This window comes from Trichosurus vulpecula, chromosome 3 (genome assembly GCF_011100635.1).
Source record: "Trichosurus vulpecula isolate mTriVul1 chromosome 3, mTriVul1.pri, whole genome shotgun sequence".
Lineage (NCBI taxonomy): Eukaryota > Metazoa > Chordata > Mammalia > Diprotodontia > Phalangeridae > Trichosurus > Trichosurus vulpecula.
In genome coordinates, this window is record NC_050575.1 from 199,922,915 (window position 1) to 200,065,861 (window position 142,947).

The following is a 142,947-nucleotide window of genomic DNA, read 5'->3' on the forward strand; positions in this document are numbered from 1 at the left end:
TTGTGTATTTTGCATTCTCACTTCCCAACTGCAAAGTTGAGTATAAACTCATAAAGAGCAGGTCATTTTTCAACTTTGCATTTGCAGCAATCAGCATTGGAATTTTTGCATAGTAGGTGCTTAGTAATGTTTGCAAAATGGTCTTCAACAAACATGAGCTATTATTTGGCTCATTGGTAATTGAAGGTAGCATGATTAAATATTGAACATTTACAAGTAACATACACATTGGCAGGGAACATTCCAAAGCCACAGAATGGAACTGCATTTCAGTCAAAATTAATGGCACATTTATTAACATTCAGGCCCTGGGTTATTGCCCCCAAATCATTTCTTATTTGGGTTGGTTCCTCTGCCCAGGGGCAAGCCATTAGCCAGTTTTGTAAACATCCCTAAAAACCACATTATCTTGCCTCTGAGTGCCCCAAAGGCGTTAAGGATCCGCAACATCATTGCCCTGGGGGCTATTGAACTGTTCCATCAGGCTGGGCACTGAACCATGAACCAGGATGAACTGGGCTGGGTTGGGCAGGCACTGTGGAAGGACTGGCAAGGCATGCCCAGGGAGGGCAGGGAAGAGGCAGCTTTATATAATAAATAATGCTTCATTTTTGCTTCAGGCATTCCCCCAGATAACTGATTGTTTGACTGAATTCAATCAGTTTCACAAATATTTATTAAGCACTGACTCTATGCAAAACCTTGCTGAGAGATACAGTGATGGATATGGTTCTTGTTTTCAAGAAATAGAATCAAGGATTGACAGACCTCTTAGAGGACTTAGAATGTAAACTATCAGAGCTGGAAGTGTCTTTAGAGAATAGAACATAGAATGAAGGAAAGAGCCAGAAAGGACCTTAAAATATAGAATGTAGAATATTAAAAGTCAGAAGAGACCCACAGCACATAAGATGTCAGACACATTAGGGACTTTAGAAAATAAAATCTTAAAACTGGAAGGGACCTTAGAACAAAGAACAACTGTTATGAGATTTAGGAGAGACCTGAATATACAACAGAGACTGTCAGAGCTGTCTGGGACTTCAGAAACCATGTAGTCCAATATCATTTGATAGAAGAAAGAAACTTACAGTATGTTTTTCAAACTGTATGTATTCACCCTGAGAAACTAAGCATAGTCTAAAAGAAATCTGTAAATCTGGACATAAGAATTTGAATGAAAATGGCTAATATAGCTTCAGCACTGGTCTTCCACAGTTCCCATTGCTTCCCTTGTGGGGTCAGAACATAATAGTGCTATTATAGACATTGGGAAGGGTGTTTTCAAGCTGGGAAACATGCTTGCATATTGAGAGATTGAAAACAAAAACTTCCTCTGCTGGATTTAAAGGTTTATGTTTGAGAAAATGGTGTTTCTTAGCTCCCAAAGGCTTAGAGGGACTGACACACCAGACAGAAACCCCAAACCACTTGTCTAGCCTTGAAGCCCAGGAGAGGATGTTGTCAGATATTCTCCTTGACCCAAGAGTCCCTATGGCAGAGGTGTCAAACAGGCAGTCCATGGACCCCATACAGATGGTGCTCCCAACCCAAGTGCTGCCTGAACCCGATTAAAATGCAATTAGGAAACATTTAACCAATAAATAAAAATACAATAAAACATAGGTAACATTATATTTTCAAATAAGTCAACGTATGGCCTGAAGGGATCCTTATGTATAGAATAGGGAGGTCTCTATTTAAGTTTGACACCAGTGAGTGCTCTAAGGCACTTCCCAGGTGGTTTAAGCTTCTGGACAAAGCATAAGGGGAGAAAAGTGAGCAGGTGAAAATATGGAATCATAGAATTCCAGAGCTGGAAGATATCTTAGAGGACATCTAGTCCAGCCTGAACAGAAATACTCTCTACAACATCCCTGATGTGTGTCTATCAAACCTCCACTTGTCAGGTCTTCACCTCCAGTGACGGGAAACCCACTACCTTCTGAATTCAGCCCATTTTACTTCTAAAAAGTTCTAATGGTTAAGAAGTTTTTTGTTTTCATTAAGCCTACATCTGCTTCTTTGTATAATATCCAGAACTTTTATGACCAAGGAACTGAATTGATTAACATAATCAAAAAGCATTTATTGAGCATCTGTACATAAGCATTGGTTTAACTTTAGAGCTAAATGTGGCACATGTAATGCTTCCCCATGTAATTAAAGTGATGAAACTGGCTAGAATTAGCCAAGCAGTCTGTGACTGTGGAAGAACTTTTCATTTTGTGATGCTAAGTATCAAACCTGTGACAATGATCTCATTGGGGAGAATACTTTTTAAAAACTGTTTTGTTTTATGGGTAAATGCCAGAATTGGGATGTCCTTAGAATATAGAATATAAAATATCAGAGCTCGGAGGGATTATGGAGTGCAGCACATCAGAGCTAGAAGGGACATTTGAGATGGTCTATTTTCCTCATTTTATTGAGGGAGAGATTCAAACTATCTAAGAGAGCAGAAGAGAGAGGAATCACTTCCAGCTTGGGGCCTGGGGTGAAGGGGAGAGGTTGATTGAGAAGGGTTGGTAGAGCAGATGGCATTTGAGCTACTAGGCCCTTAAAGGTTGAGTAGAATTTCAGCAAGCTGGGATGGGCATGCCAGGCATAGGAAAAAACATTTCAGTTATACAAAAAGGGGGATAAACAAACCGTCAGAGAGAGGAAAGTCTTTGACACATTCAGAACATAGTGAATTGTCCAGTTTACCTGATGTATTAAGTATGGAAAGGAGAGCATGTGACAAAATGCAGGGTAGGACAGGGCCAAACTGTTTGAATGCTGGGGTAAGGGGTTTGAAATCTGACCTGTTGCCTTTTAATTTAATTTAATTTTTTTTGCAGGGTAGCTTTGGAGAGAAAGCACAACCAGCAGTTTAGCACAGTTGAAAGAAAGCAAAGTGTAGCAGGAAGCAACACACTTGGAGTCTGATGACCTAAGCTGGAATGTCATCTCTGCCACTTACTGAGCAAGTAACATCCGCTCATCATCTTAGTCTCTTCATCTATGAAGTGACAAAATTACAAGAAATAACCTCCAACATTCTTCCAAGCTCTTCCATTCTGTGATTTCTGTGAATGGAATTGAGCATCTTCCCCCACCCCCATCCCTGCGGGAAAAACACCATGCGCTCTCCTCTCTGTCCGGCCAGTCAAGAGTTAATGCGGCCCTCAGTCTCTCTTCCATCCTGGAGGTGGCGCTGTTTGGCCTCTCTTGCCTGCTCAACTTCCAAGGCTTTTCCAAACAAGTGCGGGACAGAATTGCAGGCAATAGCCGAGGCTCAGACCAGACTTGTTGATCTCCGCGAAGAGGCGGCAGGAGGAAAGCCGAGAGAGGAAGTCGAGCAGCCCGGATTGAGTCCCCCCAGCAAGCCTGCAGCTTCGTTTTTTCTCTTGCCTTTCCCCCTCAATTGCATTTCCTCTTATAGCTGCATACACAAACCCAGACACACACACACACACACACACACACACACACACACACACACACACACACACAAACACTCACACACTCACCAGACCCAGCACTCAAATATTGAAGATTAAAGACGCGTTTGCAGCCGGGATTGGGCGGAGGGGAAAGCAGCAAGCGGCTGCCCAGCCGAGGGAAGGAGGCCTGGCACAGCCCTGGCCCCCGGGCTGGGGGCGAGCTCCGCCCGCCCGGCTCCCACCCGCGCCGGGGGCGGGCAGGGGCTATGCCAGGGCCCTGGCGACCGGAGGCTGCCGCTGAAGAGGTAGGGGACTGAGCTGAGGCTGAGGCTGAGCAAGGATGGAAGGTTGGGGGTGGGGGGTTCGGAGGTGTGGGGAGAGATCTGCTGGAAGCCAGGACGCTGCGGGGCGGCGGGGTGGGGGTGGATTGTGTGGGAGAGGGCACACTTTCCTTCCCCTCTGGTCCCTAGTGCAGCGCAGCCCTTTGGGCCGGGCACTGACCAGGGACGGGGGACAGGGGCGGGGGGGGGGGCCGGGGAGGAGCTGACTTGCTGATTAACCTGGAGTCCTCAGCTCCGCTCTGGACGTGGAAGGCGACTAGCGTGTGTGTGTGGGGGGGGGGGGGGGTTGGTGGGGATAGAAGGAAAGAAGGAAACCTGCGGGAGCCCGGGGAGGGGGGAGGGGAACACCACCATTCCCAAACAGCTGGGAGCTCGGGTCATGGATGGGTCGAGGCAGTCAGGGTCAGAGAATCTTCCCCTTCCCCAGGGTGCGCGGGAAGGAAGAGGACAGAGAGGAGGAGAAAAACATTTGAAAGATCAGAAAATGCAGCCCAATTCCCCGCCTTCCTCTCCCTCCACCTCTCCCCCCCCACCCCCAAGCTCGGGGAAACGCGCAGAACCGGAGTTATAAAAAGCATCTGCAGGAGGGAAAAAGAGGAGGAGGAGTGATCCGCGGAGGTGGGAGGGAAAGAAAAAGGAAGAGAAATGAGGCTGGCCTGGGAGGACTCCTGCTCCCTCTCCCCCACCCCCATGTGTGTCTGTGTGTTTGTCTATGTGTATCTGTGTGTCTATATCTGTAGACATCAGCAGGCCAAGGTCTTTTACCTCTCATTTCCCTCTGGCCAGGTCACTGTTGGGCGTGCCCCGGGGTTTAGAGGTCACTGAGGATGGGGAGGGTACGAGGTTTAGAGATATTAGGGGTCTCGGGAGTTGTGGGGCGTGTTCACTTCGAGGAAAATCTGGGAACCAGAGAACTGACACAACCACTGTCCGGACACCCAGTCTGCCCCCAGGCCCCATTTAGTTTCTTCTGGCTTTCTGTCTCTGCCTTATCTCTAGGCGAATTGGGAAAGAGGGGGAAACCCCAAATCAATTTACCCTCTCATCATGTAGTGCTTTCTGGAGCAAAAATGGAAACTATTTTAAAAACGCACACATAAAGTTTTTTCTTTAACAGTGCCCCTGACGTCTTTCTCGGGCTCTGGTGGAAGGCCCCAAAGCCGTTAGGTTCAGCACTTCGACGGGGCGGACAGCGCCCCTGGGCTGAACTAGCCGCTTCGACCTGAGCTGGTAGGGTTTCTTTTGGAGCTCAGGGGCACTTACCCGAACCTCCTCCACCCCCTCTTCTTCGCGATCCAGGCCACAGACTGGAGGCTGAGCGTACCGCCTCAATTCCCCGCCCCCCTCCCCCCCCCCGGGTAGGGATAGAAGCAAGGAGGCGGTCTTCAGCACTAACAGGAGGGACAGCGCTCTGGTCGCTCCGCCTTCAGCCCAGAGCCTCTTAGCCCTGAGGCTCAGGCGTGCTGCTGGCTGGGTGGGACACAGCGGCCTTGGGACCAACAAACTGTGGGAGGGAGGGAGGGGGGCGTCTCTAGCTGGGTTGGGGGTTCTGCGGAGCCGCCTCTGCCCAGGCGCAATGAATTCGACCTCTGTTCTTGTCTTGCAGCTGTCGGGATGGAGGTGAAGGGGGACTCATGAGGAGGAGCCACCGCTGACAAAGACCTCCCTCCAGGGGGCTGGCTCCAGCTCTCCCAGCCCCCCTTCCGGTCGCGGGTCGGACTTATTGATCTATTCGCTTGGGCCAAGGGGGGGCGGGAGGGAGGGCGAGTGGCGGCGGCCGGACCCGCGATGCCGTCGGGCATGACGAAGCATGGCTCGCGTTCCACCACCTCCCTACCGCCGGACCCCATGGAGATCATCCGGAGCAAGGCATGCTCCCGTCGAGTCAAACTGAACGTCGGGGGACTGGCCCACGAGGTCCTGTGGCGGACCCTGGACCGCCTGCCCCGCACACGGCTGGGTCGACTCAGAGACTGTAACACTCACGACTCACTCATGGACGTCTGCGACGATTACAGCCTGGACGGCAACGAGTACTTCTTCGACCGTCACCCGGGAGCCTTCACATCCATTCTGAACTTCTACCGCACTGGCAAGCTGCACATGATGGAAGAGATGTGTGCGCTCTCCTTCAGCCAAGAACTGGACTACTGGGGCATCGATGAGATCTACCTAGAGTCCTGCTGCCAGGCTAGGTACCACCAGAAAAAGGAGCAAATGAACGAAGAGTTGAAGAGGGAGGCAGAGACCCTGAGGGAGCGAGAGGGAGAGGAGTTTGACAACACATGCTGCGCTGAAAAGAGGAAGAAGTTATGGGACCTGCTGGAGAAGCCTAACTCCTCTGTGGCTGCCAAGGTAAGCCTGGACTAGGGAAAGTCTTTTCCCTCCTGGGGGAAAAGCCATGACCAAAAGGGGAGGAGGAGAGCCACTTCAGAGACTATCTTTGGGAACAGTCTGGTAATGAACAGCAGTAATGAGAGACAGAAAGAGAAAAGGAAAGACAGTGATACTTGAGAAGCAGGTTGTGAATAGGTAAGATCGGAATGGGCAGCAGAAACAACAGCCTCACTGTCTTCATTTCCCTTCTCTATTTTGAGGCTGAACTTTTCCTCGATCACACATTGGTAGGGGGGCAGGGCTTCTCCCCAGTCCCGCAGATCAATCACAACATTGGCTCTCTAGGCCAGATATGAAAAAGTATTTTCTTCCCACTATAACTTAATGGGAAAAGTAAAGGAGGTGGGGTGGGGACTGCCTAAAATGATTTGCTGCCTAGGGATTTCTTGCCCCAAAGAAGAACTAGCCCATCTTAGGGTTAGTTCTTCTTTTCATTTCTTGCTGTTATGCACTGCCCTCTTTATTTCTGAAGCTGTGACCATAATCCAGTAGCAGGTCTTGGGAAGTTCATGCCCAAAAAGCCTCCAGTAAGATGCTTACTTCGGCTCAGTGGATTTATCTTGCTATTTCAAGGTGTGAGGTAGGGTGTTCCTTTTAGATTCTGACTTTGCCAATAAATCTCTAAATTTCTTATCATTTTGTGCTTTCCCATTTTCAGAATGAGGGAGGGGAGAAGAGAGGTACCTTCCTATCTTGGTAAGGGTCAGCATCTGTCAGGAGTTCATTGAGCACTTGAATTTACAAGAGGCATCTTGGGTTAATCCTCTTGTGACCTCTATGTGTTCCTGGAGAGAATTGGTTATCTTCATTCCTGATAAATTTGTGTTGTGGAATTTTCTTTAGCCAGGGTTAGGCTGCAAAGAAGCTGATGAAGGAGGATGTTAAAGCTTTTACTGGGTTGACTCACCACATATGGGAATCCCCACCCCTATGGTATCTCTCTCTCTCTCTCTCTCTCTCTCTCTCTCTCTCACTCTCCCCAACCCTATCTAGCCCAATTCTCCTTTTTTCCTCCCCTTCTATCCTTCATTCCTTAATCTAGTACTTGAGGATTTCAGAAATCTAGTGTAAGTTCTGGGAAGCTGCATGGTGGGAGAAAACAAGAGAACCTAGCCTTGTGCCATTGAGAGGGAAGTGGCTCTGATGAAGCTACTAAGCTTCCTTCCTGATATTACAAAGCTCTCCCCTTCCATTGAGCAGCTAGAACTGTCCATAGCTGACCAGGGAAGGGGGTCAGGGATATTTTGTTATCATGGAGATGAACTGAAGCAGAAACCCCCTTGCTGTCAAATCCATTAGAGGTGACAATTGCTGATGATTTCCACCATCAGGGTCAGTCCCACTGAGCCAGTGCTATTTGGAGTTTGTAAGTAGCCACTACTACAGCAGGATCTTGTTTTCTGGAGAACCACAGAATCTCAGAGTTGGAAGGGGCTCAGAGACTATGTAGTTCAACCAGTGCCTGAACAAGAGTCCTCTTTACCAAATATTGGACAGGTAGCTAGCTGAGCAGAAGGGTGAAGTTCTTCAGTGTGTGTGGGGAGGGGGCAGGCAGCCCAGTCTACTTCTGAAGACCTCTGATTGATTGTCAGGAAGTTTTTTTTCTGACATCAAGCCTGATTTTGCCTCTTTACAACTTCCATTTTCCTTAGTTCTGCCCTCTTCAGCCAAGCAGAACAAGCTAATCCATCTCCCATGTGACAGACCTTCAAATATATAAAAATAGCTATTGTGTACACCTTAAATCTTCTTTTTCCCAGGACAAATTTCCCCAGGAACTTTGACCAGTCTTCATATAGCATGATCTGCTATATGAAATTTTCATGCTAAGAACCATATAGAGAGCTTAATTTTTAAAGTTCTGATAGGCCATTCCAAATTCTTCTTTTCAAAGTTTACAGTACTAACAAATATCTGGTACCATGGCTATCCTCAAGCAAAAGGGGAAAGAAGATGAGTTGCCTTGGGTGTCGAGAATCTAGTACTGCCAAGAATCATCAATGAGGCAGGCAAATGCTCTGACACCGTTGTGTGTTTGTAGTCAGGTCACTTCATCTCTTGGAGCCTGGATTTCCTCATCTGCAAAATGAAGATAATAATACTCATACCACCTACCTCAGGGTTGTTTTGAAGAATGCTCCAGATATAACTTCAAGCCCACTGGGCAGGAGCATCTTCCTAATCTATGAAGAATCTTTGGGAGTCATAGAAATATAGGAAAGAAGAGTTGGAAAACACATCAGTGATTATTTAGTCCAAATCCCCCATTTTATAGATGATAAAATTGAGGCTCAGAGAGGATATAGGCCTTGTTCAAAGACATATTATACACACACACACACATACACACACACACACACACACACACACGTAAGCTAGTGGTAGAGTAGAGACAAGAACTCCTACCTCCTGACTCACAGTCTGGGGTTCTTTTCTCTACATCATGTTGGTTCTTATTATAAAGATGTTTATTTTCCTCAGGCTCGTCAGACCAACATGATAGGTTCATCTTGCTTCCCAATCTAAGGAAGTGGTCTCATCCCCTTCTGCCAACATCCTCCATGACCTTGGACATCTTACCGCTTCTCCTCAGATATCAGTTTCCTTCTATGTAAAATGAGGGGATTAGACTCAGGCATCTGTACAGTTCCTTCCAGCTCTAAAATTCTGTGATCAGTCAGCAACTGGCAGGCCCAATTAAATTAGAGTCCTCAAGGTGTTCCCTTGCCCATCTCAGGCTGGTCCTTAGGCAGTGTCAAGGCTGATTCCTGCCGTCATTACTCACTGCTGCCTTACTGACTGCCGTTGTCTTCGGGATAATGATGCTGTGTTTGCCAATTTCTCGGTGTCTCACATCTTCGAGGTATTTGACCTGTTATCAAAGAGCTGCTAAAAATAACAGGTAATATTTCACTAATTGCTCTCTTCCTGTCCTCCTTGCAGAACATGAGGTACTAGGTTACTTGGGTCTCATCCCTGCGACTGTCTGGTTTTCTCCCCAATTTCTCCAACCTTAGCCATTGCCAATCCAGCCCTGATTCCCCTTGTTGTCTGACACAATTGCTGTGGAAGTGGCCCCTTCTGAAATTCTTTCCCATAACATAGCAGAAGCAAAAAATTAAAAAAAAAAGGTAGGGAGGAGTGTTTGATAAACCTTCTCTCTTTTATCACTTATCTCTAATTCCCATACCTCTTGTAATGGCTCAGTTTTCTTTTATCTCCTGTTGGCTATGAATATATTTACACATCTTTTTGCTGTTCCTTGAAATATTTGCTGCAATTTTATTTACCATTTCCCTTCTGCTTCTGTAATTCTTTTGGCTCCTATTGGCTCCTATGTCTACTTGTTCCTGGGACTCACCAATCCTTCTAGTGTGTGAGTGTTTATTCTATAGCTCTGGCTCCTGTTTTGGGCCATCTTTTGGACCAAGGAGGATGGTTCCCTGTTCACTCTGGGATCTACATTGCCCTTCTTTTCAATGGATGTATCTGAAGCCTTCAGCACTACACTGGGAGTGGGGACTTCTGGGTTCCATGTCTATCTTGGTCATTAAATAGCTGTGTGACCTTGGGTAAGTCATTTCCCCTAAGATTTGAGCCTCAATTTCCTCCTCTGTAAAATGAAGCAATTAGACTCAATGATCCAGCAATAAGCATTTTCAATTGATAAGCATTAATTCAATGCCTACTGTGTGCCAGGCACTGTGCTAAGCGCTAGAAATACAAAAAGAAGGAAAAGACAGTCCCTGCCCCCAAGGAGTTACAATCTAATGGGGGAGACAACATGCAAACAGATATATACAAAGCAAGCTATATACAGGATGAATAGGAAATAATTAAAAGAAGAAAGGTACTAGAATGACGAGGGGTTAGAAAAGGCTTCCTCTAAACAATGAGATTCAATTTGGGACTTAAAGAAAGCCATAGAAGTCAGTAGGCAGAGTTGAGGAGGGAGAGTGTTCCAAGCTTGGTGGGAGGGCCAAAGAAAATGTCCAGAGCCGAGAGACAGATATCTTGTTTGTGGAACAATCATGAAGCCAGTGTCACTGAAGCAAAAAGTATTTGTCAGGGAGTAAGGTGTAAGAAGACTGAAAATGTAGGAGGCAACTAGGTTATGAAGGGCTTTGAATGCCAAATAGAGTATTTTGTATAAGATCCTGTAGGCAATAGGAAGCCACTGGAGTTTACTGAGTAGGGAGAAGTGACATGGTTGGATTTGCACTTTAGGAAAATCATTTTGGAAGCTGAATGGAGGTTGTATTGGAATGGGGAGAGACTTGAGGCAGGCTGACCCAGTTATGCAACAGTCTGGGTGTGGGGTGATGAGGACCTTCACTAGAGTGATGGCAGTGTCAGAGGGAAGAAAGGGGCATATTTGAGAGATGTTGCAAAAGTGAAATGTTCAGGTCTTGGCAACAGATTGGATATGGAGAGAGGGGCACAAATAATGAGGATCTAGGATGACTCCTAGGTTGCAAGTCTGAGGGACTAGGATGATTGTGTTGCTCTCTACAGTAATATGGAAGGTAGGAGAAAGGGTGGTTTTAGGAGGAAAGATAATGATTCTAGTTTAGTTTAAAATGTCTACTGAACATCCAGTTTGAGATGTCTGAGAGGTGGTTGCAGATGTGATATTGGAGATCACCACAAAGTCGAGGGCAAGAGAGGTAGATTTGAAAATCATTAGCACAGAGTGGTAATAAAATCATGGGAACTGAAAAGATCACTAAGTGAAGTACCATAATGGGAGAAGAGAAAAGGGCCCAAGACAGAACCCTGAGGGACACCTATGGTTAGAGGGCATGATCTGGAAGAGGGGCAAAGAAGACAGAGAAGGAGTTATCAGATAAGTAGGATAAGAACCAAGAGAAAGTAGTGTCCTGAAAACTCACAGAGAAGAGAGTATCAAGGAGGAGAGAATGATCAACAGTGTCAAAGGCTGCAGAGAAGTCAAGGAGAATGAGGACTGAGTAAAGGCCATTGGATTTGGTAACTGAGAGATTGATGGTTATTTTGGAGCCTTAGAAGTCTTTCTTTTTATTTCAGAATTTTATGTTCTGAGGTTCCTTTCTAACATTCAATATTCTTTGGGTTTTCCTCTAAATCACCTGCTCTCCAAGGATCCTAATATTGTCTGCTCTCATCCCTTCCTGGTGCCCTAATGGGAATATTTGCAGGATGCAAGGGAAGAGTGTGATGATAATGAAGGCCCTGAGCAGAGAGGAGGTGAGGTGACTCCCTGACTCACTAGAAATATCAGCAAAAGTTGGAAGCATGGTAGCAGTGAAAGGTCAGACAATGGCAGCCGGCATGGCCAACTAGCAAATAGCATTTTGAAGTCTACCACTAGATTTTGGACTACTAGTTGGAGACTAGCATTGTTCAGTCATTCCTTTTGGAAATTAGAGATGATGGTCAGGAATCACATGGCTGGAATATTGTTCAGAGCTGGCAGGAGAATGAGCCAGTGAGTATCTGTGTATTATACAGGGAAGAGGCTACAAGAAATTGCCTTACACTGGGGATCCACTTGGGTATTTAATTTTCCTAGTGATCTGCTGTAGCCTTGGGTGTAATCCTTTATGGAGACCAGTGAATATTATTGTTCTTCAAAAAATTATTATTTTTAGATTTTGTAGGTATTTTCTCCACCAATGCATTTCATAGCCCCTCCATTCCCTCATCAACCAATCAATCCACAAGCATTTATTAAGCACCTACTCTGTGCCAGGTACTGGAGCTACAAAGACAAAAATAAAGCAGTCCCTAGCCTCAAGGAGTTTACATTCTATCATATATTGGTGAGAAAGGTAGGGCTCATCTCCTAACACTGGGTCTTGTTCAGCATAGTGTAGTGGGGTAAACATTCTTCTTGGAGTTAGAAGACCTTCATTCCAAGCCCAATTCTGACACTGGCTGGAGGTTTGACCCTAGGAAAGTCCCTTAATCTCTCTGAGTCATTATTTCCTCAACTACTGAATGGGTTGTTGTAAAGAAAGTTCTCCATAGGCTTTAAAGCACAATAGACATGTGAATTATTATTATCATTCCTGCTGTGCCATGAAGGAGTGGCCTCCTCCTCCAGGGTGAGCCCTTCAAGAAGATAGGTTCCACCTGCTAGCTGAAGACATTATAGAACCAGTTCTTAGGGGAAGGTGATATTCTTGGACACTGGAAAACCAAGAGGAGATAGGTGCCCAGGTAAAGACTGTTCTTAGTGGAGAATTATAGGTCCAAATTCCTAACCCAGTCTAACCTCTGTCAACATTCTCTTCTGCTCTCTGTTAATGACCAGGTAATTCAGTGACTAATCTCTAAACCTCCCAAGGTGAGAGATACAACAGATGTGATGGATTGCCCCTCACATGGATGAGCTGAATATGTCAACAGGGGCATTTTAATTACTTAGCTTTTAGTGGGGCTGGAAATGACTCAAACATAACTCCTGGAAACAGGTGTATGATAGAGAGCACTTCTGTTCCCAGGAAGCTGCTGACAATCTCATGGCAACCAAGGAAAAGGACTTTGGCTCAGTTAAAGAAGCCTCCAACAATTCGAGGCACCTGATGGTGGAATGGGTTACCTTGGAAGTTAGTGAGTTCTCTGTCACTTGAAGTCCAGAGGATTATAGAATTGGAGTCCGAAGAGGCATCAGGGAACATCTAGTCCAACCCTCTCACTTTACAGATGAGAAGGTTGAGGCCCAAGAAGGGGAAGGGACTTGTCTAGAGCCACACAAGTATCAAGCAGCAGGGCTGGGATTTGAACCAGGGTCTTCTGGCTCCAATTCCAGGTCTCTTTCTTCTGTGCCGTACTCGATAATCCCTTGTTAACGATGCTCCAGGGGAGATGTGTGCTTTAGTTAGAAACTAGTAAAAGCAGCTTATTGTGGAGAAGATTCACAGAAGCTTTTAGCCAGGACCTGGAGTTCCAATCTTGGTTCTGCCTCTTACTGGCTGTGTGACTGGGAGCAAATCATTAAAGCTCTCTGAGTTTCAGTTTCCTTGTCTGTAAAATAGAACAAGCATAGTTGTAGCACCTACTTCATAGGGGTATTGGGAGATTTATAAACCTCGAAGGGCTCTATAAATATGACATATAAATGCAAATTTAGCTCAATAATGATAGCATTATTACCTCCAAAAGCCCTTCCAAATCTAAAATTCTGCTTTTCCAAAGTCTATGCCCAGAAGTAGTGGGTAGGGTAGTCTTTGATACAGGCTATATGCCATGAATCAAATTCCCGGGGCAGAAGGGGATTTACCAGTTAGTCGTGGATTTCAACGATTCTTTCCTCCTCTCCCATGCCTCCAGCCTCCAATGAAAGTGATCTTTCTCTAATCACATTTCTCACATTGCCTGGACTTTTCTTGTCTTGCTTTGCCTTATGTCAAAATTATTTGTGTACTTTTCCTTTCTCCCATTAGATAGTTAGATAGGGTCCTGGAGAGCAGGACTTGTGTCATATCTATAATTTTCATATCCCTAGTAGGCAGCACATAGGGATAGGGTCTGGACCTATGATTATACTGAGGTAGGGAACTCCTGGTGAGGAGCTTCAAATAAGATCATATTTGTAACGTGATTAGTTAGCATAGTGCCTGGCACTTAGTAGGTACTTAATAAATGCTTGTTCCCATCTGCCAACCAGGTCAGCATCTTTTCAGCAATTTCTAATCTCAGAGAGTTGCCTAGAGCACTGAGATGTTAAGTGACTCACCCCAAGTACTTGGCCAGGATGTGTCAGAGGTAAGACTTGAACCCAGATCTTCCTGGCTCTAAGGGCCACTACACCAGGCTACCTCTGTAGCACATAGCTAAATAGGTATTTGTTGAATTGAATTTCTTTTGAGTCTTCCATTTTTCAAGGATAAGGCCCACTGCTTGCCTATTCCCTGTTATGAGAATGTGAGGCTGGAGAGGGGCAGTGTAGGGTAAAGGAGAGAGAGCACCATACATAGAGTCAGGAGACCTGGCTTTGATTTGTAGCTCTTCTACGTGTTAGCTGTGTGAACTTGGCCAAGTCATTTAACTTGTTACTTAACCCATTTACTCCACAGTCAACTTAACCGTAACCATGGCTGAATCATGACAAGGGAAGCAATGGTTTCTATGTATTCTGCCCTTGTCAGGCGACATCTGGACTAGCATATTCAGTTCTGGGCACCATGTTTTAGGAGAGCACATTGATAAGCTGGAGGGCATCCAGAAGAGAATGATCCAGATGGCGAAGGCCTTCCTTGCAATCATGCCACATGAGGACTTGATGAAGAAACTGAGAATGTTTAGCCAGAACAAATTATACTGGGGTGGGGGTGGGGCCTAGGATCAATCACCCGAGCCATCTAGTCCAAGCCTTTCCAAGTTTATGTGTTCTGTCTTCAAGTATTTGAAGGGCTATCATGTGCAAAAGGGATCGTGCAGCTTGGCGCCAGAGGGCAGAACTACGGAGCAAGGGATAGAATTTGCAGAGAGACAGATTTAGCTCCCTTTGGCAGAAAACTTTCTAACAGATATTGTTATCCCAAACTGGAATGAGCTGCTTTCAGAGGTAGGGGGTTGCTCCTCATTTTAAGTGAAGACTGAATGAGCATTTCCTTAGGAACGTAGTAGATTCTTGTTCAATTAGGGGTGCACTCGATAGCCTCTGAGGCAACACAGAGGAGTGGACAGAGCTCTGGACTTGGAATTGGGAAGGCCTGGGTTCAAATCCTGAATTGGACAGTTATTAGCTGAAGGGCTAGGTGGCACAGTGGATAGAATGCTGGACCTGGAGTCAGGAGGACTTGGATTCAAATCCAGCCTCAGGTATTCACTAGCTTGTGATCATGTGGATAATAAAGAGGAGAGTTTAGATTTGACCTCAAATCCTGTTTCCAAATCCAGGTTTCTTCTACTACATTAAGACAAAAGCACTGATATTTAAGGCTGGAACTCAACTTTGGCATTCAAGTTCAACATTCTGTTGTTCCAAGTCAAATCATGAATCTTGGCCCATAAACAATGTTAACAGACAACTCATGATGACCAGATTCTTTGGGCAGTGGCAGTGGGGGTGGTGGAAAGATCCTGGATAAATGAAATGCACAGATCATTCTAAAACCTCTCTGTGAAGAAGCAGGCAGTCTTTGTAAATTTTTAAGAGGGTGATAGCCAGTGGGTTGTAGTCAGGGGTATGTTGGTAAGCATTTTACAGCTGGCTCTCTGAAAATGGTGGACGTACTTTTCAGTTTAATCTGCATTGTTAGCATTTTCTCCTTCACCTCCTCAAGTCTAGTCAATTAACTAGTCAATCAAGCCCTGACGTGTAGTGTTTGCTGATTTCTGATATATAAAATATTGTTATCCCAAACTGGAATGAGCTGCTTTCGGAGGTAGGGGTATCCTCCTCACTTTAAGTGAAGGCTGAATGAGCATTTTTCTAGGAACATAGTAGATTCTTGTTCAACTAGGGTGAACTCAATAGCCTCTGAGGCAACACAGAGGAGTGGACAGAGCTCATTCACACTGAAAATTTAACAATCAGTTCTTGAGAGCCGGAATGAATTGGCTCGGGCACACCCTGGGCTGTTGTCCATATTGTTTTTAATGCTTGTATGTTCTGTACCATCTTCTCTGTTGAGAGACGGGGAGATGACATAGTCCTCAAAGTGGGAAAAGTTGGTTTTGTGTCAGAGGAGTGCCAGGGGGCAGTGAATTATTGGTATAGCTTGCCAAATAGATTCAGGTTGTGGTCTAAATTTTTAAACAAATAATACAAGCAATAGGACCCTAGTCAAGTTACTTGATCTCTTTGGCTCTCAGTTCCTCATCTATAAAATGAGGGGTATTTGGACTAAGGTTCCTTCCCCTTCTAAATCTATGATCCTACAATACAGAACCCAGAAGCTGGGTGGGACTAAAGGCATTATGAAGGGGAGAATGGAAGGGAAAGATGCCATTCCAGAGGGGAGGATCTGTGTACTCTCTGGGGCCTTTGGGCCTGGAGAAAAATGATTGATGGCAACAGGCAGGAGCAATATAAGAAAATGAGAGGACTAGCCAGACCAGGGTATATTTATGAAGCCTGAAGTCATCTAGTTATGTAGTGGGTATTTAGATTCGCTCATAACCCAATTTTAATTTGGGAGTTTATGATTTTTCCATGTAAACAAACTCTCCTGAAGCTTGCTTTGGCTATACACAAGGAAGGTATTGGCAGTGAGAATTACAGAATCATAGCGTGTCAGAGTCCATCCTGTCCAACAACCTGAAGCATAAATTCTTTCTGTGACATCCCCAATGGTCATCCAGCCTCTGTTTGTACCTCTCCAATTCTTGCCAAGGCAGCCCATTTCATTGTTGGGAAGCTCAGATCATCAGAAAATTTGTTCTACATTTAAACCCAAATCTTCCCCCTTTTTGCCTACGTCCATTTCCCCTGAGGCCACACAGAATGCAACAGAGAAAAGATAGATCTGTATCAAGAAGCAAGTAGTGGAAGTACAGAGCTAGAAACCAAAGAATAGATAGGTCTAGATGTCAGGACCGTCCATCAGAGAAAGAACAACCTGGGACAGGCCCTTCCCTCTCCTCTCCTCGCCTCTCTTAAGATGAGTTTACTCACAATATGTATCCTTTTGACTCTCTAGCTAATGGCTTTAATCTCATTATCCCCTCTGACCTTCAGTTTCTATATTTATGAAAGAGGGGCAAAAACACCTGTGCTACCTATCTAATGGGACTGTTGTAAGGAGAGCACTTTGGAAACTGCAGAAGCTCTGTAGAAAGGGGACCTCTTATTGCATGATGGAGTTCAGGACCAGTCTCTGGTAGTTACTGATCAGTTGAGCCCTAAGTAAGTCATTTAAACTCAGTGTGGCTTAGTTTCCTCATCTGTAAAATGCAGTTAATAACACTTGCACTCCCTAACTCATTAGGTTGTGAGGAAAATGCATTGAAAATCTTAAAGCACTATCAAAATATGAGGATTGGGTTTTTTGGGGGGTGGGGGGTCTGGTCCTGTGATTTTATCGATATAAGGACTTCTGGTGTGAGATCTTACTCCACAGACGTAGCTGAGCAGCTTTCTGTAACTCATCATTATAAACTTGTTGGGGCTTGAGAGGTTGATGATTTACCCAGGGTCACCAAGATAGGATGTGTCCAAGACAAGACTTGAATCCATGTTTTCCTGACTCCAAGGCTGGTTGTCTATGCACTCTGGCACACTTTCTCTCAGGTACTGTTATAACTATCATCATTATTAATCCTCAGCCTCCATAGAGAGCTGCCCATCTCCTGCCTTGTCACTCGGCAGTACTCCAGCTGCCAGTAAACGATCCACCCAAACATTGGAGAAAAGATAAGCCAAGAACTGAGCTCCTGGATAACTGAGTTGAATCATAGCATTTTAGAGCTGGAAGGAACCTTAGGTGCTCATCCAGTCCACTCCCCCCCTCATTTTTCAGATGGGGAAACTGAGGCCCAGAGAGAGAAAAGGACTTTTCCAAGGTTACTCAGAAAGTTAGCATCAGAATCAAAACTAGAACCCAGGTCTTCTGGTCCCTAGCCCAGCAAATCTTTCTATTATCCCTCTTCTCTCACAGGAATACTTAAAGTCCTGTGTTGAGGGAAGAATAAAATTATTCAAATATCCTTCTTTCAGGATGGAAGAAAAGGAATCCCCTAAGGTGAGGGGAGGTGGGACACATGTCATCCCATTGTCTTATTGCCCCACGAAAAGAATGTTCCTGTTGACCACAAAAAAATGGCCTCAGTCAAATAAGTGATCTAGCTCCTATAAGCCCAATGTGGGTAATTTATGCAGAGCTCAGGGTAGCCATCAGCGACATATTGGGGGTAGAGGGAGGAGCTTGTGGCTGGTTGCTATAAACCCGTGTAATCTGTGTGCCAATAGAGATGGTTGATTGGGCAGGGGTACAGAAATAACATTTAAGCTTCCTACCAAGAAGGACTCTCCCAAAGGGAATTGAGCTGCCTCAGAAGTTGTTGGGGAGCTCTTTGTCTCTCAGGGTCTTCAAATGGAGGCTGGACAACCACTTGCTGAAGATATTGTCTGGTGAGGTCCTGCTCAAATCTATGGGTTGGATTACTTGTCCTCTGAGATCCTTTCCAGTCCTGAGATTCTATGATGCTATGATTCAGTGCCCAAAGTCAATGATAGTTCATTAATGAGCCTGTGGTAGCAGGAACCATTTCCCCTTGCTAATGAGGCTAATTTCTTATTCTTAGACATTTTCCCATCCTGAGAGCCTTCTAAAGGCTAATAAATTCAATGGTAGAGCCCCTAGGGACCGCTAGCTTTACCTGGTTTGTGGAATAAATGTCATTGGGGCTTCTAGGGGAAGTCTATTCATGCTTTCATGTCCTGGCTCTTTCATCACCTCCAATGAGGCCATACAGTAGATTGTACAGGAAGCCCAACAACATCCCACAGAATCACAGTATCTTCACATTGAAAGAGAACTCAGGGTATCCTGCACAGCCCCTACTTGTCAAGGATCCCCTCTACATTATCCCTAACAAATGGTCATTTAGCCTTTACTTGATGACCTCCAACGATGGGGAACTCCCTGATATACAAGACAGTCCAGAGAAAAACAATATAAAGAAAGAAATAGAATTAATAAAAAAGACCATCTGCAGGAGGTGGAAAAGATTTTTTTAAACCTTTGTCCCAAAAGCTCTAGTCTCCTGGTTTTACTCAACGATTACAAAAACTTAGAATGCCAAAATGGTCTACCTCCCTTCTCTGTCCCATCAGTTCCACCCAACACCAAAATCATATAGCAACGGGGTCCCAAGAGGTCATATAACCTCTCTTTCTGTCTTTGCACAGGGCCAAATGGAATAATTCTAGACAGAGAATTCATCCTACTTTTCAAGACAGAAATTCCTCAGCCTACCTTGGTCGCCCATTCTAGTATCTACCAGCCTTCATTGTTAGGATAATCTCCCTTAAGTCCAACCTAAATCTTTCATGTTGTAGCTTTTCATTTCCGCTCATTTCCTCTGGTGCTGTCCTCAGTGGAGACAAAGAACAGGGTCTGGTGGCGTAATTGAAGCTACTTTGGGGTCATCCCTTAGGCTTTCCATTTCCCAAACCCTTTAGCCTTAGTAAGAGTTGCCAAGGACTACCAAGAGCTGTCCAGCAATTTCTGTATTGAACTGAATTTTATAATGAGGAAAGTGTTTTCCCATACATTCTTTCACTTGGCCCTCAAAACACCCTGTGAGGAAGGGAAAGTGTTGTCTTCCTATTCCATGGATGAGGAAATCAATACTAAGAGAGTGAAATGACTTGCCCAAGGTGACAAATAGTAAAAGGCAGTTCTGGAACTTGAACCCAAAGACCTTTTGTTTCCAAGTTTATCCCTCTTTCAGTTATGTTCACTATGGCACTAAGGCCATAGGCAGAGTTTGCAACATGGAGCAACCCCATCTAGGTAAAAGGCTTAGTATTAAATTTACCAAGTGATACCCAACCCCCATCTTGATTATACCACCACAGATACAACTCTAGGAAATACAGTGATCTAGGCTGGATGCTGTAAAGCAAGAGGAGTAATATGGTACCTGGGGTTTGAAGCAGAGTTTGTAGCCGTGAAGCCTGGATTCACCTCGGACACTGATCATGGTCAAGTCACCTACTCTTCAGAACCTCAGTCTTCTGTAAAATGGGAATAAGAATATTTGGACTATCTGCCTCACCGGATTGTTGTGAGACAAGTATTTTGTAAACCTTAAAGCCTTATTTAAATGGAAGTTGTTAATATTACTCATTCGGAGAAGCAGCATCTAGTCTTTACTCAGATCTGTGACTGGGGAATTTGCAACAACAACAATGAAAACCAGAATTTATACGATGCTTTAATGTTTGCAAAGCACTGTACATGGTATCTCTGGGCCTCAGTTTCCTTATATTGCCATTCCCTCATCTATAAAATGAGGAATGTGTCACCTGGACTCCCTAATTGATTGTGTAGCTGTGAAGGAAGTGCTTCATAAACCTTAAAGTGCTAGGAATATGGGCTATAATTATTGCTACTACTGTGATCTTTTCTGAGTTTATAATTCCAGTCCTAGGATTTTCCCTAAAGCTGGGCTCAGGCAGTAACTAGTACAGTCCCTACCATCAGTGACATCCCCAGAACAGAAGGGACTTCAGAAGACGGACACAGATTCCCCCGTGCAAGGACCAGCTGCCATCACTCCTAAGACCCCTGTCTTCTGAGGGGACTCTAGAACCTCAGGGAAGTCGTGTGCTATATGGGAAGGTGCACTGGGCTAGCAAGCTTGGGTTCAATTTGCTTATCAATCAGTTGAAGAACCGACTTTAAGGTGAGAAAGAAACTTGAAATTTGGTGAGTCAGAGCCCTTCATTTTACATAAAAGGCAACAGGCGCAGACAAGGGCAATAACATCTGTGCTTACATGCCTAATAAGGAAGGAATCATTACTCAAACTCAGGGGCTTTGGCCCCTATACAGCACCGTCTCTCTAAGCTTAATATAATTAGTCAACAAGCATCTATTAAGCACTTAATGTGTATGAAGCACTATGCTAAGGGACTGGGATTTCATAGACGTAAATGAAACAGTAAAGTCCATGTGGACAGATGAGGTTTTATTCATCTTTTTTTAAATCTCCATCAGTGCCTAGCACAGTGCTCTGAAGACAGTAAGTGACTAATAAGTGTTGAAATAAATTGTTCAAATTCTGGCTCTTCTGTGTGACCTTGGTAACTTACCTTTCCTTTCTAGGCCTTAGTTTTCTCATCTGTAAAATGAGAGAGTTGGAAATAACCAGAGATTCTTAACCTTTTGTGTGTCAACTTTTGGCAGTCCCTTCTTAAAATAATGTTTTTAAATGCACAAAATAAAATATAGAGCATTATAAAGTAAACCAATTATATTGGCCCTGATTTATAAAAAAAATTCACAGACTCCAAAGGAAGGATCAAAGGAAGTGACTCTTCAAAGGAAGAATCACTAGAAAGCCCAGAGTATAAGTGGGATCTTTTATTGGGGGTGGAGGGTTGGATAGGATTTGGGTTTTTATTTGCTTAATTTTTATTGACAGCTTTTGTTTTAAAATCTCCTTGATTTTTAAGTGTATTCCCCTTCCTCGTCCCTGTCTCAGAGACAAATGTTGAGAAATAGAATTGTAAATCTGATGGATTAGGATTAATTGAGCAATTAGATTAGGGTTAGAAGGCATCCAGTTAGGGATTTGATAGAACCAGAGCCAGTACCTAACTCTAGGTTGAGTTCTATGAACTGGTTTTTAGCGGGGGCAGCGGGGGGGGGGGGGGGGGGTGGGAACCTGTGTCAGCCTCGTCAGCAATGGCAGTAGCACCTCAGCTTGGTTCCGTGGAGAACAGTTGTTGATTTATTTGAATCCCACCACTGAGTATATGCCATGTCCCATACCCTTATTTTCCTACCTCTGCAAAGAAGGAAAGGTGGTACGACCCCAGATGGAGTCCTAATGAAAAACTAGGGGACCCACTACCTAATTCATGTCTTGGGCCAGGTCTTGGGACCCTCTCTTTCCCTATGGAAGGCCCCACTGTCCAAAGTTGTACCTGTAATAGTGTAGGCAGGACAACCTTCTTGTGTTCCTCTGTTTCTAATATGCATTTGATCAAGAAATCACCACTGAGCAAATAGGGTGTCTGCAAAAAGTTGGGTGCTCAACCCACTCTTACATCAGTAGATGAACTGACCAGGTCTCTTGGTCCTTTGTTCTGCTGCCGGCTCTGGCTAATCTAAAGGCCTTATGTTGCCTACTTAACCCTTCTATGCCTTGGTTCATCCATCAACAAATGGAGCTGTGATACTTGGACCTAAACTGGGAAACATTGTTATTGAAATCCTCTGACTAGAAAGGACTTCCAGGAGATCAAAGAGCCCACCCCCCTGCCTCCAGGAAGCCTCACCCTGATTTAATCTAATTCTCCAATGTTCTGTACACTGAGAAGGAAGTGACAGAGCCGAAGGGCAAGGAAGCAGCAAATTGAGTCAGCTCTTGGCCTTAGGCCAGAAGAGAGTTGGATGGTTTAAAAGGTATCAGAGACTTGTTTTAACAGTAGATATGGGGGGTTGCTTTTCCCTCTGATCACCTACTCACTTAACTGAAGGCATTTAAGTGTCCCTAAGGGATGGAGAAGGTGGAAGCTGGACAAAGGTTTAAGTGTGAGAAAGGAAGGTGGAGAAGGCTAAACATGAATGCTGAGCCAACAGTATGAACATTTGTTTTGCTTGAGTCTACGTGTTTCAAATGGGTTCTGTTTTTCTTGTGTTCTCAGTGTGTGCTCAAAGGGGGGAAGGGTTTGTATCAGACTGTCAAAACTGACAAGCAAGGAAAATGACCAATGCTGGAGGGGCTGCAGGAAAGCCTTCAGAACACTGATCCATGCAATGACCAACCCTGAATCCAGAGACCAAAAGATGGAACATGCTCCTCACTTCTTGATAGAAAACTGATGGACACAAGATGCAGAATGAGACAAACATTTCTTGGACATGGCCAATATGGGCATTTATTTGGCTTGACTATTCCTCTTTGTTTACGAGAGCTTTGGTTTTCTTCTTTTTTCAATGGGTCTAAGAGGGAGAGAAAATGAATATTTGTTAACCAAAAAAAACCTTTTTTAAGAGGACAAAGTTTATTGAAAAAAATCTCTAAGATCACTTGTAGCTCTATATCTTATAGTTGGAGTCATCTTTCCCATAGTCAAGGCCATGAGTAAAATACTCTAGAATAGAAAACCTACATTCTCCTCATAGGACTGCTAAGTCCCAATTGTTATTTACCAATTCTAGAGTTGCATTAAGGTCTTAAAAATAAAATACCTCACATTTGACCAGAAAATAAAAGAATGCTAATCCAAGAATCTACGAATGTAAGACACTGGAACCTATTTTATGACTAAACTCCCTTCTCTATAAAATAATAATAGTTGGTGTTTATATCCCACTTTAAGGTTTGCCACATACTTTTACATATCTTATCTCATTTGACTCTCACAAAACCCCATCCCACCTCACCATCCCCACTTCCCCCTGTGGTCAGTAGTATGAGAATTATGCTCCCACTTTACAAATGAGGAGACTGTGGCTTAGACAGATAAAGGGACTTGCCAAGGTCACAGGCTAGTGAAAGATCTGGGGTTCGAACCCAAGAATTATGAATGTGAGGCCACTGTACCCACCTGGCATCTATCACTATCACTATAATGCTGAGTCAAAGTAATGTTATAGAAGGTTCATTATGAAGATCTACTGACTAGGCCAGGGGTGGGGAACCTGTGGCCTTGAGGCCTTCTGGTCTTCTAAGCCCTCTGGTGTGGCCTTTTGACTGAGTCCAAGTTTTACAGAACAAATCCTTTTATTAAGGGGATTGTTCTGTGAAATTTGGATTCAGTCAAAGGGCTGCACTTGCGAACCTAGAGGTCCACATGTGGCCTTGAGGCAGAAAGTTCCCCACCCCTGGTGCTATGATTAAGAAGCCATAGCTATCTTGTCCAGCTTCCCCATTTTTATGTTTGAGAAAACTGAGGCCTGGGGGAATTAAGTGACTTGCCCAAAGTCACACAGGTAGAGACAAGATTTGAACCCAGGTCCTCTGAGATTAGCTAACAAGCATTTATGTAACAGACAACCTGCTGAGCACTGAGGATACAGAGAAAAGGGGAGGGGGGGAACAGTCACTGCCTTCAAAGAGAATACATGCTAATGGGGGAGACACCATAGAAATAACTAGGTACATACAGGATATATAGGAAAAAGATGAGAGTAATATAATAGGAGAAAGTATCAGCATCTGGGGGGACCTGAAAAGGCCTCCTACAGAAGGTAGGATTTGAGCTGAGTCTAGAAGGAAGACAGCGGGGCTAAGAGACAGAAGTTAGAAGGCTGCATATTCCAGGCATTAAGTTAGGGCACAGAGACGGCTCTTCAAGGAAATTCGAGTGGGTCACTTTAGCTAGGGGTGAAAAGGTTGGAGGGGCCAGCTTCTGAAGGGTCTGCAAACAAAGGAGATTACCTTTCATCCTGGAGGTTAGGGGGAGCCACTAGAAGTCATTGAGCAGGGAGGTGACATCTGTCTGTTACAGTTCAGAAAGTGGGGGAAAGGGTCTGGAGAGGAAAAGAGGCCAGAGGTAGACACATTTATCTGAGAATCATCTGCAGAGAGATCATCATTTAACTCATGGGAGCCAATGAGATCAGTGAGTAAGATAGGATAGAGCAAAAAGAGAAAAGGGCCCAGGGCAGATCTTGGCTTGGAAAAGTGGGGAGGGGGCATGATTAGTGGGTAGGTTATGGATGAAAATCCAACAAAGAAGACTGGAGCCAGTGCTTTCTAGTAAATGATACTGAGCTACCAGCAGTCATTAAGTCCATCCCTCTGCCTCCAAGGTCAGAAGGAATATATTCATTCATAATGTATGTGTGTGCATGTGCACACGCGCACACACACACACACACACGCACACACATGCATACACACACACACACACACACACACACACAACCTCCACTTAGACCTTCAGGGTCTAGCTTAAATACCCCTAGCTACCTTGGCAGTCTTATTAAACATTCCTCCCCCTTCTGTATTCCTCAATTCAGCCAAACTGGCTTCTCTTTTTTTGTACATAACAACCCATCTCCCATTTACATGCTTTGTACTGGCTGTCTCCCATATCCTGCAATGCCCTTCTCACCTCCACCTGGTAGAATCTCTCTCCTTTCAAGAGCCAGATTAAACATGATGTGAAACCCTTCAGGTCTGATATTCTATGTTGCAAAGCACTTCCGTCTCTACAATTATGTATCCTGTGTTCTAAAGGCCTTCCAGCCCTGACATTCTATGTTGCAAAGCCCTTCCAGCTCTGCAATTATGTATCCTATGTTCTAAAGGCCTTCCAGCTCTACTGTATCCTGAGTTCTAAAGCCCTTCCATCTCTGATATCCTTTGTTGCATTCCAAAGGCCCTCTCAGGTTCTAAAGTTATAGATCCGGTTAGAATAAACATCAACAGCAGCCTGGGGAAGTAGCCTGATGGGAACAGAGGAGATAATGGATGTCACCATTCAGCCATCTCCATCCACCTTGCCTGAGTCCATCTGATGCCTAAGGAGGAATGGGGAGAGAGTACTCCCTCCCTGCTCCTCTTGCTTTCTCAGCTACTGTGTTATTATCCCAGTGCCTCGGGAGCTCCCATAGAGCATGGGTCCTAGGGCCCCAGTGCCATACACCCAGGCTGGCTCTGCCCTTTAGTTAGTAGAGCATCTCTCTATGTCTGGGAGATGAAGCCCAGGATCCATGTGATGTCCCTGCCTGGCTGGCAGACAGCCCTTCTTCCTGTGACATCCCAGTTTCCCCAGAGCCTTTCTAGCCCCTCCAAGCTGGGTCTCTGCCTAACAGTGGCAGTCCCTAGATGTGTCCCCTACTTTCCTCCCATCACACTCCCCTAGAAACCTGAGGGTCCATAAATATTTCTCAACCCAGTGCCTCACTTTTATAGCCTATAACTGAACTGGAAAAATTTAAAACTCCTGAGGACAGCTTTAGAATCAATAGCCCAGGATAAAGAAGAGAACCATTCCTAGAAAGCCAGAGGCATTTATTGGCTAAGGCCAGGAACTCCAGGAAGGTAACAAGCAATGAAATTAGGTGGGAGCAGGGGGTCCCTAAAGAAATCAGCAGAGGTGAGAAAGAAGTTTCATTAAAATCGCAGCTCAGCATGGTAAGTTCTCAATTTTCCTTGCATGGCTTATTCACTCCGTGGAATGTGTGTGTGTGTGTGTGTGTGTGTGTGTGTGTGTGTGTATCCTGGTCACTGACTCTTGCAAACAGAACTGGGGGTTGACCAGAATTGTGGGCTGGATCACCTGTCAGTCCTCACATTTTCATTACCTCTGACTCAAAGATTTGAAGTTTAGTAATTCTAACTATGGTGGAGCAGGGAAAGAGGATAAATTAGTCTTTGCTCAAGGTGTCTCTCATTCCCAAATGGACCCTTCCCAATTTATTTTTTATCTGTTGAAGTCTTTCCTCTCCTTCAAGGTCCAAGTCATATTCTACCTCCTCCTTTCACATTCTCCTTACTCTTCCTGATAGTAAGATTTGGATACAAGTGGTTTCCCCACTATTAAATTGATTATAAGCTCCCTGAGAGCAAGATTCCCTACATTCCAGCTAAGGAAGAACCAAAGGAGGAACTAAAACCAAATGACCATCTGTAAGATGACAGTTGGGCTAGAGGGCTTGGTCCGATATACTGTTAAATCTATGAGCCTATGATTTTTAAAGAATTTTAAAATTTTGCTCTCAGTATTGGGGAATTTAATATATTGAAGATGGCCACACATCTGAAGCCAGGAGTCACGGAGGCTAGACCAGCAGCATTCCATTTAGTTGGCACTCCTAATGATTCAGGCCTACTATATTTAAGAGAAATGTTGAAGGGAAATCTTGTAGGCTAGACAGTTTTGTCTCCTGCCTCCAGGGCTGCTTAACTGAGTCAATGAACTGAAGTTCTCAGGTAGGGGGAAGAGGGAGAAAGCTAAGATAGTAAATACAGACATACATAATACAAATTAGAACATAGTAAGTGCACATGAGGAGTACGGAGTACTATGAGATCAGAGGTTACTGTGCAAAGTTAGCCTAAGTGAAACCATGTTTAAACCTTGCTCGACCTTTGGGTACCAGCCTGCAGGAAATGGTGGTATAGAAATCCTCTTGAGCATGTGTGCTTGCACGTGGGGAGAAAGCTGAGGGGCCATAAAACCCATTTCCTCATGTAGGTACCAATCAGCACTTTTCTGCCTTTACATGAAAGTAATTTAGGCACATCTATAAAAGCTGCACGTTTTGTAAGGTACCAGCCACTTATAACTGCTTGCTGCATTGGCGAGCTTAGCCTTGTTTCTTGAGTTTGCCCTACTGTCAGGGCAGGGCCCGAGCCGAGATTCCTCTTGATGTTATCTTGTTCTGTTTTGTATGTGTTTTTGTTGTTCAGTTGTGTCTGACTATTCATGATCCCATTTGGGGCTTTTCTTGGCAAAGATACTGGAATGGTTTGCCATTTTACAGGTGAGGAAACTGAGGCAGAGTTAAAGTAACTTGCCCAGGGTCACACAGCTAATAAATAGGTGAAGACAGAACTTTTGAACAACCATTTGAACTCAGGAAGAGGAGTCTTCTTGATTCTAGACCCAGAGCTCTATCCACTACACCACCCAGCTGACCATTAAAGCCATGTCTTTGTAGTATGCAGTGGCTGATTTTATCTATTCCTATAAAGGTACATGGGTCATAGGTGGATAGAGGACAGGGTTGGGTCAGGAAGACTTGAATCCAAATCCAGTCTCAGACATGAACTAGGTATGTGACTCTGGGCAAGTTACTTAACATCTGTCTGCCTCAGTTTCCCCAGTTGTAAAATGGGGATAATAACAGCATCTACTTTTTGGGGTTGTTGTGAGGATCAAAGGAGATAATATTTGTAAAGTGCTTACCATAGTACCTGGCATGTGTAGCAGGCATTTAATAAGTGTATGTTTCTTTCCTAAATTCCTACTAATCATAATTAGTTGATCAGGGACCACTGGTGGGGGTGGTGTATCAAAGATTTCCTGGAGGAGGTTAACTGTAGATTGGATTTATATATCATGGAAGTGAGCCTAGAAGAGTTTGGGAGTGGAGGGAAGGGTCTCATAGGATTCTAGCACCTTCATAAAAGAATAGTCTTGTAGGCCATGTTTTATCAACTGGAGCTGGAAGATGAACTACAAGGACTGAGGGACTGGAATGTAACCCATTTACCAAATCCCTTCTGCTAGGAGAGGCCAGGTCTACGAGCTGTGATACCCCAGCAAAAGTCTCTAACCCAGGGAGGGGTGGATAGCAGCCATCAGGAGCACCATTTTGCACAGATGAAGTTACAAGGTGAAGAAAGACGACTCCACTGGACCAAGCCTCTGGAGAGATGTGGGGATGGGGAGATATGATCCTGAAGGAAGGGGACATGGTGGAAAGGGTGGGGAGAGAGCAATGGACACCGTGCAGGGGGCAACCTTGAGGAAGGTGATGGTCAGGTCGTGAATATCAAGATGTAGCCAAAGAAGTCTTTCTGTACCCTCCAGGTTTAATTAGAGGATTCTGGGAAAGCAATGAACAAGGTCAGGCTGAGGAAGGAACATAATAATGTTTCACTTTTATATGGAACTTCCAGCTCTTCGTGTAAGATTTATGGCTGGAAAGAACTTTAGAGATCAGCTAGGCCAGCTCTCTCACCCTGACCTTATAGATTCCCCTAAATGTCATTGTCCATCCCCACCCCCTTTATCTCCTACCTAGGAAACTGGGGCTCCAGCTTCTCACTGCCCTATGGGTCTGAAGCCCTAAAACCTGGTATGTTCTGTTTACAAATAAACCCTGTGAAGAAGGTACAGTATATCATATTGTGCTCATTTCGCAGATGAGAAAACTAAGGCATTGACAAGTTAAGTGGTCTCATGGTTACAGGACTGGAACCCTGATCTTTTGATTCCCAACCCTCAGCAAGGGACCCTTTGAGTGTAGAGTCACTCTTCTTTCTCCTAATAGTGGAAGATTTTCAATGTGGATCAGGATAAATTGCTGTGCATTTTAACCTTACTGCTCACACTGATTCTCAATTAGCATAGTAAAGAGAAATTGTTTTTATCTCTCAGGTGGATATGGGAGTCACTGAGCTGAATGAGGACACTGAGATCTAGTCCTGAGAGAGCTCAGTGGGAGGCGGGACCACTGGGGGCTCTCTCAAACTCTGTTCTTGCTTTCTGGAGAACCTTGGACATCTCCTTCCCTCTTCTCTCTGGGCCTTAGCTTTTCCGCCTGTCAAATGAACATAACTCAATTGAATAAACATTTATTAAGCACTTGTGTGCAAAACCCTGCGCTAGGCTCTGGTGAAAAAGATGAAAATTTAACAGTTTCTATTCTCAAGGAGCTTACATTCTCCTGAGAAGAAAACACAATGCCTCTGCCTTGGGAAGAGCTATGAGAGAACATAAAAGGTTTAGTGAGTATTCCTGATGAAGGGCCTATGTAATTAGAAAGCTCCACATGGGAAAGTGGCTTGAATTGAGATCTGGGGATTTTATTTCAGTGGAATTGGGATTTTGCTTTGTGATTGAGATTGGGAGTGGGGTAGGATGAGTTTGGGTTGGTTTGGAGTTGGGTTGAGTTTATCTGGATTGTTCTGAGTGGGTCAGAGTACCACAGATTTAGAGCTAGAAAAGAGCAATGGTCTATGTTCTAAGGTCCCTTCCAGATCTAAGATTCAATGGTCTGTATTTGAAGGTCCCTTCCAGATCTAAAATTCAATGGTCTATATTCTAAAGTCCCTTCCAGATCTAAGATTCAATGGTCTGTATTCTAAGGTCCCTTCCAGATCTAAGATTCAATGGTCTGTATTCTAAGGTCCCTTCCAGATCTAAGATTCAATGGTCTATGTTCTAAGGTCCCTCCTAAGCTGAATAGTCTATGATTCCATAGAGCTCTGCTATGAGTCTGATCCCAAAGCCTTTATTAACATACCAGTTTACATTGTTGAGCTCTGTGTGCAGTAATTTTGGTTTTCCTGATGCCTGAGAGTTTGCTGGCTAAGAGAGACATAGGAAAATGTTGTGAGGCAGGAGAGGATCCTGGCCATAGGTCCCCACAGAAAGGACTAAATAGCCTCCTCTGCCATTACTCACCCCCACCTCCTGGGAATGCCTAGTCAGGCCCCTTTCTTCTTTTTTTCTTTGATTTTCTTTTAAAAATTAGCATTTATCTTCTCTCCTTCCCATCTCCCTCTCCATCAAAAAAAGAAATAAAAAGAAAACTAAAACCCTTGTAAAAAATATGCACAGTCAAGCAATTCCCTTCATTGACCGTGTGCAAAATATATGTCTCACTCTGCATCTTGAGCCAAGCCCCTTTCCAAAGACATCAACTGTTCCTGATCCACCCTGCTTTCTGTCTCTCTGCCTCCACCAAAGGTCTCTGCCTGGGCAGCCAGGGGAGGTAAGAGTCAGTATCAGGGAACTTGGCTCGGGCATACCCCAAACTGCTTTAAATTATATTCTCTCCACCTTCCTGCATGAATAAGGTAAGGCTGGCACTGGGGAATGTCAGCCTATTTTCAGCTGAGCTGGATATTATAACCTTACCTACCTACTCCCACTCCTACACCAGCTGGACCTAGGTATGAGCCTTTAACTCTGACAGTGGGAAATTCCTGGCAAATTCCTCTCTGTTGTCTAGTCCTGCCCCTCTACAAGTGAAAGTAGCATGGAGAGTTTTAGCATCTGGATAATACTTTTTAATCACTGTTGTCACTAACTGTTCAGTAGAAGACAGGAAACTGTTCTGAACTCAGAGGTGATTCTCAGGAAGACACCACAGACCCAGATGGGTCAGGAATCTTACAGATGTGGTCTTAATGGGGAACTCCAATAGAATGGATATATTCATCCAGCTTTATTAATTATTATTAATATTAATTATTAATTAAATCAATCACAAATTATTCAATATAGTTACTAATATTATTGACTATGAATGTCATTAATTATTGATATTAATAATAACATTTATTAAACACTATGTGCCAGACACTGTGCTAAGCTCTTTATAATTATTATCTCATTTGATACTCACGACAATTCATTTTACAGTTGAGATAGGCTAAGTGACTTTCCCAGGGCCACACATCCAGTTGAACTCAGGTCTTCCTAACTCCAGACCCTTCACTCTAACCCAACTACCCCATTAATGGTAAAACTAGAAAAGACTTTAGAACAGATCAGAGCTAGAAGGATTTTAGAATGTTAGAGCTTAAGTTACCTACCTCAGACACCATCTAGCCCACCCTTCTGAGGATGGGGAAGGGCTCAAAACCGTATCACAGATGAGAGAGGATCTCTTGAAGGAACCCAGATGGTAAGCACAGAGAAGACTTGGGGGAGATGTGATAGCTAACTTCAAATAGCTGAAGGGTGGTCATATGCAAGCTGCCTTAGGCTTGTTCTCCTTGGTCCCAGATGTTAGAACCAGGAGCAGTGTATGTGTGTTGGGGAGGGGGAGAAGTTGCAAAAAGGCAGATTTCAGCTCAAAGTAAAGAACATCCTAATGATGATAGATGCTATGGTGGGACAAATGAACTCAGCAGATAGTGAGCTCCCCAAATCAGAGCCTCCTTCAACAGGTACTGGATGGTGCTATCTGTCAATACCTATCTCAGAGCCTCATATGCAGTAGGCAATCAATATTTGCTGAATGAATAAATAGATGCATGGATGGATGGATAACAGAATGAAGGAAGAAATGATGCCATTCAAGGAATTCCTGTACAGGGAAGAAAGTTGAGCTTGTTGCTGTTCAGTCATTTCAGTAGTGTGACTCTTCATGACCCCTTTTTTTGGGAGGGCAGTTTCTGGGCAGAGATTTGCCAGTGGTTTGCCATTTCTTTCTCCAGCTCATGTTATAGATGGGGAAACTGAGGCAAACAGTTAAGGGACTTGACCATGGCTACACAGCTAGTAAGTGTCTGAGGCTAGATTTGAACTCAGGTCTTCTTGACTCCAAGCCAGATGATCTATGCACTGTGCTGCCTAATTGCCCTAGAACTGGGCTAGATGACCACTAAGGTCTTGTCTAGCTCTGAGGTCCTAAGAGACAGACTGACATGACATCTGGACAGGAAATTCTCTAGCAAAACTGGTTCAGTATTCCAGAGGCAATGATGGATAGAGTGTTACAGAAAGTCAAGAGATAGAGACATGTGTATTTAAGCAACCTAGCCATCCGTGTGATGGTGCTGGAGGATGCCAAGGAGAGATGAGTTGATATGCAGCCTTGGCTTGGCCAATTTTCAGTAGCCTAATGGGACATTAGGTTTCTTGGGGGTAGGAAAGCTCTTCTGGTATATGGGAAAGGAAAGGAGAGCTTCCATTCATGAGGGCAAGAAAGAGGAGGGAAGAAGGAGAGCTTCTCGTGGAGTAGAAAGAGCAGTGGGCTAGGCAGCAGAGACCCTGGTTCAAGTTTTATTTCTGTCACTTACTTGCTATGAGACCTTGGGTGAGTCACTACTCCTCTCTAGGCCCCTTACCTTCTCTGCCTATAAAAAGAGGCAATAATTCTTGAACTCTCTCCCTCCCAGGGCTGTGGAGGAGAAAGGGATCTGTAAAGTGTAAAGCATTATAGAAATGTAAACAATCATTCAGCCTCCAGAGTGGCTGCCAATCATCTCCTCCTCTCAGGCAGGGACCTCGAAGGCTAATGTTTTGTCTGGTATGTCCTGCCTGCATCATGGAAGGCTGAGAAGTCTTGCCATAAGTCAGCTGGGTTGGATCTCAAAGTTGCCGATGAGGCCTGAAATGCAAGTGTTTGCTCGGTGACAGGCATTTATAGTTTGTTTCTGAGTGCCCCCCCTTTCTCCCAGACACAGCTTCCCATCTGCAATCGGAAAGTTCTCGGCCTGGCCTGTGTTTCTGTTTTGCTTTCTTTTTTTTTCCTTCTGAAGTTTAGCTTGGCTGTGTTCCTCGCTGTTGATTGAGTGGAGTGTGAGCCGGACCTTGGACGACTTACGGCTTAATAGAGTTAAAAGGGAAAAGATGCCAGGGCCCCATTAACTCGGAGCTTTGAAAGAGATTGGGGGCCTCCAAAGTACTAAGGCAGCTACAAGAAGAGGAAAGAGGGCCGGGCAGAGATTGGACAGGCCTTCCTTTCTGTGTGGTCTGAAGCAAGACTCTTCCCACCTCTGGGCCTCAGTCTTCTTATTTGTAAAGTAATAAGAGGTGCATTCATTTTACTTTTACAGGTTTGCAAAAGCTTTAGTCAGCCAGTCATTCAACAAACATTAAGTATCGACTAAGTACCAGGCACTTTGCTAAGTGCTGGGGATACAAAAAGAGACAAAAAAGACAGTCCCTGCCCTAAAGAGGCTAATGATCTAATTCATTTTACATATTTTATCTCATTTGATCCACATAACAGCCTTGGGAGATAAGTGTTGTTATTATCCTCACTTTACAGATGGGGAAACTGAGGCAAACAGAGGTTAAGTGACTTGGCCAAGATAGAATAGCTAGTAAGTGCCCAACGGCAGATTTGAACTCTGGTCTTCCTGACTCCAAACCCAGTGCTCTATCCACTTCACCTCCTAGCTGCCTAAAGGGAAGGGTCTGGACTTGTTGGTCTCTAAGGTTCTTTCAAGCTCTGATGTTCTGTGGTTCTGATGTTCTATTCTAACACTAACCTTGTAATATTCTATGTTTTAAGGCCACTTCCATGTTTAACATTCTATTTTATATATTCTAGGGTCCTTTGTGGTTGTTTTTCTTTGCAACAGTCAAAAATTCTATGTTCCATATTCTAGGGCTCCTTCCTGCTCTGACATTTTATGTTCCAAGGTTCTTTCTAGCTTAGATGTTTTGCAATTTTATCATGTTATGCATTCATTGTGTGTGCAATCGTGTTGAATGCATATGGGAATGCATATTTTTATATGTGCGAGTACATGTATGACTGATCATGTATTTGTTTATATGCATTTATCTGAATAGATATTGGATGGAGAAGCAAGGTGGTGAAGTGTATAAAACAACAGGCCCGGAGTCAGCATGACCTGAGTTCAAATATAGCCTCAGACACTAACTAGCTGTGTGACCTTGGACAAGTCACTTAAGCCCACTTCCCTCATCTATAGAATGGGGATAGTAATAGCACCTACCTCCCAATATTGTTTTGAGGATTAAATTAGATAATAATTGTAAAGCACTCAGCATGGTGTCTGACCCACATCAGGCACTATATAAAAGTTATTATTATGACCAAATATGGGTTGTGCCTGTATAAGTATATGTTTAGATATCATATCCTCTCTGCCTTACTAGACTATAATTCTACGAGGGCAGGGATTATGTCATTGGTCATCTTAGCATCCCCAAGCATGGAGGGATGTCTTTTAAGGAATAAGTACTTAGTAAACACTTGTTAAAATGCACATGTGCCCTGGCACGCATGCGTGCTGATGGATCTATTCTGGCGCTAGTAATTGGGTGTTAACAGCATATAGGCAGGGGCCCCTCTTCTGTGCAGATAAATTAAGTGTTGTTATCTTACAACAAGGGCTAGGGATTGTTAACAGTCAGGACTTTGCAAAGGAGGTGAGGAATGGGCTGGCACCTGCAATTATCATCCATAAATGGCATCCCTACTGGATGGTGCCTAATTTGCAGTGATTATCAATAGGTTAGCTGAGTACAACCAAGGTCACCAAGCCAGGGGTAACAGGGGCTGGTTTTGTTTGCTGCAGGGCAGGAAATAAAACTGGTTCTGGGAGGGAAAAGGAAGGCTCAGAGATGTTAGGTGATATACCTAAGGTCACACAGCAAATCAGCCAAAATTAGAACCCTGACTTCTGAACTTCAGGGCAGTTAGGTGGCACAGTAGATAAAGCACTAGGTCTGGAGTCAGGAAGACCTGAGTTCAAATTCGACCTCAGATACTTACTAGCTAAATGACCCTGGGCAAGTCACTTAACCTGGTTCACCTCAGTTTCCTCATCTGTAAAATGAGACAGAGAAGGAAATAACAAGCCATTCCAGTATTTCTGCCAAGAAAACCCCAAACAGGGGCACAAAGAGTCAGACATGGCTGAAACGACTGAACCTCTGAACTTTGGTGCACCATCCCAAGATGATGCTCTGTGCTTTGACCAAACCTACACAGGAGGAATGAAATAGAGTTGGAAGACAAGGTTCAGAGGGGAGGGATTTGAGAGAGGGCAGTCAAAATGGAAGAACTCAAATTACAGCTCCATTGCAACCTTGGCCTTAGACGGGAGCATGGAAGCCTTCGGGGAGGTTCAGAGAAAGGTGATTTCACAAAATCCTAGAAGGTCAGAGCCCCAAGGGACCTTGAGACCATCTAGCTCAAGTTTCTCATTTTACAGAGGAGAAGCTAGAAGCCAGGGAAGGAACATGACTTGCTCAAAGTCATGTAGCTAGTCAGAAGCAGGGCCAGGACTAAAAGATTGGTCTCTCGAATCTTCATCCAGAACTCTTCCATTCTGCAAGAAAAGGGAAAAGAACGTGGTTGAGCAGGAGATGAGAATCAAGAGATTTCCTCTCCCTTCAAAAAAAACAACACTATATATATACGTATATATGTGTGTGTGTGTGTGTATTTGCTTTTATGTGCTAGTATTAGGAGCAGCTAGGTGACTTAGTGGATAGAGCACTGGACCTGGAGTCAGGAAGACCTGAATTGAAATCTGGCCTCAGACACTTACTAGCTGTGTGACCCTACGCAAGTCATTTAAACTTTGTTTGCCTCAATTTTCTTATTCGTAAAATGGGGATTATAACAGCACCTACTTTCCAGGTTACTGTGGGGATAAAATGAGATAATATTTATGAAGCACTTAGCACAGTGCCTGGCACATAGTAGGTGCTATGTAAATTCCAGCTATCATTTTTTGAGCCTAGACAAGCAAGATACTTACCTGTTTCTACCCCAGGGCTTTGGAGATACTGATTAGCTTTTGGACAGGGAGCAGCAGTGTGAATAGAAAACTGAGCTTGAAGTGTGAGGTTTTAGATTTGAATCCTCCTTTAAATGTTTAGTCCCTGTGCAACCCTGATTAATCTCTTAAGCTCTCTGGACCACAATTTTCCTTATGTAAAATGAAGGTCCCTTCTCAGCTCCAAATCTATGATCCTGTAAACTGCTTTCACCCCCTCAACTGGCACAACTCACCTCAAGATTAGGCCCTTTCCACTGCTTTGTCATCTCAGAAATCTCAGGCTAGAAAAAGCCTCCAAATGTTTAATACTCCTGTTTGTCCCCATTAGCTCAAGAGAACTGCGTCAGAAATCCCCAGTCCAGGTGGGGTGTCTATTTTGCTTCTAAGAATGTTTTCCTATTTTTTTCAGTCATTTTTCAGTCATGTCCAACTCTTCTGGATACTATTTAGGGTTTTCTTGACAGAGATACTGGACTGGTTTGCCATTTTTTTCTTCAGTTCATTTTACAGATGAGAAAACAGATGGGGTTGAGGGACTTGCCCAGGGTCACACAGCTAGTAGGTGTCTGAGGTCATATCTGAATTCAGGAAGATGAGTCTTCTGACTCCAGTTCATCATTACACTGTACCACCTAGCTGCCCTCTAAGAATATTGGGTGAGGGCAATCATCCATTCCTTCGTGGGGGTTGCTTGACCTCTAACAACTCTCAGGATCAGGAAGCTCTTCCTGGACATTCTCACTGACTGTCCCCCATGCCTGAATCTCTCTTCCCTCTCATCTCTACCTCCAGGATTCCCTGGCTTCCTTCAAGTGACAGCTAAAGTCCCGACCTTTGCAAGAAGCCTTTCCCAGTCCTCTTTAATCATCACACCTCCCCCTTTGGTGATTATCTCCACTTTACCCTGTGTACACCTTGTTTGTACACAGTTGTTTACTTACTGTTTCCTCTGCTTGACTGTGAGTTCCTTGACAGGAGGGACTATGCTTCTGCCTTTCTTTGAATCGGCAGGGCTTATTATTGTGCCTGGCACATCGTGGATGCTTAATAAACCCTTGTGGATTTGACATGGAGTCTTCCTTAGCCAAAGCTCCCTAGCTGCAATTTACCAGCATCAACATCACCGTCGACGTAACCATTAATAATAATAACAGTTAGAATTTACATATAGCACTTTAAGGTTTGCAAAGTGCTTTCCAAACATCTCACTTGATCCTGGCAATAACCCTGAGAGTTCTACTACCCTCATTTTACAGATGACCAAACTGACGTTGACAGAGATTTAAGTGACTTGCCCAGGGTCACACAGCTAATAAGTGTCTTAGGCTGCATTTGAACTCAGTTCTTCCTGACTCCAGGTCCAACACTCTCTCCACTTTGCCACCTAGCTGCCTCCATTAGATTATCATAGTAATGATATTGTTACAACAGCCTAGCGATAGTAAGAAACACAGATCTACAATTTCATGTACAAACCATTCCTCTTCTATTATGTATGTGGAAACGCTCGTGCTGTTTTTTGGGGTGTGTGTGCGTGTGTGTGTGTGGTTTGCTAAGTTCCATAGAAAAATAAAATTAAATGATAATACAAAAGAATAAAATTGGCCTGGTTATAACTGTGGACCCTACTTCACAAGGTTGTCGTGAGGATCAAACTGATTATAAATGAGGATTACCGAACATATGATGCTTGGTAAGCCATAAAGGGCTGCATAAATCCCCCCAAATCATAACTGTACTCCTTGCTGTAATACCTCAGGGTTCTGTGAGTTTTTTCCACATGGACACTCCTGAGGACTAGAAACCTAACTCCTTCAGGCCTTTTATTAATAATAGCTAGTATTTATACATAGCGCTTTAAGGTTTGCAAATGCTTTACAAATATTATCTGGTTTGAGCCTCACAACAACCTTGGAGGTAGCTGCTGTTATTAACCCCATTTTACAGATAGGGAAACTGAGGCAATCGGCATTGATGTGACTTGCCCAGGGTCATACAGCTAGTATCCAAGGCAGGGTTTGAACTCAGGTCTTCCTCACTCCAGATTCACTGTTTTATCCCCTGTACCACCTAGTGGTCTCCAAAGTAGATAATTTTAGAAATAGTCTTGATCAATGGGTCAATCGATGTATACTTATTAAATGCCTACTATGTGCTAGAGATGCTTTATGAGTTGTTATGACCGATATAAATTCATCACACAGTGGCAAACCCTCTAGGGATGAACCTCTCTTCACTTGCTCCCCAACCTCCCCCGAACCTCATGTCTTCTTTACCTTCAAAACTCAGCTCAGGCTCTGCCTTCCACATGAGTGGAAGATCCCTCAGGTGCCAGCGCCCTCCCCTGAAAAATCCCCTTGTATTTGTTTATGCGTATTTTGTGTTTGTTTACACAAATATTATACATATATTATATATTATACTTCTAACGTATGTATGTGTATGTGTAATTATATACATAAATAATATGTATGTTGTTTTCCCTAACAGAGTCAAAGCTCACTGAGGGCATGGATTATTTCAAGGTTTCGTCTTTGTGTCCCCAGCCCCTGGCACAGAGCCCAGGCTATTGTAGGCACTAAAAAGTATTGTTAGATTGGTTGGTTGATTTATCTAGGCTGTTCACCAGAGAACAGAACCACACCTGCCTCTGGGCCAGGCGCAAAGCCTTTCTACTTTGCTAGCATTTGCCCACACTTAATAGTGCCACCTCCATTACACAACATGGCGTTGGCAGAGGACTAATGTCATTATTTTTACTACTACTAATAAATCAGGGTCATCTTTGGGTGTTGTTCTCAAACCTCAGTTTTTCCACCTCTTAAATGGAGGTAATAAACATTGTTGTCTTGCCTTCTTCTCAAGACTGTTGTGAGCGCCCAATGACCTGACAGGGATTTGGAAGGCTAGCTCTTTAGGAATGTTTTTTAGTCTCCTGTCTTGACTCCACTGGGCACTAGCCGTGTACCCTCAGACAAGCCACCTGTCTCCAGTTACTTCCTATGTCAGATGAGGATAAAAACCCCCCTTCTGCCTGCCTACTGTGAAGGTGAGAGGAGATGCAGCACAGGAGGGCGTGGAAACCAGTGTGGTCAGGTGGATTGAACACCTGCCCTCCAGGCACCAGGCCTGTGCACAAGCATCCCCTATGAGAATTCATTCATTCAATAAACATCTATTAATCACCTACTGTGTGCCAGGCACTGTGCTAAGTGCTGAAGGCACAAAAAGAGGCAAAAAATAGTCCCTGCCCTCGAGGAGTTTACAGTCTAAGAATACAAGCAAATAAATGTATACAAAGCAAGCTATACAAAGGATAAATAGGAAATCATTAAAAGAGGGAAAACACTGTAATTAAGAGGGCTTGGGGAAGGCTTCCTATAGAAGGTGGGATTTTAGTTGGGATTTAAAGAAAGCCAAGGAACTTATATTTACCTTTCCTGCCACACAAAGTCATTTGTGGAAAAGCACTTTGCAACCTATCATAATTTAAGGTTCTTTGCAGTCCGTGAATGGCTGTCCACATGTACCCGCTGAGTAGTATTAGTGTTCCTGAGGCAATGCAGTCATCCTTGCCCTCTCTCCCACTGGGAAGTGGCGGCCCATGCCAACCATGGGTCTTTCCCTTACAACTTTCATTCCGGTAAAGAGGCCTCCTTGCTCCATACAGCACCCGGAGGTAGGCCCTGGGCTTCTCTTCCCCTTCCCGTCTGCTCCCCTCCGCTATGTCTGAAGGGCCTGGGGAGGAGGTGGGGGGAGGGATCCCCCTGGAAGACAATAATCCCTTCATCACCTTCAGCTTTCCCCCTCTCCCTCTTCCTTCCCCCTCCCTCCCTGCAGCCACAGTCAGCCCCAAGCAAAGCTTGCATTTTTTTTTTTTTTTTGCTGGCAGGGGCCCAGACGAGCCCGCCCTCAGAGCCTGGCCAGCTCCAAAAAGGAATTATTTCTGTCTCATGCATAGTTCTGAGCCCTGATGCCCAAAATGGGAAACAGTGGCTGAGCCTTGGGGGATCTAAGGTGGGGGTGAGGGGAAGGGTAAAGCTGTGGACAGACCCAACCCCCAGCAGCTCCACCAGAGATTGGGGAAAGGCTACAGAGTATATATGAAAGAGAGAAAAAAACAGAACAACCCAGAGGTTCCTAAAATGAATGTACTTTCCCTGGTCCCTCCAACAGCCCTTTCCCTGATTCTATCTACCCCTCCATCCCTGGGCTTGCAAAAAATAAAACTTAGGCTGGTGGGAGGAGCAGGATAAGATCAGGCACACAGGCTTTGGGATAAGTTCAAGAGACCCTGACTCCCTAAAATTTAGGAAGGTGGGAGATAGAACTGACTGGCTCTGGCAGAAGGAATTTACCCTATAAGGCTGGGGTTCTTAACCTCCTTATGTTGGGGCCACTCCAGCAGCCTAGCAAAGCCTACAAACCCCTTCTGAGAGCAATGTTTTTAAATGTGTAGAATAAACTACATAGGATTACAAAAGAAATGAAATCTATTGAAATATGGTTATCAATGTATTAAGAAAACAAGTTCCAAGGCCCGAGGTTAAGAACCCCTGTTTTAAGGCAAAGGTTGTTGTCAAGCACATCTAGAACAGGATTATAGGATTTAGAAGAAGATGGGAATGTATTGAGGGTGTGACCGTGCAAAGCAGGCTGGATTTAGCGTCAGAGGAGGCCGGTTTGAAAAAGGGGTCAGCAGTGAAGTAGATAGAGTGCTGGGCCTGGACTCAGGAAGACCCAAGTTCAAATCTGACCTCAGACACTCTCTTAGTTGTATCACCTTCAGCAAGCCATTTCATCTCTATTTTCCTCAACTGCAAAATGGAGATCATAGTAGCCACCTACCTCCCGGGGCTGTGATGAGGATCAGACTAGAAAATATTTGTAAGGCAATTAGCACAACGTCTAACACATAGTAGACACTTGTGCCCTTCCTCTTCCACTTACTCCTAACCTCACTGGGCCTCATTTTTCTCATCTGTAAAATAAAGGGATTGGAGTAGGACTAGTTGATCTCTAAGGTTGTTTCCAGTTCTGATATCCTATGTCCTAAGGCATGGCAGGGGGGGTGGTCTTCAAGTGGGGCCCTTTGACCGAATCCATACTCACAGAACAAATCCCCTTAATACAAGGATTTGTCCTGTAACTTGGACTCAGTCAAAAGGCTGCACCTGAGGACCTAGAAGGCCACATGTGGCCTCGAGGTCACATGTTCCCCACCCCTCTCCTAAGGTCTAGTTCAGCTTTGAAAATCAGTGATTCTCTGATCCCATGCTCCTCTCTGCTCCTTCAAAACCAAATGGGGAAAAAAATTTTCCACTTTGTGGAACAGTAGATGGAATGCTATTTTAGAGTCAGAGAGAACTGGATTCAAATTCTGCCTCGGAACCATACTAGCTGTATAGTTAGCAATCACTGTCTCTGCACCTGAGTTTCCTCGTCTGTAAAATGTGGGGGCTGGATTTAAGGGCCTATAAGGTCTCTTCCAGTTCTAATCTATGATCCTGTAAGCCCATGAATTTTTCATGTGATTATGTGCTTGTCAGGCTCCCCAGTTAGACTAGAAGTTCAGGAACAAGCTGCTCTTATCTCCACTATGTCAGAAGAGGTGCCATCGTCATAGCTGACATTTTTCTACCACTTTGCGCACATCACCCCATTTGATCTTCCCAACTCTATGAGGGACATACTATCCCTACACCCATTTTACAGATTAGGGAACTGAAGTTCAGAGAAGTTGTGACTTACCCAGGGTCACGGAGACAATAAGTATCAGAAGCAATATTCAAACACACATCTTCCTGACTCTGGATCCTGAATCTTTATTCTATCCTCCAAGCAACCCTGCCTCTCATTCAGTGGAAAGAATACTGGAATGGAATGAGAAGGTTTGGGTTGGAATTCTGGCTCTGCTACCTATGTGATACTGAACAAAGCACTTAATATCTTTGTGCCTCTGTTTTCCATGTATTAAATGAGGGGCTGGGCTAAATAATCTGCAAGATCCCTCCAGGTCTGATATTATGTGAAAACAAAAAAAAAAAAAAAAGGAACGCTGAGTTCAGGGTTACACATACAGTCCAATGATACTGGCTGGTGGACTTCCTAAATGACTATTTGGTTAAATTGCCCAGCTCGCCATATGTATTAGTAATCTTAACTGACTGGTGAAGAAACTGACTTTGCCCTATCCCCAGCAGGGACCCAGCTAGCCCATTATCAGTTCATAAAATGCCAGGTTCATAGAATGCCGGAGATGGGAGATGGAAGGGACCTTAGAACACAGGACCACTTGTTTCAGAGTTGGAAGGGACCTTAGGACATAGAATAAAGAATGTCAAAGTTGGAAGCACATGGAAGAGATCTTAGAATACAAAATCCAGCATCACCACCATCACCACTACTACTGCTGCTGCTGATGATGATCATAACTAACATTCAGATAGTACCTACTATGTGCCAAGCACTGTGCTAAGGGCTTTACAAATATCTCATTTGATCACTAGCTGGAAGAACCTTGAGAGCTTAGAACACAGAATCTCAGAGTTGGAAGGGACCTTAGAGCTCAGAACACAGAATCTCAGAGTTGAAAGGAATCCCAAAATATAAAATTGACCAAGTTGGAAGAGACCTTGGAACACAGAACATAGAATGTCAGAGTTGGAAGGGACCTCAAAACACAGAAGATCAGAGCCGGAGGGGACTAAGGACTTCAGAACATAACACATTAGACCTCGAAAGGACCCAGAGGCCTCCGGTACCACTCATTCCCTTTCCTTAGTATTATTTTCTTGCCTGGAACTACAAGGGTGTTTTTCCATTCAGAGGATGGTGAGGTCAAGGCAGGATACCCTGGCTTCTGCAAAGATTTCCTTGTCTTCAAATGCCCCAGATCTGGGAAGGAAAAAAACTCAAAATATTTTTGCCTCCCTTCTTGCACCCCTTGTACCCTTTCTCCTTTCTTGCCCCTCCTACCTTCCTTTCCCTATTATCCTTCCTTGTCCTCCCTAGTCTCTTCCATCTATTGTCTCCCCTCCCCCATCTAATTTTTTTTAAAGATTGAGGCCAGGCATGATGGGAAATGTAATTCTTCACTTCGGGTCAAAAGGACACTCACTCAAATTCATGACCACTTGTGAAGGCAGCTGTACTTAATCTAACCCTGTTGCCAGGGGAAAAGAATAGGAGATTTCAGGGACTACAAGGAGAAGGAGGTAGGAGACACCTGAGTCTGAGTTAATTTCTTTCCTGTCAATTTTGCAAGTCTATTTTAAAATTAGTAAGGGGGTAGCTACTAGAATGTAAAGAGCACTGGACTGGGAGTCCTAGAGATCTGGGTACTAACTGTCAGTGTGAGATGGCACAAGTCACTTTATAGCATGCCTGAGCTGGAAGGGAACTCAGAGGAGACCCAGAGACTTGCTCAAAGTCATACCAAAAGGTAGAGGCAAAGAAGGGACCCTCATCTCTTGACTCCAAAGCCCAAGATTTCCCCTTACGCCCTACTTTGGGCATTTACAGAGTTTGCTCCTTGACAAAATGATATGGAACTACCTGGTCCCTGGCTTTAAGATTCTGGGACCTATTTTTTCAACTAGACCGGACACACCTAGACAGTGAACTTGTCAAGGCTTCACCCTGGGGCTTGGAGACATGAAGGTTCAGGGGTATGCTCCCGGGCTCTGGAGAAGGAAGAGCTGAGATTGGATCTTGGCTCTGATGCTGGCTTCCTGTGTGACCTCAAGGAGGCACTTAACTTCTTTGGGCTTCATTTGCCTCAGCTGTAGAATGAAGGAGTTGGATTAGATGATTTCTAAGGCTTCATGCAGCTCTGGAATCTATAATGATACAAGGTTTTAGAGAGGGTTTAAAGGTTTGCCAAGTACAATACACAGGTTATCTCCTATGACCATTCAATTCAACCAACACCATGTAGTCAACTACTGTGTGCACGGCTCTGGGCTGGTTGCTGAGAGAGGAGCAGAGATTCACGACATCTCCACTGCCCTCGTGAAACTCTTGAGTTTAGTAGTAATAATGGCATTAACCAGCATTTGTATGGCGCTTTAAGGTTTGCAAAGCTCTGTACAAATATTAACTCATTTTATCCTCACAACAACCCTGAGTAAGGGCTGTTATCATCCCCATTTCACAGACGAGAAAATTCAAAAGTTAAGTGATTTGCCCATAGTTACGCAGTTAATAAGTGCCTGAGGGCAGATTCGAACTCAGGTCTTCCTGACTCAAGGTCCAGTGCTCTATCTATGGCATTTTCTAGATGCCTAGTCAGGGGGTTATAACACCTGCACCATAACGTAGATAGAACATCATATGTGGATAAGCAAAGTGTCCCTTGCGGACTATGGGAGTGTAGAGGGTGGCAGAGTAGTATAATGGAAGGCCTTGTGTTCAAGCACCAGCTCCTAGACTGCATGACCCTGGGTGAGTCACCTCACCTCTGTTTCCTCATCTATAAAATGGGAACCTACTTCACGATGGGGTTGTTGTGACGAAAGTGGTTTGTAAAACTTTTCTCTAGAAGTGTGAGCTATAATTTTTTCTGAATAGGGCAGGGCATCAAGGCAGAGTTAATATTTGAGCTGGCCCTCGAAGGATGGGTAGGATGTAAGCAGGCAGAGACACTGGAGAGCACGGTAGGCGTAGAAAATAGCATAAGCAAACATGTTTTCCTTCAGGCTCCCTTCCTCCCTCTTCCTACTCCTGGCCCCTGTAGTCAGTCATTCACAGATAATATCCCCTTCCTTACTTAACATCTGGTCTCTCAGATGCTGTGAGGCCAGGTTGAACCTACAAGCCTCGTTAGTGGTGCCAATAATAGGCAAATTTCTCCTCCCCTCTATCCCCAAACCATAAGGGCCTGAACAGCTTTTCACTCACCCTGGCCCAAATGCCCACTCAAACCTTAAAGGCCAAGGGCCTCAGGAGCAGGTTGGAGGAAAGAAGATTTGGTTACACTTCATTCGGGAGACTTTGTCCTTGGTTCAGTACATTGTGCAATGCCTTTTGGCCTGGAAGGAAGAGAGGGAAGGAACACATTTCACTAGACAGGGCTTGGCAGCAGCTGATGCCAAAGTGAACCATTCAGGGTCTGACAGCTCCCTTTTCCTGATACTGCCCTGAGAAATGGGGGAAGGGAAAGCCCATTGCAATTCATTATGGGCTCTTCCCTCAACTAGAGATAATCCAGCCCAACCCCTACCTTGACAGATGAGGAAACTGAGATCCAGTGAAGTCAGATTAATAAGTTATGGATCCTAGACTTAGAACTGGAAGGGCCTTTAGAAGTCTTATAGTCCAACTCCCACACTCGACAGGGAAGCTAAGGCCACAGAGGTGAAATGACTTGCTCAAGATATTAAAGCTAGTAAAAGGTGAGGCCAAGACTAGAACCCAATTCTTCCGACACAATGCTTTGTTCTTCCCACTACGTTAGGCTGCCTCCCTGCTCAATCTTAGCCTTCCTTCCAGGTCCAGCTGAAGCCCCACCTCCCCTTAGAAGCATCCTTGAACTATTACAGCCTATACCCATCTGTGTTCTCCTGTAGTACATATTATATAATTCTTCTAGAACTCAATAATTTAATAACAATTCAACAAACATTTCCTGGATGCCAGGCTGGCACTGGAGACTGGGAGGGGAGAATGATGAATGAGACAAGTCCCTATATTATACTATATAGCGGTTGTTTCCAAAGGTGAGTTTGGTCTCTCCCACTCAGTAGTCAGGGAGGTGTTTCTTTGCCTTTCCACAGAGGTCAGTACATAATGGGTGCTCCTTGAAAATCCATCATGTATTAGAAAGGGTGCTGGATCTGAGGCTGGAGGACCCAGGTTTGAATCTCAGTTCTGCCACTGAGGCAGATTGCTCCCCTTTTTCTGGGCCTTGGCTTCTTCATCTATAAAGTGTAGGAGTTAGCTAGTTAAGTGGCCCATTGGAACCCATATCTTCTAACTTTAACCCTAGGGCTATTTCCTCCACGGCACACTGCCTCTGTAATTAATTAGCAAATAATAGCTGAACAAAAGAAAATGAGGTTTGGAGTTGGAAGGCAGCTTGGGGAACATCTAGACTGAGGGTTCTTAATCTCCTTTTGTGTGATAGACCTCTTGGACAGTTTGGTGCAGCCTGTGGATTATGCATATTTTAAATGCATAAAATAAACTACATAGGATTACAAATGAAACTGGGTATATATATATATATATATATATATATATATATATATATTTTTTTTTTTTTAAGTTCACAGACCCTGGGTTAAGAAACTCTGATCTAGGTAAGATTTATATAGCACGTAGTATGCGCCAGACACTGTGCTAAGCACTCTTACAATTATTATCTTATTTGATTCTCAAAACAACCCTGGGAAGTGGGTGCTGTTGTTACCCTTGTTTTACGGGTGAGGAAACTGAGGCAAGCAAAGATTAAGTGACTTGCCCAGGGTCACGCATCTAGTACATGTCTTAGGCCACATTTGAACTCAGATCTATCTAGCTGGACAGTAAATCACTCCCTTAGGGGTGGCACTTCTCCCTGTTACCCAATTTTTGACTGTAAGATAAGGGGGAGAATAATACTTTCATTTCCCACTACTCTGGCCTATTGTGAGGGTCAAATAGGATAATGGACCTAAAATGCTGCAAAAATGCCATATAGAAATGGGAACTGCCCTTAGTCCTATGTCTATAACTATCAATCCTAGATTTTTTTCTCAAACTCAACTCACACAGAGGTCACTATTGTGACATGTTGGTGTAGCATACATACACCCTAGAGCAGCTAGGTGGCACAATGGAAAAAATACATGTAAGAAGATCTGAGTTCAAATCCGGCCTCAGGCACTTCGTAGTCACTTCACCCTGTTTGCCTCAGTTTCCTCCTCTGTAAAATGACCTGGAGAAGGAAATGGCAAACCACTCCAGTATCTTTGCCAAGAAAACCTCCAAACAGGATCATGAAGGATCAGATATGACCAAAAAGAATGAACATGTACACCCTGCCCTCTCAGCCAGCCCAGTGGGAGCTGATGATCCCAGCCAGTCAAGAGGGCAAAAGTAGGTTCATCTCCCATCACCTCACCTAGGGTCGAGCAAACAACAGCCCTGCAGGGCTCAGCTGTCCCTTTGGCCATGCCCTGCTACAGCTAAACTCCCCATTACGCTTGGCCTCAGTGGAAGGGGAACATTAAATCTGTACTGATTGACTGGGAGGTTCTTCCTCCCGATAATACAGCCCAATCAGACTGCAATCTGACTTCCCATTGAGGAAAAGCAAATTGTGGCCTAGGGAGACTCTGGGGTCAGGAGGCCTGGAGCTGAATAGCAGAACCTCAGACACCAGCCAGTTGTGTGATGAAGAGGTGAATGAATTCCCGGAGCCTTGGCTTCTTCCTCTGTACAATGTGGCACTACCAACCTGGGAGAGCTGTTGCAAGGAAAGTGTTTTCTAACCTTTAAAACACTATATAAATGTTAGTTGTCATCATCACAGTTTTAGACCCAGAAGAGAATCTAGGGATCATCAAATCCAGAGGTGTTAAACTTGGTAGATGAAGGGCTGCCTGCAAACTCTCAACTAAGGTTTGAACTAGACCAAAAGTAATTGGGAAATGCTTAACAAAATAAATAAAAATACAACTCAACCTAGATATTGTTAAGTTGTGGTTTTCTAAGTCCCTATGCAGCCCACAAGGATCAGTTTCTCTGAGTTTGACACCACTGATCTAATTCACCTTTCTCTCCCCTCCCTCCCCACCCCTCCTCCTCCCCCATTTTTGGAGAAAAAAACCCACACCAGAGAAGGGAAGTATCTAATCCAAGGTCACATGAGCAGTAAGTGGCAGAGCTGGGACTCTGACCCAGAGAGAAGGCTGTGTGGTCCAGTGGAGAGCACAATAGAGTGTTAAATCAGTCTCAACAGGCAGAGCCAATGTGATACTACTGACCCTACAGTCAGTGGAGAGAAAGACAGAAGTAAATCAGGGACATCTCTCAACCTGTCAGGCTAAAAGTCCTGGACTGAAATCTCAACTCAGTTGCTTTACAAGGTGACCTTGGGCAAGTTAACAGATTAGACTAGATGACCTCTGAGTTCCTGTTCAGTTTTGAAATTCTATGATGATACCACTTTCCCCTCTCCAGGACTCTATTTCTTCCTCTGAAAAAAAGGAGGGGGAGTGGACTACAAAGTTCTTCCACCCCTGCATCCTATGATCCTGTGTAGAGCGAGTCAACAATCCATTAGGAGCCAGAATTTGCTATCTCGCTCCAAATCTAGTGTCTTTCCCAGTGCTAGCTTTGGTGTAATAGTGTCTGGGTATTAGCAGGGAGACATTAAGTGAGAGATGGAGAGGGGAGGGAGGCAGAGAGGAGGGAGAAAGAGAGGGGGAGAGAGAGGAGAGAGAGAGAAAGAGGGGGGAGGAAGCAAGAGAAAGAAAGAGAAGAAGGGAGAGAGAGAGGAGGGAGAAAGAGAGGGGAGGGAGGAAGAAAGGGAAGAAGAAGAGAGGGGGGAGGGAGGGAGAGAGGAGGGGAGGGAGGGAGAGGAAGAGGGGGAGAGAGAGAAGGAGGGGGAGAGAGGGAGAGGGAGAGGGAGAGAGAGAGAGAGAGAGAGAGAGAGAGAGAGAGAGAGAGAGAGAGGAGGAGAGGGAGAAGGAGGAGGAGGAGGAGGAGGAGGAGGAGGAGGAGGAAGAAGAGGAGGACAGGAGGAGGAGACTGAAGAGGAAAGAGAATTATTCTGGAAATCCCTGCATGAGGGGAAATGCCCAGGATTTAAACAACCCTCCCCCCAGCTGTCTCCCTGATGGTTCCTTGACCATTTACTGTGTCATTTTCTAGCTCTGGTCTTGTATGAGAACTAAGCACAGGGAGACAGTGCATGCAGAGCCTATGTGATGTTACTGACCCACTCTCAAAGGAGAGGGAGCAACAGCAGTTCCTCAGTGACGCCTCTTGGCCTGTCAGCCTCTCTGTGAACCAGTGACGCTAGCTCAGCATGCCTCCAGTTAGACACTGATTGCTGGGGATCCTTCCCCGTCACCAGGGTCAAGCTAACATCATTCACCCTCCCAACACCCATCACGGAGGATAAAAATAGCACATCCCTTCCCCTTAGATGCGGGGTGGGCTATTTCCTTGAGGTTCACAGGGGGAGACAAGAGGTAGTTGCATCTAATTAGTCGCCACGGGAATGAATGGCTTATCCTGACACTGTTCTGTACTCATTTAGGATACCAGAACCCTCAAATCTTAGAATCTTGGAACCTTAGAATTTCAGAGTTATAAAGGAAGACCAAGTCTCCCCCACACACACCACCAATATAGAGGAATTCCTGCTATGATGTCCCCAAAAGGTGCCCATCCAGTTGACTAAAAGCAACCTCTCCATAAATTTCCACAAGCTAGTGGTGAATTTCTGCAGTAGGAACCTTTTTTCACATTTAAAAAGGGAATTGTAATAATATACATTAGGATCACGTAGCACTTTAGAGTTTCCAAAGTGTGTCCACATCCATTATCTTATTATCTCATTCTACCAATCTCCTTGGATCTTTGTGGAGGGCAGCTAGGTGTCACAGTGGATAGAGTGCCAGGCCTGGAGACAGGAAGACTCATCTTCCGGAGTTCAAATCGGGTCTCAGATGCCTACTTGTTATGTGACCCTGGGCAAATCACTAAACCCTGTTTGCCTCAGTTTCATCATCTGTAAAAGGAGCTGGAGTAAGAGGAGCCCCAGTATCTCTGCCAAGACAACCCCAAACGGGGTCACAAAGAGTCAGGCATGACTGAAAATGACTAAACAATAAAGGGTTGGATTTTACAAGAAGGAAGCATGGCAGGGTCCCCACTTCTGACGTAGGCAGAAGGCACTCTGGGCAGGCTCCCCCAGGCTCTTGGCTCTGAAGCCAGCTGATTTTGCCAGTTGCTGAAGAAGGAGAGTGATGATGGTAATAAACTGGAAATGTCTGCTGGGGGGACTTCACCATTTATCCTCAATATTTATTGGTTCTCACTACCACAAATCCATCAGACTGGCAAGGGAATTCAGTCCCATTCTCCAGCAATTAATTCCACATGAAGAATGGGTGGGAATTTTCCTATTGGATCTTAAACATTCTGGGGAAGAAATACTGAAGCTTCCTCCTTTGCCTCCCTAGCAAGTAATCTGTGTGAAACATGGCACAATCTGAAGAGGAATGGAGGCCTAGTGGGATGCTAGGAGTATAAGTTCCTAACCTTGGGTTGGCCAGTGATTGCTCTCTGACCTTTCCTATGTTGTTATCCCTTTCCTGGGCCTCAGTGTTCCTCCTCTACAAGATGGGGAAAATATTCCCCACCGTGTACCTTTTTTTCTCGAGATACTAAACTCAGCTCCACTGCTTCTTTGTTGAGTGACCTTAGACAAGTCATTTCCCATCCTCTAGGCCTGGGTTTCCACATATGGGGACAAAATATTCCTGCCTTGCCTTCCTCCAGGACCATAATGAGAACTGGATGAGATAATGTATGGGACAAGAATTTCAGAAACTGCAAGATGCTCTACCATGTAAGATAATACTGATGGTGATGATGATAAAAATGATGATCATCACAACCTGCCCCTGCGCCTCATCCAACGGCCTCATTTGTTTGGTTTCCCAACCAGCCAAGAGCATGGGACGAGGTTCCTTCCAGGCCCTTGAAGGGGAGGGGGTGGGTTCAGGTCCCAGGCTTTGGTTTCTGGCTGGAACAAAGAGATCCAATTGCTCAGAGACGCTTTGTGACTGTAGTTGTGCAAAGCTGATCTGAGCAGTTGATAGCGTCTCCCTTGGGGACGTACACGGGCAGTCAGAAAGGTTGGTTCTTTTCCAAGTAGGGAAAGATGGCTTGTCCTCATCCAGAACCCAGATTCCGATTATACAAAAGCCCTTACACTGGGAGTCAGGAGACCTGATTCAGTTTCCAGATTTTTCATTAATTTACTATTGAAGGACTTAAAAGTCACTTCACCTCTCCGGGGCAGAAATGGCACAGTGAATAGAGCACTAGGCCTGGAGTCAGAAATATCTGGGTTCAAATCTGGCCTCAAACCCGTACTCGCTGTGTGACCCTGGGTAAGTCACTTAACTGCTTCCTGCCTCAGTTTCCCCATCTGTTAGATGAGAATAACAACAGCTCCTACCTCCCAGGGTTGTTGTGAAGATCAAATGAGATAATATTTGTAAAGTGCTTTACAGACCCCCAAAGTCTAGTTATTACTATGATCATTTCCTTTTCCAGTCCTCTTCGAGGGCAAAGCTAGTTGAACGTCCCTAGTCCCTTCCAGCTCTGACATGTTACGTTCTAGATTCTTTCCAGGTGTGCTACCACCATGAGCAAGTCACTGAATCTCTCTGCAGCTTCCTTATCTGTAAAATGGTGATAACATCTTCTATACTTACCTCCCAGGGTTGTGGTGAGGATCAAACACGTGCCAGATAAATGTTGTGGTTGTTATTTTAAGGTCTCTTACAACTCCAATGCTCTATGTTCCAAGGTCCATTCCACCTCTAACATTCTGTGCTCTAAGGCCCCTTCCAGCTCTAACACTCTGTGTTATAAATTCCTTTCCAGCTCTGACATTTTATCTCCTAAAGTTTCTTCCATCTCTAAGAGTCTATATTCTAATGTTCCTTCCGTAGTCTAAAGTCCATCCCAGTTCTAAAGATGGTTGGTTTTACGGTTATGAATATGGTTGTTATTAAGGTAGGCTGGGGCCAGAAGTAAAATGAGACTGGGCCTATTGCCACAGGTCCAACATAGGAAAGGAGCACCAAGGGCAGTGGAGCACATAAGAGGAACAGGCCTCATGTGTCACTCTTGCCTGTGATTTGGCCTTTTGAGGATGGGGCCAGCCAGCTTAGGGTAGTTCTCCCACTGGGCAATAAGCTAACCTTGATGACTAGTGGATAATAATACTTACCGATTTGGGACTCCTAGTCCTTGGCCTGAGAATCCAGCCTGCCCGAGGGAGGTGGGAGGTTTTGGAAAGAGAGCTGGAGGACAAGGCCATCCCCCATCTGTACAGCTGAGGTTGCGGGATCCGCCCCTCCCATGGGGAAGATAGAAATAGAATCCCTAGGACTCTTCTGACCCTGGTTCAGTATAGCGAAAGAGGAAAAATAGCACCAGATGCCTGTTTCCATTTCTGGGGCGGGGAAAGACTGAAAAGTACCATCAGAGAGGCTTTCTGATGAATCATGGAGTGAACCTGAGAATCACAGATTGTTGGAGCTGGAGGGGACCTGGGAACAAAGAATATGAGATTTAGGACCATAAGGGACCTTTGAGATCAATTGGGCTGGCTCCCTCATTTTATAGATTTAAAAAACCTGGGGGTGGGGGCTCAGAAAGAGCTTATTTGCTAAAGGTCACACGCTAGCACGTGGGGAGCCATGTCTGAGAGCTAGGTTTCCTGGCTCCAAGCCCGGTGCCCCATCCACTATGCCAGGCACCATCCTGTATTTCTTTGAATATCACAGCATGGGGCTAAATCAGGCCAGGATCATGGACCCTTGACCTCCCCTTGCTCTCAAACCTACCTGGTGGGTGAACAGTTTCACTCGGCCCTGTCAGGCCCCTGAAGCTACATCAGCTGGGCAGGTTAATGAGGTGTGAAGAACTCAGGTGTTTGGCTAAGTAATTAAACCCAAGATTTGGGAGCACTCTCTGCAGCCATCCTCTATCTCCCCGTGGGCTTTTCCTGGTTGGATTCCAGCAGGAGTCTGGCATGTCCAGCCTCCTCTTATGGATAGGTTGCCATACTTTACAAAGCCATGATCATCTCCAAACATCCCCTGAGAAGTAGGCCAGGAAGGGAAACATAGAATCATAGATTGAGAGCTAGAGAGGACCCTAAAAATTGTTTCTTCCAATCTACTTTTTCTACCAGTAAGGAAATTTGGTCCCAGAGAGGGGATCTCACAACTAGTAAATAGCAGACCTTCCAACTCCAGATTAATGGTTTATTCTGCCACACCATGGTGCCTCTTCATCACAGAGGAACAACTATTCCCATATTACAGATTAAAAAAAAAAAAAAACAACCAAGGCCCTGAGATCCTTGCCCAAAATTAGAGAGGAAATCAGTGAGCTGCATCAGAATTCAATTGCCTGATTTCCATTTGAGGGTTCTTTATTCTGACAAGTTGTGCTATCTGCCCAGACGCCCCATATCCTCCTCCCACCCTCTTCTGCATCTTTATCTAAAGTTTGGCTGTCACAGGGAAAGAGATGCTAGACTTTTTCTGTTTGGCCCTGGAGGACCCAACAAGAACCAAAAGAGGAAAGGTATAGAGAAAGACATTTGGGCTTTATATAAGAAAAGACTTTTGTAACCATTTGAGTGTCCAGAAATGTCGTTTTCAAGACAATGCCGGAAGAGGCAGACCAGGACTCACTGGATCTTGGCTTTCACATCTCCTTCTATGTGATGGGTGGGTCTCAGTTTCCTTATCTGTAAAATGAGTGTAATCTATACGACCCTTGGGACTATTAAGAGCACAATATTGTGTAAAACCTTGAAGGTGATAAAAATATGTTTTTCTTATTTTTTGATTCCCCGTCACTAAGGTTCCTTCCAGCTTTGAGACCTTATGTTTATGCGACATTCTTCCATCTTTGTCTAAAACCACTCCACAGGAAAGGAGACAGTGTGGCCAAGAAAAGAAAATGGCAATGGATTTGAGTCAGAGATCCTGAGTTCAAATCCTGCCATGTTGGGATATTGTTCATGTCACTCAATTTCTTCATCTGTAAAAGTGAAGGGATTGGATTGGATGACCTAAGGTCCCTTCCAGCTCTAGATCTATTATTCTATGATCCTTTGTGTGGGAACAGCACTTGAATTGCTCTAGGGAGCAAAGCGGATAAAACATTGTTTCAACAATCTGGCTAGCAGCTGTTGTGGGGGTGAAAGACCAACACAAGCCCAACAACAAGCACCCTGCAAGAACCTGCAAAAGCCCAGGTTCTTTTGATCTGCTTTACTAAGGAAAGCAACGTAAAGGGGTTAACAAGCTTACTTTAATTCAGCATACAAATGCCATTCACTTAGTTCAGGGGGAAAAGACCAGCATTCTGAACTTCAGAGCAAATACAAACAAATTACAAACATCGACAGACAGACTCAATACAGTTTATAGTTACCAACATCTAGGTTCAGCCCCGGAGCTCATAATGAGGGCTGGCCCAGAGTCACGTGAGCCACCACTGCTGTGGGTAAGAGAAAGCCAACCCCTGGTTTTATATCTTTTTCAGGGTCAAGGGTGAGTCACACATGCGACTCACCCACGTGACCTAGAATCGTCACAAAGAGGCGACTTAAACCCACGTGGTCTAAAAGCCTCTGATGTCCCAAACATGTCACTCAAACCCATGTAAACTAGGCCCTCCCCCGAGGCAAGCAGGTCACCAAGGACTCCCAATCTAATCAAGGAAACGAAGGCCAAACTCTTCAAGGGCACTTGGTTGAACTGAGTGCTAAAAGCCCGTGTTGATTGCCGACACAAACGTTGGGCCTGGAGTCAGAAAAGACTTGAGTTCAGATCCAGCCTCGGACACTTACTAGCTGCATGACCTTGGGCAATTCACTTAAGTGCTGTCTGCCTCATCTGTAAAAATGGGGCTAATAATAACGCCTACCTCCCAGGGTTGTGAGAATCAAACGAGATCATTTTTATAAAGCACTTTGCAAACCTTAAAACGATGTATAAACGCTAGCTATTGCTATTGTCGCTGCTGTTAACTACAGAGTAAATCGTGGCGGAAGATAGCACTTCCAACTAAGGGGGATTAGGAAAGGCTTCCTGTAGGAGGGAGAGCCAGAACTAATACTTGAAGGATGCCAGGAATTATTAACAATTAAAGCTTCCCCAAACCAGAAGGGGCTGCCTCAAGAGGTAGGAGGCTCCTCCTGACTTGGGATTATTTAAGCCAAGACCAGATAACCGCTCTTCGAGCCTCTCTCTGGTGGGGGCCTCGATTTACCCCTCTTTAAAATCGTCAGGGCCCAGCACAGTGCTTTGTACAGAGTAGGTGCTTAGCACGTGTTTGTTGAATAGGAACAATGGCTACCCTTGGTACTCCACTGGAGGGTACGAGACACTTGACTGCCACAGCCCAGGTAGAGGATTCAGAAGCATAGCTGGGTATCAAGGAAACCGAGACTCTGATGGGAGAATGACACTGTTCTCTCTCTCCTCGGGGGAGCCAGACATGACAGATGCATTTTTTCTATTTGGGATTAGAGGTATTATTTGGTCTAATTAGTCTGGATGTTTCATCATGTTTCAAGTTTCCTCAAAGAAAAAAATGGAAGTATTTATCTTTCAGAGGGGATGGTGGGCTGTAACAGAATGGGCTCCTCTGCTTTCCAGGAGAAATGCCTTTGGGGTTTCTTTAGTTTTCTTCCCTCACATACCCAAGGCCTGACCCTGTTGTCTACACACCAGGTTCACAAGTGAAGCTTTGAGAGAAGAGTGCAGTCCATAACCTTGCTTCTCCCCTTCAGGTGGAATTGATTATAAAATATACACACACACGTACCCTCCAGGAACGACCCCTGAAGGTGAGGACATAGGTATCCAAAGGTACCATGAAAATGTTTCCAAAAGGCCTCCTTGACCAAAGATATCCCAATCTTCAAGCTCCCCACATACTTGTATCCTTCCTTGAAATTCCACTATCGCAGTCTCTCCTTTGGGCTAAAGCCCAGTCTCTAATTGGACCTCGTTGGGGTGGTACAGCAGAAAGCCAAGAATTCTTGTTCTATTTGCAGTTAGGCCAGTTAACTTAGTATGTGATCTTGGACAAGTAACCACACATACTTAACATCTCTGGATTCTAGTTTCTTTATCTGTAAGATGAGATATTTTGAGTAGATAGTCTCTTAAGATCCCTTCCAGCTCTGACAATCTATGTTCTATGGTCCCTTTCACCATCTCTAACATTCCATGTTCTAAGATCCCTTTCACCACCTCTAATGTTCTCTATGTTCTAAGATCCCTTTCATTGCCTCTAATACAGTCTGTTCTAAGGTGCCTTCTACTACTTCCAACATTCTATGTCCTAAGATCCCTTTCATCACCTCTAATGCTCTATGTTCTAAGGTCCCTTTCACCACCTCTAGTATTCCATGTTCTAAGGTCCCTTACACCATCTCTAACATTCTGTATTCTTAAGGTCTCTTTCACCATCTCTAAGATTTCATGTTCTAAGGTCCCTTTCGCTGCCTCTAATACATTATGTTCTAAGGTCCCTTCTACCACTTCTGACATTCTATGTTCTAAGATCCCTTTCATCACCTCTGATAGTCTGTGTTCTAAGGTCTTTTCTGCCACCTCTAACATTCTATATTCTATATTCTAGATCTCTTGGCTCTCTAACATTCTGTGACTCTCACTTCTTGGCTTCTTTCCAGTCTCAGCTCAAATCCCACTTTCTTTAGAGCTTTCCTACCTGATGCCTTCCCCCTTTCAGATAACCTTCATGTTATATATCTTCTCTGCACCTTGTTATGTTTATGTCTTCCCCATTACAATGTGAATGCCCACTAGAATGTGAAACTCTTGAGGACAGGGACTGTATATCCCCAACTCCGAGTACATTCCCTAGCACATAGGAGGCACTTAAAAAAATGCTGGTTGACTGACTCCACCTCTGCCTCCTGGCTGCTGCTCCCAATGTTACCATCCAAGCCCCAGGTATCTAGGCTGCCCTTGGTATTCCCCTTAATCAGATTTCACCTGTATGAACAAGTGAAGGAGCTAGGAGAGGAATCCAATATCATAGGATTTGTGCCCTACCTCAAAGGGCTGTAGGGATGGCCTAGCTTGACCACATGTTTGTGGTTATGAGAATCTTGGATACCCATCCACACAGACCCACCCACATTTGTGCAGTTTATGAGCATAATGACTTGAAATTTGAACTGTGTTGTCTCTGATTTACATCTTCACCTTCACAAGCTCTCCTGTGGCATAGAACCAGCCTTGCTACTATATTCTGATGTTCCCCCATTAATGCTACTATTTACTCCTGAGTAAAGTGACCTTAATTTGCAAAACATTATTACTAATGCCTGATGATTACTTCCATTAATATTTATAGCCGAGTGAACACCAAGAGGGCCTGGGTGCTAATTAATATTCAGAACTGGTGAAAACTGGCTGGATAAATGTTCCTGCCTCTGTCTCTGCTGTAGATCTGATGGTTATAAAAGAAGATGGTGACTCTCTTTCCCTTCTTTATTTTTTAAGCCACCCATAAAAATTACTATGTTAGGATAATGGAATGTTGAAATCACAGAAAAGAATGTTAAAATCATAAACTGTTGGCATCATAGAAGTTATGATCATAGAATATTAGTCAAAAATGTTTTTTTTAAATCATAGAAACATAAGATATTGAAATCACAGAATGTTGAAATCCTATGGAACAATAATATGTAAATCATAGAATGTCAGAGTTCGAAGGGACTTCAAAGGTCATTTGGAGTGACACCCTGATGAGGCCATAACACAGGGTGTCACTAAAACTGCACTAAGACTTTTGGGACAGCCTGTATGCAAAATATCCTTATGTTTGAGGACTAGTTCTTCCTAGCAGAGCTCAGTTCCTGGTGGGGTCAGTATCTTTGGAAAGAATAGGAGAAGAATGCCAATTGCCAATTGGGATTCAGTTGAACAGGAATCAGGCAGTGACAGCCTCCCACCAGAAGAGGAGGGGGAAGGGAGGCGGTGGTGGATTTCCACGTTTGCACAGAAATGGAGACAAGTTTGAGACGCCCACGCCTTCTGCAACAGCTAACATTGTGGTGGTTTTTTTTAAAGAAAGATGAGTTTAAATCTAAACTGAACACCCCTAGTGTCATGAAATAGAATATTTTGATTTATCTCCTTTATCTCCTTTGGGAAAGGGCTGGGGCCCCCTGATATAGGAAGACAATTTTAGTCTCTTCTCCTGTCTTCTCCCAAGGTCTCCACAGAATTGCTGGAGGGGCTGTCGCTGCAGAGAAATGCTTTCATCCTTTCCCTTCCCTCCCTTCCCCCTCCCCACTTCAGATTTAGAATGTGTTACAACCCGGCAGCTTGTTGCCATGGTAACTATGGAGCTTTGGAGCAGCCCAGGCATCCCGGCAGGGCCTTGGTGCCTGCTGCCCTGCCACTCACACTACCTGCCACAAAGGCTGCTTCTGGCCCCCCTGGGCACCGCCTCTGACGGGTTATTCCCAAGACCTGAGGGCCTGCTGGGGACAGAGCCCTGGCCCATCCCAAAAGAGGACAAGACCCCAAATGGCAACTGTGAGCTGAGCCCAGCTCAGAGCCCTTCACAGGCTGTGGGGAAGGGACTCGGGGCAGAAGGCTGACCTCTACCAACAGCTGGCTGGGGAAAAGAAACTCCCCATGCCAGAAAGACCCTAGGAAAGTAGACAATACAAAATTCTACTGGGGCAGGGGAAGAGAGGGGGCCCAAGCGATTTGGCAGGATCACAAATTATATAACATAGAATTTCTGAGTTGAAGGAACCTTGGAGGTTATGTTGTCCAAATCTTTCTCACTTTATCTAGATGGAAACAAATCCAGAGAAAGGATTTTCCCAAGGTTACACAGCTAGTTAGTCTTTCCCGGTCCCAGACACATCCCCTGAGTGAATCTGACCCTACATTCCCTTTGGCTCCGACTCACTTTTTCCCATGAACTCTGGCACTCAAGAGGAAATAATAAGTCCAAGTTTGTTTACAAATAAGCTAGATTAATCTGGGAAGGCTTCTTGGAGGATGTGTCTTTTAGGACTTCAGTTCTCTAGGAGCAAGTCTTCACTTGAATCCTAGTCACTCAGGACTAGGAGAAGGGATTTTTCCCCTTCTTCCGGTTACCAGGAATACTCCCTCATTTTCTGGGCATGGACACTTAGCTGTCCTGGCTCAGGCCCTATGTGCTCGCATCTTGAATCTGAAAGCCTGTTGTTGTCATGGAAACTCTTCACCATCTCTTTTCTGGAATGAAGTTAATAGCCTCCTCCTTGGGGCTTCCTCGCTGAAAAGACAAGATAGTGTTGTCCCTGTGGACAGAAACCACATTTATCTCACAATTGTTCTTTCAAGGAGATAGACTCTTCTTAGGGGACAGAGGTCACAGACCAGCCATATAGGAAGGGTCTCAGGCCAAGTGCCCCAGTAGCAGGAGCAACCTTGTCCCTCATTGTCACCAAACCTACCTGGAATATTGTCATAATAGCCCTGACCATTTCCAAACCGTGGTGCCAGTGAGAGGGATGGGTTCATCCTATCCCTCTCCCACTGGAAATCAGGCTCTACCCCCTCAGATTCTAGGCTCTGATAAGATAACCTTTGCTTTATCTCACCCAGAACCAGGCCACACCACCATCTTCTGGCCATTTCCAAAACACACTTCTACCTCCACCCTTTAGAACATAAGAACAGGACTGTCTTGTTTGCCTGATAGGTATTCCTGTAGCTTAGCGCAGTGCTTGGAATAAAATTAGGGCTTAATAAATGTTTTTTTCATTCATTCATTCACGATCCAAGTCCAAAGTGGGAAAAAGAGTACATCTGAGACTGATTTGAAGAAAGGGCCAGGTCACATCAGAAAAGATTCATGGAAAGGGATCACCTTTAGGCACTCATTATTGTATATGATCTCATATTCCCTGCTGGTAAGTCAAAATAGATCCAGGCATTGAAACAGAAAATCTAGGTTTAAATCCTGGCCTCAGATCTAATTAATTATTACTGTGACCCTAGAGATATCACTTAAAGTCTCTGAACCTTGGCTATATAACATGGGGAATAATTACTATTTACCTAAGTCTTACAGAGTTTTTGTAAGGAGAGTGCTTTGTAAGAAGGCTGTGTGGTAAAGGGAAAAGCATGCTAGAATTGCAGACCAAGGACTTCTGGAGGCAATGGATCCGAGTTTGAATCCCTGCCACTTACTGAGTGACCTTGGACAAGTCACTTCCCTGTGCTAGGCATCAGTTTCCTCATCTGCAAAATGCAGGGATTATACTATGAACTCTGAGGTACCTTCTAGCTCTAACAATTGTAACTAACATTTACATAGTTCTTAAGGGTTTGTACCACTCTTACATTCAGCATGGTGTAGTAGAAAGAGTGCTAGACCAGGGGTCAGGAAGACTTGGGTTCAAATTCTACCTTAGGTAGTTGCTAGCTGTATGACTTTAGGCAAGTCACAACCTCTCTTGGCCTCAGTTTCCTCATCTGTAAAGTAGGGATAATGATAGCACCTACCTCTCAGGGCTGTTGTAAGGACCAAATGAGATAATATATTTAAAGTACTTTGCAAACCTTATGGCACTAAGTAAATGCCAATTATCTTTTATCCGAAGATGTTAAAGCATCACAGAAGGATGAATTACTCAATTCCTGATTCTGCAGATCAGTGGAATTTCTTCCTGACTCGAGATCATATATCCTTTAGAGGCAGAGGAAGTTAGTTTTCAAAGAACAAAATTTAAGAAATCTATGCTTTCCTGGTAGATCTATGGGTTTGGACCCCCTGCTCTTGGCTATACAGACCTACATGTTCATCTGACACAAGACCATCTGTTCATTTATTTTTGATAAGCTTTTTGTCCTTAAGACTTCCCTTCCCCCTCCACCACCAAGAGTTCTGTTGTGGCCTAGCTCATGACTGCGGACTACTTCACTTTGGTTCCAAACGAAGGAAAACAACCTCATCTTGGTCTTTCCCCAATTCCTTACACTACGTTGCTGCTTTCTGATTGTCCGTTATCTGTTGGTCACATCCCTGACCGCTGTGTGGGCTCCAAAGAGCAGGGACTTTGTCTCCTATTTCTGTTATAACCCTATGGTATAAGGTACCTTAAGTATTTCTCTCTCCGCATTTATTTCTCCATCTCTAAAATTGGGGGATTGGACTCAATGATCTCTTCTGGTTCTAGGAGTGCAGAGGATGGAGCACTGGACTTGGAATCAGTCTTTTTCTTGCGTTCAAATCTGGCCGCAGACACTTACTAGCTGTGTGACCCTAGGCAAGTCACTTAACCTTGTTTGCTTTAGTTTCCCCATCTGTAAAATTAGCTGGAGAAGGAAATAGCAAACTACTGCAGTATCTTTGCCAAGAAAACCCCAAATGGGGTCATGAAGAGTCAGCCACGACTGAAAAAATGACTGAACAAGAACAATATAGTTCTGATATTACTTTCTGTGTTTTAGGGTCTTTTATCAGGCCTGTTAGTCCATGTTTTAAGGTCCCCTCCAAAAGTTAGATGCTTGAAGGGCCTTTCCATCCCTGACATTCTGCTGGGTTCTAATGCTCCTTCTAGCCCTTGACAAGCTATCCTTTATGCCTTAAGATACCCCCCTCCCAGTTTAACTTGCTAATGTTCCATGTTTGAAGATTTTTTTCCAGAGCTATGTTCTAAGCTTTCTTCTGTGTCTGATATTCTATTCTATGTCGGCTAAGATCTCTTCCAGTTCTGATATTCTAGGTCCTTAAGTCCCTTCCATGTCTTACATCCTGTGTAAGGTCCAAGTTCCCTTCATGGTGATCAGAATGGATCCAGGGATGTCAACATATTCATTATTTGGGGTGAGCATATGCCAGTAGGTTTTCCAGTCTACCAACCTCCATTGTACTTGTTTTGGGGAGACAAATTGAGATCTAGCCCCACAAAATCCTGCCTTCCTAATTGGGAAGATTCAATTTCTTTGATGGTATTAACATAACCAAACACAGCCAACCAGTAGTACCTCTCCAGGGATGCAGAGCATCTAAGAGGGCCTTTTAGGGAGGGTGTGTTCCCAGAGAACCAAGCTGTAGGCAGGAGGCAAAAATAGAAGTGGAAAAACACCTCTTTTTTGTTTCCTTGGGAAGGGTGGCTGAGTGATCCTCAGCAGGGGGCCATGACTGTCTTTATTGATAAGCTATGATTAAGAGGTAAGGAGATGGCTAAATGAAGGAAAAGGCTGAGAAGGGAACCAAGGAGGCTGGCTGGGGCACCACCCCCCCCCAGCCTCACATAGACAGCTGGGATTGGTGGTTCGGAACCTGATAATGGGTGTCAAGAATCCTGGGGTCAATTTCCTGATCTCTGCTAGGCCAGATATGTGATTTCTCCAGGCCTTCCATAGACCACAGTGTCCAGGCCATGGGGAAAAGGGTCCCAGGCTTCTGACTCTCCCTCTCCCCGCTTTCTAGGAAAGGCAGATTTTCCATGCCCACCTCCTACATTCTTGATACGTTTCCTCCATGGTACTTTGTTCTAACTCAGTTTTCCCATCTCTAACTTGTCAAAGTTAATCACATACCCCCCTGCCCCCATAAACTCTTAGGAAGAGAAGTCTAATGAGTCTAGACAAGGAAGACATGCACACAGCAAGGACTAAACCCTTGGCAATGCCACTGGCTGTTGGTTCCATGGCTAAGAGCCAAACATCACCACCTCAAACATCTCTGATTGTATTTATTATTGAGCTACAGAGGGCATGTGGGTACGAGTATGTATATATCAGCATTTGGTTAGATGCAAAAATGTGTAGATGGTATGTATATGCACATGCGTGCCAAGATATTATATATGAAAGGCAATATGGTGGAGGACTGGCTCAGTCAGGAAGGCCTCAGTTGAAGCTCTTCCTCAGGTGAATACTGGCCTCATGAGCCTCCATCCCTTAACCTCTCAGTGCCCCAGGCATTTCCCTAAGACTATAAGATCAGTATTGCAGAGTACGTGCCAATCATCGCTGGTAGAATTTCCTCAATTGGGAGTACCCTATACCAGTTGAATTGCAGGTCCAATCCAAAAAAAAACCCAAAACAACCCACTATAGACATGTGAATTGTTGAGTTGTTTTGGTCACGTCTGACTTTTTGTGACCCTATTTGGAGCTTTCTTAGCAAAGTTACTGGAGTAGTTTACCATTTCCTTCTCCAGCTCATTTACAGATGAGGAAACTGAGGCAAACAGTTAAGTGATTTACCCAGGGTCACACAGCTAGTAACTGAGGCTGAATTTGAACTCAGGTCCTCCTGACTCCACAGTTTATCCACTGTGCCACCTGGCTGCCCCCATACATATAGTAGCAGAGTTTGTTTTAAAGATTTAGAGATGTTAGGGAACACAGAGTTCACCAAGTCTAAACCCTTCATTTTAAAGGTGGGGAACCTGAGGCAGAGAGGCTGAGTGAGCATTGCCAAAGGTGATGAGGGACACAGCCAAGACTTGACCTGAGGTTCCCTGGCTCCAAACTCAGCATTCTTCTCAATTACACCACCTTATTTTGTGAACATAACTGTATAAATGAATATATGGTTATATGTGAGTATGTGTATGATTGTAAGCATGTATATTTATGTCATAGATGGATACATGTGTTTATGTGTGGCATGTTTGCATTGCACACACGTGTGTACACACATTTATATATGTTTTTGAATATAGTTTGTGTGTGTTTCCACGTATTATATATATTGTGTTTGTACATATGTATTTGTGTGGGTGTGTATTATGTGTGTGTCTGTATGTGGTGCAGTGGATAGAATGTGGGGCCCAGAGGCAGGAAAACTTTCTGAGTTCAAATCTAGCCTCAGACACTTGACACTGTGACACGTAATCCTGTTTACCTCAGTTTCCTCTTCTGTAAAATGAGCTAAAAAGGGAATGGCAAACCACTTCATTATCTTTGCCAAGAAAACCCTAAATGGAGTCATGAAGAGTCTGACACAACTGAAAACTACTGAACAGCAATAAATGTGTGTATGTGTGTATGTTTGTATGAGTTCTGGGGCTATTTAGAAGAATCGACCCAAAGCTAGAACTCTTAGCAAGCCAAGAATTTAGCGCTCCTTTGAGGCCAAGGATGCCAGTCAAGCGAGGGACTCCAGGTACCATCGGCTCAGTAACTGTGAGGATGTCCTGGGTGAGGGGTTTTCAGGAGCAGGATCCCCCAGCCCCAGCCTACCATTTTGGATGAATAGTCCTCTCATTTGAAACCTAGACAGGTTTCCTTTGGCCTCTAGTGAAAGAGAAACCATCATTGGGGATGGGGAACAGGGGGAAAGCGCTTTATGCTGATAACTATATTCAGTCAAGGTCTCAAAACATGCCATTCAGAGCCACTGGAGGCCACACGCCTGCGTGAATCACCCGGAATTCAGCACGCCAGGCTATTTTCTGCCACTGTCTTGGGCTCCATCACCCCAGCTGCAGGAAAACTGCTAGGTTGGGGTTGCCATGGTGAGACCCGGACACTGATTCCCCAAGACACATCCCTGCATTATCCCTGGTGGAGCGCAAGCCTTTCCCAGCTGATCCTCCTAAAAGAGTGACTCATCGTTAAATATATCGCCTGGCCTCCCAAACTGTTTGCTGTTCCCCAGCAGCAGGACATAGGTATGGGGGGAGAATCTGGGGGATCATGGGGCCCAGAATGTCAAAGTCTCTTCACTTTCCCTTTGGCCTTCTTCAGGAGGGCTGGCTCTGGGTCTCCCAAACCAGGAGGATCCCAAGCTCTGGCATTAATTCCTGCTCAGCTGCTCATTAGCTATTATTAGTGTGACTTCGGTCAAATCACTTCATCCTCAGTGCCTTTCCTCAGTTTCCTCATCTGTAAAATAAAGAGGTTGAAATATATGACCTCTGAGGTTCCTCCTTGGCCTAAATCTGTGGTCCTAGGATCTTAAGTAGAGGATTATATAATCTTGAAACTGAAAGGGATCTCAAAAGGCCCCTGAGCAGGAATCTTTGTGAGGATGCTTGGCTTTGAAGTCCAGCTCTAATAATTACTAGTTGGATCACAGTCATTTCTGCATTTTCCCCATCTGTAAAATGGGTGTTGAAGGGAATTTACCAAATATTTATTAAACGCCTACTGTATGCCAGGCACTATGCTAGGTGCAGGGGATACAATGACACAAACATTGCAGTGTCTTCTTTAAGGATTATATTTTGCTGGGAGATATAGCACATATACAGATAAATAAGTATCAAGTGGTAAGTAGGTGGCTCAGTGGATAGAGGGCTGGGCCTGGAGTCAAGAAGACCTGAGTTCAAATCCAGCCTCAGACACTTATTAGCCATGGGACCCTGGACAAGTCACTTTAACCTCTGTTTGCCTTTCTTCACTGGTTGAAGGAAATGGCAAACCACTCCAGTACCTTTGCCGAGAAAACCCCATGGACAGTTGATCAAGGGGATCATGAAGAGTCAGGCATGACTGAACAACAAAAATATACAGATAAATACAAGGATGAACAAATCAGGAAAGATCTCATGCTAGAGCTGTGCTCTGGAGGCAGAGAGCACTTCTGAGGGGCAGAGGTGAAGAGAAAGTGAATTCCTGGCATGGAGTACCATCTACACAAAGGCACCAAGGTGGGAGATGAGGCGTCATGTGTGGGAAACAGCTCTCATGCTAGTTTAATTGGAACAGAGAATCCAAGAAAAGGAATAATGCAAAATAATTAAGGTAGGTAGAAGTCAGCTTTCAATTCAGGCTGAGAATCTTATATTTTCTTCTAGAGGCAATAGGGAGCCATGAAAAATTTTTCAGTAGGGGAGTGACAAGAACAGGTTTGGATTTTAGGAATATTAATTTGGCATCTGTGTGGAGAATGGATTAGAGAGAGCAGAAACCGGAGGCAGTGAGACCAATTAGGAGGCTATTGTGTAGTAAGGGCAAAAGGTGATGAAGGCCTTTGCTAGGATGGTGGCCATATGAGTAGAGAGCAGTTGTAAGAGATTTTGCTGCATTAGAATCAATAAGATTTGGCATCTAATCAAATGTGGGAGTAAGTGAGTGTGATGACTCCCCTGGGGACTAGAAGGATGGCAGTATCCTCAATGAAAGTGCGGAAATTTTGTGGACGAATGATTTGGAAGGGAGAGTGGGAATATAATGGGTTCCATTTTGGATTTGTTGAGCTTGAAATGTCTATCCACATTGTAATATCCAACAGGAACTTCGTAATGCAGATTTTTGCACACTTACCTCACAGGATTATGATAAAAGCATTTTGTAAACCATAATGCTTTCTAAAATGGTAAACTCTCATTTTATAATCCTTGCACATATATACTCACTTGAGCCTCCCAGTCCCTCAGGCTCCTTGGCTCCCATGAACCACCCCTCTCCTCTACTTCAGGGAGACATAGGATTGGTCACACTCTTGATCTCCACATCACCCACAGATGTCCCACTTCCAAGATCAAGAATTCTGAAATGCACTTATCTCACCATAGCTTCATATCATTCCATCTCTCCCCTATGCCTTACTCCTAACCCTATTCTCAGCCCTCACCATGACCTTTGATCCTTCAATATTCTCCCAGGCCATTTCTTGCTCTGGCTTCACATTTCTTCCCAATCTCAACCCTTTTTGTTGTTATCCAACTCTTCATGAGCCCATTTTGGGGTTTTCTTAGCAAAGATACCGGAGTGGTTTGCTATTTCCTTCTCCAGTTCATTATACAGATGAGGAAACTGAGGTTAACAGGGTTAAGTGACTTGCCCAAGTATCTGAAGTATCTGAAGCCAGATTTGAACTCGTGTCCTCCTGACAACCAGGGCTGGTGCTCTATCCACTGTGCTAATCAAGTCAGATGTCCTTTACTCTTTAATCTTTTACCTCTTTGTCCTATTGCCATTCATGCCTTTCCAAATCCCAACGCAGATTACTCCCACCATCTGCCTCCTCTACTCCTACTCCCATGCTGCTGAACATAGCTAGAGGAAGTCACGTAATCATCTGCAGACTGGATTCACTACAAATGTATGTTATCTAATCTCACCCCAGTTGTCACTACTGCAAGGTAATCCTTTTTCTCCTCCCTAATTGAGTCTCTATTTGCACTTCCCACAGTGGCTGTTTCAAACTTTCTTTTCCCTTCCAGCCTCCTACACTACCCACCCCCAACCTTCTCAGCTGAGGCCCTGGCCTCCTAGTTTACTGAGGAAATGGAGGTCCCGCTCCTCCTCCTCTCCACATCTCCAAACCTCTAGACACTATTCCCTATTCTCCCCTCCTTTACGTCTTTATTTTAGCCTCTGATGAAGAGGTGACCTTTCTCTTTGCCAGAGCCAATCCCTCTACACCTTTCCTTGATCCAACTGTCTCTCAAAGCCTGCTCCCACAGTCTTCTCTTCTCTCTTGCTAATCTCTGCTATCTATAAAGTACCTAGATGACCCCATTCCTTGAATCACTCCTGATTTGACACTTGACATTTGACATTTGACCATCCACCCCCCAAACTATTTTTCTTCATCTCCCTTTCAAAGCCAATTCCTTTGGTCAATTTGTCTGAACTTGGGAAAATAACTTAATGGAGCCTCAGTTGGCCCATCTGTGAAATGGTGATAATACTTGCTTCGATGCCCTCTGAGACAGTGGGCTGTCTGAATCAGTAGCATGCAAACTATGTTAAACAATAGCCGTCTCACTAGACCTCTCTGCTTCTAAGGAGTTGAGCTGATTGACATGCTAGCAGGGAACGCTAACTTGAGAACAGTTAAAATAGACTTTTATTTGGGTAAAGTATGTACACAGAAACAAATGTACCCCTTTTTGGCTGCAGTAACCCTCTCAGCAAAGCTTATTCATTGGTCTAACCCCACCCTCTGGAGCTGAGCAGAAGAAGGGATGCCCTGTGCTGTGCTGGAAGGAGCACTGGACCTAGAGAGAGTCAGAGGATTTAGGTTCAAATGCTACCTTTGCTATTCACCAAGCATGTGACTTTGGACAATTCACCACTTTGGGGGCCTCAGTATCCTTGCCTATAAAATCCATCAACAAGTGTTTATTAAGTGCCTACTAGCTACAGTAGGAGTGGCTAGGTGGTGCAGCGAATAGAGCCCCCGACCTGGAGTCAGGAAGATCTGAGTTCAAACCCGGCCTTAGACACTTACTAGCTGTATGACCCTGGGCAAGTCACTTAATCTATATTTGCCTCCCCTCATCTGTAAAATGGGGACATACTGGAGAAGGAAATGGCAAGCCACTCCAGTATCTTTGTCAAGAAAACCCCCTGGACGAGTCCTGGTGTCACAAAGAGTCAGACACAACTAAATGACTCAACAACCACTAGGTGTAATGTACCAAGGATACAAAAGCGAGAAATGAAGCAATTCCTGCTCTTAAGGAGCTTGCATTCTAATGGGGCACAGAGACATATATGAATATATGAAGAATAAATACAAGGTGGTTAGGAAGGTAGGATGCTAGTAGTTGGGACAACAAGAAAGATTTCATCTTAAAGAGAATGAGAGATTCTATAGGTAGAGGTAAGGAAGGCATGCATTCTGGGGCCGGGGGAGGGGAGAGCAGGGAGGAACAACCAGGGCAAAGGCGTGGAGGCAAGAGATGGAGGGACAGAGGGAGGGCCAGTTTGGATCACAAAGTGTAGGATATGGTATAATGAGTCTGGAAAGAAATCTTGGGAGTCAAGTTGTGAAGGGCTTTTAAAAGCCAAACAGAATTTATATTTGATCTTAGAAGCAATAGAAAGCTACTAGAGTTTAGTGAGTAGGGGAGTGAAGTGGTAAGACCTGTGTTTTTGGAAAATCACTGTGGCAGCTGTGTGGGGGATAGTCTGGATGGGGACAGACTTGAGGCAGGGAGACCAATGAAGAATGTAGGGAAGAGGTCCCTGAATTAAGATGGTGGCCTTAGGAGTAGAGAAAAGGGTCTTGGACTGAACTAGGAGATGGAACATCCCTAGCCAAGGCAACCTGCAGTTCCCTCCCACCCCCTTGCCAAAGCCCAGATCAAAGAGCCATCTCTTCCAAGAACCCTGATTCCATACCATTCCAGCCTACAGTGATCTTTCTGCTCTGAGCCCCTTTGGGTAGAACCTGCCATTGTTACCACGCCTTTCCTAAGTATATGTTTCCTTGTGAGACTGCAGGATCCTTTGAGTACAGGGCCTACCTAGGCAATTTTAAATCTCAGACTACAGAGAGAAGTTCATTAGTACTGGTGGTCCAACCCCCTTGTTTTGCAGATGAGGCAACTGCAAAAGTCCAAAGAAAGTCAGTGACTTGCCCAAGATTACTTCAGAAGCAACAGGGTAGAAGGGAAAGGGTGGAAGGGAGAGGTTTCTGGAATCAGGAGTCAGGAGATCTGAGTTTCATTCCCAGACCTAATACTTATTAGCTATGTAACTCTGTCAAGTCATTTAAGCACTCTTTACCTCATTTCTTCATGTGTAAAACGGGAATTATAATACTCCCCTGAAAGGCTGTTGATAGAGAGCTGGCCTCGAGTCAAGTAAACCAGGATTCAAGTCTTGCCTGTGGTTATGTGACCTTGGACAAGTCACCCAATTTGTCAGTGCCCCAGGCAGTTCCCTAAGGCTATAAATTGCAGAGAAGATACCAACCTGCATTGGTGGACAAAATTCCTCACCAGGAAGGCCCTACACTGATGTAATTTTAAATCCTATTTTTAAAAAAAAAATACTCAATATTCCACTCACAGGATTATGAGGAAAGCACTTTGTAAATCTCAAGGCACTATAGAAATGTGATCTGCTTATGCCTACAGTTATGACTACCAATAATACTGCTGTTCTCATGCAAGAAGTCATTGGCAGAGCTAAGTCCCTGACCCACTCCAAGGCTCCTTCAGGGTTGGAAAGATTTCAAAGAAAAATTTCCAACAAGATCAGTGATTTCAGTTTACCAAGCATTTATTAAACAGCATTGAGGCAAATGGATGGTATGAGAAATAGAGCACTGGGTTCGGAGTCAGAAACCCTGAGTTCAAATCCTGACTCAGACACTAGTTTTATGAGCCTGCACAAGTCACTTAAAATCACTTACCATCGGTTTCCCCCTATACAAAATAAGTAGGTTGGACTCAATGGGTTCTAAGGTCCTTCCCAGGTCTGGATCTATAATTCAATGAGCCACCTTCTATGTGCTGAGGACCACATTTGGCTGTGGGTAAGATACAGCAAAATATAAGACTCAGCATGGAGCTCACCATCTGATTGGAAGAAGACGACACATACACATGTAAGTAAATAAAAATAGAATATGGTAAAGGCATAACATAAGAGGTGCAAAGCCTTTATTAGGGGTCCAAAAAAAGAAAGGTCATTTCCTTCAGAGGGGACCCAGAAAGGCTTACTAAATTGTTGCTATTGGAACTGAGCCTTAAAGGATGAGTAGAATTTCCATAGGGTTGGTTAGAAGTCACATTCTAAGCATAAGGAATAAATGATATAAGATGTTAAAAGGTCCCCCACTGCATCTTGTGCCATCTCCAGTTGTCCTGATCTATATCTGACTGCTGGACCCAGATGGCTCTGGAGAGCCTAAGGCATAAAGGTCTACTTTGGATTCTAAGAGGCAGAGATAATAAAGTAGATAAGGAATCCAAATTGGATTTGAGGGGGAATGGTGTGAAATAAGGTTGGAAAGGTAAAGGTGGTCCAAGGTTGTGGAGGGTCTTGACTAATAGGTTGAGAAATTTGGATTTTGTTCACTGGGCCAAAACAGGACTTGGAGCACAGGAATGACTGGAAAACTGTTCTCTAAAGGTCACCAGTGGTTTTTTTAAAAGTGATTTATATCATAAATTTAATCATCTCAACAGAAGCAATCAATCAAAAGAAAGAAAACCACACATAAGGCCATAAACTATAAACCATTTATGGTTTGCTTGAAGGAAATACATAATGGTTTTTTTTAGTGGATCTGGCATTTGATGAGAGCAAGGGATAAACATGGGGTAGCCCACATGCTTCACTGTTATCCACACAATACCAAAAGCATGAAAAGAAGGACTCTAGTATGTTGAGTGGACCTTCTCTTATGGATTTATGGGAGGACATGGACAAGAGATACATGGTAGGTGTAAACAAGGATGAATTATTATCGGCATTATTGGAAGGAATACCCACATTGCTTAGATCCAATGGAATGTTGGGTGTGTACATACATTGATACACATGTGCGTTTATACACATACACACATACACACACCACCTAGGGGTTTCACCTCCTTCTATATGGTCTCCCCCAGATATGCTACCCTATATCTGTGTATCCCCATAGTGAAGTAGGAGGAACACTTCATGGTCAGAAAATCTAGGCTCCAGTCCTTGCTCTGCTATTAACTACTGATGGGATTTGGCCAAATCACCCCTTTTCTGGCCCTTAGTTTCCTCAACTGTATAAAGAAAGGGTTGGACGCGGTGGCTCCTAAAGTCTATTCCAGCTCAGAATCCCATAATATGACTTTCCTTCTTTCTTTGTAATGCTCGTATTTGTCACTTGCTAGGGATGGAGGTGGTGATTAGATCTATCATATCATTGGCCAAGGGAACTCCCCAATAAGGAATCTTCTTCTACCAATGCAGGTTGACACTCTCTCTGCAGAATCTTTAGTCCGAAAGCTGCCTAGAGTCCTAGGAGTTTAAGTGACTTGTCCAGGGTCACACAACCAGCATGTGTCAGAGACTGGACTTGAGCCTGAGTTTTCCTGGCTCTAGGGCCAGCTGTCTATCCACTGTACCTTACTGCCTCTTGCCATTTCTTGCAGCATGATAATGTTCCATAAAGTGGCTATACCATGCCATTCCCTAGTTGTTGGCCACATGAGCCACGTCTGCCATAAGCAAAGCTACCAGTTTCTTTGAGAGAGTGGTTTCCTCGAAAAGCCCACTTCCTCTTCTCATGGGAGCCTGGAATGATTCATTTGTGCAAAGCTCAGGCAAAGGTTCACGAGCCTTTGGGGCTTCTGTTTTTACAAGAGCCCAAGAATGCAGGCCTCAAGGTCTGGAGACCTTCCAAGAAGGAACACTTTGACTGTGTAAAGTGAGACATAACTATGATCCACAACCGTGGCACAAGTCTCCCCAGCAGGTCACCACCTGGCTGTCACCAACTGATGACTGTTGTCTAGCAAAGAAATGCCCATGGCGAATCCAGCTTAGTTGTTTTCCAGCGGCAGAGGTGTGGACCTGTGCTTATCCATGTGTTTAGCTAACTTAACAAGCAAGTTGCTGGAGAAGAGCTCTTTAGAGATCTTGGCTAAGACATTTCTATTTCCTTTGCTTGAGGAGCATAGAACAAAGTATAAGGAGCCAGATCCTAGGCCCAGCTACACCATGGATTTGCTGTGTGCCTTTGGGCAGATTGCTTAACCTATCTGAGTCAGACTCCTCATATGTAACTACTCTGCTTATGTTACAGGGTTACTGTGGGAATCCAATGAGATTACAGATGAGAAAGCCTCTTGAACCCTTTAAAGTACTATCCAAATAAATAATTTATTATTATTAGCTCAAATTAACCTTCACTTTCCTGCTTATGCTTTCCATAGCTGTAAAATGAGAGTATCGAACATTCTATGACTATCCATCATTAGAGAAGGAGTTAGTGTAGTGAAAAGCATGCTGGTCAAGACACAAATCCAAGATGCAAGACTGGAAGAGGACCTGCAAGTCCGTGTGTTGGAGGGCTTATGAGTGTAGTCACAGGACAAAAGACAAAAAGGCCTGGGTAGGCAGACCCGTACAGGCCACATCTGGCCCACAGCCTCTGGGGCACAATGAAGGTTTTGGAGACCATGTCATGTGAAGATCAGTTGAAGAAGGCATAGAGGAACTTGATACATCTCTTCAAGTATTCAGAAAGTCATCCCTAGGAAGAGGGATTAACTTTGTTCTGCCTGACTTCAGAAGGCAGAGTAAGGGGCAATCAGAGCAAGTTGCAGAGAGGCAGATTTAGGCTCCATATAAATGAAAACTTCCTAAGGCATAGAGCTGACCAAAATAGAACTAGCTATCTAGTAGAACGTTAGCTCCTTGAGGCCAGGATTGGTTTTGTTTTGCATCCCTAGCACCTGAAATTGGTGCTTGATAAATGTTCTTGCCCTGGTTTTCAAAGGCAGTGATGGATATCTTTAGGAGGAGGCCAGATGGCCTCATGTTGGGAATGGTGTAGACTGTATTCTTGCTCAAGTAGGAGCCTCATTGGCCTCTGAGGTCCTTTTGAGTGCTGAGAGTCTATGGTTTTCTGATCTTGTGCCCTGAGAGCCAGGACTCTATGGAATTTTACTTTAGGAATTGATCCATGAGCCAGACATCAACCTGATCTAGTGTGTTTGGTTGTCAAGGGACACTGGCCTAGTTTGCTGCTTTGCTGACCTGGTATCATCACCAGGAATCCTTAGATTAGTCAGGGGCAGCTGCCTTCTTCATTACTAGCGTCTCATCAGCCCTGGAGTTACAAAGTGCTTTCCTCATTGAGTTCATTACAGTGTGCTTTGTATCTTGTACGAGGCATTGATAGTGAGAGGAGAATAAGGAGGAGGGGCAAGACCTGATGCCCTTCTGCTCTCCTGGGACTCACAGTCTTGGGAGGAGAAAAGCCTTAGGAAGTAATTAGAGACTAATGGAAGACAGTTTATGCTAAATGTTATGTGAGTGACAACACAGATGAAGAAATTGAAGCCCAGGAAGGTTGCCTGTAGGAGATGGGGGTGTGAGAGAGATCCCTGTGGGCTGGTGGTCAAGGAAGATTTCCTAGAGGCTGCGGGACCTGGAAGGAGTCTTGAAATTCTGGTTGTTTGGCCTCTGGATAAACAGTCATTTCCCAAACTGGAAAGATTTGCAGTCAACAAGCATTTATTGAACATTTACTGTATGCCAGACATGGACTATACCAAGTGCCAGGGATCCACAGAAAAGCAAATGTGGTCCCTGACCTCAAGGAGGTCACATTCTAATGGAGGATATCAGGTACATGCAAAATATACACTGAGCAATGGAAGGTAATCTGTGGTGAGGGGTAGGGAAGGGAGAGAGATGGGCCTGGTGAGAAGCAGTGTGTCCATCTTCCTGGGATTGGCCTAAGTGCAGAGAGGTTTACTAGAAGGCTGGTCACAATATAATGGGGTTTTTGGCCACAGCAACTCTTAACAAGATGTGGGGAGGTTATGATCTCTGTCACTGGAGGGAGGACCCATGCCAATGAAATCATGGATCCTTGGACCATTGTTGTGTAGATATGAAACAATTCAGTTCTGGAATCTGCCCTGAGAATGGGAACTGAGGCTTTTGTGTTGTGGGAAAGACAAAGGCCTGGAAGACATCCACCCTGCTGTTGTCTCACCAGGGCTGTGGTCTCTGTTGTCTCACCGCACCTACCCGAGTAGGAGGAGCAGATGAATGAATAGATGGAGTGGATAAAGCATTTTTTAAGTGCTTACTGTATACAAAGCACTGTGCTAAGCACTGCTGATACAGACAGGAAAGTAAGCTAGGCCTTGTTCATATTCTAATGGGGAGACAACACATATAGAAGGTTTCAGCTGCAATTCAGATGGATAGGTCCCATATAGTCTTGAGGGGTCAGGGGCAAAGTAGATAATAATGCTCTTATTTCGTGTCATTTCCACTAAAAATTTAATGTCAATTCCACCAAAACATTTTAAGGCACCTACTATGTGCCAGGCATTGCGGGAGATACAAGGACGCCCATAATAACAAAACTCACGTTATCTATAAAGATTTACAATTTTCAAGGCTCTTTCCTCTGAGGCAAGTACCAGAAGGCCCATTTTAGAGATGAGGAAGCTGAGACTAAGTTAAAGGACTCATCCAGGGAAGCAACCATTGCACAGAGGTCTCTACAGGAGGTAGGGCCCCCTGCTTCCTCAACAGCCGAAGCTACTGAAGGTTCAGAAAGGAAGGTTCTCTCCCCCAAATCCTTGGCATTGTCAAACCGTTCAGCAGCTGAAATGAATACGGCATCATCGGTTGAAATGCCACAAAAGGGGATGCTTCGCTGCTGCCCCCTGAGGGTCATGAGACCTTAGCATCCGACCTGCGGCAGAAACCTCCCGCGTGCGTTATGTCCCCCTACGAGAAGGGGAGCCTTGGAATGCAAAGACAGCCTTGCTTTACTATCTATGTCTCTCCAGGACTCAGCACCCTCCTTTGAACTTAGCGTATGCTTAATAAATGTTTTTCACTTGTTTATTCATTTGTCAGAAATAGAATTCAAACACGGATCTCCTGACTCCAAGTCCAGGGTACATTCATCTGTACAACACTGCATCTGTACATGAATCCAGAGCAAGCCATAACCAGGTTCCTATTTACCAGACACGGCTGCCAAGCTGCATTTTGGCTTTCAAACACATCCCAGTCTAAGCCCCAGGGGAAGCAGGTAGGCTGAACATAAAGACTCGAAGGGAGGATTATAGGGAGGATGAGGTATACACAAACAGCTCCTCACTGGGGTCAGGGTGCACGGCCTGGGACAAAGGGGTGGAGGTGGGAAGGCAGGGATGGGCCTCCCTAGAGGAGGGGAAAGAAGAGAAGAAGAAAAATAAGGCAGCAGGGTGTGATAGAACGAGTACCACGTAGTTCGGTGGGAGGAGCGCTAGTCCTGAAGTCAGAGGACCCAGGTTCAGGTCCTACCTCCTCCTACCTGTGGGGTCTCGAACAACCTTCCTGGGCTTCAATTTCTCCATCTGTAAAAGGAAGGAGTTGCACTACATGACCCCTGAGGTCTCTTTAAGCTATAGATCTATGATCCTGCTTTTGAGTTTGACTCTCACCTCCACCTATGTGATCTTGAGCTTGCTGCTCTCCTCTGTGCCTCAGTTTACCCATCTCTAAAATGAGAGAGTTGGAGTGGATAACCTCTTTTGTTGTTGAGCCCTTTCAGTTGTGTCCAACTCCCCATGACCCCATTTGGAGTTTTCTTGGCAGAGATACTGCAGTGGTTTGCCATTTCCTTCTCCAGATCACTTTCCAGATGAGGAAACTGAGGCAAACAGGGGTAAGTGACTTGCCCAGGGTCACACAGCTAGTGTCTGAAGCCAGATTTGAACTAGGGTCCTTTATCCCATCCAATTCTAAAATCCTATGATTCTTGGGTCAGAGTTTTTTTTATACTTTCAATTATTTTTTCTTCCCAGCTTGAGAATCTATGATTGAATAAATTTATCCTCTGGTTACTGCTTGGATGTAGGGGCTCAGGGCTTTTGGGCCACAGTAGTTCATTAGAACCTTCTCCTTGTTGTTGTCGTTCAGTCACTTCAGCTGTGTCTGACTCCTTCCAACCCCATTTGGGATTTTCTTGGCAGAGACACTAGAGGGGTTTGTCATCTCCTTCTCCAGCTCATTTTACAGATGAGGAAACTGAGGCCAGTAGGATTAAGTGACTTGCCCAGGGTCACACAGCCAATAAGTGTCTGAGGCCAGATTTGAACTCAGGAAGATGAGTCATCCTGACTCCAGGCTCAGCACTCTATCCACTGTGCCACCCAGCTGCCCACCTTGTCCTTAGTGGAGTGGCAGGGATGATTGCTGCTACATGAAATCACAGACCCTTGAAGTAGTGATAGCAAACAACAGAATTCTGCAATCTCTTTGGAAAGGCAAACCAGGAAGATCTCAGTACGAGCCCTTCCACATGCCCACTGCCCTGCTGAGGATGGTCCTCTATGAGAGTGAAGGAATAAGAGAATGGTATTGCTAGCAAACATGCCCGAGGTGCCCCTCAAAGTACTTTCCTTACAATAACCTAGGGAATTGCAGTCGGCACAGAACTTAGCACAAAGCTCAGAAGGGGAAATGACATACTTAGGGTCACATAGCCAGTCAATGGCAGAACCTGTGTCTAAACCCTGGGCTTCTCCCTTTTAAGTCAAGTCAATAAGCGTTTATTGAGGGTTTGCTGTGTGCCAAGCTTTGTGCTAAGTTCTGAGGATCCAAAGAAAGAGAAAGATAAGAGTCCGTGCCCTCAAGGAGCTTACACTCTAATGGCAGAGACAACATGTGAATAACTTTAAGAAAACAAAAAATAGTATAAATTGGAGATAATCTCAGAGAAAAGGCACTAGCATTAAGGGGAGTTGGGAAAGGTCTGCAGAAGGTGAGTTTTGAACTAGGTCTCAAATGAGACAGGGGTAAAGCCAGGAAGTAAAGGAGAAGAGGGAGGCCAGTGGAAGCAGTGGGGACAGCCAGCAAAGAGGTTCAGTCAGGAGATAGACTGTCTTGTCAGGAGGCTGGTGTGGCTGGATCCTAGAGTGCATGATGGAAAATAAAATATAAGGAAATAGGAAGTGCGAAAGGTAGAAAGGGGTTGGTTTATGAAGAGCTTCAAAAGCCCAACAAAAGAGCTTATATATGATTTTGGAGGTAACAGGGAATCACTGGAGTCTCTTGCATGTGAGCGGGGGTGGGGCAAGGTTGACATGGCCATACCTGTGATTGACAGCTGAGTGGAGGATGGACCAGTGTGGGGAGAGACACGAGTGTCTTTCCCTTGCAACCCCATGACCTCAATAGCTAGACCTATTTACTGGGCAAGGCCAGTTGCCCAAAGCCTCAAAATTTAGTATTCCCCTGGGATGAACCAAAGAAGTTCCCTGGGCAGAGAGCAAGTCCTGTTCACTGTGGAGCACAGTTCTTTGTGAACTTGAATTAGAAGGAATTCCCAGCCAGCAAGGGCAGCACAGGACATGACCTGTGTTCCTCCTAAGGCTGAAAGGCTATGCATGGAGGCTGGATTAGGAAAGAGGGAGGCAGGATCAGGGCTTACCAGAACCCTCAGGGATTACTCTCTTCCAGGCCACCTCTGTATGTGTGCACATGCATACACGTGCTTGCACAAGTATTCACAAGAAGCAATATGGAGAGAGCATTGGACTTAAGAGAGAGGAGAAAAGCATTTATTTAGTGCCTGCTATGTGCCAGGCCCTTGGAATCAGAAGACCTACATCCCAGACCCAGGTCTAACATTTCCTAGCTGTATGACCCTAGACAAGTCACTTTACCTGTTTGGTACAGTGGGGGAAAAATTGGGCTTGGAGTTGGAACACCTGGGTTGCTCCTGTATTTAAAGTTAGAGGAACTAAACCTGGTTCTTCTACTTACTACCTTTTCCAACAAATCTGTCAACAAGCATTTATTAAGCACCTACTATGTGCTAGGCACTGGGAATATAAAAAAGGCAAAAACATGGTCCCTGCCCTCAGTGAATTCACATTCTAATGGGGGAGACAATGTAAATAATTATGAACATATGAAACCTAAGCCTCAAAGTCCATTGGTGTGGACTTTGATAGAGATTGCTTACTCAGTCCCCTGTGCCTGAATGAGGAGCAGACTGGAGTTTTTGAGAGCAGGAGAAAAGAAAGTTCTTACGTTCTTCTGGCTTCCAGCTTTGAGAGAGCGTATGTACAATGCCAACCTCTCTTTAGATTGCTGAAGGGAGAAAAAGACACTAGGAAGAAGCTAACATGAGAGGAGCTGGTAGTCTCCATCATTTCCCTAGCCCCAGCTCGCTACATTAAAGACTTTGGGGAATTTTATCCTTGGATGAAATCTGAGACTCTCTCTCTCTCTCTCTCTCTTTCTCTTGTCTTGCTTCCAATGGCTCAGTCCTTTAATCTGTATTGTCTGGTATATATTCTCATATGTAAACTACCTCTGATTTCTCTTTTGCCATTGACTTGTATCAATGGGCTTATTTGTTATTTGACATGCATGGTCATTGTAGAACTGCTATTTGGAGGGAAGGGAGACAAGCCTTGGGAAGAGCCCAGGGCCCTCCTTTCCTGCAGTAGAATAGCAATCAGGAGCAAACCTAAAAATTGTTTCCCCTAAACTAACAATATTTAAGGGGGCAAATAGATACAATTTTGTCTCAGCATCCCCTCTGAGTGTCCCAGCTTCTGGCTCCAACCTCCTACTTCCATTCCTGGCAAGCATCAAAGTGTCCCTTGAAAAAGGGTCAGGGGAAGAGACACTAGAGATATCTATTCTTACCCCCCATAAGCCACATTGAGACAGCCAAGTGTGTATACACAGGATAACATGGAGGTAGTCTCAGAATGAAAGCACTAGGGGCTGAGAGGGAGAAGAGAGACTGGGAAAGGCCCTTTGCTTTCTGCTAAGCCTTGAAAGAAGGCGGGGAAGCCAGAGGGCAGAGGTAAAGAGGGAAGGAGAGTAGTTATGGGAGATAGCCAGTGAAAAGGCATAAAGTGCTATGCGTGAGCAACAGCAAACAGGCCAGCAAAGCTGCATCATAGAGTATGGGGAAGGAAGTAAAAAAGAGCATGACACTTAACTCCTCTTTTCCTCATTTGGCAAGACAATCAGGGTTAAATGACTTGCCCAGGGTCACACAGCTAGTAAGTGTCAAGGGTCTGAGGTCAGATTTGAACTCAGGTCCTCCTGACTCCAGAGTCAGTGTTTTATCCACTGAGCCACCTAGCTGCCCCACCTTTTTTTCTCATTTTCAGTGAGTGATTTCCACTAAAAGACCCCTAAAGATCCCTTTTCCCCTTTCAGCTCTGAATTCCTGTTCTCATTAAGGTGAGAGGGGTAAGAGGAATATAATACACACACACACACACACACACACACACACACACACACACACAGATTTGCATAATACCCAGTAGGATCAGAAAGGGGCCAAGCAGATGACCAATAAGGTCCTTTCCAGAACTAAATAAAATTATCCCTTTGGTGCTTTAGCTTCCCCCTCTGGAAAATGGGGATAATTACACTTGAACTACTTACCCCACAGGACTATTATGAGGAAAATAATTTTTAAATTAGAAAGTGCTACTAAACAAATGTATGTTAATTACCTTTAATACCATAGGGCCCATCTTCTCAGGCATTGCTTTTTAGAAGACTAGGAACAATACACGAGCATAAGTCTATTTCCATGATCAACGATATTTTTAAAAGACATATGGGATTTATTGGTGTATGCCAGGACTCAAGAAAACTGAGAGGCAATGGGAGGAAGCAGGGAGAAAGAGGAGAGGGATCGTGCTGAGGAGGGGTCAGAAATGAAGTTTGTTGCTTCTGTAGCAATGGTTAATAACCGCAGCAAATTAATGAACCAGGGGTTTCTGTGCACTTCTACTGTGAAAGATAATAATCTGTCAATAAAAGCTAAGTTTTGACCCTGTATCAATAGAAGAAGCTGCTAGAGGTCAGGAATTGTTTCTTTTTTGTCATTGAATCTATTTCAGTATCTAGCAGTATTCTGAACTGAAGAAATGCTTAATAAATTTTTGAAGGAAGGAAAAAAAGAAGAAAGAGAAGAAGGAAGAGAGAAAGAAGAAAAGAGAGAGAAAAGAGAAGGAAGTTAAGTTCTGTCAGAGCCCAAATCCCTGTTGTGAAATCCAAAAATGTATGAAATTCAAACATACTTGTGGAAATACAAACACACTTTTATTTATTTGCATATACAAATACCAATAAATGAAAGCCAGATGATTAACTGTGACAGAGAAGAGCAAAGCAGACCCTGGTTAATTAATTGGCTGTTTGTTCTCTGTTACCCTTCATTTGTTTGGTCTTTAACCCTGACACTGCTAGGCAGGAGAGAAGAGACAAGGAGAGATGCTTCTAGATGGAAGACTCTAGATCTTTGGGAAATCTTCAATTGGTATAGAAAAGGAATTGAGCTGATTGTTCTAGTTGGGTAGATAAACATTGTGAGTCTCCTCTAGACTGTTTTCAAACCAAGAAGTTACGAAATCCTAAAGGCAGGTACCTCTTAGAAAGAAGGGCTAGCTTTTCCTTAGGGAGTTCTCTAGACTTTCCAAGAGGGTGGTTTCCTCCCTCTGAATGTAAGAAAAAGAAGACAGCCTCCTTGGGCAGTATTTCCCATTAAGGGATGAAAAAATTACCTAATAGCTTCATTTTATTCATGCCTCAGCTCTTCAGACAGCCAAAGATGCCAGAAGCCAAAATTATTTTAAGGAGGATGGGAAAATTCTGGAACTGAGGTAGGTTAAGACTAAAATATCTGCTTCCAATTCCCCAAAGGCCCCCATATTATGCCCTTAGCCCGAACCAGGCCTTCTCTGCCGGAAAGCAGAGATAGAATTACCCTTTATATTCCTGCAGAACATTGAACTTTCCACAGCCCTTTCATATCTATTACCTCTTTTAAGCCTCATAACAACATCTTCATTCTGGAAGCAAGGCAGTTGTCATGACCTCCATTTTACAACAGGGAAACTGAGGCCCAGAGAAAGAAAGTAACTGGACTGAACTTTCATGCTAGGAAGAGGCAGGTTTCAGTGAGCAGGGTTGTTCAGGAGCCCCATTTTGGATAGACTACTCTAGGGCAATGTCTGAGCTGTCTCAGGGACATGACTGAGAGCTCAAGGGGCAGTGAACAGAGAGTGCTGAAAATCAGCTGAGTGCCCCCTAAGCACCTCTACAGATAAACCTTGGGAGCCCTCAGAGAACCACTCTACAAGAAGCCACTTTGCAGTGACCAAACACAGGATCAGGGACCGTTGGAGCTGGAAAAGGCCAGAACAATAAGTGTCCACTGAAAGGGACCTTAGATTGTTGGTCTTAATAATAGTAGATGGCATTTATGCAGCACTTGAAGGTTTATAAAGGGCTTCATGTCAGTTGTTTTCTTTCATCATCACAACAACCCTGAACTTTGGGGGAGGGGCAGCCATTATGATGTACATTTTGTAGATGAAGAGCTCAAGCTTTAAAGTACATGACTTGCTCAAGCTTACACTGTTAATTAATGGTGGAGGAAGGATTCAAACCCGGGGCTCCTGTCTGCTAATCCAGTATTCTTCCTATTATATTCCAGTGGCCCTAAAAGGGGCCTTAGAACACCGATGAGCCTGTCATTGAGTATCAGAGCTGGAAGGGGCCCCACAGACTATCTAGTTAAACCATTGCATTTGGCATGGTCCAGGAAAAGTAGTGTCGGGGTGGCTAAAGCCAAAAATGAGCTGAGGCAAGAGGAAAGCCAAGAGCCACAAAATGGAATGTGAGAAAGAGGATGATGATAATAAAAGCTAGCACTTATACAGCGTTGTAAGGTTTGCAAAGTGCTTTATTAATATCTCATGTGACCCTCAAGACAACCTTGTGAAGTGAGCACTATTATTCTTCTCATTTTACAGGTGAGGAAAATGAGGCACAGAGCAGTTAGGTGACTTGCCCAGGGCAGGCATTAGTATGACTGATGAAGAAATCGAGGTTCAGAGAAGATACTTGACTTGTCCAGAGTCACACAACTACTAAATGCCTAACACCAGATTTGAACTCAGGTCTTCCTGACTACAGGTCCACTATTCTATCCACATAGCTGTGAAGAAAACATAGGCTCTCTGCTTGGGGTAAACGAAAAGATATTAACTGGCAACAGAGGTGCTCACCTTTTGTTTTGTTTTTGTTCTCCAAGAAGAACAATCTTTGTTCTGGAAAGGTCAGAACAGAAATGGGTAATGAGGTGTTGATACCCAAGATAAGGAGGAGGATAGTTAGAGAAGTTCTCCTGTCCTTGATGAATTCAAGTCACCTGGCCCACATGAACCACATCCTCCAGAACTGAAAGGACTGGCTGGTGTGATGGCTGAGCCAATGTCAAAGGTCTTTGGAAGGTCATGGAAAGAGGAAGACGCAATGCAAGAGAAAGGCATAGGTCATTCCGGTTTCTAAAATAATAGGAAAGAGAATAGAGTCTGAAAACTCACAAACTATAGGCTGGTGAGTGTGACTTCAATTCCAAAGAAAATTCTGGGACAGATAATCTCTAAAGAGATGGTCAGTGAACATCAAGGAAAAGGAAGCAATGATTACCAAAAAAAAAAAAAACCACCGTGGTTTTCATCAAGAATAGGCCATGCCAAACTACGTTTATTTTCATTTTTTGACAGCGTTATGAAACTGGCAACAGGAAGCATGGTGTAATGAATAGATCAATTAGTTAACAAGCATTTAACAAGAGCCAGAATTTAGGAATACCTGGAAGGACCAAGCTGAATCACATTGACGCAATGCGCTTCTATATACTAAAGAGAACAGTAGAAAATTTTTTATTTCAAAACAAAATGAAAATAGATGCTTATAATGATTTGTAGTCAAAGATCATTTGCACAGATTGGAGAAATTATAGTAAATTAAAATAAAATTAAATTATTTTTAAAAGTCTAGTGTCAACTGATACATTGTTCTACCTGGTCCTTCTAATGTTAAGCTCTCACTATGTGCCAGACACTAAGTGCTGGGGATACCAAAAAAAAAAATAAAAAATAATTCCTGCCCTCAGGGAGATTACATACTAGTGAAAGCTTGGTTTAGATTGAGTGCTGGCCTCAGAGTGGGGAGGACTTGAAGCTTAAGCCTGGTCATTGATACCTACTGTCTATTTGACCCTGGGCATCAGACAACTAAGAGAAGTCCCAGAAAAGGTGCTGGCCTTCACAGATAGAGAAAGTTCCTTACTACGAGCTCCCTGCAACGATTAAATCTGCAGTTTTGTGTTTAAAAAATAACACATAAATTAGTAAGTCAGGAAACAATTTAGATATATTTGGTTTCTTAAATTTTATCAAAGCACTTAGTAAAGGATCTCATATTATTTTGTGGGATGAATGGAGAGATGTGGGCTTGATAATAATACAGTTAAATGAATTTGGAACTGGCTGAATGACCCTGCTCACAGAGTAGTCGCTAATGGTTCAATGTCGACTTGGCAGGTCTCCAGTGAGGTGTCTCATGTATCTGTGCTTAGCCCTGGGTGCTCTGTAACATTTTTATCAATGGATTGGATAAAAGGAGAGATTCCATGCTTATAAATTGAAGATGACACAGAGCTTGAAGGGAGGCTCTTCCTCTTCATGGTAGAGCCAGAATCCAAAAAGTTTTTGACAGGCTAGAGCAGGGATTGCAGCCTTGAGGCCACATATGAATCCAAGGGATTCAATCAAAGGGCCTCATTTGAGGACCTAGAGGGCCACATGCTGCCTAGAGGTCACAGGTTGTCCACTCCTGGGCTAGAGCAACATTCTGAATGTATTAACATGAAATTCAATAGGAATAAATGCAAAATCTGACACGGGTTCAAGAATCAATTTTACAAGTTCAAAGCGAGAGACACAGTGAAGTAGCAGTTGATCTAAATAAAGTCTGCAGGTTTTCAACTGAAAGTTTCAGTTTTCAACTAAAAGTTGAGTATGAGTCAGCAGTGTGCCGCAGCCGCCAAAAAGCTGATAGGATTTCGGGGCTGCATTAAGAGAAACATAGCTTCCAGAAATAAGGTGTTAGTCCCATTGGATAATACCCCCGAAAAGACCATATCTGGAGTGTATTATGCCATTCAGAGAGTCACAGTTTAAAAAGGATGTTAATGAGCTGGGGAGTTTCCAGAGGAGGGTAACCAGTATGATGAAGAGCCATGAATCCATGTTATATGAGGACAGATTGGGTTGTGGGAAGAATGGGACTTGTTTTGCCTGGAGAAGAGAAGACTGGGGGTGGGGATGGAGCAGAGGGAAATGATAGCTATCTTCAAATATCTGAAGGTCTGTCATATGAAGGAGGGGTTAAATGTGTTCTATTTGGCCACAGAGGAAAGATTTAGGAGCAAGTGGTAGAAGTTACAAAGAGGCAAATTTTCAACTTGCCATCAAGAAAAAGCTTCCTACCAATTAAAGGCTAACCAAAAGTGGAATGGGCTACCTAGAAAGATGGTGGCTTCCCCACTCCTTGGAGATGTTCCAGCAGAGGCTAGATAACCACTTATTGAGAGTGACATAGTGAAAATGTTCACAGTGGTGCCACAGTGGTTCTCCTGGAGTGTGGCACTTGGATTTGCATGATTACTGATTTGTCTGGGTAATGGCTCCTGTTCTCCAAGTCTCTTGAAGTCCTTGGCAAAAGAATGACTTGGGATCATAGCAGGCCCCTGTGTGGAAGGCACAAAAACAGAAACAGTGTTGAATTGGGAAGTGGGGGACCTGGTTTCTAATCCCATTATCCTTGGGCATATATATGACTTCCCTTTCCAGATGGTAGTTTCCTCAGCTCTAAAATGAGGAGCAGAACCATACTGGAGTGTTGATGGTTCTGGAGGACCAGTACCCTACTCTTCCCCCACTCTCCACTGAGCCAAACATCCTTCCCAATGTCTCAGAGGTAGAGCCTGTGAAAACCACCTACAAGGAAGTTGTATGTAGGGATAGTGTTTAGAACTGGAAGTGACCATAAAGATTGACCAGTCCACCCTCCTCTTTTGAACAAAGTAGAAACTGAGGCCCAGAAAAGTTCATAGGATAATAAAGCATGGAATTATAATTTATGATATTATAACAATTTTAGAGTCAGAAGAAACCTTAAAGGTCATCTGGTTTGACTGTCTCATCTTATGGAGTAGGAAACTGAGACCCAGAAAGTTTAAGTGACTTACTCAGGGTCATACAAGTAGTAAACAACAGATCTGGGATTTGAACCCAGGTCCTGAGCCTCCAAATCAGATGTTCATCCCCCTACACAATATTGTTTCTATAATTTAACATCCCTCTTTGATAAAAATCCTTGCTGTATTTCATCATAATTTCTTTCTAGTCTAGTCTACTTATTTCAGGGTCACTCATTTGGATGTCTGCCTAAGGAGTGCCACCCCCTCCTCATCTTCCATCCCTCCCCACCCTGAGCCAGAGGCCCCCCTCCGGCCTGGGCAGCCTGTGACTCTAACATTGGAAAATTGACATGGTGGATAAACACCCCATTGGTAATAGGATAATGAGGGCTCCCAGGAGTTGGGCAGCACATAGCCTGTCAGTCAGGGAGAGGCTGGAGGCAAACACTGCAGGCTTCCACAGGCTTTGGCAGGGCTAAAAGCTGGCTCAGCACCCATGCTTGGCTCGGGTCCCCAGTGGATGATCTTCACTAAACTCTAACCTCTTTCATCCCTAAGAGTTCTCAGTTCCTTCCTGGAAGCTGCTCTCTCCCCCTTTAGGACAAGGGACTGAGGAAGCTATGCCCTACAGCCAGAGTGTGCCAAAGAGCATACTTCTCCCCGGAGTCCTGAGCTAAAATTGACTTCCTCTGAAACAGAGATTTAAAATCAGAGTTATGCTGAGGGTGTGGCTATTGTGGCAATAACCATTGGCTAAGTGCTGGGGGTGGGAGGTTATTAAATAAAGACTTTTACTGTTGCCGTTCAGTTGCTTCAGTCCTTTCTGCCTCTTTATGACCCCATTTGGGATTTTCTTGGCAAAGATACTAGAATGGTTTGCCATTTCCTTCTCCATCTCATTTTACAGATGAGAAAACTGAGAGGAACAGGGTTAAGTGACTTGCCCAGGGTCACATAGCTAGTAAGTGTCAGAGGTCACATTGGAACTTGGGTCTTCTTAACTCCAGGCCTAGCTCTCTATCCATTGCAATGCCTAGCTTTCCTCTATCCCTTAGAGTTTATAGCAAATGTCATTGGAAGAGTCAAAGAGCATAGTGGAAGAGGGAACAAATACTGATCTAGACTCAGAAGACATGGGTTCTGATTCTACTTCTTATTCTTAGAAACCAATATGATTTGGGGTTGATTTCTTGAATGTCAGTTTCCTTATCCATAAAATGAGAGTGTTGGACTACGTGAGCTTTGACATTCCATGCTTTAAGAAGAGGCAGAGGAGGGTAGTGAAAGTTGGGTAGAGAACTGAAATTTCTGTCAGGATGGCCTGGGTTTGAATTTCAGCTTAGACACTAACTGGCCGTATGACCTTGGACAAGTCACTTAACCTATTTGTGCCTCAGTTTCCTCATCTGTAAAATGAGGGGATGAATTTGGTCAGGGGTGTATTGGAACTAGATCTAACTGCTCATGGGAATCAATGGTTAAATTTCTAGTGTGAGTATTTATCCCTCTGGAAATTGTCAAGTACTACAAATCAGGCCTTGATTTATTGTACCGTTGATTGTCTTGACTTAAGTAAGTGATGGAGAAAATGTTAACAAAGTGTTGTAAATACTTTTTTCTTTTTTTGTTTTCTTTTTTTCTGATCTAGTCATAAAACATTTACCTGCCCACTCCTAGACTCTGGAACCTTTAATATCCCTTTCAGCTCTAAATCAATGGTCCTAATGTACCTTTTAGTACTAATAATCCGCATTCTATGCTCTAAAGTACTCTGATATTTTCTGTTCTCATAGCCCTTCCAGCTTTTATATTCTTCTAATTATAATAAACCTCATCTTCCCCATAGGTATGAGTAAGCCAGCCCCACTTAATCCTGTGTGTGTCCAAAAAATCCTTCCCCCAGTACCTACCTGGTCAACTGCCCCCAAATGGAGAGAACCCAAATGTGCAAAATTCATTTGGGTGACCCAGTTGCTTTCTCAAGGTGGCTATCTGGGTTACCTTAGGGTCAGAGCCCCCATTCCTTCACCTGTCCTCACTTCCCTGCACTGTGCTGTTTCTGTCTAAAAATACTCATTGTCCTTGCCCAGAGATAACAAAGAGGGGAATCAGGAAATATTAGAACATTAACACTGGAAAGGACCTTAGAGGTCATGTAGTCTAATCTATTCACTTTACAGATGAAGAAACTGAGGCCCAGTGAGGGTCAAGTATCTGACTTTCCCAAGGTCACACAGCCAATCAGGGTCAAGAGACTTGACCCCAAGACTCCCGACTTCCCAAGCGGGTAGTCTTTCCATTATACCACTTCCCTCCTTACCCTATCAACCTGCATGCTGTAGCCTGATCCTGGAGGACCAGTGCCTCCTCACTCCCCCTTCCCTGGACCAGGGGACTTAATTAATTAATCTTACCAAGTTCTACAGAGTTCATCTCCTCCTACCTCCTTGCTCTGGGGCTGCTGAAGGACAGTTGGGGATCGGGATAATAGGATCAACTGCTGCTATATACAGCTGCCTAAGCCTACTCATGGGCCTTCAGGCCACCGGATGGTCTTGTCAAGGGACCTCCCCCTGCTTGGCAAGTGATGCAAGAGGCAGCTGGCCAGAAGCAGAAAGATTCTGTCCCAAGGGCACTCCGGACAGACCCAAACAAACCAGATGGAATGTTGTTGTTCCTAGGCCTCTTCCAGCTCTGACACTCTATCAATCTATCAGTCAATTAGCAAGCATCGATTAAGTGCCCACTTAAGTGCCTGGTACTGTGTTAGATGCTAGGAATGCAAATAAAAAGAATGAAGCAATGCCTATTTGCAATCAGTTTGCATTTTATCTGGGTGACTTATGGGAGATTTATGTCTATCTCTTTCTATCTATCATCTCTCCATTTCCATCTATCCATCCATCTATGTGTCTAATGCTATTTGTCTATCTTTCTAGAGCTAAATAGATATAGAATAAATATGAGTAAAATAAATGCAAATTAAAAACAAGGTGTAATAGAACTGGGTTTGAAACTAGAAGACCTGTGTACTAACCCCAGCTCTGCCACTTCAAGGCAACAAATTTTAATTAAATTCCTCCTCTGTCCAAGGCAATTCTCTGCCAATGTCTAGAGCGGGCCTCGAAGTCTAGAACACCCAGGTTTAAGACCCACCTCTGATACATATTTGTCATGTGACCCTGAGCAAGTCACCTACTCCCTAAGTCCTCAAGGCAGCTCACTAACCCTGCATTACTGAAGGAAGCTCCTCACCAGAAGCTCCCTGCATCGATAAAACCACGGGCCCTGTGGTAAGTGTTGGAGATACCAAAGCAAAAATGGAATTGCCCCTGCCCTAGGTGAGATTGCTCTCTACTTTGAAGGCAGTAGAGTGGGATGCAGGAATATAACACGTATACAAGTAAGTAAAAAGATAAGGTCATTTGAAAAGGGAGAGAGTGCTGAGACCTGGGAGATCAGGGAACACATCCCAGCCACAGAGGCCCTGCTGGAGCAAATGTATGAAGGCAAGAGATGGGAAGCAGAATGCCAGATGCAGGGAATAACAGTAGTCCAGCTTGGCTGGAACTTAGAATGCATGAAGGAGGGCAATGTGAAGCAGAGCTATAATAAGTTAGATTGGACCAATATAGCGGAAGCCCTCGGACCAATATGGTTGGAAGCCCTTGGACCAATATGGTTGGAAGCCCTTGGATCAATGTGGTGGAAGCCCTTGGACCAACATGGTGGAAGCCCTTGGACTAATGTGGTGGAAGCCCTTGGACTAATGTGGTGGAAGCCCTAAAATGCCAGACTGAGGAGTGTGGAGGCACTAGGGAACCACTTGAAGGGTTTTTGTTGTTGTTTTATTGGCAAGTCAGGCCAGTGGGATAGGAGGATTATTTTGGCAAGAGAATATATTAGATAAAGGAGAAAAGTAGGGAGACCTATTAGATTATTGTAATAGTCCAGGTGGGAGGTAAATGACTGCCTGAACTGGGGGTTTGGCAGTACCAGTGGAAAGAAAGAGCTGGATGCTAAAGATCTGAGAGAAGAATCAATAGGACTTGGCAATTGATTAGATTTGGTGGTGAGGTAAAAGAGAAGAAAGTCAAGATTGACTCGGAAGTGACCGACCTAAGTGACCAGGTTGATGTGTGACTCCAAGCAAGTCATTTCAACTTTCCAGATCTCAGCTTCCCCATTCATAAAAATGAAGGGGGTGGACTATAAGGTCTGCACTAGAAGAACAAGATTTCAGGGCTATGAGGAACCTTAGAACACAGAACATGGAATCTCCAGTTAGAAAGGATCTTGGAAATCATCTAATGCACATTACATATGTGCATGCAGTCTCACACACACACACACACACACACACACACACACACACTGCAGGAATCCCCTCTCCAGCAGCCCTTGCAGAAGGCAGAGGCCAGGCAGTCACTTGTCAGGTGGTCAGGTGTGTCTCAATCAGGTACAGTCAGAATAGGCAGCCTCAAAGCTTCCATGATTCTTCACTATCCCATAAGTGAGGTCAGTTCTTCCTTGCAGTGACGACTTGCCCAGGGTCACATAGCTAGTAAGTTTCAAGTGTCTGAAGCTGGATTTGAACTTAGGTCCTCCTGACTCCTGGGCTGGCACTCTATTCCCCTGCACCACCTAGGTGCCCTGAACTCACATTCTTGTAGGATAGGCAAAGCAGGAACATTTGAAGGGTTAGCTCACAACATGAGTTCTAGTTTGTCACAAGGCCACGACTGAGGATTTGCTAAGTGAATTGCCCACTAAAGTTTGAAGGTTTTTAAGGTTCTGTGTTTCTGTAATTCTTCCAATGATAGGGAGCTGTCATTCCACTCTTGGCTAGCTCTAAGTATCAGGAAGTTTTTCTTTATATTGAAACAAAATGTGGCTGAGTCCTTTCCAAGGAGTTATGTGATTGGGGTGTATGGGGTAGCAGCTCTGGTGTGACAGTTTACTGAGCCTGCATCCACCTTTGGTGTCTACCTGTCACCCAGCTCTCACCTGTGGCTCCAAGAAGCTGTACTAAGGACAGTGGCCACACCTTGGTAAACCGTTTCAGGAAATGTGCTAAACCAGAGGGAGGGTAACCAACAGGCCTCAAACCCATCACTGAGTTAGGGGGATGTCCACCCCAAAAATGTGTTGACTTCCCCTGTCCGAATGGGTAGATGAAAACAATTTGTTCCAACAGTCATAAAGGTGGCTGAAGCAGGCACTGTGGAGCCCTTAGAACTTGGTCAGACATCAAAGATGCCAAGGTCATCCACTGCATCCCAGGTCATTGCCAGTCATCTTGACTTCTGTCTCACCACTGGACTTCGATGACTCTGGAAGGGAGAGTGAGGCTGATGACTCTGTGCAACTCTGCCTCACTTAAATCCAATTCACCCATGATCAAAGACATCATGAAGGACAGAAAAAACAATGATATTTCTATAAGAGGTGGGGGGAAAAGGCAATGAGGCCCTTTGCACTCCATTGTGCATTTGAGGAGCGGGTCAGACATAAGGGGGAGCTAACAAAGCACAAGAGGATACTGGGTATAAGATAGAGGTGGGAGATGGGAGATGGGGGCTCGGATGAGAGTAAGCACTTGTTAAGTACCTACTGTGAACCAAGCACTGTGCTAGCATACAAAAACAAAAATGAAGGTCCCTGCCCTTAAGGAGCTTACATTCTACTGAGGGTATATATACACTGTCCCAAAAGCCTTAGAGTACTAAAACTTTAAACTGCACTAAGACTTTTGGGATATCCTGTAAAAGTATGTACAGGATTTATACAAAATAAATAATTGGTAATTTGAGAGCGAGGGTCCTACCAGCTGGAGGAATCAGAAAAGACCTCATACAGGTAGAACTTTAAGGTGGCATGTGAGCTAAGCTGAGGCATGATCTCTAAGGCCCCCTATCCAACATTTTGTGAAGATTAAAGGTCAGGTGCTATAGTAGAAAGCACCCTGGACTGAGATTCAGGAGATGTGGTTTTGAATTCTGATTATACCATTTACTAGCTACATGATTATGGGCAGCTAGGTGGCACAGAGGATGGAGTGCTGGGCCTAGCATCTTCCTAAGTTCAAATCTGGCCACTTACTAGCTGTGTGACCCTGGGCAAGTCACTTCACCCTGCTTGCCTCAGTTTCCTCATCTGTAAAATGAGCCGGAGAAGGAAAAGGCAAACCACTCCAGTATCTTTGCCAAGAAAACCCCAAATGGAGTCACAAAGAATCAGACATAATTGAACAAGAACAAACTGTATAATGTTGGATAATAAGATATTCTACCTCTCAGAGCCTATTTCCCCATCTGTAAAATGAGGATAACAATTATTCCAACTACCTCACAGGGCCACTGTGGGAATCAAATAAAATATAACTAGCGTGAAGGGTTAGGGGCAAAACCTAGAGCTGTGTTTTCATTGCTATAGGGTATTCCTCAGTGAGAAAACACCCTCTGCCAATGCAGGCGGACAACTGTACCATTTACAGGGCTGCCTAGACAGAGATGTCAAACTCATAGGGAGGCCAGCCCTCCTCCAGTGGCCAGCCAGCTCCTGAGTGCAGCAGGAATCAGGTTAAAATGTAAATAGCAAACGTTTGACAAAATAAATAAAAATGCAGTACAACATAGATAATGTTCATTTGCGGTTTTCTAAGTAAATCTGCAGCCTGCAGGGTTATATTTCTGAATAACTGAGTTTAAGGGACTTGCCCAGGGTCACATAGCCAGCATGTGTCAAAGTGAGGCCTTTGAGGCTAGCTCGCTATCAGTGCTCCCTCCCTCAAACCCAAGTCATGTCATCATTCCCTGATGTCATGGTCCTCTCCGAGAACAAAAGACAAACACAGCAATCCGGTATTGCAGAGTGCATTCCTTTCCCAGATGTGAAAGTACTTTGTAAACTGTGAAGCCTACGTAATAATAGCTTACATTTATATTTATTTGTATAAACATGTATTTTTATATATGTACATTTATATATGGTTATTATTATCTTACCCACGTTCCCCAACCCCCTGTGCCATCCCTTGGACACAATCCCAGCAGGAGACAGGGGAATGATACCCTGAAAGACATCACCTGATGTCTCCCGGAAATGATGCTGCAAAAGCCCGCCAGAGACTTCTCCCCCTCAAAGTCCCAATCCAGAACAAGAGGCTACATTCTGCCTCGTTGGGGCGGCTTCTTCTGCTTCACAGCTAAAACCGTCACAGGCCACCCACACAGACACACACGCATGCCCGTCTTTCCACAATGAATTACAGAATGTTGAAGTTGGCTAGGGACCTTAAAACGCAGAAAGTCAAATGACAGCAGGGCAATAGACCTTAGAACATGGAATGGAGAATGTCAGAGTCGAAAGGGACCCTTGAGATAATTTAGACCAAATCATTCATTTTGTAGATGAACAAAGTAAGATCCTTTTTTCCTCTTCCCACCATGCTAATGAAAGCCTGGTCCTCTCCCCACAAACTCAGCAGCTAGAATTTACAGGTCCCCAGGGAGCTGTGGGATGATAAATTTGGACCGTGAGCCCAAACTGAGATGACTGAACTATTCACTTATGGGAGGTGGGGGTGGGGGGGAAATACATGTGTGTACACACGTATGTATGTGTATGTATACACATGCACTTTTTTCTCGTAAGAGAATTTCCTACATAGATGAAGTCATAGGTTTGGATATATGTATACGCACATATACACATACATATATAACATATGTATATAGATATATAAATATGTATATACTATATATATACACACACATGCACATATATAACATGTGTACCCTACCAATGTGGATACACAACTGCTACAATTTATGGTTTTAAGAAGTTCCCTATGGCACTGAAGGGTTAAGTAATTTGCCGTGGTCACACTAGCCACATGTGTCAGAGAAAAAGGACTAAAATCTAGGTCTTCCTGACTCTGAGGCTATTCATTATGTCATGGGGCCTCTCTGCATTGAAAATTTATTGCAAATATATTATAGCTGCCGCCCGACCAACACCAGCTAATATCCATCAGCAATCAGCAAATGAAGAGATTATGTCTGCCTTGACATTTCTATTCCCAACCTAATGATTTATTTGCTTATTTATTAATCCTTGTTAGGGATGCTTAGCACATCCAAAGGTTGGTGGTGTTTATGTTTTCTTCCCAGTAATTGCAATTAAGTACCAATTCACCTAGGAAATAAAAGAGTAAACACAAGGACAAACGATCTCGGTGTCAGCCTCAGTCGGCGCTGATATGATATACTAACAGTGTGTGATAAGAACAGCAGCCCTCAGTGAAAGAACTGGAGGACAGAGTTGTCACCACAGACTCAATCTCCTGGTTTACGGACATGAGCTGTAACACGGGCATAGCTTCTGGGTGTTTGTTGTGCTTCTTCCTCCTTTCTCAAATAAGACAAATGACATTTTGAGGGTAATGTCTTCACTTGCTTCTGAGTTGGATTTAAGTGAGGCAGATCTGCCCTTGTCAGCCTCACTTTCTCCTCCAGAGATGGGAGAGTCAAACATGCTTTCTGACTTACCAAGACCAAGTTTAAGTATTCCAGGGACCACAGGGATAAAATGAACTGACCTTAAGTCCTGGGACCAGAGCTATCAGGTCAAATATGGGTTTCTCTGCTCAGGTTTAAAAAGCTGTTTAACTTTTTTTCATATTTTAAAAAATTTCCAAGAAGATCTACAAAATTTATCCAATCAAGCAGGACTTTTAAAAATATGGAACTTATTAAAGAACCTAGTATTAGCAAGCCGCCCACTAGCCTGGCTGTAATTAAGGACATGTCAATCTTCCTCTTTGCAAACTCTGACTTTCCTGGGTCTATAATTTAACCAGTAGCATCCGAACCTAGGGAGAGTGGGGGTATTTAATTCTCTTGGTTTTATTGACTGCCCACTTTCAAATTCAATAAGGGATGGGGACTAGAGAGAGTAAAGAGCATTGAGCTAGGAGTCAAAAGACCTAGATTCTAGTCCTGGTTTTGTAACTCACTGTGTGATTTTAGGCACATTTATTCTCCCTCCCTGGGACTCAGTTTCATTTCTTGTGAAATAAGTGAGTTGGACTAAATAAGCTCTAAGGTCCATACAGAAGAAGAAAAAAGAGAAAGAAGAGAAGGAAGAAGGGGAGCCAATCTAACCAGAAATTATTGTGGCCTGAAGATAAAATACAGCAATAAAACCTTTAAAAGAAAATAATCTGAGGGTGTTAGTAGACCACAAGCTCAACATGAGTTTAAATATAGTAACCAAAAAAGATATGAGGCAATCTCAGATCACAGGAATAGAAGCAAACATCCAGAATGAGGGTACAGGCCTGTTGAACTGCACCCCTGGTCACACCACATGGAAAGCTGGGCAGCATAGTGGATAGAGCACTGGGCCTAGAGTCAGGAAGATCCAAGTTCAAATGTGTCATCACTTACTAGTTTTGTTGCTCTTGTGATTTTGGTAACCCTTTAATGATTCAAAAGCTGGTCATGTTTACATCTCCAGTAGTGCTCAGATGTGAGGACAGATTACAAAGCAACCAGTAAGAACTCTCGGATCACGGAGGGGAGAGGGGGCAACAAAAGGAATGACAGAGGCTCAACGCTGGTTTTGTTGTCGTTCAGTGGTTTTTCAGCCATGTCCGACTCTTTGTGACCCCATTTGGGGTTTTCTTGGCAAGGATACTGGAATGGTTTGCTATTTCCTCCTCCAGCCCATTTTACAAATGAGGGAACTGAGGCAAACAGGATTAAGTGACTTGCCCAGGGTCACATAGCTAGTAAGTATCTGAATTTGAGGCTGAATTTGAACTCAGGTCTTCCTGACTTGAGGCCCAGCACTCTACCCACTGCAGTACCTAGCTGCTGGTACTTCCTCCCATAATCACTAAATAGAAATCCCCACTTCCATTTTCGGTTAGTCAATCAACAAATATTTATTTTAAATATATTTTTATTTTAAATATATTTAAATATATTAAATAATATTTTAAAATAATAAATTAAATATTTGAATATATTTTAAAGTTCTGCTTGAGCAGATGAAATTTTGGTGATCTTCTTGGGAATCATTTTCATATGGAAACAGGCTATACAGCGTATATAGAAGGTAATCTCAGAGGGAAGGCACCAGGAGCAAGAAGGGGGAGGCAGGAAAGTCCCAGGCTTGGGGGACAGCCAATGAAAAGACACAGAGTCAGGAGATGTTCAGTCTTGTGCAAGAAGTCCAGTGTGACTGGATTGTAGAATATGTGGAGGTCAGTAAAGTTATTGTTGTTCGTCCTTCATTCTCAAAGAGGACCAATGATGTCACGAGAGTTATGTCTTAACTTGGGAGTGAATTGGATTTAAGAGCCATGCAAAGTCATCAGCCTCTCTCTCTCCTCCAAAGTCATCACAGTCCAGCAGCAAGACAGAAGTCAAGAGGATTGGTGAGGGCCTGGGATGCAGTGGGAGGCCTCGGCCTTTCTAAATCAAGGTCTTTCCCAGTCCTCATTTTGTCTGAGGCAATGTCCTTTTGAGTAAAGTATAAGAAAACCAGAAAAAATGAGAAGGATCCAGATTGTATAGGGCTTTACAAGCCAAACAGAGGATTTTATATCTGATTATGGAGGTAATAGGGAGCCACTAGAAATTATTAAGTAGGGGAGTGATATGGTCAGACGTGCAATTTAGGAAAATCACTTTGATAATTTGTGGAGCATGGATTGGAGTGAGGAGAGATTTGAGGCAGGAAGAGCATCCAGCAGCCTAGTGCAACAAGATGTCTAGGTAAGAGGTGATGAGGGCCCACAACCAGGGTGGTGGCAGATGTTGAGAGACCAAAACAACAAGACTTGGCCACAGATTGGATATGTGGGGTAGTCTGAGTGAAGAGCTGAAGATGGTGCCTGGATTTCAAGCCTAGGTGACTAGGGAGAGAGTGGTATTCAGGAGAGGGGAAGGTTTAGGGGAAAACATGATTAATTGTGTGAAGTCAACATGTTGAGTTTAAGAAGACTAGAGCATTCAGGCTGAGAAGTCCAATAAACAGTGATACAAGACTGGAATTCAGAGACGTTAAAGCTTCAGATTAAATCTGGATAGATAGATCTGAAATTTGTCTGCTTAGAAATGATCGGTGAACTCAGAGGAGCTGATGACATCATCAGGCAAAATAATATGAAAGGGGAGAAGAGAATAGGACTCAGGACATAGCCCCTGGAGGAACACCCACAATTAGTGGTCTTGACCTGGGAAAAGAGCCACCAAAGGAAAGTGGAAAGGAGCAGTCAGTGAGTCAGGAGGAGAATCAGGAGAGAGCTGTGTCACAAAACCAAGATAAGAGAAGAGGGCCATCCACAATATCGAAAGCCACAGGGAAGCCAAGAGGGACTGGGATGGAGAAAAAGCTTTAGATTTGACAATGAAGACATCATTCGTACCTTTGGAGAGAGCGGGTTCGGTTGAATGATGGGGTCAGAAGCCAAACCGCAGAGACTTAAGAAGAGAGAGAGAGAAGTAGAGACACCTATTATAGACAGCCTTCTCAAGGAGTTCAGACAGAAAGGGAGGAAACATGGGATTCAGGCAGGACTGCAATGTATGTATATGTATATATGTGTATATATGTGTGTGTGTGTACGTATATAAGTGTACCTACTTAAAATACGTTTTGTATTTATTCCTTATGCAACCATATATGTACAAGTTGTCTTCCCTGAAGAATGTACGATCCTTGAAAGTAAGGACTTTGTTATTTTTTATTTTGTATTCCCATTTCCTATTCCAGTGTCTAACACATAGGAGGTGCTTAATAAATGCTAAATGATTGGTTGAAAAGTATTTCTTGAGCAGCTAGGGTATGCCCAGTCCTATGCTAGACATTTGGAGGGGATAATGACAGGATGGGATTCGTGCCTTCAGGGGGCTTCTAGCAGTGGTGGGATTCAAATAAATTAACAACCAGTTCTCCACTAACCAAGCGGAGGCACGGCTGCCATCACTGCAGCTGATGTGGCAGGAACAACTAGTTCTCCCAACTCAACCTAAAATTAGGCACCAGTTCTACCAAACTGGTACAAACCGGCTGAATCCCACCACTGGCTTCCAGTCTAACTGGAGACATGAAATTCATACGCAGAAAGAGGTTCCTACCAATCTCAGCTGAGTGTATACTGTGAGGATACAGTCAATACTGTGGAAGCTCAGAGGAGGGGGGGAGCAGTGGGAGCTGAGTTGTCAGGGACAGCTTATTAACTGAAACAGGACATAAATTGGGCTTTGATGAATGGGAAGGCTTGTATTAGGTGGGGAGGAGAGGCCAGGGGCCATTTTTAATGGGATAGGGTAACTATAAGGTAGCAGTGTAAGCAAAGATACATGGGTAAGAAGGTACATGAAATGTTTAGGAGACAGATCAGTCTGTTTGTAGGGGAGAGATTATACAAGGCTAGAAAGGTGTCTCCCCATCAGATTGTGAAGGACTCTGAATGTCAAGCAAAAGAGTTTTGAATTTGCCCTGTAGGTAATGAGGTGCCACAGAAGGCAGTTGAGCAGGAACAAATTCAATGTGGAGCCATTCTCTAGGATGGTGAAGATACCCAAGAGCCCAGGTTGAATGAGAGCAGAAATTAGGGAACAGAAAACCAATGAGGAGGGGTGTTGCAGGAATCCAGGAGTGAAGACATGAGGAGGTGGGCTGGATTCAATCCATCCCCAGGCCCATGCTCATGCCCATGCCCATCTCTATCTCCATCCTCATGCTCATCTTCATCCCCACAGTGATCTAAAGTTTTAATATTAATATTCTTTCCTATCACAGCCCAGGTTCCTAGGGGGAGATGGGAATTCCCCTAGAAGAACCAGACTAGGAGAAATAAGAGGGAACCCTATCTCATGGGCCCATGCCCTCAGGATCAGGGGCCTGAGTCAAGCCAGGACCCTCTGTGCCCCCAGCCTAGACTTATGTAGGACAACTCCTCCCAGCTTAGGGAGAGTATCTTGCCCTGAGCCAAACATATTGGCCTGAGTGGAGAAGGAAATGGTAGTCTCTTGTAATTAGGCATAATTCAGTCTGATGGGAGTCTGCTCTTAATCTGCCCTCACAGGTGGCTTTAGCCTGACCTTGCCTGGGATTGCTTGTGCCATGAGAGCTATGACTCTCCCCTGACCTGCACCCTCCCAGATTTAAGTTAATAAACCCAGTGTTGATCCTTCAGGCCAGGCCCCTTTGTTGTCCAGGCTCCCATAAGGAGGCCAGAGCCAGTGGGGAAAACATCCTTCTCACTCCTTTTGGCACATCCTTCTTCCCTTGGGTTGAAAGACCATAAAGTGGGAAGGGCTCATGGCTTTGGCCTCAGGAGACCTACATTCAGAGCCAGCTCCTTCAACTAGCTTACTGTGTGGCCACGAATAATCACTCCTCTTTTCCCAACTTCCATTTCCTCCGAAATAAAATGAGGGAGTTGAGGCAGAATGATTGCTAAAGTGCTTCCAGCTGTAACATCGCATATTCTGAAGTCCTTTTTGGTTCAGACCATTGGACCACAGAATTTGAAGTTAGCAGGTAACTTGGAGATCACTCATTACTTGATGCAGGAATGATAACAGCTGGCATATAGAGAGCTTTGGGGTTCACAAAGCAATTTACGTACATTATCCCATTTGAACCTTACATAGTGCTATGAGGTAGGTGCTATTATTATCCCTGTTTCACAGCTGGAGAAACAGAAGCTGAGAGAGAGGTTACATGACTTGCCCAGGGTCACACAGATAGTAAATATCTAAGGTAGTCTTGAACCCGGTTCTTCTTGATGCCAAGGGCAGTGCTATGGCCATTAGGTAACACTGTCTCCCCTTCTAAAATATTTCCAAGTCTGTAGTCTAACATCTTTTCCAACTCTCATGTTGCATGGTCTAAAGTCCCTTCCAGCTCTGATGTGGTATGTTCCAAGGCCCTTTAAAGGGCATCTAGGTGACACAGTGGATAGAATGCCAGGCCTAGAGTCAGGAGTTTAAATGAGGCCTCATACTTACTAGCTGTATGACCCTGGGCAAGTCACTTAACCCTGTTTGCCTCAGTTTCCTCATCTGGAAAATGAGCTGGAGAAGGAAATGGCAAAACACTCCACCATCTTTGCCAAGAAAACTCCAAATGGAGTCACACAACTGAACAACAAAAAGGGTCCTTTATGACTCTCACGTTCTACATCCTAAGGTCTCTCCCAGCTCTAACATACTGTTCCCTGTATTCTGAGATCCCTTCTAGCTCTTCCTAAATTGTAAGGTCCCTTACACCTCTCACATTCTCTAGTCTCATGGGTCTGATTAGGAACTTGCAGCTCTCACCAGCAAAGAAAGGGCCTGTGGATGAAAGTGAGAACTTCCACAGCTGCCCCTCTCTCCACACAGAGAGGGGACCCTGATATACATGCCTAGGACTAGAGCACAGGGTTCAGTTCATGTGCCTCAAAGGTGACACAGTGCCTGGGGCAAGGAAGCCTAGCTAGCTCAGGCTTCCCTGGTTGGATGTAGCTACCTGGGTCCCAAACTCTATCTTTGATAGGATGAAATTTGGCGCCTGCCCACACCTCAGCTTCCAATCCTCTACATCACCTCTTTCACTTTGCTGGCCTGGCTGAGGAATAGAACCACTGTGATGAAGCTGTGCTAGAAGAGAGAGGGAGAGGAAATTACCCAAAAGCCTAAAGAGAAGACTAGCCAGAAGCAGAAAGGGAGGTGGGGAAATGTGTGTAATCCATGGGTCTTCAGCAGAGGCAGAAAATCACTTGTCAGATGTGGAGTAGTGAGTAGTCCTTTCATGTATGGATTAGGCTGGATGGCCACTAGGGTCTCTTCCAGCTCTCGAATCCTGTGATTCTGGGACCTCTAAGATCTCTTTCTAACTAACACTATGACCCCATGCAGCTTAGAGATAGCTTCTCCAAGAAGCCCAGGGTAAAATGTTTCTAGGTGGAGGGAACGCTAAATTTCCTAAACTAAATTTGTGCTGGATTGATACTGACCAAGGAAATCCCTTTATGCTGTCGGACAGAAATCCCCTCTTGAAACCCATGAACTGCTCTGAATTTTGCTAACAGGATTATTTCTTCTCTGGGTCTCCCCATGATAATGGGTTTAAAATGTAAAGGGGACCCAGCAGGCTTGCTCACCTGCCATCCCCCTCTCTCTTCACCCTCCACACTAAGAGCACCCTCTCCATATCAGAGACCAGCCAGCAGGGACTAAAGGCAAAGCAGGCCCATGAGTAGCAGAGTGCTGGACCCCAGGCACCTCCCCGTGTGTCCCCCCGACCACACACACACACACACACACACACACACACACATACTGCGTACAACTCCGTGTCACTTCCAGGGGAAACTCACTGAAGATAAACATGGAGAACAGTCTGGAGGGAGAGGAAAGAAAAGAAGGAGGGGTCACAAAAGAAAGTATAATGGAAAGATCCAGCCTAGGAGTCAGAGGACCAACCCCACCACTATCTGTCATGTGTTCTTGGTTACACAGAGCACTTGACTTGGAATCAAGAAGACCTGAGTTCAAATCTAGCCTCATCTACTCACTAGCTGTTTTTTAACTTCTGTTTGCCTCAGTTTCCTCGTCTGTAAAATGAGCATGGTAATGATCGCACCTACCTCCTAGTGTTGTTGTGAGGATAAAATTAAACAATATTTGTAAAGCACTTTGCAAACCTTAAAGTGCTGTATCAATGTGAGTTGTTATTATAAACTCCCCTCATTATTGTTATTATATTATTGTTATAAATTATCTCATTACACATATATCTGCTATGTGCCAGGTGCTGTCAAGTCACTAGACCTCTTTATAAAATGAGAGTTAGACTAGACAGTTTTGAACCCCTCCCGCTCCAATCCTGCCATTCTGACGATAATGGCAACAGGAAACATAGTAAAAATAGCTAGCGTTTATATACCATGGAAGGGTTTGCAGGGAGCTTTACACATGTCATCTTCATTCAGCCCTCACAACAACCCAAGGAGGGAGGGAGGTGCTGTAATCATCCCCTTTTTACGGATGAGGAAACAGACTAAGAGAAAGCTAGATGACTTGCCCAGGATCACACAGTAATTCTGAGGAATGATTAGAACACGAGGAAGACCAACGCACTATCCACTATGCCACTCAGCTGCCTATCACATTCTGTCCTATTCTAAGGGCTCTTTCAGCTGTAAAATCCTTGATCTGAACGATTGGGACTTGGGGATCTATTTCAGATCTGCTTTGATCTCACCTTCCCCGCAGATTTTTTTACTTCTGATACTCCCAAAGACAGCTTGATGTAATGGATAGAAAGCTGTCCTCAGAGTCAGGAAGGCATTAGCACATATACTGGCTGTGTGACCCTGGACAAATCACCACCTCTCTATGCAGCAGGAAACTCTCTAAGATTAAAAGGCCAACCTGTATTGGTAGGAATTCCTCTCCAAGAGCTCCCTATAATGGTGAAATCACAAGTCCAGTCAAAAAAATGTTTTTCCAGAATTCTGGTTTGGCAATCAGATATGTTTTCTATATTATGATAATTAAAAAGTTGGCTTCCCTACAGCCCCTGTGCCTGGCTCACCAGCACTGGAATGTGGTGAACAGCTCTCTCCACCCTCTGCTGAGACAGGCAAGAGTAAGAACCCAGGAAGATTCCTGGGGCTGCCTTTTGGTATTATTTATTGAAGAAGTAAGAGCCAATCCATCCACGAGGAGGGCTCCCCCACTGGGGCTGCAGCCTTTCTTTCGCTGCCCAAACTCGACTGCAACAAGATGGGCCCAAGGCCACGAGCAGCAGAAAGACAGAAACTGAAGGGCTGGGGAGACAGCTCTATCAGCGGGCTAGGAGGGGAGGTGCCCAACTAAAGAGATGTACGGTATGACCTGAGCTCGATTAAACTCCTGCTGTATATCCAAGGCAAGTTCCAATTCAAGCCAATTCTGTATTCAAATCAATAGGCCTTCACTGAGCATCTACTGGGTGTCCAGTCCAGCCCAATACTGGGCATCGTAGGAAGTACAAGAGAAGACCCACAGCCTGCCTTCAAAGGATTTGTTTACACTCTAATTAGAAAAACAGAAAAAAAAATTTAATTTAAAAAAAGAAAAGAAAAGCAGACCATATATGTCTCTTCAGTTCAATAACGGGACAGCATATTTTATTAGTAAATTAGTAAAAAGAACCCTGAATTTGAAGTCAGAAGACCAGGGTTCAAGTCTCAACTTTTTGGGTCAGATTTCTTCATTTATAAAATGAGAATTTAGTCTAACAGTCATATCAGATTCAAATAAAAATAGATACCTATGGGCACCGTGTTGACTTGGAAAACCACGAATTAATATTATTTATGCTGTACTGTATTTTTATTTATTAAACATTTTCTAATTACATTTTTTTTCAAGGCAATCGGGGTTCAGTGACTTGCCCAGGGTCACATAGCTAGTAAGTGTCAAGTGTCTGAAGCCAGATTTGAACTCAGGTCTTCCTGACTCCAGAGCCAGTGATCTATCCACTGTGTCACCTAGTTGCCCCCCAATTACATTTTAAGCTGGCTCCAGTAGCACTTGAGAATTTCGAAGGATGGGGGTATGATGTCTCCAGACTAGAGGATACCCAATGTCTCCTTTTAGCTCTAAAAATTGTTTTCTTCTGACAGATATTTTTTTAATTTGTTTAATATTCTTTGGGTTTCTTAAAACTAATCTGTCCTTCCCATTAGTCATATAAAAGAGTTCAATCATAACAGCAGGCAATGGAGTGTGTGCACAGTCAAGGCTACGGGAGCTTGGAGGAGAGAAAGAAGGAGGTGGTCTGCATATGATCAGGAAAACTTCTTAGAAGCAGCAATGATGCTGAAGTTGAATGCTAAAGGATGAGTAGGATTTGAAAAGGGAGACAATATTGGGGGAGGGGCTAGGGTCATGGCAAGGAATGAGTCTGCCCATTCTCATTTGAGAAGAGAAAGGAGGATGTGGACTGAGCACGGTCATGGAAGACTTCTTGGAAGGGGCGCTGGTTCTTCAGTCAGATGTTCAAGGATGGGTAGTATTTGAAAGAGGCAGCTAAATGGTTCAACGGATAGAGCATTGGCCTTGGAGTCAAGAAGACCTGAGTTCAGACACTCGCTATGTGACCCTGAGCAAGTCCCTTAACCTCTTTTTGCCTTAATCCCCTGGAAAAGGAAATGGCCAAACACTCCAGGATCTTTGCCGAGAAAACTCCATGGACAGTATTGCTGTGCTTTGTGAGCCCAAAGGGTCACAAAGAGTGAGACACGACTGAATGACTGAACTACAACATGGCAGGAGGGTGGGGTCACGGCAAGGAATGAGTCTGATCTGTGAGCAGGGCTATGAAAATACTATGTGAACCAGAAAGGTCTGTGGGAATGGAAGAGGTTATCAGTATTTTCACTTTCCTGCTTCCTGAGTTAACTGAGTTTGGACCACAGCATCAAAGAGGGCCTGAAGCAAATTTCCATGCCCGCTGCTAGGTGATGATAGGCAAGTCACCTCCCTACCTCAATGTCTCCATCTGAGAAATGGGTTAACAGTTCATAGGCAGCTGGATATAATTTGGAGTCAGGAGGCTTGAATTCAGTTTCCAGCTCTACTTTTTACTGCTGTTGTAACCTTGACCCTAACTAACCCTTCTGGGACTCACTTTCCATACCTATAAAATGAGGAAGTTGCATTACATGGCCTCAAAGGTCCATCCAATTCTAACCCCCACAATGTTGCGAATAAGGATTATTGTCAGTGTATAGAGCCTGACCCCACTCCTGGATGTCCTCTTTAATTTCATGACCTCTGGAGAAAACATGGGAATAAAATAATAACATTTATGTAGCACTTTAAGATGGGCAAGGTGCATTAAATACATCATCATCAGTGAGCTTTAATTTGTCACAACAACCTGGGAAGGTAGGGACTGTTATCATTCCCATTTTACAGATGAAGAAACTGAGGCTCAGAAAGGTTAAGTGATTTGCCTAGGGTCACTGCTAGTGAGTGAGTAATAGGATTTGAACCCAGCTCTTCCAAAGTCCAAGTTCAGCACTTTTTCAACCGCCTTCAGAACAGAAAGTAGATGGAAAAGGCGGGGCATGGAGAGAGTAAATGACTTGCCCCAGACAGAGTTGGAGACCAGCCTGCAGAGGGAACCTAGGACTCCCTCCACTGACCTCCTCCACTAAACCAGTCCCCTGGGTTTTGAAGGGTTTCGTCCATAGGCCCTTGGACGTAGGATGTCTCCATGAATAAGAATGGGAGTTTCCCATTGGCCATAGAACAAAAGCGTGACTCTTTCTATCAGCTCCAAACTCCCCGAGGAGATGGCAGGGTCTCAAAGCTCCTAACTGACACTCTCTTGTATTCCCAGGCAGTTAATATCCATTGGTCTCTTACATATTAATAAGGTGGCACTTGGCTCAGCAACTGAGCTGATAGCCTGTGACTTCCATAGCCTCGTTGAGTGAAGTCTCCTGGGACCCACAGACATCCGACAAGCCAGGAACAGCTGTCCCCTTAACCCGAGACAGACTCAACGGAAAGTAGAACCTCAGTGAGAGCAGATGTGCCTCAAAGCCTGAAAGTGCCTAATGTCAGCATTAGCCAGCCAAGGTTGAAAATATCTTACATCATTATTCTGGCACTGGCAATAATAACGGAATTAAGAAAAATTATTATTAGCATTAATTATAAAATAATTCGAGGCAGCATGATAGCAAGCCAGCTTTGGAGCCAGGAAGACTTGAGCTCAAATCCCCGCCTCTTATACCTGCTGGTTGTTTGACCCTGGGCAAGTCACTTAACCCCATTGTCTCAAAAAAAAAAAAAGACTATGCCTTGCAAATGAGATGCTGATTTCCATTGGCAGTAATAATAATAATAGCTAATATTTATATAGCATAGTGAGGTTTGCAAAACACTTTACAATATTATCTTATTTGAGCCTCACAATAACCCTCAGAGGTAGATGCTATTATAATCCTCATTTTATAGCTAAAGGAATTGAGTAACAAAGAGACTTTCCCAGGGTCATCCAGCTAGCCTCAGATAGACGGGATTCAAACTCAGGTTTTTCTGACGTCCAGTCCAGTTATGTGATCAATCCACCACCTTGCCTTATCCAAGAGCTCCCTGTGCCCATTAAATCACAAGGCTAGTCCCGATCCCTATTAGCAACAACATATTTAGTAATAATTTATTTTGTTGTTAGCAACAACAATAATAACGTCTTTCTATTGCACTATGACATTTGCAAAGCCCTTTGTCACAATAATTCTGCTAGATTCCAGAGAGAGGATCGTTACCTCCTTCTATAGAAGAGGAAAGTGAGAATTGTTGGTAGAGAACTTCCATAGGCAGTAGCTCACTTATTGCGTACAACAGTCCTGGGAAGGAAACAAGGTGAGCATTATCCTCCCTACCTTACAAAGAAGAAAATGGCAGCCGAGAGTAAGAAAGTGACTTGCTTGAAGTCCCAAATCAAGTCTGGGCAGAGCCTGCACTCCTATCTGTGCCTCAGAGTGGGATATAGGTCTCAAACTATACATAGGGAGCATGTGTGTGTGCATGTGTGTGTGCGTGTGTGTGTGTGCGTGTGTGTGCATGTATGTGTGAGCGTGTGTGTGTGCGTGTGCATGTGTGTATATGCTTGTGTGTGTGCACACGTGTGTATGTGTGTGTGTGCATGCACATGTGTACTATAGGGGAAAGATTTATTCCTAAGCCATTAAAATGCTAACTTTCTGATCATATGCTGGAGATTAACTACTAAACTAAAATGATGCTGAGGATAACTGGCTTATCTCAGCATCAGCCAAGGTTCAGATGAAAAATGGAATATTTACACTGAAGCTCAGCTCAATATTAGACAAAGCTAGAATGATGGAAGCAGCCTTAGGTCACAGGATATTAGTGCTGGAAAGGACCTTAAATGACAACATTTATCATTTCATAGATGGAAGGAATATTAGAACATAGACTGTGGGAATTGGGAATGACCTTAGAACAACGACAAGAAGTCAGGATTAGAAGGGTGCTGAGATATCATTTGATCCCACCTCCATTTGTCCGAGGTGGGACCTCATCAGTGCTCTGGCTGTGGACTAGAGCCCCACTCTTTCCCTGACTCCCAGTCCATTGATGGATTGAGGGAAGTCTCACGAGTATGGTGGGAATGTCCCAGGCACCTTTATACAGGAGTAGGTGACTGTCTGTCTCTAATGTGTTTATGTTTGCTTTTCGTTATTTATATCCTCCTACAGCCCCTTGCCTCCGACACTGGCCGGACTTAAGGACGTTAATCACCAAAAGCAGCCTGACAGTCCCTCCCACAGCTTATCTTGTCCTTGGCCCATTAAGGCATGACCAACATTCAATCACTGAAGGGTGTCCTCATCACTATACCACCAAAAGATCCTAGGATTTATAGCTAGGACTCACTAATACAAACCGCTCATTTTACAGAGAAGGAAACTGAGGCTCAAAGCTGTGATGTCCCCCCGAGTTACATGTGCAGTAAATGGTACAGCTCCCCTTTCCACTATCCCATTCCACTCAGAGGCAGGCTTAGCATCACAAAGGTCTGTTTGGTCTTCCAGTGGGCACAAGGTGGGTAGCTCTGGGCCACATATTGGTAATCACTGATAACTTCAGAATAGGGAACTCCCTCCATGAACTCAGATCGAAACCTGTGGTTTACTAAATAAGTCCTAGTCACATGCAAGTCAAGTAAACTGCCCAGGGCCACACAGGTAGTAAGTGTTAGAGGCTTTGAATCCAGTTTTTCCTGACTCCAAGCCCAACACTCTATCCGTCAGGGCTTCTTAACGTTTTTGTGCCATGGACCCCTTTGGGAGTCTGGTAAAACCAATGGATCCCCTTCTCATAATAATATTTTAAATGTATTTAAAAAATGCATTAAGATGCATTTTAAAATACATGAAATTATAAAGGAAATCAATTCTATTAAAGCACTAAAAATGGTTTAAAAACAAGGTAATAGACCCCTCGTTAAGAAACCCTGCACTAGACTATAAGTGCCAACATTTAGCAGATAGGATTGAGATCCCAGTTGTTCCTTTCAATGATCTCACCGGACCTGAAAACACTGCCCTGGGAAGCTTTGCCTGGGGGCTAGGCATCACCAGAATGTGCCTGCCCTGCCATGTAGAGGCGGTCCGATGCCAGGCACATAGCAAGAGTCAAAGCAGAGCTGCCTCCATACCCAGGGACTGATCCTCTCAGCTCAGGGCTCCTAACGAATGACCTTCCAACAATCCAATCGATTTCCGAACTAACAAATTCAATTCACCAAACATTTATTAAGCATCTACTCTGAGCTGAGCGCTGGGGAATCAGGACAAAAAAGATACAGTCCTTACAGATAAATCAATGGGTACGTACAAAATCACTTGGGTAGGGAGAGAGCATTGGCAAGTGAGAAATCAGGGAAGTCTTCCTCAATCATTCAATCAACAATCATTTATTAAGGGCTTGCTGTGCTCCAGTCAGTATGCTCTGGAGATACAAAGGCAAAAGCAGCCCCTGCCCTTGGGGAAGTAAGATCCTGGTGGATGCCTGGCCTAGGTAGAGAACTGGCCTCAGAGCCAGGAATACTTAGTCCTGCTTCTGCTATTGTCTATGGGCCCTTAGAGGGAAAGGCTCTAACAGCTGGGGAAAAGGGAGCAGGAAAGGGGGATGCTCCTGCAGAGGCTGAGACTTGAGCTGTATCTTAATGGAAGCAAGGAATTTTAAGAGGCAAAAGTGTGGAGGGAGAGAATTCCAGGCACAGGGGACAGTGAAAAGGCATGAAGGCAGAAGATAGAGTGTTATGTTGGAGAAACAGCAAGTGGCTGAGGGAGATAAGATTTGTGAGAATCGAACATGAGGAGGAAGCGTACCCCATGGGCTTGTACAAATGCACGAAGGCAGGAAATGGAACATTGAGTTGGGGGGAAAGAGGTTTGACTATAATGGAGTTTAGTGGAAGGTAGCAAGATTTATACCTAGGCCCAAATAAAGTTCAAGCCAACATCCCCTATTGCTCTCTCTGTTTATCAGATAGGCAGCCATAGGGAGCTGGCAAAAGTGTGATTTGCCATTTACCCAAGAAGTTTCCACAAGGTGATGAGTAGTTTAATAACTCACAGAATGCCAGAACTGGGTGGGGGAGGGGGGACAGGGATGGCCTTATAACAGCGAGAGCTGGCCAGAGCTGGTGGGGATGGGGCTTGGAACAGAGAAGGCTGACCAGACCTGGGGGGTGGGGGGGGCCTTGAACAGAGAAGGCTGGCCAGAGCTGGGGGCCCTTGGAACAGAGAAGGCTGACCAGAGCTGGAGGAGGGGGGCCTTGGAACAGAGAAGGTTGGCCAGAACTGGGGGCCCTTGGAACAGAGAAGGCTGGCCAGAGCTGGGAGGGAACTTAAAGCTCACATAGCCCAGGCTAACATTGACTGAGCAGCCATTGAGCAGTCTGGTGATGGCTCTGGACCCATTTATAAGAAGGATATTTTTAAAAGCATAAAGTAAAATCCATAAGATAACAAAAGAAACAACTTATTAAAATATGGTACAAAATACAGTCATTACTGTAAAAAAAACCTAAAAAACGACAAAGTACAACAAAATATGCAGTGAAATAAAATACAAAAATGAAAACTAATTTTTTAAAACCTATTCAGACTCCCTGAAATCTATTCACAGACATCCCCCTCCATGGACCCCTTCAGTTTACAGGTGAGAAAAACAAAGCCTGGAGAAAGAAGTGATTAGTTTAAGGTCAGGCAATAAATTAGTGGTGAGTCTGGGACTAGACCGGAGTTTTTCTAATGCCCAGGCTAGAGCTCTTCTCACTGAACCATGCTGCCTCATAGTGAGACAAGGGGCTGAGCAGTCACTGGAACCCATAGCTCTGCCTCACTATCTCCATGATATTTTGTAGCTCACACAATAACCTCCCAAAGCAACATTTAGGCCGTTTCTGATGCATAGCTAATGGGATCCCCCAAACTCAACTCGATCTCATCACGTTTTCTCTCCCTCATCAATCACCTAGTGATATAGAACCACAAAGACTCTACTCCAAAGATGATGACTGTGGTACTGCCTGGTGTCTGGAGGCCATATGCTACCCACTCCCTACCCCCAATCCCTTTCCCTTCCTTCTATTTTTCCTTTTCCTCTCCTCCCCTCAATGGTCCCTTCCTTAGCCTTGGCCTCCTAATGTCTCTGAGAACAGAAGACATTTGGCTATGATTTCCCATTGGTCTCTTTGGAGCTGGGAGCTGGTTTTCTGAATTGAACTGAATTGAATCCAAATGACCCCAAGCTTCCCCTCTCATTATCCCCACAAGTCAGCTCCCTCCCACCTAAAAGTTGGAAGAGTGCAATAAAATCCCCTGAGGCCAACAGGCTGCCCCTAATCCCCATAACCAGATTGCCTCCCATGATTCATCTGATTAAAACTGGGGAACACTAATTCCCCAGAGGCCAGGGACACCTGAGTAGTTGGAAATAGAGACGACCGGATGCTCTGGAAATAACCAGACAGCTCCTGCACATACCTTCTGTATTCTAAAAGGATAGGGCGTGGAGAGAAGGAAGGGGAAGGAAAAAGGCAAATCACTTTTTTTGAGATAGCAGAATGCAGTGGAAAGAATACTGTCATACTTGAAGTCAGGAATATAAGCTCCCTGAGGGCAAGAACAGTTTCATTTTTGTCAGGCACAATATATGGCATGTAGCAAGCACCTAATAAATGCTTGTGGATGGATAGATCTGGGTCCACCTCCCAGCTCCATACTTAATAGTTGTGTGACCCTGGGTAAATCATTCCATCTCTACAAGTCTCTTTTCTCACCCATCAGATAGGTATAATCCTCATGTTACCTAATTCACAGGGTTGTTATCAACAGCTGTAGGTTGGTGGCTAGGAAGCTGGCCTCAGAAGGACAGCATTCATGACCTCCCTCTGACAGATACTAGCAAGTCACTTAACCTCTCAGCACTAGAAGCAACTCTCTATGACTATAAGTCGCAGAGGGCTTGCCAACCTGAAGTGGAAGAGGGAATCTCCTCCTCCCTTCATCTATGGGATCACAGGTACTTTCCCTGTTATTGTTAATTATTCTTTTCAAGTGAAAAAAAAAACTTCTGGAAATTTAGCCAGAGACAGGTCTTTTCTAGGCTTGGAGGTGGAGGAGAACTCTGGCATCATCTCCTTAATCACAGAATTTAGAGCTGGAAGGGGATTCTAGAGATCATCTAGTCTAAGTCCCCCTAATTTTACAGAGAAGGAAACTGATGCCTAGAAAAATTAAGTAAATTATTTAACTAGAAAGCCACAGTCAGGATTCAAACCCAGGCCTCCTGATTCCAAGTCTAATGTTCTTTCTATTCTCCAATGCTAATTTCACTTCCAAAAGACACATAGGGGTATTGATCCTTCTACCCTTCTCCTTGCCCCTATGCCATCTCCCCGCCAAAGAAGAGCCACTAACACAATATGGCAGCTGCCCCCAATCACCTCTGGCATAGTAAAACTCCCATCAGACACCAAGACTCTAACAAAAGCCAAGTAACCAGCTTGGTTCCCCATGTTCTTTATAAAATAACTCAGAAAACAGCATTGACTGAATGAACAACTTCTATGTGAAAGGCCCTGTGGGTGAGACTAAGAGAGAGCAATAGGGAAATCATTCTGTAGACTCTTAATTGGTCCCACTAGACACTAAGCTCCAAGAAAGTAGGAAACATGTACATTACCTAACATTCTGTTTTTCCCAATGGCCTAGCAAAGGGCTATGAAGGGCTATGAGTGCAGTAAATGCTTAATAATTTTTTAAAGTTTAGCTCAACATAAGGAAAACATCCTAACCATTTGAGTTATCCAAAAGTGTGCAGTTTGCCAGGGAAAGTAATGGGATCCCACTAACCAGAGGCCTCCAGGTTGGATGCCTACCTGTCAGGTACCAGTTGGGCTAGAGACCTGTGAGCTCCCTCCTGGCACTGAGATCCAATGACTCCATAAATGGAATTGAGAAGTATTGGTGAAGTAGAAAGACTCCTAGATTTGGAGTCAAGACTTGGGTTTGAATCTCAGCTTTGCCATTTACCACCTGAGTGATTTAGAGTGAGTCATTTGACTTCTTGTGACCTTGGTTTTCTCAACTATAAAATGGAGGAGTTAGCCTACATGACTTCTGAGATCTCTTCCAAATCTAAATCTCTGAATAAAATTGATGGCTCTTGTTTTATTTATTTTATTTTTTGAGTTTGTTGATGCCTTTTATTTTGACTTCACAGTAATTTTGTTATGCTGCTCTCCTTCCCCTTCTCCCACTGACCCCTTCTTTATAACAAAGACAAAAACATTTAAGCAAAATCAACAAACATGCACTATGTCTGAAACATATGCAGCATTCCACAACCCAAAACTCCCCTTCCCCACCTCTCCAGTGGAAGGAAGGAAGTACATGTATTCATCTCTTCCCTGAAGCCAAGATTGCTTGTTATGATGACCAAATGGTCAGCTTTATGTTATCATTCTTTCATATTGTGGTATTCACTGTGTAGGCTGTGTTTCTGGTTCTGCTCACTTCACTCTGCATCAGATCACACAAGACTTCCCATGTCTCTCTGAAATTCCTCATATTATTCATTTCTTTATATTCATATATCACAGTTCATTCAGCCATTTCTCAGGAAATGGGCATCCACTTTATTCCAATGATTTTGCTACTACAAAAGTTACTACAAATATCTTAGCATATGTATATGTGTCTATTTTGTGTGTGTATATATAACACACAATATATATAATTTATGTATATATATACATATGTGAGTGTGTATACATCTACACACATATACATATACATTTACGTATACACACACACACACATACACCAAGGTATATATAGGACCTTTGTGTCTTTGATCTCTTTGTAAAGACTGACATACCATCCCCCATAGTGGGGATCTCAGGGCCAAAGAATATGAACAGTTTAGGCATTTTTCTCAAATAATTCAAAATTGTTTTCTAGAATGGACCATTTCACAATTGGTGGCTCTGATTAGAGGAGAACTGGAAAGAGGTGATTGCTTTAGGGCCTGGATCAGTAGTGGCAATCTTCAGACAGCTATAACTGCCTTCTTTTCTTTCTTTTCATTCTTTTCTTTCTTCATTCCTTTCTTTCTGTCTTCCTTTCTTTCCTTCCCTTCCTTACTCCCTTTCCTTTCTTCTTTCTTTTATTTCATCTTATTTTCTTTCTTCCTTTCTTTATCTTTCTTTGTTTCTTTCTCTCTCTTTCCTTCTTTTTTCCTTCCTTCCTTCCTTTCTTCTTCCTTCCCTCCCAGGCTAGAAATGCAAGGGCTAATCACAGATCCTATTGCACTCCTGATTGGTACAAGGGCTTTGACCTGCTCCATTCCTGACCTAGGCTAGATCACCCCTCTTTAGGAAACCTAGTGACCCTATGGCCCTGGTTCAACATATTGCTTCTGGACTCAGTTTAGCCCCCTGATCAGCTTAGCCCACAACAGCTCAGAACTCCCAAGCTCACAAGCCTTATGCTCCCCAGGAGCTGAAGTTACAGGCATGTGCCACCATGCTCAGCCTTTGCCTACTTTCCACAGTATTCTCTGTGTTCCTAAAGGGAACCAATTCCAGACAAGGATCCCGAGTCCTAAAGAATGTCCTACAAAGACTCTAAGACCCAAAGTCCTGGGTATCCAATCCCCCTCCTAAATCTGATCTTGGTGATAGGAGCTAAATACCCCCTCTCTAGATAGGCCGGTAGACATCTTGGAGACCTTGGGAGGAAGCATTGAGGCATAAAAGAAAGAGTCCCAAGATCTGTGTTCATATCTGGCATTCATTGTGACTTGTGACCTTGGGTCCCTCTCTAGGACTCACTTTCCTTCTCTGTGAAATTCAGTGACTTCTCCAGGGTCACAAGACCTGGCACAGTGGAAAGAGCATCCGTTCTGGAGATAAAGGACCTAAGCTTGAACCTTGGCTCTGTGGTCTTAATGGCCTCCAACACCCCTTCTAGCTCTTGTTCTCTTCTCCTGTATGGTCCCAATTGTACAAAGACCCCTTCCAGCTCTCAAGTCTGTGAGAAAGGACAGGGCTGTACACCAAACAGTCCCATTCATTCCCTGGGGTCAACAAAGGGCTCCTCCCACTAAGGATCAAAGGTTTGTTCTGGGGCATTTCCTGAAAAAGTCCTTCCTCTGGTGAAATGGGAAGAGACTGTGGCCGAATGTTCTTGGTTTCTGTAATTTCTGTGAGAGTTTTATACAGTTTATACAGTTGAAACAGTGCTTTCCTCTACACATTTCCCATGAAGCTAGCAGTACAAGTATCATCTCCTTTTATTGAGGTAAAAATTGAGACCCTGAAAGGGAAAGTGACTTATAGCTAAGATCTTGGGACTCTAAACCCAGTGATCTACAATTAGTCAGCCAAGAAGCATTTATTAAGCTCCTACTACATGCCAGGCATCATGCTAAGCCCTGGGGATATGAAAGAATGCGAAAACACGGCTCCTGACTTTACTGTCTCTGAGGCTGCATCTGGAATACGCCGTCTTGTCAGACCCCCTCTAGGATAGAACATTCAGAACAAGGGGAGGAGGGTGATCAAATCCCACCTAAAGCATTCTGTCCAATTGTGGGCACAGAGCACAGGAAGGACTTGGAAAAGCTGAGAGGTATTAGAGAAGAATGGGAGGGCACTCAAAACCATGGTCTATGAGGAAACAGTTGAGGAAGCGGGCACCATTTAGCCTAGAGTGGAGGAGATTCAATGTGCACATGAACACTGTCTTCAGTTTCTGAAGACCTGTCATGTGGAAGAGGGATGAGACTTGTTTTGACCCAGAGAACAAAACTAAGAGAACTAATAATAACTAATTTTATGTAGCACTATGTGCCAAGGGCCATGCTAAGCACTTTACAACAATCTCATTTGATCCTCACAACAACCCTGGGAGGTAGGTGCTATTATTTATCATCCCTGTTTTACAGTTGAGGAAACTGAGGCATACAGAGGTGAATTGGCTTGCCCAGGGTCACACAGCTAAAAAGTATCTGAGGCCAAATTTGAACTCAAGTCTTCCTGACTCCAGGGCTAATACTCTATCCACTGTACCACCTAACAGGTAGAAGCTACAAGGAGGCAGATTTCAATTCCATTTTAGCAAACACTTCCCAACAGCTCGAGCTGTCTGACAATGGAGACAGCTCCTTTGAGAGGTAGTGAGTTCCCCAGCACTGCAGGTCTTAAGGTAGAGGCTGAATGACCATATGCCAAGGATGCTGGAACTCCTGGAATCTTCACATCACTCAGATGAAACTTAAGATCCTTTCTTCTTTAAAAAATTTAAATTTTTTTCATCTTTTTTATTATTTAAAAAATTAATTTCAGATCTTTTCCAGCTCTGAGAGTCTATGACCCTGTGTTTACTGAGGAGCTGAGAGAGGCAGTTTTGCGGAATGTAGGAGGACAGAAATGAGGGGAGATTGAAGGTGGGATCACTACTTCAGAAGCCTTTATCTACTCAGATAAACATAAGAAGTGGGAAAATACCTTAGAAAATAAAAGTTAGAGATGGAAGGGACTTGATGGACCACCTAGTCCAAGCAGCCAGGTGGTTCAGTGGTTAGAGTGCTGGGCCTGGAGTCAGAAGGACCTGAGTTCAAATGTGAGATCATATACTTCCTAGCTGTGTGACCCTAGGCAAGTTAATTTACCTGTCTGCCTCTATCTCAGCTGTAAAATGGGGATGATAGTGATAATGCCTACCTCTCCAGGTTGTTCATGAGGATCAATGAGATGATATTTGTAAAGCATAGTGCCTGGCACATAGTCAGTGCTATATAAATGTGAGCTAATAGCTAGTATATAAATGCTAGCCATTATTTTTATTTCATAATTAAACAAAGAAATTAATGGCCCAGAGACAAGATGCACATGTTGCCCAAAGTTACACCATCAATTAAGGCAGGACTCAAATCTAGACCTGACTCTGAGTCCAGGGCTCCTTCTATTTCTATTGGTATCTATTCTGTGTTGATTTTTTATCCTCTTAGATGTGTACCTGTTGCTTCTCCTGGTAGAACATAAGGTCCTTAAAGACAGGAATGGTTTTGTTAAAAAAAAAAAGAACAGTGTCTAGTGCAGTACCTGACACACAGTAGGTGCTTTATAAACGCTTGTTGACTGACTGATCGATTGATACAACATGCTGCCTTCTCCCACCAGAAGCTCCCTTATACCGCTTTGGGAGAATATAGGAGGCAGGGAGACAATTCTCTCTTCTTCCTGTGAGGAAGATAATTCTTTCCTGTCTCTGCAAGGGCACATTCCCAGGTGCAAAGGGGAAAGCCACCTAAACAACCAGCCAAGATTAAACAGACAATAGCTGGTGCATAATTTATGTGTCTGCCTTTGCAACACATCAATTATGAGTATTCCACACACTTTGATAGGGCCTGGGTTTTCTGCAGGTCGAAAATACAGTATATGTATCAAAACTCCAAGAAGCACTCTCCTAGTGCTGTGTTTGCGTTATCCCCTAGTGCTTTGGGGACAGCTCCTCCCTAACCCTGAAAATCACATGTGCACACACACATGTACGTGCATACACAAATGCACACACACACACACGTACATGCACACACATACCGGTACACGTGCTGGTGCATGTTTGACAACATGTGTATATGTGTACATGTATACACATGTATACCTGTGTGTGCATGTGTATATACATATATTTTTGACAATGTGTGTATCTGTATATATACACATATACACATATACCAGCATATATATGTATAAAACATATATTATATAACATATAAAATATAATATTTGTGTGTGTACAGTTAGGATCATAGAACACAAAATATCCGACCTGGAAGGAGCCCTAGGGAGAGAGTCCAACTCTGACATTTTGCCCATGAGAAGAGACCATAAAAGGTAAAGTGAATTGCCCACAGTCATACAGGTAGTAAACTACACAGCTGAGATTTGAACCCAAGTCCACTGATTTCAAATCCAGTGTTCTCACTGCGCTACAATTTCTCCATCTGCCCAATGGGATTAATAGTACTATAGATAGTGGTAGTGTCATAAAGGAAAAGAACATTGCACAGATAGTCAGAAGACCTGAGAGCCAGTCCCAAAGCCTCTTCTAACTTACTTTTTGTCTCTGGGACAAGTCACCTCCCCTCTCTGGGCCTCCGTTTATCACTCGGGAAAATGAGTAGGTTGAACGAGATGATCTCTAACATCCTTTTCAGCTCTCATGTTTTATGTCCTGTGTGCTAATTTTCCTGTGTTCTGGGTTCTAATAGGCTGTGCTCTAAGGTCCCTTCCAGCCAGGAGTGTGCTGGTGCTGCCTCTCACCGGCTTACAAAGCCCACTGTTAAATTTTCAGTGAGCATTTACACCTCCAAAACTGGCAATCACTGCAGTTCAGGGTTTGAGTTATTGTTTTGTTGCTTTCTAGACCTTAGTGTTAATAATGCAGATTAACCTTAAAAGGGGATGGGAAACCTCTTTTTTTTTTTGAGAACTTGGTTGTTAAACATTTACCAGCACACCCCTCGATACCTCTAGAAATACTGCTTCAGCTCGGCAGGAGCCCAGGAGAAGGCTTGAGAATGAAGTCATCGCTTGCCTGGAGTCCTGGTAACTCAAGGCTAGTAGTAGTAATAACAATAAAGACATCAATAATAATAAATAACTGGCATTTATGCACTTTAAGGTTTGCAAAATGCTTTTACAACCATTATCTCATTTGAGCCTCATGATACCCCTGTCATTTCTAGTTCTAGCATTCTGTAAATCCAACCATAATCCAGTCACATTTCCATAGCACTTTAAGGTTTAAAAAGCCCTCTCTTCACACTCTGAGGTAAGTGAATGCACTTTGTCCCCCATTTTACAGACTAGGAAATTTATTCCTTGTAGTCAAGGAGCTAACAAGAGTCAGAACCCAATTACAAATTAAATTTCCTAATTCCAAGTCCAGGGTTCTTTCCCCTATACCGCACCTGCTTTCTAAAGCAAAAGTAACCTGAAGATCATGAAGTGAGATACAAAGATCTAGTTCCTAGGGATAGGGACTAGGCCTGTGATCTCACTGGTATGATGAACTCCGGGGGTGAGGAAATTTCCTCCACTAATACCGGGCAGCGCCACCTCTAAAACTGAGAGTCGAGAGAGATTAGGTGACTTGTCCAGGTTATACAGTCAGTATGTGTCAAAAGCAGAGTTCTTATTCAAGTCTTCCTGGATTGGAGGCCAGCATTCTGGTATAGAAGATAGAGCATGGCCTTGGAAAGTCAGGAGTTGTTCAGTCATGTTGGACTCTTCCACGACCCCACGGGCCATACCATCTGCGGTGTTTTCTTGGCAAAGATACTGAAGTGGTTTGCCGTTTCCTTCTTCAGTGGGTTAAGACAGAGGTTAAGTGACTTCCCCAGGGTCACACAGCATCTGAGGCTAGATTTGAACTCAGGTCTTCCTGACTCTAGGACCAGTGCCCTATCCACTGTATCATCTAGCTGCCTCCAGCTAAGTTCCACATGACACTATGCAGGTCATTTAGCCTCTCTCAGACTCAGCTTCTTCATCTATGAAGTGGTAATAATAATAATAGCACCTACCTTAGAGAATTGTTGTGATGATCGAATGAGATAATATATGTAAAGCACTTTGCAGACCTTAAAATTTGGTATAAATTCTAGCAATCCTTATTATCTTCTGCTATATCACATTGCCTCTCAATACAAATATAAAAGTATAAAATAATTACATTATTATTATTATTATTAACTAAATCCAGCTCTCTTCTCTTCACAGATCCTGGCCATCATCTCCATCATGTTCATTGTGCTCTCAACCATCGCCTTGTCACTCAACACGCTTCCCGAGCTTCAGAGCCTTGATGAGTTTGGACAGAGCACGGACAACCCCCAGTTGGCCCACGTGGAGGCCGTGTGCATTGCCTGGTTCACCATGGAATACCTCCTGCGATTCCTGTCCTCGCCGAAGAAGTGGAAGTTCTTCAAGGGCCCCCTCAACGCCATTGATTTACTGGCCATTTTGCCCTACTATGTCACCATATTCCTAACCGAGTCCAACAAGAGCGTGCTGCAGTTTCAAAATGTGCGCCGAGTTGTGCAAATCTTTCGAATCATGAGAATCCTAAGGATTCTCAAACTTGCCCGGCATTCTACCGGCCTGCAGTCTTTGGGGTTCACCCTTAGGCGGAGCTACAATGAGCTCGGCTTACTCATCCTCTTCCTAGCCATGGGCATCATGATCTTCTCCAGCCTGGTTTTCTTTGCTGAGAAGGACGAGGATGACACCAAGTTCAAAAGCATCCCAGCTTCTTTCTGGTGGGCTACAATCACCATGACCACCGTAGGTTACGGAGACATTTACCCCAAAACCCTCTTGGGTAAAATCGTAGGGGGGTTGTGCTGCATTGCAGGAGTCCTGGTGATTGCTCTTCCCATCCCCATCATCGTCAACAACTTCTCTGAGTTCTACAAGGAGCAGAAGAGACAAGAGAAAGCCATCAAGCGTCGGGAAGCCCTGGAGAGAGCCAAGAGAAATGGTAGCATCGTTTCCATGAACATGAAGGATGCTTTTGCCCGAAGTATAGAAATGATGGACATTGTAGTGGAAAAGAATGGGGAGACCCTCGGAAAGAAGGACAAAGTTCAAGATAACCACTTGTCTCCTAGCAAGTGGAAGTGGACAAAGAGGACTCTGTCTGAAACTAGCTCTAGTAAGTCCTTTGAAACAAAAGAGCAGGGGTCTCCAGACAAGGCCAGATCTTCCTGCAGCCCCCAGCACCTGAATGTTCAGCAGCTAGAAGACATGTATAATAAGATGGCCAAGACTCAGTCTCAGCCAAACCTCAACACCAAGGAGTCAGCTCAGCAGGGCAAACACCAGGAAGAACTTGAAATGGACAGCATCCCAGGTCCTGTGGTGCCCCTCCTGCCTGCACGCACAGAAGGGGTGATTGACATGCGTAGCATGTCCAGCATCGATAGCTTCATCAGCTGTGCAACAGACTTTCCAGAATCCAGCAGGTTCTCCCACAGCCCACTGGCATCCCTCTCTAGTAAGACAAGTGGCCCTGTGGCCCAGGAACTCAGCTGGCGGGGCCCTCCAGACTCTGGCGGGAGCAGGTTGTCAGACTCCAACCCAACCCCAGATGGCAGCCAACGCTCTGGCTTCTTTATTGAGAGTCCCAAGAGTTCCATGAAGACAAATAATCCATTGAAACTCCGGTCACTGAAAGTCAACTTCATGGAAGGGGACCAAGGCTCACCCTTACCTATGGGCAGCATCCTGGGGATATATACAGATCCTCTCAGAAACCGGGGTGGTGCCACCATCACTGGCCTTGAGAGTGCTGTGCTCCCAGATCGATCCTTGCTGAGCCCAGAATCCTCCGTCTACACCACAGCAAGTGCCAGGACACCCTCCAAATCCCCTGAGAAACATGCAGCAATAGCATTCAACTTCCACGATGCCAGTATCCATCAGTACATCGATGCGGACACTGACGACGAAGGGCAGCTGCTCTACAGCGTGGACTCCAGTCCCCCGAAGAGCCTTCACAGCAACACCAGTCCAAAGTACAGCATCACCAACAGTGGGTTCCTCAGGCAAAGAGACAGTGTGCACAGGACGGACAAGAACCACCAGGAGCTTTCTCCCTTACCCACCTCGCCCAAGTTTCTAGGGCAGAACTGTGTTTATTCCATGGAAGCATTGACTGGAAAGAACCAGAGAAGTCAAGAAAAGGGCAAACTAGATAATCACATATCCCCAGAGGTCCATGTGCTGCCAGGGGGTGGAGGACAGGGAAGCACAAAGGATCCAAGCATCTGAAAAGCCCTAGACAGGAGACCTGTCGGCATGTTCCTAGGGATGCTGTCTGCTCCCCCACCACTGAGCTTTTCTGCATGAACTTTACAAGTGAAACAAGCTACTTGTTTCTAAATAAAATACAGAATGAAGTATATCCAAGGAAATGCCCAGAGCAGCCACACAAGTCCTGATGTGGAAGGATCATCTAAGGTACTTCCCAGTCCACAAAACCACCCATCAGAGTGAGGTTGGCCAGGCAACGGTATCTCCTTGGATCTCTCCTGTTACCATCCTTCTTTGGAAGGGCTGGGAATGATGTTCACAGCAGTCCCCATTCCCCCCTCCCTCCTACACACTCTCCTCTTCCCCCATCCTTGGGACACTCCAACCTCAAACGTTCCAGCCCTGGATGGGAATGTCTCCATCCCTCCCAGGGAAGAACAGAGCAGGGTAAAGGAGCAAACCTATGGGAAAGGAAGGGAAGGGGGGAGGACAAACCCAGTCTGGGGTCCTGCTTCACAACCATTGGGCACACCAGTCTTCTGTCTCCTGGATGGAGACAGTGTTTCAAGGTAGCAGGGGATGCTCACATCATGGAAATGTGAGCACTTGTACAAGCCAAGGTTCTGGCCTGAAAAACTTATTGCAGACCCTTCACCTAACTTCAGTATTCTGTAGAAACCTGAGCTTTTGTTTTGAGGTCAAAGCAGGGTGAGTTGCACCACTTGTATCTGATTTAAATGGACTCCTTACCTCTTGGGGAGGGGTTGGTAACTGATATTTACCCAATGCAATGAACTCGGGCACCAATAGAATGTTGTGGGAGAAAACAAGAATATTTTTGGAGATTTAACTAGCATAGAATCAAAAGATATGCAAGTGTTAGATATGCAAAAGAAATACCACAATTAAAGAGACCACAAGTGAGCCACAACGAAACCTAATTGGTTTAAAACAGGAAAAAAAAAACTGCAAAATCCAAAAGGAAACCAAGCCCAACTTGCAACACCCAGTTTACTCTTCAATACATCCTTTCATGGCAGGTTATAGCAACTATAAAGGCATTAACTTTTGTTTCTGCGATATTCACACTAAAAAAATGCTATAAACAAAAAGCACTTTATGGTCTCTCAAAGGTGGGATCTACCAAGGACAGCATAAACATCTAGCACTTTAAAACAAGCACTATTTCCACGGGGGCCACCTGTTGTGACTGGCGAGGTTGTCATTAAGACATTGGTCATTGGTCACAGTTGGCTATGTGACCTGTGCGCTGTTACCGCTCTGTGTTGTCTCTATGTCTGTGGGCTCACCTTCCCCACCCCCAGCCCCAGGAAGCTAACCTGTTCATCCCTATGAGTCTTACAAGAAAAGGCTTCTAAACCCCCTATGACAGTGTAGGTGACCTGGGCAGTTAACGATCAAGTCCACCTGTCCAAGGGACACCATGCCTGCCACCGCTGAGGAAGACAGACAAGAGTCTGGAGTCAGGTGTCTCTGTTTCTTTCTTGTAAACTAGTCTCGGTTTGTTTTTGGTGTAACTGTCTGTACATAATGCTGTGCTCTCATATTCCTGCAACCGGTGATGGCCAGGGCAGCCTGTACAGACAACAGCAATAAGTACACATGTACATTGTCAATGGTTGTGGTTTGTAACCTCATGGTTGGTTGTCCTGTCCTTAGTACAATGACTTCTATGCTGCATATACACCTGGCTCTCCTCCCACCTCAGCATGCTGGGGGAGATGAATTCTCAGTGAGGCACGGTGGGCCCTGGGTGGGCTCTGTCCTTGCCCAGGTGACAGAGAAAAGTAGCAACTGGAAGGACTTGCCAAGGTCTATTCACAGTGTGTGCAGCAAATGCAAAAGTGTACTTAGAGGAATTGCTGCAAAATATTCCCAGGATCCTTGTGTCAGCCTGGGAGTATAGCACACTCCATGGCAACTATCCACCAAGGGGGCTTTCTCTGGCAAGCCGTGTGGGGTGGCCAATGGGAGGGAGTCCAACGCAACGTCCGCCGTTCTTAGCATCTTCTCTTTGTTTGGGTCGCCATTCATGTCTGTCATCAGCACAAATGTGAAAATTCAGGGAAAAAATAGCTTTTTTTACATATATTATATATATATAAAAAGTAAATAGTAGTGATTTCCAATTGAGAAATTTTTAGAGCTGATGCTAATCTATTATGTTTAAAAAAACGACATTGCATATTTTACATATCAGGAAAGTGAACACATTTAAACACAGCCATATACCAAGGGAACTCACCAACCCTACTTTAAATCGATGCATCTTATCTGCAGGTGATATGGACAAGAGGTGTCTAGATCAGTAACATGTCGTGTTTTGGTTTGGTTTTTAAAACTGAAATCGATTGGTGCAACTCTCCTTGTAACCAAAGGCCCTGTCTGCCTTGCGTGGTCACTTAGGACTCAACCCTTAGCTCGCCTATTTCGTCTCACTTTAAAGTAGCATTTCGAGTCACTTTTGAAGGATGAATTCAGAAGTATCCTTAAAAACCTACCTTTTGTGGCATCAGAGCCAAAACCCTATAGATTTCTTATAGAAACAGAATCATGGAGACCCAGCATATACTATGCTTGAAGAATGTTTTGATTTCTTTTTTTATTTTTCACTTTTGTGTGTATGTAATGGGAAATGTAGCTCTTACAGTGCACCCAGTTCCAAATAAAAACATGGCGAATCCAAATTTTTAAAATATGTGGATGTTATGTGCGTGCACATGCAGTCCTGTACATAGGTACACATATGTATATATACACTGGGAAATCTACTTAGGTATTACTAAATGGTGAGGCTCAAATGTCCTTGGTAGAGAAAAAGCACTGATTTGGATCCATAGAGTGCCCCCTTCCCTTCCCTCCCCCCTCCAATCCTACAGGTGTCTCAAGAAGAAGGCCATTCAAAAATTCCCATCATATTTTTCTCCTGGATCCAAAAAAGAAAGCAAGTGGAAGAAAACTAAAACATATACAAACCCATAGACATTGGTTTGTACAGATATGAATAGAGGTAGGCAGAGATGGGTAGAGGAGATCCCAGGGTTCCCATCTCTTTGGGCAATCAATTCAGCAAAACTCACCTGTCAGCTGGATCACAAACTTCCACCATGCATCCCTAAAGGAACAAGTGTGGGCAACTTTTAGGCTGCCTCACTACAGTTTAGGGACAATAAAATCGATTTTTTTTTTAAAAGGGCCAGAACAGATCACATCAGTGTCATTCTCATCACCAATCCTTGTCTCATTTATTGAAATGATGGCATATCCCAATGACTAATTCATTTTAATCAACTCATGGATCCCAAACCAACAACTGTATTCTGTGACAAAACTTTGGCCAAGCCAGTCAAATTCTGGCCAGCTGGCCACCCCAGTGCCACGCTCCAGAGACAAAACTGTGGCCAGTTGTGGGTGGAGTGCTAACCCTGGGAGGAGATGGTTTCTTGAACTTTTACGCTTTGAACAAAGAAGAACAGTACTTCCGGGCAGTAGATTTCTCAGTGCCTTTTTCTCTTAGGAATTTCATCTAAGCACACTTAAAGGGGAAAAGGAACACAAAAGAAAGAAGAAGAAGAAAAAGATACATTTGTTCCTGTGGCTCCCACTTTCCTAGAAGAGTTAGGGAAATAAGAATTCAGAAGAAGGAAAAAAAAAGATTCCCTTTTGACTGGTGCAGTCCAATCCCTGGGAATCACAGGCGATGTAAACTTTGAACTATCAACACATCCTATGGGTATCTTTGGTGACTCTAAGCCTTCTCTTCCCTTGCAGCTAATAAGGTACCTGTTTATAAGGAGCAAAACAAAACAGTATTCTCTTCTGTAAAATTGTAATGTACTGTTAATATTTGTATCTATTGTATATTTCTGTCTCGACTGAAATTATGGCTGGTACAGTTTCTAGTTGTTGAACAAGGGGTAATTTAAGACTTAAAACCAACCAGGTCACTAAAGCCAGGTTCTCTCTCTCTGCCACCAAGTCTCACATCACATCCTCCAAGACATTTAAACAAGAACTTGAGAAAATAACAAAACTCTGGAATCCGGGCCCAGAACAGCAGCACCACTGTGCCGAAGCCCTTTGGTCAATAGCTTCAAGGGGCCACACAAGTGGGAGAAGGAGGAGCCGCCATCCATAGCCACCCTGCCAGAATCGACCAAGTCAGACTAGAGGTTTCCCTTCTTCAAAGTTTCATAGCCTCTCAAGTCCTTGTGCTAAGGAAACCAAAACTAACCTCACACAACCGTAGAATGTTTTGGGATACCCACAGTCAGGGAGAAGATGGCTTTAATTAGTTCCTGAAAAGGTACAAAAGTTGGAATTACCTCGGTGTTGACCTTTGCGCTGGCCCTTTAAGTATCTGATGTACGGAAATGTCACAAGACTTTCGTGCATCTCAGAATAGTCTATTTTTCTGTTCAGATAAAAAATATATATGTATTTTTAGCAAATTTATAATAGGGAAATTGAGTCAAATATCTTCTTTTGTATTACAGAATAATATATTAGGAGACTTATTTATGGTCATTTCTATATCTGATTTCTTCTGGTCTTTTTATTTTATTCCTCCCTTCCTTGATTTTTGTTGCTCCTGGGGAAGTTGTGGGGGCGGGGGGGAGGTAGGGAGGGGCACAGAAAATCCCATCCAAGGTTTGGTGTCTGACTCTTTTGTGGAAATGTCTACCAACTGTCTGGTATTGTCATTTCACATAAGCTGTCTCTGTGTTGTTCCTGTTTAAGGTTTGTAAAGCAGGGACTGAAAATGGAAGATAAGAAGGAAGGGAAGGAGGAAGGAAGGTATGATCTGTCAAATGCAATCCACCCAACATGGGAATCTGGAAAGGCCATCCTGACCAAAGCTGCCATTCCAGACATCCTGGATTTACCAGGGCTTTTTGGAACCAAAATTCTCTTCCCACTAAAATTTCAGTCAATCTTTTATGTTCTTAGGTTCCTTTTAGCCCCAAAATTGGCTCTTCTCAGCCAGTCTGTAACCTCACTACCCAGCCCTACAACACTACCAAATGAAATGGAAAGTTATGGATGTTTCCAGACTGAAGGCCTTCCACTGGCCTATTTCTAGAAACATCACTCCAGACCAGCTGCCTCACCCACACCTGGAAAGGAAAGCTACTTCCCAGGATGTGCTGTCTAAACTTCCTTTCCTTAAAGGCTGCCCAGATATGCAGCAAAATGGATAAGGAGACAGTGCAACTTTGTCTACATAGCCCTCACTTGTCCAGATCTTGGAGTTTCCCTGATTTTTCCTCTGAGCTTATCCAGGGGCACCTCTCCAATCCCCCTCAGGGCAGAGAGCTTCCCTTTTCTTCCCTCTGATTAAAATCAGAGCTCACATTTCTATAGCACTTTATAAGGAGCTGTACTCACAATCACCCTATAAGGCATGTGATTTGAAAGTTATTTTCCATATTTTATGGATGAGGGCACTGAGGCTTGGAAAGCCAAAGTGACTTGGCCACAGTCACAAAGCTATTTAGTAGGAGCACTGGAACTGGAGCCTGATCTTCTGACCCTAAGCCATAGTGTGCCACACTATGTCTCAATGACAATGGAGGGGGTGGTCCTTGTGTGTCACTTTCATGGGGCAGAAGGTTTCCCTGGCCTTCCTCTTATTTGAGAGTATCTCCAGACTCTCTGAGTTTTCTTGGCTGGTTTCTATCAATGTTCATACATAATCCTCTGCACTGTTATGTGGATGTATACTATATATACGTAGGTTCTTAAACCAAACTGTGAATGAGAAACTGGAATGGGTAGCATTAATAATTCTGGACCCTGAATGGAACAATAGCTGAATTTCAATTTCCATGGCAAATAGTGAACTGAACCCAAGAGCTTTCCCAAGCAAATTCTGGTAAACTAGTTCAAAGAGAGTCAAAGGTAGTGTCTGTCACAATGTGGTAGAAAGAGCCCTGCACCAGAAACCAGGAGAACAAAATTCTGCCACCAACTCCCTGGGTGATTCAAAGTGTTTCTCTTCCCCTCTCTGGGCCACAGTTTCTTCCTCTGTAAAATGAGGGGATTTGACTCAGTTATCTATAAGGTTCCTTCCAGTTCTGGTATTCTATGTTCCTTCCAGCTTTGAAATTCTACGTTCTATTTGTTAAGGTTCTTTTCAGCTCTGAAATTTTGTGTTCTATGTTCTAAGTTCCCTTCCAGCTCTGACACTCTATGTTCTGTGTTCCAAGTTCCCTCCCAGCAATGACAATCATTTTGTTCTGAGGTCCCTTGCTGCTTTGACATTCGATCTTCTTGAGGTCCCTTCTAACTCTGACATCTTATGTTCTAAAGTCTCTTCTAGCTCTGACTTCCTTTGAGTCTAAAACTATTGAACCAGTATAACACAGAGGCATCCAAAACTTTTCCTCACAGGAATTGAGCCATTCACTGTTACATACAAGCACCTACATAAAAGTTTGGTTGTAGTCCCAGACACTGCTTGCTTGAGAAATTTCTCCAAAGCTCTCCAAATGCTAGTTTGAACCAGGATTGGTTTTTGGAACGGTCCCATTGTAAAATGACTACACACCCCGTACACACACACACACACACACACACACAAAGACCCAAGTTCTCTTCTCCCTTCCAAGGAAGGCAGCCAGAGTCTTATTAATGTAAGACATAGAACAAAGCTTTGGAACTTTCCCATTCCAAAGTTTTTTATTTGGTTCCAAATTCTGATTCAAAGTTCTACAGGCTTGCTTTGGGGGTAGAACTTATAATCTGGGAATTGGTCATACTTTATTTCATATTTTCAAGAATATTGTTATATCTGTGTGAGATATTGTAGGAGACAGGAAAAGATCTTGCTCTCTGCCCTCATGATGCTCAAAGTCTCATTAAAGAGACAGAGATCTGTACCCAGAGTCACAAGGACCTGGTTTTGAAGCTGGCTCTTTCTATTACCCTTGTACAAAAGGCTTCCTGCTTCTGCGCCTGAGTTTAGATGGCCTCTCGAGTCCCCTCCATCTCTCACATTCTGTGTTTAAAGGTATCTTGTCTAGATCCTCCTCTGAGCTTATATCACTAGTGGGCAGCTTGAGGATAGGGAGAGGGGGAGCTGGAGTACCAGGAACCACTCTGTTCTTCCCTCTCCCTGGGCTGTAGATCATAGCACACCCTTCAGATCAATGCCCTATTTGGTCCCTGCTACCAAACTGAATTTTTTGACCAGAGAACTTGTAATGCCCCCATCTCTGAGGCCCTCAGAACCTTTCTGAGCTGATGTAAAGGCTCTTCCTCTCAATTGCCTCAGCTTCGCTGTTCTTTCTCTCTCAGAGGCCAAAGTTTTCCATTTCCCAACCAAGCAGCATCCCAAGAAGCAGGATTTCCTTCCTGGGATGTGTGAATCTCTTGTAGTGTAGAAGTGGGTTTTTCCTATGGCTGATACAGGTGGCCCCACTTAAAGCTAGGTCCATTTGAAGTCCTCATCCATGGTATTCAGTGAGATCAGCTTTCAGTGGGATCATCCTGGACCAGAAGAGGACCGCCCTGGTCAAAAATATGGCTAAGGATGCCCTAGGAAGAAGGCTGACAAGAGATGTCTAAAGCAGGATCCAAACTCAGGTCTCCTGATTCTGAGGCTGGTGCTCTTTCCAATGCATCTAGATAGAAGGGACCCCTTCTCTAAAGCTCCTAGAATGGGACAAGATTAAGCGTAGCTCACTGCCTTCTATCAGGTTTTGGGTCTGTAGAATTGGCGGGGTATAAATTTAGTCCAAACTAGATCCAAATCTATGTCACCTCATAAGCCATGCTAGAATGAAGACTGTACTCCACAGGAAACTACAACAGGGGTTCCTAACCTGGGTTGCATGGACCCTTAAGGATCCATGGATAGATTTCAGGTCTATGAGCCTGGATGAGGAAAAAATTGCATCTTTGTTTTCACTAACCTCTAATTAAAAATTAACATTTCCTTCATTATTTAAAAACATGATACCAAGAAGGGATCCATGGGCTTCACCAGACTGCCAAATAGGTCTATTCCACAAAAAAAAATTAAGAATTCCTGGGATAGACTAACAGCCCTGATTTTTTTCAGCACATGCAGCTAAAGCTAGAACTTGCAAGATTCCAGCTAAGTCAGTGTCTATGACGATGAACTACAGCAACACAATTCAGAGTCTGCTTTTCAGGAAAACACCCACAACTATAGACCATCACCACCTCTTCTTTGTAATAATAATGATGATAATAATCTATGTTTCAGTAGTGCCTGAAGGGTTACAGATTGCTCACCTCACAACAGCCCTGTGAGGTACGTAATAGAAATATTACTGTCCCATATGTCCCCATAAGTGACTTGTTCAGAATCACAGAGCTAGTCAGTCAGAGAGAGCTGGGATTCAAAGAGTTTTATTCTGATTCCAGGTCCAGAACACTTTCCATTATGGCAGTGCTCCTAGAGGCCCTCCTGTCTATTTTAGGAACCTATGGGGATCTTTTACCTCGAGGACCCTGTGCGTTTGACATTGCAGGACAGGAGAACCATCAAAGGAAACCCAGGTGGGGTTTGGATGGAAGAGAAGTAAATGTCCCCAGAGCAAATGGACTTCTCCTTAGAAACCTTAGAACAAAGCTTTAGAACTTTTGCAGAATTCCAAAATTTGGCATCTGATTTCAAGTTGCTATTCAAAGTTCTAAAATCTTCTTTGGAATGAAGTCCTTGTAAGAATTGGTTCATGAGGAGCAAGAGGAAAGCCCCCCAAACCCAGATCCTCATTCCAGAATAAGTCTGCTACATGGAAATCATCCTAATCTTTAACTAGCCTAGTTAGGCCCTTTGGATTCTGCACTTGTTCAGGACTCTAAGTCAGGTTAGCATCAGGGGAACTCTGACACCACCTGAATTTGCTCAGCACCAAAACCATGCTGGGAACTCAATGGGCAGCATTCCCTCCCTCTGCAGCATTCACCAAACTCCCTGTCCCCTCCCCAGAGTATACTTTGCTCATAGTAGACACTCAGAAAATATGTTGGGGATCAAACAAACGAAACTTGACCTTAGTTGGGCCAGTGACCACTAGGAAGGGGAGGGAGCATGGAGGTGGGGACCATGTCACTCCCTGATGCCCTGGAGCCAAATTATCTTCAGGACTTTAGCCCTGACTCACATTGCAGCCAGGACAATGCAGGACCTCCGAGTGAAGGAATCAGGAGTGGCACCAACCAGCTGCTGTGGGGGAAGTGAGTGCTTCCAGTTCCAGAATCAGGGCTGCACTTACAGAGAGGCCAAAGAAGGATTGTCTCAACCTCTTTCCCTTCTTTCTGGCCCCCCATTTCCAGTTCCTACTTTGTGCACAAAGACTCACACCACCCACACTCAGACATACACCCTATCCCCCAAGGGAGATAGATTTCAAATAGGGAAAAACCAGCATTTTAAGATTCCCCCACTCTCAAGAACGAAGAGTTCCCTGTTCCTAGACACAGACTTCAGATGCAGAAGGCCACAGAGGAAAACAGTAAAAATTGTGATTTCACAGTTCATGAAGTTCTTTCTTCACAATGAGCATACAGGTAGTGAGTTTTGAGTCCCATGGTCCCCACTTTATTGATGAGGAAATGGAAGGTCAAAGGTAAGAATTGGCAGAACTGAGACTCAAACCCAGGACCCCTGACTCCCAGACTAGTGTTCTTTCTTGTAGCTCTGCTCTGCAACCCACCCACCCCAAGAAAAACCAAGGCCAAAGGAAAGAGGGAACCTCTGAGCCCAAACTGGAAAACCTTTTTTGCATAAATAAGAGGCCCAGCCAGACCAAGGACAGCCAACTTGTAGGCCAACTGCCCTATCCCTCTCCCAAAGAGTGAGTAGTCCTTCCCATCCCATGCTGACAGCATAACATGAACCTCTCTCCTCCACTGGGCAAGTGGGCCTCAGCCTCGAAATCTCTCCCCCGAGGGCTACTGGGTTCTTGTTGCCTCCTAAGCCATCTGATATCACTCTGACTGGGACAGAGAGTGAACCACCGACATTAGCCATATAGATGAGAGCGCTTGGTCTCTGTTTTCTTTGGGTAACATTCATCTAGTCCTTCTTTGTTCCAAGTTTACTGACCTCTCCAATCATTTCTGTAAAGGGAAAAAACAAATGTCACACACACTCACACACAGAGGAAAAGAAACTCAATGTCTTTATATGCATGTAGTGAGATGAAACTGTGATCATTGTGTGACATTCAGATACTGTACTTATCGTCTTGTAAATTGTGTCCAAATGTCTAAGGGTTTTCGAACAATGGTCCCTTACTGCAATCCGCGGAATTAAATAAAAAGGTATGGAGAAAATGGTCTTGAACTACTTTGGTTTGTTCTTGATGGCTCAGGGGGTGGCGAGCTTTCAGCCAGGATTTCCCAAATTCCTTTTGCCCATGGAACACTTCTGGATTGGAAATATCCTGACCAAACCAAGGGCTAGAGATAGGATATCACGGCCCATCTCAGATAAACCATGGAAGTCCACGGAGGCATGGCACCTTAAGTTTCATATATTATTTTGTTGGATCCTGGTAACGACTTGATGAGGTGAGTGTTGTTATCCCCCATTTCATAGACTAGAAGACTGAGACTCACTACAAGAATATTTATTCGACCTCTCCCAAAACGTTGCTGTGAGGCAAGAGCTTCTCAAATCTTAGTGCTAAAATGAGCATTAAAAATTGTCTTTATGTGCAATTAGGAAAAAACTAAAATATTATTTTTAAAAAACAAATCTTAATGCACTATTGAAAAGTGATGCTCAAAGAGGCTTTTAAGTAACTTGCATGGTCACAAGGCTAGTGCAAGTATCTAAGAGGGAAGCTGCACCCAAGTCTTTCTGACACTAAAGTCTTTAGGCTATCCCCTTCATTGTCTCTCATTAAAGAGAGATCACGGAAGTTTAGGAGCAAGGCATGAGGGGAGCCTGGGGCACCTATGTGTGTCAGACACACAGTGTGAGGAGGATCTTCAGTAGATATAGGGATGCACCCATGAGACAAACAGCATTAGGGAGATCCACAAGATGTGTGCCTGAGAGACACCCAAACCCTTGTAGCCACAATGAGAGGTAGAAGTGTATGTCAGCAACGAGGTGCTGGAGACAGGGGTAGGGGCTCCCCTGGGTGGGACAGGGCCTCCGCTCAGTCAGTCATGCAATTCTGATAATAGTTAACATTTAGACAGTACTTTACACATAGTAGAGGTTGTCTGGCTTGGTGGGTGGAGGTTCAGCCTCAGAGTGAGTTCGGATGCCACTCTGACACATCCTGGCTGTGTGATCCTGGGGATGTGGCTTCAGCCCTATGGACTCCAGGTGGTTCTCTAAAATTAAGTTGATTGTAGAAGGAGTTTCCTCACAAGAGAGTTCTCTATACCAGTAAAATCTCAAATTCTGTCCCTCTTCCTGTCCTTTTACCCATATATTATCTCATTCGATCCTCACAACAACTCCATGAGGTAGAAGCTATTGTTACGCTCCCTTTACAGATGAGAAAGCTGAGGCTGCCTTACCCAGGATCATGTAGTTCATAAATAGCTGAGGCAGGATTCAGATTCAGGTCCTTGACATGTTACCTTATATGGCAGGGACAGCTATGGGGTGTAGTAAATAGAGCACCAATCACCTAACCCTGGGGCAAGTCACTTAACCCTGTTTGCCTCAGTTTCCTCATCTGTAAAATGAGCTGGAGAAGGAAATGGCAAACCACTTCAGTATCTTTGCTAAGAAAACTCCAAATGGGGTCATGAAAAGTCGAACAGGACTGAAACGATTAAACAGCAAAATCTCATATGAGCTTTACTGCTACTTGGGTGGGGGAAGGGTGAGGATTTTTGTCCCCATTTCACAGATGAGAGACAGTGTGATAGCACCACACTAGGAGTCAGGAGACCTGGACTCCTTTCCTCCCTCAAACACTTACTAGCTCTGTGATCATGGATCTATCCTTAAACTTAACCTGAACAGGTCTGATGGATCCCTAATGTGTTCCATGAGATCCAAATGTTCCAGGGAGAAGATTTTAAAGTTCATAAAGGCCCAGGGAGTAGAGATTGGAGCAGCTGGAAAACAAAACAAGCTTATATTTGAGGCAGCTGAATTTTATAATGGTCAGAGCTCTGGACTCAGAGTCAGAAAATCCTTAAAATGCTAATGAAAGGTAAATAATTATAATCAGAAAACAGAGGCCCAGAGAAGGGAAGTGATTTGATCAAAATCACACAGCTAGCTATAAATGCCAGAGCTAGAATTCAAACTCAGGTCTTGGGAGTGCAACCATTGCCCCCTGTCTTAGCCCTTCTTGGACCCAAGCCTCAGGCTAATGTTCTAACATTTCCATTATGCTGAACCCATGGTTGAAGTCATCCTGCCCGCCCCCACCCCTTGGCATGGTGTTTCCTGCCTTATGTTGAAATTGAAAAATCCCTGTAATGGATAGCCTGCTCTGCATTGGCCCTGGCTTCCATCCTCCAGTGATTCACTGTGCAAATTCAGCTCAGCTGCTTATACTCGGTAGGAGGGCAAATGGTCATTGAGGCCAGGCTCCCCGTGCATTTGGTTGGGGATATAATATCAAAAACAATACATTCATAGAAAGGGCTCTTCCGTTCATTACCTCATCGGATCCTCATAATTCCTCATAATAACTTTGTGGTAGAGTCAGAGCAAAGATAATTCTTCTCATTTTATAGACGACAAACTGAAACTCTAAACAGAGATGTGATGTGCCCAAAATCACACTAGCCAGTGACTGCTGGAGCCAGAATTTAAACCCAGATCTCCTGTTTCACTCATATAAGGCTCTTGGCCTTTGTATACAAGATACATATATGTGTGTGTGTGTGTGTGTGTATATATATATATATATATATATGTGTGTGTGTGTGTATACACATGTGTATATATACACACACATACACATATACATACACATACACATACATACATATATACACACAATACATAATACGAAAAATATATATATATATATATATATATATATATATATATATATATATATATATATACTGAGAAATTTTACAGCCCTAACCCTGGCACCTGCTTAGCCTGGGCCCAGGTCCATCTTCCCAAGAGAAACATAGATGGTTCCAAAATCTAGCCTAGGTGTTCTTAACCATTTTTCATGTGTCATAGATGCCTCTGGCAGTCTATAGACACATTCTCAGAATAAGGTTTCTAAATGCAATAAAATATATAAGGTTACAAAGGAAGTCAATTATATCGCTATACAGTTATATATACATATGTGTATATATATAATGTGTGTGTGTGTGTGTGTGTATAAACAGCAGTTTCACAGATGCCAGGTTAAGAGCTCTTACTCTATCTAGAGTGAGGCCTGAGGATGTTCAGCATGGAAATACCCTCCCCACTAGGGTAAGGTTATCTCCCCAAAGCTGGCAAGGTCAAACCCTAGAAGGTCACAGGGGAATGCATTGAGGCTCCCTCAGGCTCCTGTGACCCCTCCCCTCCGAGAAAGGCTGTACTGGATTCCTTCACCTGCTCCCACTCCAAAACACATGCTCCATTACCCCCTGGGAAAGATCCCCAGGGTGGGCTATTCAGAATCATCTGAACTTCAAAAGAACAGAAGAGTTATGTAATTCTGGATTTTCCCATATAACGATTTTTTTACTGATTCACCAGACAGGATGAAAGGAATGCCAGACTTAGAGTCAGGGTACCTGGGTTCTAATCCCAGCTCTAACACTTAGTAGCTACATGACCTTGAGAGAGCACCCTAACCTGTCTGAGCCTCAATTTCTTCACCTACAAAATGGGGTTAATAATACTGTACTCCCTTGGGACTATCATGAGGAGAGCTCTGTGTAAACCCAAAGGCCTATAGAAACAGGAGCTGTTTTTAATATGACTTTTGAAATTCCATTTTCTGGCACTGGTTCCATCCCCTTGCCCAACACTCATCTGTCTGGCTGGTCACGATCCTCCCATTGCCTGCTTCTGGTCCCTTCTCAATTACACGAATAGAGCTGGAAGTCTAAAAGGGGCCATGCCGTCACACCCCTGGAGTGGCCTGCACAGCTGTCTCTCCCTCTCCAGCGGATCTAAGCAGAGAAGAGCAGGTGGACAAATAGATGTACTCTGTAGCTCATGGTCTATCTTTGTATTTCCTTCTCTCCTGCTGGCCATATGGCCTCTCATCTCGAAATCCCCCACTGCACATATTAGGATATCGAGTATTCTAACAGCCAGCACCAGGCAGCTCAGTAGCTACTTCCTGCTAAGGTTCATTCATTCAAACCACCACCATTTAAAAAATGCCTGTTTGTGGGCCACACAAAGTGCAGAAGGGAGGTCAAAGTTTACATAAGACACGGCCCCTGCCCTCAGGGAGCTTATACTCTAGCAGAGCTTTAAGCCACAAACACAGACAGCTCTAATATACAAGTTAATGCACAAGAGGGAGGCGAACAAAGCGACATGTGAGGTCCTCACTTATCTTACAGGAGACAGGTCTTTACAGATCATTTAAAGCTTCCTGGAGGAAGTAGCATTTGAGATGAACTTTAAAGGATGGATAGGCATTCAATAAGTAGAGAGGGGTAGTAAGAACATTTAATCTTAGTGAATCAGGTTCGCAGTTAATTAAACTACCACCAATGAGAAGATCTATTCCCCACCCCCTACTCCCATCCAGTAGAACGCAAAGTCCTTGGAGGTAAGGATTGTCTAATTTTCTCTTTTATCTTGTATACGGTAGGTACGTCATAAATTCTTGCTGGACTGCACTGGATTTGGATTAAAAAACAGAAGAATTTTGGAGCTTGAGGGAACTATGGTTATCTTGATTATAAAATTAGCTCATAGGCATATAATAAATCATATCTGTAGTACCGCCTCCATATTAGCTCCCCAACTCAGCACTCACATTCACGTATTGGGTCCCTAGAATGAGGCTGCTGCTTCCAAGTACTAGGGTACCTTGGGGGTCTATGGTATTAAAAGTGTAACTCACAAACCCCCACTGGTGAGCTTCCCCTTAATAGTCAGCCAGTAGACACATTTAGCTCAAAGCAGAGGCATTTACTAAAATGGTATGGTATGAAAAGCAGCTATACGGTGCCTGACATATAGTAGGTACTTAATTTTTGTTGATTGACTTATACAAAACATTCCTCACATAAACTTGGGTCGTGCTTTTTCATAAATACACATAGAATTCATGAGAGGAGTGATCATAAACTTGACACGGTAGTAAAGCATATATGTAAGCATATATATAAGAAAGGCATGCAGCCACACGTGTGCCTGTTACCTGTTACCTGTGCATGTGGCCTGTTACCTTTCTCTTCTCATGGAGTTCTCACATTGTTCTTCCTTAGGGGCAGCGTTACCACTAGGTGGCTCAATCAGCTGGTCTCCCTTCATCTGCTCCTGCCTATAGCTTAACTCTTGACTGCAAGGACTAGTTCTCTCATGAATCCATACTCTGCTCGTTTCACTGCTATCAGAGGTGTCACACATTGAATCTGTTTCCTGCCTAGAATGCTGCCCCTCACTGTGTCTGGGTCTCCATACAGCATGTGTGTCTCTACTTCTAGCTGGTTGCATCTCAACTATGCCTCAAACTCTCTCTAAACAGAAAAACTCTTCAACCGTTAACTGTCTGTTAAGGAACAACAGGGAAGTGGCTATTCTTTTGTTCAGCCAATGACCAGACTCCTTTTCTAATTCAATCAAAGAAATTTCTCATGTTTTACAATAGGAGGTAGGACTATATAGACATCTTTCTACTTAGTTTAACACTTCCTCATCTGTCTCTTACTTTCTGTAACTCCATCCAGAGTTGGTAAGTGGGCTGGTCAGGGTCCAGTTCCTCCCCCTGTGTATCTATTATGTTATTTCTTGCTCACAACACCCTTACGAGGTAGAGAGGTTAGGTACTATTACCAGTTCATAGCTCAGGGCATTGAGGCATAAGTTGCATAGCTATTGATGGATTGGAGTGAAGTACTTGAGACTCAAACTTAGGTCTTAGGCATCCAAATCCGATACCTTCCAATCCAGTCAATTCAACCCATATCCACGTGCAAGGTCTTGTGCTTTGTCCTGGGGGATACGAAGGTGACATAGTCACTGTTCTCAATGAGCTTACATTCTAAATGTGGGGAAGGTCAGATAGACAAACAGCCAGTGCACTCCGTTGCCTCCATGCCAGTTACAATAATAATAATAATAATAATAAATAATAGCTAGCATTTATATGGCACTTTAAGGCCTACTAATCACTGCAGATATTATATCAATTGATCCTCATAACTTGTGAGGATCAAATGAGCTATTTGGGAGGAAGGTGCTATCATTATAAACCAAATTTTTAATCAAATGAGATGATATTTGGGAGGTATGTGCTATTATTATTATTATTATTATTATTATTATTATTATTATTCCCATTTTACAGATGAGGAAAGTGAGAGAGAAAGTAGTCCAGTGACTTGTCCAAGGTCACATAGCCAGTCAGTACCTAATGGGGAATTTGAACACAGGTCTTTCTGACTCAAAGTCTCACATTGTCTCCATTGTACCAGCTATCCCTATAGCTTTATAGCTGCAAAATCTGAGATCTTGAGGAGAGAAGTGACTTCCCCCAGGGTAAATGGCCTAAGGAAGACTTAAACTCAAGCCAAGCCTTCTCCCTTCCAGCTCAGGTCTCTTGCTTTTACCTCATATCCAAGGAATATTAAAAAAAAGTAAAAAAGAGAGGAGTTATTATTCTGATTCCTCTTTCCCTATTCTGGCAATTGAAAGAAAGGGTTCAGAATATCCCCCTTTGAGACCCTAGGTTGATTTCTAGGGAGAGAAATATTCTACGGTAAAACACACTCTGGCCTCCCAAGTGGCCCAGTAATTGGTACCATGAAAACACAGGGAGGGAGCCAATCACTTAATCGGCAGACGCATTTGCAGTGAGCTTTGTACTAATGAGCAGAAGCAGGGAGTGGAGGCAGACAGCTCCCCCCTGTCATTGGCCCTGACTACTGCCCCCATTGCACTTATGGGGTCTCTTTAGTTGGTTATCACAGAGCCCTCCTCATCTGTTTTGCCAAGGGGAGCTACTCATTCAGGGCAATTTAACAACTGAAGGAGGCTGGATGAACTCAATCAACTCATCCTCTCACAGCCCCTTAAAGTCAAAAGCAAACACAGAATGTTAGAAACGGAAGGTACCTAAGAACATACAATACGAGAGATGGAAGAAACATTAGGACACGGAACATTGAAGCTTAGAAAGAAGCCTTTGGGTCTATGATGCCGTAACCTTAGGGTCCAAACTCCTCTTTTAAAAAGTTTCATATAAATATTTTTTTTAAATCACTTTCATGTCCAAATGTATCTCTCCTACCTTGGCAGCTAGGGGGATCAGTACATAGAGCTTTGGGGCTTGAATCAGGAAGACCTGAATTCAAATGTGATCTCAGATACTTATTAGCTACATGACCCTGGGTAAGCCACCTTAAGTTCCCCCTGCTTCAGTTTCCTCATTTGTAAAAGCAGGAAGAATAGTAGCATTTATATATTGCAGGGTTATTGTGAGGATCGAATCCATAATATTTGTAAAGCACTTAGCACAGTGCCAGGCAAACAGTAGATATCTATAAATGTTTGTTTTCTTCCTTCCCACCCACTCCTCCCTAGAGAGACATCCCTTATAAGAAAGAATTTTTTTAAAGAAAAAAAAGTAAAAAGTAAAATAAAAAAGAGTGTAAAAAGTAAAGAAAAAAGTTCAACGAAACTAACTACCAACACATCATTCAAGTCTGACAGTACGTACAATGTTTTGTACCCATAGCCTTCCACTTCTGCAAAGAAAGGAGGGAGATATTAGAGAAATGCAAATCAAAACAACTCTAAGGTACCACATCTCTCCTGTCAGATTGGCTAAAATGACAAAACAGGAAGATGATAAATGCTGGAGAGAATGTGGGAAAATTGGAATGCTGTTACACTGCTGGTGGAGTTGTGAACTGATCCAGCCATTCTGGAGAGCAATTTGGAACTGTGCCCAAAGGGTTATAAAAGTGTTCGTACCCTTTGACCCAGCAATAACACTTCCAGGGTGGGTTGTATCCCGTAGAGATCACACAAGTGGGAAAAGGACCCTTATTTACAAAAATATTTATAGCGTCTTTTTTTGTAGTAGCAAAGAATTGGAAATCAAGGGCATGCCCACCAATTGGGGAATGGCTGAACAAGTCATGGTGTATGAATGTAATGGAATACTATTGTGCTATAAGAAATGGGGATGATGCGGACTTCATAATAACCTGGAAAAACCTACACGATATAATGCTGAGCGAGCGGAGCAGAACTAGGAGAACATTGCACACAACCACAGATATATTGATTCTGTGAGGATGAACCTTGATAGACTTAGCTCTTCTCAGCAATGCAAGGTTCAAAGACAACTCCAAAGGACTCATGAGGGAGAGAGATATCTACATCCAGAGAAAGAACTATGGAGACTGAATGCAGATCGAGGCAAACCGTTTGCTCTCCTTTTTTTTTCCTTTTTTTTTTGAGGGGGAGGGCAGGGCAATTGGGGTTAAGTGACTTACCCAAGGTCACATATCTAGTACATGTGTCAAGTGTCTGAGGTCGGATTTGAACTCAGGTCCTGCTGACTCCAGGGCCGGTGCTCTACTCACTGAGCCACCTAGCTGCCTCTTTCTTTTGTTTTTTTTTTTTTCTCTTTTGTTTTTGGTTTAGTTTCTTCTTTCTCATGATTCATTCCATTGGTAATAATTCTTCTTTACAACTTGACTATTGTGTAAATAAGTTCAATGTGAAGGTATATGTAGAAGATATGTCGGATTCCATGCCATCTTAGGGAGGGTGGGGGAACGGGGTAAGAAAATCTGGAACTCAGGTTCATGTGGAACTGAGTGTTGTAAACTAAAAATAAAAAATCTTAATAAAAAATTAATTAAAAAAGAAAGAAAGAAAGGTGGGAGATACAGTTTCTCTTCTCTTCTCTGGCTCTAATTTTACAAAAAAAAGACTGAGGCCCAGAGAGGGGCAGTGACTTACCCCAAATCACTCAGCTAAGCAGTGGTTAGTTAGAGCAAGACTAGAATTCAGGTCTGCCAGACTTTCAGTACGCCAGGCTATTGTGATGTCTCTTTACCACAGCATACCCTGTTATCCCTCTAAGGTGTCTGTTTCAAAGTGATCAGATGATCACACACACACCCCCCAAAAAAGCTCAGGATTTGAGAGTTAGGACAGAGTCTGAAGTCATCCATCCTCATCCTTGCCTTCTAATGGGAGAGAGAATCAAGTCCTTATTAATATAGATGAGGGCTGGCACTGACTTGATTTCCACATGAGTTCAGCAGTTCAAAATCTCCATTTCTGGAAATATGAAATTTATGTAACGAAAATTAAAAGGAAGATTGGGGAAGGATATCATAAGTGCCCAATTTCTAGCTAAGTGCTCTAGGTCCCCAGATGGCATGGAAGATAGACGAGGGTGTGAGCAAGAGCCTGCAGAGACAATGGCCAGGCGGCAGATACAGAGACAACAGCTGCGTGGCATTATAGAGTGTCCTGGAGAAGGAGGCAGCCCGAAAGCCTAGGTTTGAACCCTAGCTCTACCATTTCCCAGCTGAAATCCAGAGCCTCAGACCCCTTATCTGAAAATGGGGCTAATGACCTTTATCCATTTACCTCCCAGGCTCCAGTGAGATAATGGATATGAATGCTCTCTTTAAATGTAATCTGTAGCCCCGGGCCCCACCTCTTCTGTGGGCCTGGGATTATAGGATCATATGTGGATTTAGAGCTAGCTGGAAGGAACCTCAGAAGCCATCAGGTCTGACATCCTTATTTTACAAATGAAGAAAAAAAGGCATATGGAGGTTAAGTGATTTTGCTCAGGGCCAGGAAACAAAAATGTATAAGTACCTGCTAGTTGCCAGGCACCGTGCTAAGGCTTTGCAAATATTATCTCATTTGAGCCTCGCAGTAACCCTGCAAAATAACACTGATAAGTGTCTGAGAGACGGATTTGATCTCAAGTCTTCCTGACTCCATACGCAGACCAGGTTAGAGCCTCTGGCTGCTCCCAAAGGGTCATTTCTCTCTTCATTCATTGCCTCTATCTGGAATTATTCCTGGAAAAATCTCCCAAATAAAGTTTAGATTTCTCTAGCTTTCCGCAAAGGTGAGTATCAAAGGGTCCAGCTCTCCTATAGGTACTTAAAGTAGCACTTCATATGGATAGGACAGACTGTGTCCCCCAGAAAATACAACAACAAAAAAAAAAACCCTCATGTTAATTGAATTCTAATACTGATTTTGCCTAACTGGGCCCTTTTCCTTTCCCAGGATACCCACCCTCTCCCAAGGGAATTTCCAGAAGTCACCAGGCCACTGGAGGAGCTAAACAGCTTGTAGCTTGAGCCCACAAGCTGGAAAATCAGCTTTCCTAGAAACCTAGCCCTGTTAGGCTCTTCCGTTCCCTAAGGACTCACTCCATCTTCCCTCCCTCCCAAGCTAGAGGAGATTCCTGGGCCCCATCTCTGTTTGGTTTCCTGTCAAGTCCCCCTTGAACTGTATATGTTAGGCAGCCAATGCTGCCTGCTCCGATAAACAATGGTGCTTTCTTTGGAAACATTTAAGCCATTCTGTCTCCAGAAAATGAATGAGTTGTGACAGGTATCTTCACTCAGGACCACCGTGAGCACGTGAACCTGTCTGACCCCAGCCACAGCCCCTTTGACTCCGGTGGGGGCGAGGCCTGCCTTGTCCACAGCGCCTCCAGAGTTATCCTCACCCTTCTCCTCTAAGACAGCCAATCCTATTTTCTGCCCCATCAAAATTCAATATAAAGGGCTCTTTTCACTGCTGGAGGGGAAAAACACTGGCCAGGAAATGGAAGGCCTGGGTAGGAGCCCCAATTCCTATTCTAACTAGTTGGCTATGTGATCACAGCCAAGTCAAATTCCCTCTCTGTCCCTCACTTTCCTTATCTATCAAATGGATGTATTAATACTCTCATAGGGCTAGCATGAGCAAAGTAGTATGGGAATTAGAAGTAGAAAGAGTCCCAGGACCTGGATTCAAATCTCAAGCTCTGCTAATACACTACCCACGTAACCTTCTTTTCTCTGGATCTTAGTATTCCTATCTACAAAATGAAGGACTTGGACCAGGTGGCTCCTAAGGTCCCTTTTAGTTCTGAATCCAACAATCCTAGGAGTAGCAAGAATAAGAATGACAAAGCTGTCAAAGAATGCAATGGATGACCTGGAGGAGTGATGAGTTCCCCATCAATGGAGGTATTCAAAGACTTGACAACCGCTTCCATGAGATGCCAGAGAGGATATTATTGAGTAAGGGAGGATTAGAGTAAATGACCTTGGAAGTTATTTCTAGATCTAGGATTCTGGGATTTATCCTCTCTTCCATTCCTAGAGAAATGTAAGTCTGAAGACTCCTAATTCCTTCTGATACTGCTTGGCTGTATGGTCTTAGGGAAATCACTTCACTTCTCTAGTCCACAAGCAATGCATGTGTCTTTTTATTTACTATTGCCGTTCTTCAGTCTCTGCCCCTTCCTTCTCTCAAGGACTGCCAATACCTCAATACCTAGCAGAGGCCATCACCTCCGCTGATTAGCTCTTACTTCCCATCGACCACCTGATAAGCCCTCTCCAGCCAGATCCAACCACAGCCTCCATCAGTTGTCTACATCCTGGGCCCGCGTCCTGTCCTGGTAAGAAATATCTAAGAAACCTCTGCTTAAAGCCTGATTATGCCTCCAAGTCAGGTCCACATCCCAGCACCAAGCTTACTGGTTTTAACCAGACCTGGTATCTAGCTAACCCAGATTTTAGATTTTTACCATCCTTAGGTCCAATTACCTGACTTCCTTCCTCTTCTGGGCTCTGGGAAATTTAGGCTTCCTTACTATTGCCCAACTCTGCTAGTCCCAGCATTTACCTGATTAACAATGGTAGCCCATGCTTCCCCATTGCTCTGGAATCTGGACAAAGCAGACATTGAAGGCTGCAAGATGAGACAGAGATAGCAGCTGGGGGATGCAGACAGCCTGGACATGCTGGGAATGTAGCAGCTGAAGCCCCCAACTTGAGTAAGGTCTCTCCAGATGCTGACTGGAGACTTGCACTTGAGAAGAGGAGCCATGGAAATGGGACAGGTGCAGCGGGGTGCTCATAAATGTTTAACAACCAGTTCTGTGGTGAAAAAAAAAGTCTGCCTGATATACTCTTAAGTTCAATGTACTTTATTGACATTTTCTACGTCACTTTCTTAAGTCTACACAATCAAAAAAACAATAAATTAAGTCTTGATTTGGAGCATCTGCTGATTCCCAAGGCTTACACTGAAAATTGAACGATCGGCTCTCCAGACCTGGATTGAGCTGGTTCTGACGCCTCCCTGTGGCAGCCCTAAAGGGGACTCCTGGGGAAAGCCTGGCCAGCAAGGCCCAAGGCAGAGCCAACACTTCTTTCCTGCATCTTCCTTACTGAAGGAACCAAAGTGGGCTAAGCTTCTGGGCATAAGACTTTATCACTCAGCCCCACTGGAACAATACCACTTGTAGCACTAAGAATAGGGATCACAACAGCTCATGTTTCTGTCATACTTTATAAGGTAGAACAAGTGCTAATATCCCCAATTTACAAATGAGGAAACTGAAGGTCACAGAGCTAATAATGAGGAACTAGGTGATGCGACCTGGCATTAGGAAGACCCGAGTTCAAATTCTGCTTCAGATGCTCTGTGGCTGTGTAAGCCCGGGCAAGTCTCTTAACTGCTATCTGCCTCAGTTTCCTCATTTGTAAAATGGGGACAATGATATCACCTACTTCTCGGGATTGTTGTGAGGATAAAATGAGATTAATATTGTAAAGTTCTATCTATTATCGTTAAAGTGGGTTGCCCACGGTCACACGGTTAGCAAAGGTCACAAATTCAGGATTTCAAGCTCCAAATCCTCCACTCTTTCTAC

At 44.1% G+C, this 142,947-nt stretch overlaps 1 protein-coding gene across 1 annotated transcript; it reads left to right on the forward strand.

Annotated features, from left to right (window-relative positions):
• The first annotated feature begins 5,569 nt into the window (after nucleotides 1-5,569).
• On the forward strand, nucleotides 5,570-119,920 carry KCNB1 (potassium voltage-gated channel subfamily B member 1). The gene is made up of 3 exons (XM_036749906.1): nucleotides 5,570-6,124; nucleotides 8,916-9,029; nucleotides 117,869-119,920. The coding sequence occupies exons 1-3, from the start codon at nucleotides 5,570-5,572 to the stop codon at nucleotides 119,918-119,920; spliced, it is 2,721 nt and encodes a 906-aa protein (XP_036605801.1).
• The last annotated feature ends 23,027 nt before the right edge of the window (nucleotides 119,921-142,947 follow it).

Excerpts from the sequence above, each read along its gene's own strand:
- KCNB1 (XM_036749906.1), top strand. The coding sequence starts at position 5,570 with ATGACGAAGCATGGCTCGCGTTCCACCACCTCCCTACCGCCGGACCCC. Across the intron at positions 6,125-8,915 it reads ACTCCTCTGTGGCTGCCAAG|GCAGTGTCAAGGCTGATTCC; the intron begins GTAAGCCTGGAC and ends GCTGGTCCTTAG. Across the intron at positions 9,030-117,868 it reads CGGTGTCTCACATCTTCGAG|ATCCTGGCCATCATCTCCAT; the intron begins GTATTTGACCTG and ends TTCTCTTCACAG.